Raw genomic sequence first — 144,179 nt, forward strand, 5'->3', positions numbered from 1 at the left:
GTACCGACATCCTAGCCCCTTAGCTCTGGTGGTGGAATCTCAGAGGGACCACCCCCACAGGGCTAAACAGCATTTTTTTAAAAATTTATGGAGAGGTTCACAGCGGATCTGCCATAAATTTAAAACAAAAGGACGAAGTGCAGGCTCCTGTACTTTGTCTTTTTAAAGTCCCAGGGGCATTTACTAAGTGTGGGGGGCCGCCCAGCCCCCTCCCGCTGCCCCGGGGACTGCCACCTCTCCAAATCATTAATCAAAGTTAATGCCAGGGGTCATCTGGCCTCCCGAGCTCCAGGGACCACCACCTCCCTAAGGCATTGATCTTATTGTGTGCTGGGTGGCTGTGCGGACCCTCCCCCCAACAGCCCCAGGGACCACCACCTCCCCGGAGCATTGAACAAATTGTGTACAGGGGAGTGCTTCATGGCCCCCCTGCCGCCCAAGGGCCACCATCTCCCTGGGGCATGGATCTCACTGTATGCGGGTGGCTGTGTGGTCCTACCACAGCCCCAGGGACCACCACCTCCCCAGGGCATTGATCGAATTGGGTGCCAGGGTGTTGTGTCCCTCCTGCAGCTCTGCGGACCACCACCTCCCTGGGGCCATCTTTAAATTAAGTGTGGGGGGCTGGATGGCCCCCTCACAGCCCCGGGGACCACCACCTTCCTGGGGCATCTTCCAAGTTAGAAGAGGGCCACACGTCCCCCTTCGAGGAGCCACTGATGGCCCTGGGGAACCAACTCCCCCCATGGCTGGCTTCTGCTATGTCCCATGGTGCCCACCCCCAGGACATAGCTGTTTACTGTGGCTTGGCTGCAGCTTTGACAGGTGCAACCAAGCCACAGCAAACACCTTGCTTTCTGACAGCAGGACCCATCAAACAGGTCCCGCTGTTAGAAAGCCAACTTTTCATCTGTCTTCCCTGCACGCAGATATGATCATGACCGATATGATCACACCCAGGGAACTACAACCTCCCTGTCCCTTTTACATTTTTAAAGAAGGGACGGGCTGTGTCGCCCCCCTCCCAGGCAATATACAGCATTGGGTCTACCACCTCCCCAGGGACGTCACATGCATAACAAAGGAGGGGGTGCATTGGCACCCTCCTGGAGCTATATGTGGCTCTGGGGAACCCCCTACCCAGGGCTAGCACCTGCTATCTCCTGAGGGGGCCTATCCTCAGGAGATAGCTGTTAGCATTTGCTTGGCATGAGCTGTGACAGCTCCCATAAAGCAAAAGCAAACACTGCACTACCAGCAAGGGTAAGCTGTCAAAATGCTCCCAATTGCTGGATGCGGAGTTTTCATCTCTTTCCCTGCCCGTTGCACCCTGGAAGGTTATCTGAGAAAAACCCTTGAGGAACAATCACATTGGCAAAGTTACAGACTCACAAGGTCACTGGAGACATTTAGCAGCTGTAACTATACATGAGATTAACTATACATTTCTCCAAAGTGATAGCACTTACTAATTGACAAGAAGAAAATACTCCAGCTGAGAAGACATTCTGCACAAAACTGTGGCTTCTTCTTGGATAAATATGCAGGACATGATTAATTCTGGCATGATGCTTATTTTGCAGAAATCAAACCTCAATGGGAAGCACTTACAGATATAAACAAAGCAGGTGCCCTAGTTGAAATTCAATTTCTGTGACGTACTAATCATCCTAATTTCTTGCACATGGTAAAAGGCAAAGCAAGTGTTTTTTCTCTGCATATACATCTTGATAAGTCATTTGTAAACCTTGATGTTTGTATCCCTGCATTTTTTTAGTGCAATATCTCATGTAGTGACTGTGATGACTTGGTTCTGTCTTGTCATCGGCTGCTGAGACTAGAGATTGTGTTCTCTCTTTTAAAAACTACAAGTATGAAAAATGGCCTATAAGTCCCACCCTTTTGGCCCCACTCCTTATACATTAGTGGCGTGCAACATCTTCCGATCATTCTCCCAGGGCAGCTTGGGGCTAGTTTTCCCCCAATTTTGGAGACGTGCTCTTGATGCACAAGGACATGATTACATATCCACCAAAGAAAGAAGGACTTCATGAGTGGCGTGGGGTTGAGTGGGCATCGGGGTTAGGCCCCAGTGCCTGGCGGACAACCACTGCTACACATGGCTAAAGGCCCTGCATGGCGTAGGGTTGGGTGGTTAGAGAGGGTAGGTCTTCGGGCCTGGCCTGTGGCCAGGCCCTGAGGACAATTCATGCCATGCATGGTCAAAGGCCTGTATGGTGCAGAGCTGGGTGGTTATAGGGGGTGTCTGCAGGGTCTGACTGCACAGCCTGTGTCACAGGTCAGGCCTTGTGGCCAGCTGCCACTTGCACGTCCAAAGGCCGGATGCAGCAGTCGTTGGATTACTGCAAAGTAATTAAAATTACTAGAACTAGAAATTCACTGAAAACAACCAAAGGTTATATCAACATTATAGTTTGAGAATAGGATTAAAAAGCAATTTAAATTCACTTAAAGCACCAACGGTTACAGTGATGTTGTAGTTAGGCTCTGAATTTACTTGCACAAAACCATAGAAATTTAGCAGTTATAATTATAGTAATCTCAAGAATCTGTAACTCACTCCCTAAGGTAACTATAATGCATACCCTCTCCATGTACTGCTAATTACCCCAGATATTAGAGCACTCATGCCATCGTTTGTAACTAATCACATTTGAGTTCAAAGCTCATTTGTTTTTGGCTTGTCCAGTTCTCCACGAAGCCAATTTCTTTGATAATGTTGAGTATCTTAATGTATATTGCAAGCTTGCCATGGTTGTTTAGTCCTGAAATCTGCAATTTCCTTATGAAGTGCTGTAATTAAATGAATCCTAAAATTGCTCCATTTGCTATATGTACAGGTAGCATGAATCAGAGACAGGTTAGCAAGGACATAGAGATATAGATCCGGTTTTCTGGACTAATATTAGAGTCATACATGTTACTGTCTCTGTCCCAGTCCTACCAGCCTTTGCAGAGGCACAAGCCTACATGGAACCAGTTTTAGCTTGTTAATGTGCGCAGATATCAAAACACAACACATTTATAATTGCATCTGTTTCCCTAAATCTTTTAATACCAAAGTGAGATGCCGTTAAAATTGCCCCGTTTGTTTTTCTTCAGTGTAAAAATAATCACAGTGCTCAGACATGATTGCTATTCAAATGATTTATTCATACAAAAAAGGAAAATTGGTAGAGTTTATAATATAAGTTGAATTAAGTTAGTGTATGCAAGATCACATACTTTATATGTAAGCACTAAGCTGAACATCCAAGCTGATGTGTTTTTTTTTTGTTCAGCATTTACACTTCTGAAGAGTACCTATGAAGGAATTTTCTTAATGACGAATACATTCTGTAATATATGCATAGCCCTGGAGCAATCTGACAACTATCAAAACAAGTATTACAAAACTGAGCCAAGCATTCTTAATATGTGAGATAATGTTCCGACAAAACCTAGTTTACTAATGTAACAAATTATGAGAACTAATATTGCAAGCATTAATTACAGTCAGATTAAACGAAGATGATAAATTACCTGTTGCAAATAAATGAAACTCATCCCTAAACAAGTCAAAGCTTTTCCAAATTAGCATATATTACTTATGTTTTGAATGAAATACAAGTAGTGTGCACGCATTGTGCATATAGCTTTGGAAACCGCTTTTAAGATAAACAATAAACAGTCTATTGCGGTTTCCCACGACGTAGTTGAGTGAATTAAATGGCATACTCAGAGCATTCGCCTCAGAGTAAAGTATTCCCAAATTAAGTAACGCCCTTTTACCTCAAGAACACTGAACTGCAGTAGATGTCAACACAATATGCTCTCTCAAGAAAGGCCAGACAATTTTTGCTAATACAATGAGCTGCTAATTGTGTTACCATACCAGGTAATCAAGACATTACTGTGAATTAGGCTTTAAGTGGAGACTGGCGGGGTGTTTTTGTGTGTATTCCACATTACCACATGTGAGTGAACAGACGTGTCTTTCCTGTATGGTCTAGAGTGATTACCGCATTTGAAACTTCGTAATACAAGGCTGCATTGAATAGTACTTTGCTTTAAATGTGGGGTAATCTGTTTATTTCGCATTGAACCATTTTTTACACTCTCTGACATTGGAAAGTTGGGGATTGCCATAGGTCAACACATCCTATGTCATACAAGATCTTGGAAACTGGCATAGTCGAAAATAATTGGGAAAAAAACAAAGAATTACATGATCTCAAAGACAGCCTGATTACGAGTGGGGTGGTAAATTCAAACCCTTTAGTAAACTCCTGTTTAAGCATGGGTCAGAATTATGAGTTAAAAGGTATTTAAGAAAGGCAAAAATGATCAGATGCATTAAATACCTCAAACCTCATTACATTTTGGCAGCTTAAACCTGCCAAAATTCAACAGGGGAAAGTGCACATTGTTTACCGTACCTTTTGGATTTCTTTACTTCAAACACCAACATCTGAGTGTCATTCCCCACAAACTCATACTATGTGGTATTTATCGTACACGATAACCAACATACCCTGTAGTATTGATACTTATTAGGTGTGCTATTTGGCATCTACACTTGTAATCAGGGCCAGAGGGTGTCAAGATACACCTTGGCATGCTCAAATATCCATAATCAGGAGGCCTTAAAAAGGAGAATACATCTATTTTTCCTGACCTTTCCCACTGTGCATGTGTACAGCATAAATCTAAAGAGAGGAGGAGTGTCAAATCTTTGTAGATATGATACTTTGCTGCTCTCCCTCTGTCACCCAAATGTACTGTGCTATGTTCCTCCACAGTTTTGTAAATCTGGGACTAATTTGTTAACTGTGCTCTCAGCGTTGTTCAAGGTAGAAGTGAATCTAATTACTTGTTCAGCCCAGTCTAGTTTAGTCCCAGAGCCAAAGAATTGAACACAATCAAGACTTTTCTCAGTCATCTACATTTGTTGGCAAAGGGCTTTCAGTGTCCAAAACCATTGATTTCAAAGTTTTTTCATCAATCACACAGCGTGTGGTTGTGCAATATATTGTAACACCCTCCAACCTATGTTACTGTGATATTTTTTCCAATGACAAAGCATTATTGACCCATTTTCTCTCGGGAGTTCTATAAATTATTTACTCCCAGGAAGTCATACAATGATTTTGGTTAACAAAGGTGAGAATAAATAAGGTTTGCAATAAAAACATAATTAATAAAAACCAAATGGATTGCGGGTGACAGCAACAAATTTATATTTGTTAGTACAGTAGTGCATATCACAATTCCACCATAACTGGAATCCAGTATACAACCCTTACCCTTCTAACCCTGCACTCCTGTGAAAATCCTGAAATATTGGGGTATGAAGATAAAGATTGACACCTATCAAATAGACAGGTGAGATGATCCCTCATATAGTGCACCTGATTAGGAATGAGTCATAAAACATTTTTGACTGACACTATTTCATGTCCTTCGTGGCATATATGACACAATATTGTGAATAAATATTTCTGTACCTAGTAATGTGTGACAACAAGTTTTGTGTGGCAGCTTGTTATGGTGATGATATTATGTGCTGTTCTTCTCCTGTTATACATTTTCTCTCCATTTCTGCAATGTAATGATATTGTATTGCAGTGTGGATGTTGTGTTCAACTTTTGATTGACTTGTTGCATTCTTCCCTATTACTTTCACATTTTGATGTTCAGTTGCCTTATGTATGTTATTGTGTTAGCTTCTATTTTTTACTAAACAAATATCTACAAATGCTGAAACATTTATATAAAAAGGGGCACATTCTTTCAACTATCCAGTGACAAATAACCACCAAGGTGGTAAACTACTACTGCTCCTGCTCTTCAGCCATGAAAGCCAGCAGGCAGCTCAAAACCATGACAGAGCGTTGTCTCAAATTAGCGCTTCCAGTTTTCACTTTTGTGACACAGTCCAATAAATCTATAGGCTTTCTCTGATGATATCCAGGTCACTGATGTTTAGTGTGTCTGCATTTACCAGCTTACATGAAGCTAGATATTTCAACAAGTGGCATACATCTCTTACACAAGTGCAGATACGCATGCCAGACAAAATAAAGGTACAATATAATTTATGGTAAATCTACAACTATTGGTGATATCTTTGATGCCTCCATCACATTAAGAGCGCCAATGCAGAATCACAAATTTCTGTGTACCACCCAACCACAATTGACTTGCAATAATTATTCTTTTCATCTATCACTCAGTTTTTGGTGTTGAGAAAATAAAGTGTCAATGGCAGGTAGTTTACAAACTTGCCGAAAGATATTTAACTGTTATGTTAAGCTGCTGATAGTCTTCACTCACTCTTAGCATAATCCACAATGCTGGTAGTGTTGGCCCCCTGGTGTCTGTTCATTTCGTCTTAGGATATTCAGAAACAGCAGAAGTAATTAGTTTAGAGTGGGTTGAAATTTCTCAGATATAAAGGAATACCTTATGGACAATGCACATAAATTTAAATTTGACACAATTTGTAACAATGTGGTAGTTTCAGAGCAGTCAGATGTGGGACCTAGAACTGAGATGGTGTGAAAAGGTAGACTACAGAGTTATCAAGTCTCTCAAAACAAAGCATCTGGTATCATAAAATACCCAAATGTATGCTTTTGTCATACTTTAAGCCAAATTTAAAGAACATTAATGTTGCCTATTTGTTCTCTGTGAACATAAGAAATTAAAAATATGTTTCAGAGTCCCACAGTCTTCTTTCACATTTATTGAGGGGCCCTCAGCATCCCTCTCAAAGGTCAGTGTAAACTATGTAACTATTTAACAGTAGAGAGAGGTATTTGAATTGTTTTATACATTTATTTTTAATATTGTACAGTATATTTAAATGTTTTTAGTTTGGTTGGTAATTTATATTATAGCAGTGGACAATTAATTTATGTATGTTAATTCATTATGTAATTTATGACTCATAAATTGTTTTATTTTGTAATTGTTTTATTAATGTTTGTTTAATTTTAACAGTGTGCCTAAATGTTTACATGTTTATTACTAATGCATATTTTAGCAGCAGCCTTTTGGATTTGTAGGGGTGAACAGGGTGGAAAGGTTTTGAAATGATATTATTTGTAAATTGATTGGTAATATTAATTAATTGCTAATTGTGTATGTATCCTTTTTAATGTTAAAATATTGCATATGTTATTTTTTAATATTTTTCTTTTAATTGTTTTAATCATTTTTGTAAAATTGTGTTGCTTTAACATTTTACATTTGTTAAAATAATATTTTACTTTTGTTGTATTTATTATGTGATTGATTGATTGAAGTAATATGTTTGCTGTATCCCGTTTTGTTGTGGTATATGAGTACATTTTGTTAAAATGTATTTAGTTTTTTATGCATTTTTAAATGTTTTAGTACTATATGATTTATATTTTTCATTTGTAATACAATTTTAACATTTTATGCTCTTAGGTATTTACATGTTTTCTACCAAATGCTTAGGAGATGGAAAGTTGTTTGTAGCCCATCAAAAGTCCTACATTTCCTCTACTGTGTGTTAGACAGGGGAGTAAATAGTAAATGTAACCCCTACAGAGTCCAACACTTTCCCTACTGTTAGGTTGTGTGAAGTGGAAATAGTACATGTAACCCCTCCAAAGTCCAACACTTTCCTTACTCTTGTTTAGACTAGAAGGCGATAAGTAAATGTAACCCCTCTGGAGTCTAACACTTTCCCTGCCATTACATACATTGGCGTGGTAATATTAAAGCTAGTTCCTCCAGGGTCCAACACTTTACCTACTTTTCTTTACTTTATGGTGGATTATAGTCAAAATGATAAATATAATCCCTCTGGAGTACAAAATTTGACCTACTGTTTTATAGGATGGAGTGGGAATAGTAAAATAAACCTTTGTAATTTAAATATTGCATGTAAAGTTTGTTAAGCTGCATTCATGGTTATTTATGTATTGCTATTTAATACTGTATGTTTATATTATTTAAATCTTTTCCAGGGTTTATATAATTGTAATTTTCTTAGACTTACTTTTGCATATTTGTCACATTTTTTCATTTAATTGCCATATTTTGTTATATACGTTTATAATTTCTTGCTGTTAATTTTATTTTACATTTTGCTATTTAAATATATATATATATACATATATATACACACATGTATATGTATATATATGTATATATATACATATATATATATATATATATATATATATATATATATATATATATATATATATATATATATATATATACATATATATGTATATATATATATATCCAAAATGTTAACTCTTGCGAATATATATATATATGTATATCCCAAATTTTAACTCTTGCGTAAAGACGTGCACTGAGGGATGATCCAACATGATTTTACTAAACTGTTACAACCAGCCCCAGCTAAACTGCCTTTGGCAAATTAGGAGGAATATAAATATATGAAAGTGTGATATATATATATTTATTTATTTAACTTACAAAAAATAATGTAATTTTGTAAGTTTGTGCCACGTTTGCGCCAGAAAATGACGCAAATACGGCGCTATAAAAGTATAAATCAGGCCTCATGGGTCATATTTACAAGCCCCTAACGCCACCTTGCGCCGCCCTAGGTTCATTTTATTTTAGCAAAGATGGTGCTAAAGTGGCCTTTCTCTCATGCCGTATTTACAAAGTGGTGCAATGCTTGCATTGCGCCACTTTGAAAACCCTTGTGCCACATTATGTCTAACACAGGCATGATGTACACAAGTGGGGCGTTACAACGCAGGTAGGTCCAAAAAATTGGTTCAGTAAAATATACAACATTTCACTGCTGCATTATTTTCATAATTCTTAACTCCTCCTCAGAGAAGATGTTAAAATGACGCACCCATTTTGATCAATGAGCCTTCTTGTGCTTTGCTGTACTAGCGTCAATATTTTTTACGCTAGTGCAGCAAAGCGCCACAATAGCATCAAAAATGTTGATGCTATTGTCTTAAAAACTACTATGGTGTGCCATAGTGTAAATACGGTTCAACCATGGTGTTGTTAGGGGGCAGAGACGTTGCAAGAGAAGTGGCGCATCATGACCAATGGTCCACTTCCTTGTAAATATGCCCCTATGGGGCTTATTTACATGCCGCAACAGTGTCATTTTTGCCTTGTCTGACCAGGCGTTAAAATTAATCTTTGGCACAGGTACATAAGGAGAACACACACAAAACACTCTGGCAACCTGGAGGACAACATGGATTTGCTCATACTACAGCTTGGGGTGCCTAGAAGACCATTGCAACCCCCACCATCACATCCACGAACACACCACAATTACCAACACCTGCACCACAGAGGCTGCACAGGAGAAAGGTGTCCACCTATAGCCAGTAGACATTACCGATTGCCCTCAGGAGGGAAGAGGTCATCACCTTCTCCTGGCTGCGCAAGAAGTCCATTATCCAACCGCTCCACCTCATTATGTTCAGACCGCAGGCTACGGTTGAGAGGGTGACCAACATACCACCACTTTCCAAGCTCCTGGCCATGCTACAATTGCTTGCATCTGGCTCCTTCCAGACCACTACAGCACAAGTGCATGGAGTAATACAGTCATCTCTGTCAGCATTCCTCCCCTCTGTCCTGGATGCCATCATCTGCCTTACACCCCGCCACACCCTCTCCCCAAACACCCAGCAACTGCAGCACAAAGAAAACAAGACTTCCAAGCTATTGCTGGATTTCTGCATGTACTGGGTGCCATGGAGTGCACACATGTGCAACTTTTTCCTCCTGCTGCAACTGAACACTTATACAGGAACCAGAAACATACCAACTCAATGAATATACAGGCCATTGTTGACCATTGTGGGATGATCCTGAATGTGAAGGCCAAATACCTGGGCAGTGTACATGATGTCTACATCTTCCTGCAGTCCATGATTAACCAGAGATTCCACGATGGACAATATGGAAATGGCCTACTTGTAGGTAAGCAAGTACCTAACTGACACAATAACAAATACATATGGGAGACAAAATACACAAATAACTGCCTGCACAGATAGGGACTGCAGGCTGAGGCCTCTTGCGAATATTTATGCACCATGCTCCACATATGTAATGGAAAACACACTGAAATACAGGTGAAGACCCAGTTTTGCCCATGTTGCATGATATAAGGGCACACAGCCATGCATGGCAGCTAGAAAATCTGTTCAACGCCTCTGTGTGCAAGGGAGGTGTACCTTGCACACTGGAGGTGCTCTCATGCAACACACATGGGCCATCAGCTGAATCATGACTCACACATCAGGGACTAGGGACCTCATGTACAAGCCCTACCAGCACAATGTGCCACCAGAGTGACATTTTACTCATGCTGCAGTGGCACAGTGTGCCAGTCCATATTTACAAGGTCATGTAAAGCCACCTTGCATGGCTTTTCACAGCCTTGTAAATATGGACACCTTTCATGCATAACACTGTGTAAAAGAGGTGATCCATGGGTGTTGCTTGGGGTGTACCCATGCAACACCCATGGTAGCTAAAGGTATCTGATACAGTCCCATATTTTCAAGGCTGGGAATGCAGCAGAATCTTACACCACCTCAGGGGCGTTGTAAGAGTGACACAACAGGGAGAAATATCTTTATTTCTCCCCGCATCATCCTCTCACTGTGTGTGCTACATTCTGCAGCACACATAGAAAGAGGGAAACACATCTTATGATGGATTTTGGGCAGGAAGGTGTCCCTTCCTGCACAAAAAAAATCCCCACAATGCAGACACCCTTGCACCCTGGAGCAAGGCTGCTTGTGTTGGTGCTAGGTACCAATTTGTGCACCACTTTAGGAGGAGAGGAGAGAAAGGCACCACATCTTGCAGATAAGGTGTATTTATGCCCTTTCCCGATGGTGCATTGCAGAACAGCAAGGCACTTGCTTCACCATCCTGTGCCATGGACCCTGTAAATGAGGCCCTAGGTGCTATATGGCAAGGCACGGCCCATGGGCAGGTGACATGTAACTGTACAAATGTATACTGGTATGTTAAAGAATTCCCATCCCACATGTGTGAAGTGTAATGCAACACACAGACATATCTGCTTCTGAGACAGCAGCCTTGGCTGGAAGGTGCTCACACACATACAAATTCTATCCTGAAAGCAAAGAAGAATACCTACAACCTCTGATACAAGTGTGAATGTGTACTTGCTAACCAACTTGTTTGTAAGTCCAGATGTGTGGACCCCGAATCTGCACGAGGCCCCAAGTATTGTTTATCACTTCCTTTTCTCAGAGATTTAGCACAGTGAAGGAAGTTGTGCAGATGGACTACAGATGACCACCAACAAATTGTCAGGATACATGTGTTGTGTACACAAATTGGGCACAAGGCCGTCATACATGTACACAATGTTCCCTCACTGTGACATGCAACCATGGATTGGGAAATGGCAGGTGTCACATCATGTCACTCAGTTGGGATGTGTGAGTGCATACTGTGTGGATGGCATCATATCAACTACCATGGACAATGTAGGACAATTAAAGGCACAGACAAATGTAATGTATGGCAAAACTAACATCTGGGGATGAGCATGGACCTGTACATGTTTCTGTGTCAGCCATGTCTGGCATGTCACCAACAACCTAGGCTTGACCTGCAAAAAAGATTCTCATCCACAGTCTGTCACACCACATATGTATTGTGAACACAACACATTGAGTGGACTTGAGCGATGGGAATCAGTAACCATCGAAATCTGCTGCAGAAATATGACAGTCAAGAAGATGAATTGTATGATGTATCTGCCCATGCACTACATTTGACATACCATACAGGGAGTGAACATACCCCTGGAAATGGCTGTACACTGGCAATTCAACATATCATGTGGTCATAAATGGGAGAAGTGCACGATAAACTCAATACACATAACACATATGTGTATGGATGTATGCAAATACAATAATCCAAAACAATGACATTGTTTCTTTTCTTTTACATTTCATGTCATCAAGGATATGGCATCCAACAGTAGGTCATGACACTGTTTGGAAACCCACAAACTGAGGTAGAAAATTCCTACAAACAGGCACACAGTTGTACGAGAAACATTGTTGAGCAGACCTTTGGTCTACTCAGGGGCCAGTTTCACTGCCTGAACATTTCGGGTGGGAGATTCTTGTACCCCCCCGCCTTCATCAGCAAGATAACATTGGCCCGTGCAATAGTACACAAAACTTGTGTCAGAACAAATGTCCCCGGGATGAAGACCTGGAGGCACCAAGGGAAGAGGAGGAGGATGAGCCACCACATCAACTTGTCCTCCAGAACACTGCTGCAGGAGTACAGAAATATGCACACATCGTACAGGACTTCTTTAGTTAGGGCATGACTGCCAAACATGCCAATAAATGAGTCAATCTAACACATGTCTTGGAGCGTTTGCCAAAGTCCTACTTAAAAAATAACACACCCACATCCAGGAACCCATAAGTAGGCCACAACAGTTGTCAGCTAAGTGTGAAGACTGACATCACCCTCAAAGTACCAGACACAATGCATTGATCTCTAAAAAGTCGGTGTGTATTGTATGCATCACCTGTCGAACAAACATGTTGAACTGAAAACACTCATATCCGACAATGATTTGTTGGTACAAAAGGAAAATTAAAGGATATGATGAGTCAGAATGTGATGCATTAGAGCTAAACTGTATGCCAAGGTATTTAAACAGTTGTCATAAACTGTAACAGTGGATTAGGGTGAGATATGTGTCAACTCGATGGGTGAAACATTCATGACACTGGCGACAGTTCATAACATCCCCATCTTTTGCACTCATATGTATGACAAATAGTAAGTGTATCACAGTGTACAGTACACCTGTATGTGTAGCACAGTGTCTGACAAATCTGTGATAATTTTGCGTGTATGCCAATCAATGGCATAGCACGTCACATACTGTTACCAATATGTCTGAGTACATCATGAAACAAAATGACTTGTGAATGTATGTGGGACCATTAGCTGTAAAGGCCCTTCCCCAATCCACCCCTCATCACTGTGCACCTGACAAAGGATATAGACTGCAGCTCTAGGTGAGTAATCCTTACAAGCACACCTATACTTAAGACAAGCAGAGTCAGCATCATGTCCTAAATAGGACCTGCTACATTGTGGAGCGGACTTCCAGAGTACACATATATTATTTAGAGAATCAGGATATGTTTGGAGGCCAATAAGCCTACTTGCCACCAAGACCACCTAAACCCATACTAGTGTGCTGCAAATTGTGGAACACATGTGCAGGGCATAATCTTATGTAGGCCCCATGACAATGAGGAGTATGAAGAATGGGATGATGAGTATGGTGAAGATGAGGAGCAAACACCAGATGTGCCATCAATAGCAGCAACATCGCTGATGTACCACATACTAGGTGTGTGTGGTACATGTAAATATGACTCACGCAATGTCAGCAGAGTGTGATTACAAGAAAAAGTGTATCTATGTAAGATAACACATATCATCACAACCATTGTGTTGCCAAATTACCTGCCCAGTTACAGTGTGAGATGTCATCCTGTTTGCATATACAACCAAATTTGACTGACTGAAAATGTTGGTGATTGACTCTGGTTGTACCCTGGGTCTGCTAACCTAGCCTAGGGCCACTACTCTGAATAAAAAGCAAATGCCAAAGTGGTACAGGTACAACTGCCAACAACAGACTACTGTAAGTCCCTAGTAGATAATAGGGCAAGGGGGAATCAAACTACCTATAAGTCCCTAGTAGATTATAGGGCAGGGAAGTTTTGACCGTCCGCTGCATGTAAAATGTGATGCCAGGTGCAGAGTGAATCTCTGGAGGCAAACTGGCAGTATGTTCCCTGATGGCAGTCTCCTGGATGGGGGGACATTAGAAAATTGCACCATTCACATATCCCTTCACATGTGTGCACTAGCTATCACAACATTTGCCTGCACTGGAGACTGTATCAGCCCCATTGCCTGACAGCCTACTGTCTGCACTGTGGAACACAGCACATATTGACAAACATCTGCACTGTCCTAGATATGGGTGTGTGGCCCAAATCAAATCAAATCAAATCAAAAACATTTATAAAGCGCGCTACTCACCCGTGAGGGTCTCAAGGCGCTAGGGGAAGGGAGTTACTGCTGCTCGAAGAGCCAGGTTTTGAGCTGCCTCCGGAATGCAGGGTGGTCCTGGGTGGTCCTGAGGTTGGCGGGAGGGAGTTCCATGTCTTGGCCACCAGGTAGGAGAAGGATTTCCCGCCTGCTGTGGTGCGGCGGATGCAAGGGACGGCGGCGAGTGCGAGGTTGGCGGAGCGAAGTTGACGGGTGGGCGTGTAGAAACTGAGGCGACGGTTGAGGTATTCGGGTCCCTTGATGTGGAGGGCTTTGTGTGCGTGGGTGAGGAGCCGGAAGGTGATTCTTTTGCTGACGGGAAGCCAGTGCAGGTGTCTCAGGTGGGCGGAGATGTGGCTGTTGCGGGGTATGTCGAGGACGAGGCGGGCGGAGGCGTTTTGTATTCGCTGCAGGCGTTTCTGGAGTTTAGCGGTGGTTCCTGCGTATAGGGTGTTTCTGTAGTCCAGGCGGCTTGTGACGAGGGCGTGGGTCACAGTTTTTCTGGTGTCGGCAGGGATCCAGCGGAAGATCTTTTGGAGCATGCGGAGAGTGAGGAAGCAGGAGGATGATACGGCGTTGACTTGTTTGGTCATGGTGAGAAGCGGGGCCAGGATGAATCCGAGGTTGTGTGCGTGGTCTGAGGGGGTTGGTGCGGTGCCTAGGGCCGTGGGCCACCAAGAGTCGTCCCAGGCGGACGGGGTGTTTCCGAGGATGAGGACTTCAGTTTTTTCTGAGTTCAGTTTCAGACAGCTGAGTTTCATCCATTCTGCGAATTCTTTCATTCCATCTTGCAGGTTGGTCTTGGCGCCAGTGGGGTCCTTGGTGAGGGAAAGTATCAGCTGAGTGTCGTTGGCGTATGAGGTGATGTTGATGTGTTTGCGTACGATGTCCGCGAGGGGGCTCATGTAGACATTGAAGAGAGTCGGGGGTGAGCGAGGAGCCTTGTGGGACGCCGCAGATGATCTCGGTGGGGTCTGAGCGGAACGGAGGGAGGTAGACTCTTTGGGAGCGGTTAGAGAGGAAAGAGGTGATCCAGTCCAGGGCCAGTTCTCGGATACCGGTGGAGCACAGGTGGGATGTTAGGGTTCAGTGGCAGACGGTGTCGAAGGCAGCCGAGAGGTCGAGGAGGATGAGGGTGACTGTTTCTCCGTTGTCCATCAGAGTTCTGATGTTGTCTGTGACTGAGATGAGGGCGGTTTCTGTGCTGTGATTGGCTCTGAATCCGGACTGCGAGGGGTCGAGTAGGTTGTTGTCTTCAAGGAAATTGCTCAGTTGCTTGTTGACGGTCTTCTCTATGACTTTGGCAGGGAAGGGGAGGAGCGAGATGGGGCGGAAGTTCTTCAAGTCGCTGGGATCCGCCGTAGGTTTCTTCAGGAGGGAGTTGACTTCCGCGTGTTTCCAGCTCTCGGGGAAGGCGGCAGAGGCAAACGAGCTGTTGATGATGGTCTGGAGATGCGGGGCGATGATGTTGTCGGCTTTGTTGAAGATGAAGTGTGGGCAGGTGTCCGAGGGGGCACCAGAGTGGATGGAGTTCATGGTAGCTTTGGTCTCCTCCATGCTGATGTGGGTCCTGCGTTGAGGGTGATGGCTGGGGTAGTAGGTTCTGTGGTGGTTGGCTGGGTCTGGTGTCCGAAGCTGTCATGTAGGTAGGTGATCTTACGATGGAAGAAGGTAGCGAGGGAGTTACAGAGGTCTTGTGAGGGCGTGATGGAGTTGGAGTTGGCGTTAGGATTGGAGAGCTCTTTGACGATGTTAAAGAGTTCTTTGCTGTTGTGAGTGTTCTTGTCCAGTCTGTCTGTGAAGGAAGTTCTTTTGGTGGCGCGGATCAGCTGATGGTGTTCGCAGGTGGCGTTTTTGAGGGCAGACATGTTTTCTGCGGTGTGGTCTTTGCGCCAGGCTTTCTCGAGGGTACAGCAGTTTTTTTTGGATTCCTTGAGGGTGTCTGTGAACCATTGAGGTTTCCTGGTGCTGGTCTGTCTTGGGAGGCGTCTGAGAGGTGCGAGGTTGTCCGCGCAGTTGGTGATCCAATGAGTGAGGCTGAGGGCTGCGTTGTTGGGGTCGGTGGAGAAGGTGGGTTGGTTGTCGTTGAGAGTGGAGCGAAGCTTTTCCGTGGGGATTTTGTTCCAAAGTCTGCGTGGGATGGGTTGTGTGCGGAGGTGGAGAGTCTTGCGTCTGAAGGTGAAGTGGACGCATCTGTGGTCAGTCCAGTGTATTACAGAGGAGTGGCTGAAGGATACGTGGTTGCTGGCGGAGAAGATGCAGTCGAGCGTGTGTCCGGCGATGTGGGTGGGGGTGTTCACCAGTTGCTTGTAAACGACCCTTGACCCTAGGGTAGGTCGCTCCCCCTGCCGCTGCAGCTCCACCAGCCCAGGCTCCTGACACCTCCCAGCAAGACCTGCTAAAACCGTAAGTACTCCCCCCGCCCAGCCCCTCACCCAGCCCCGCGCTACTCACCTCTCTTTCCCTGAACTTCTGTCCTCTGCCTCCCGCTCTCTCCTCCAACCTTTCTCCGCACCTCTGCTGTCCATTTCCCTTCGCTCTCTGCTCCCTCTTCTGGTAGCCATCTTCCTCCGCTCTCTGCTCCTCTTCTGCGTGTTCTGCTCTTCCTCTGTGCCCCGCTCCTCTTCCTCACTGCGTTCTCTTCCTGCTTTGCTCTTCATCTGTGTTCTTCTTTTCTCCTCTTCCTCACCGCGTTCTCTTCCTGCTTTGCTCTTCATCTGTGTTCTTCTGTGCTCTTCTCCTCCTCTGCACCCCGTCCTGCGTGTTCTTTCTTCTTTTTCTTCATCTGTGTTCTGTGTTCTGTGTTCTTTCTTCTTTTTCTTCATCTGTGCTCTTCTGCTCTTCTCCTCCTCTACACCCCGTCCTGCGTGTTCTTTTCTTCCTTTTTCTTCATCTGTGGCCTTCTCCTCATCTTCGGGACGCTTCCCTCATCTGCTCCTCTGGTCTCTCCTCTTCTTCTTGACTCCTCTCTCCTCTTCTTCTTGACTCTTCTTCTTGACTCCTCTCTCCTCTTCTTCTTGACTCATTTTCTTGACTCTTCCTCGTGACTCTTCTTCTTGACTCTTCCTCTTGACTCTTCTCTCTTGACTCTTCTCCCCTGACTCTTCTCCCCCTCTCTTCTGTTCTTCCTGACTCCTCTCCTCCTCTGTAATCCCCCCTTTCCTATCTTTTTTCCCCTCCCCCTCTCCTCCCCGCACTCCGCTTTCCCGCTGCCACCTCCCGCTCGGCCCCGGCCCCCCTGCTCCCATTCGTCGCCCCGCCTCCCGCCCCCAGCTGACCCCTCCTCCCCCCTCCTCCCTCTTATGGCGGCCGCTGCGCGGCAGAGTCAGCGACCCTTGACCCTAGGGTAGGTCGCTCCCCCTGCCGCTGCAGCTCCACCAGCCCAGGCTCCTGACACCTCCCAGCAAGACCTGCTAAAACCGTAAGTACTCCCCCCGCCCGGCCCCACGCTACTCACCTCTCTTTCCCTGAACTTCTGTCCTCTGCCTCCCGCTCTCTCCTCCAACCTTTCTCCGCACCTCTGCTGTCCATTTCCCTTCGCTCTCTGCTCCCTCTTTTGGTAGCCATCTTCCTCCGCTCTCTGCTCCTCTTCTGCGTGTTCTGCTCTTCCTCTGTGCCCGCTCCTCTTCCTCAGCTCGTTCTCTTCCTGCTTTGCTCTTCATCTGTGTTCTTCTTTTCTCCTCTTCCTCACCGCGTTCTCTTCCTGCTTTGCTCTTCATCTGTGTTCTTCATTTCTCCTCTGCACCCCGTCCTGCGTGTTCTTTCTTCATCTATGTTATTCTTTTCTCCTCTTCCTCACCGCGTTCTCTTCCTGCTTTGCTCTTCATCTGTGTTCTTCTTTTCTCCTCTTCCTCACCGCGTTCTCTTCCTGCTTTGCTCTTCATCTGTGTTCTTCTGTGCTCTTCTCCTCCTCTGCACCCCGTCCTGCGTGTTCTTTCTTCTTTTTCTTCATCTGTGTTCTGTGTTCTGTGTTCCTTCTTCTTTTTCTTCATCTGTGCTCTTCTGCTCTTCTCCTCCTCTACACCCCGTCCTGCGTGTTCTTTTCTTCTTTTTTCTTCATCTGTGGCCTTCTCATCTTCGGGACACTTCCCTCCTCTGCTCCTCTGGTCTCGCCCCTTCTTCTTGACTCCTCTCTCCTCTTCTTCTTGACTCTTCTTCTTGACTCCTCTCTCCTCTTCTTCTTGACTCTTCTTCTTGACTCTTCCTCGTGACTCTTCTTCTTGACTCTTCCTCTTGACTCTTCTCTCCTGACTCTTCTCCCCTGACTCTTCTACCCCTCTCTTCTGTTCTTCCTGACTCCTCTCCTCCACTGTAATCCCCCCTTCCCTACCTTTTCCCCTCCCCCTTTACCTGTCCCCCCGCCCTCCGCTTTCCCGCCGCCACCTCCCTCTCGGCCCCGCCCCCCTGCTCCCATTCGTCGCCCCCCCTCCCGCCTCCCGCCCCCAGCTGACCCCTCCTCCCTCTTATGGCGGCCGCGCGCAGCGGGCATGCCGCTGGTGTGCCAAAGGCAAGCCCGTCTGCACCCGTCCGCGCCCGTCCGCACCTGGACCACGCCCAGCGCCACGACCCCTGGCCTCCAGCACTCCCAAACCCTGCAGCACCGCTACGACCCCACCTCCCTCCACGCTCTCAACCCGGGGCGCTCCAAAACCTGCTTCGAAGCCAACCCTAAACGCACCCATGGACCCTTTGCATGCCTTACCTGCAAGCACACATTCCAATGCAAGCCCATGGCATCCCTGGGGGTAAACTAAGCTATGGATTCGGGTGCCAATAAATAGTTGGCACATGGGTCAACCCTTCAAAGGAGTAGTGTCAACAGACATAGGAAATGCACTGAAGTGTCAAAAAAATATGCATTGGCTCAAAACGTGCACAGGAAGTGATGCAATGGATCAGCCATGTTGCAAACCAGGAACGATAAAGTTACGTTCACTTTGTCTTACTCTCAGAGTGTCTATGCTTGGAAGAGGTTGGTGGTGCTGGAGTTCTATCGAGAAGTGATGTTAGAGGAGTCTTTTGTGCTGTCTGCTTTCTCTATTGTGTCCATGAAGTCTGTTTTGTTGTGTCTATTCGTATATTGTGTTATAATTTACTGTGTATTGTCTGCTGTTTATCCATGGGGTAGATTAGCCTTTCGAGGTAGTTGAGAGTAGTTTTAAGTTTTCTTTTTGTATTTGGTTAATTGTAGGTTTGGGTTGGGACATATCAGGGCAGGGGAGGTCCTGTGGCATGAGTGTAGAAGAGTTAGGGGGGCTTCATCTGTATTGTCACCCACTACCTGCTAAATATGATGGCCATAGGTTGGTGAGTGCTCCTGGGGTACAGGATGGAGGCACACAAGCTGCAGTGTGGGGTGGTCTGCTTCCACATACAGCAGATCTTCCAGATGGAACAGACAACCCACCAACTCAGACATCAATGGGCAGACATCATCTCACAGGAACGTGACCTTCTGGACTACCTTGAGATAGAGGTCAGTGGAACTGTTGGTAAGTATACAATCTTTATGATGTCTGCTGCCCATAGGGCTTCCTTCGCTAAGTTAGGACACAGGGCAGGGCTGCAAGTTGTGTTGTTGTGCCAACCAACATCCCCGACAAGTGCAGCAATGTGCTCTAAATTTGACATATGGCACATTCCTGTGTTTGTCCCCTGTGCTAATCCACAAATTGTTGATGAGCACTAATGCAGGCATGCTTGTGTCATGTTGCAAGTGTACAGGGTTGCCAGGGACGAGTGTACATGTGCAGAAAAGGACACCTTCCTGCCCATACACAATCATCAATGGTGTTGTCCTTTGTCTATGTGTGCTGTAGATAGCAGCAGACATAGGAATCAGGAAAACATGGATAAGTAATGTATTTCATTCCCACATGCCCACTGTGATGCTCCCACTGAGGTGACGTATGGCTCTGATGTATTACCAGCCTTGTGGCCATGGCCAAGCACACTGTGCCACTTAAACTCACCAGACATGTTGCTCTGGTGGTGCAGGATAAAATGTGGGCTTGTAAATGTGGCTCATTGTGTCAGTGGTTGACATATGTCAGGGCTCAAATGACATCAGAACCCAAAAAAGTTATTTCAGAGAAAATACATGACACAAACGTTTCTGAAAACTGGGCTGTCATGCCCCCACATTGAGCAATGTCCCTAGCGTACCTGTCAGACACTTTCATGTAAGCACCAAGGTGCACGTCACCAGATTTGTTCTGATCAGACTGGGGAAGTGTGCACATTTCCCTGGCCTTCTGCTAGGGCATACGTTAACATGTGCCGCCATGGGAGATTTCCCTTAACATTAGAGATCCAAATTTGAAACACGTCACTTGATCATGTTTCATGTAGACAAGGCATGATGTTTGTGACTATGTACATAGACATAACGTGCTGAATGTCATACACCTGTATATGTCACACACATGTTTGTACCTGAAATGAAAATATAGTAGTTTGGGGATGGAGAAAATGTATTTTCACTGCCTTTCACCAAGCAGCAATGACATCTAAAGATGTCTGTTAAATGAGGGGACAAGGATGTCTAACAACTGTTGTATGTTGCATAGTCATGTACATATGATGACAAGAGTTAGTCAGGAGTATTGCTAGTCATGGCTGAATGTGTTCTGTGAAGTGTGTAGGTGCAGAGTGACAATACACTAAGCTAGCCTTTAAAAATCTTGGGGTAGTATGTCATTTGAAAGCCTTACACTACGTACCTGAGACATGTATGTATGGTGCCATCACATATGTGTACATATCAGTCTGGCCTACCAATGTATGACATTGAGAAATGTCCAATGATCTATTTGAGTTGTTACAACCATAAGGCTTTTATGTCCATTTGCAAGTCATGTGTAATGTGCAATATTTGACCACAGTGTTCATTGTGCTATGTCTCATGTTATATCTTGCAGGTGGACCCGAGCCATACACCACTGGAGAGATGGAAAGCATCTGTGACCCGATGCTACCAGTGAGTGTAATCTTTTAAGTGTAATGGCCATTGTAAGGATTGTCTGTGATGTTGTATGTGGTGTGAAATACCATGTACAAAGTGCATGTATAGAAAGTGAAACTCCATAGGCTATACGTGTGGATGGACAGTAAGGTGAATGTTGAGTCCAGGAAGTGCAGTTGCATCAGACTAATGTCAAGGTGGTTCCGATTGCCACTGAGGGCCCATAAATATGCTGGCATGACTAAAGAGCAATAGCCCCAATGCCACGATCTGTGATCAAATGTGGTTGTGGAATCATAGCTGAACATGAGTAAAGCTTTTCATTTGTACACATAGGCTGCTGTTACTCATGGTGCAATCTATGTCTGATGTTTCTGGCTAACCCACACATGGTATATGAGTCAAAACACAGTGATGACAGTAAGAACATGTGCCAGAAGTACAGGGTCTTACACATCTATGTAGGGGGGCAATATGTGGTTCACAGAACATGTTCCTGCTGTTTGTGCCACAGGGACAACATAGTAACTCGTGTACTTCTAGGACTAAGGACCATGTGAATAGGAACCTAAGATTAGCAGGACAGTGGTCAACATACCACACTTGGATTTGCAGTTCAATTACCCAATCATGTGGTGTGATGTCCCATACTCTATGTTGTGTATATCAACATTGCTATCCCCTATCATCTTGAAAGACCTGGAAATGTGTGGTAGGCTAGAGGGATGTCCATATGACAGTGTAATATGACATGCCAATACCAAATTCAGCTTCAGATAGTGCTAGACCTGATAGTCTACAAGATGTAATGCAAACAGGTACATACAAAGAACAGCATTAACCATTGCTGTTACAAGATCCCTTTGCAGATGAAATGTATGGCATGCATGCACCCACCCAAATGGATGTGTTGAATGCTGATGTGCAGCAAGGTGACATGAATTGTGCACTCATATGTACAGACAATGGGCTGCATAGTGGGACATGTACAGTTACTCAGGGAGTGTGCTAGGAGTCATGGTACTGCCCACCATGTGCTTGCAAGCGTGGATATTGGAGTCGTTTCATGCATCTCTGTGTGATGTGAGTGACTTATCCACCCTCCATTCTCACATATGATATCTGGACTATGTATATTTCATGTAGAAATGTGTCCAGATATGTCTCCTTGACATATCAGACATATAGGCCCTCATTATGACCTTGGCAGTAAATACCGAATTCGGCCATGCCTGACTGCCGCAAGCATACCGCCACGGAGGCGGACATGCATCCGCCACATTATGACATGGACATTCAAAACCGACAGAAAAAAGTCACAACCACAAATCCGCCAGACCCAATGAACGTGATAAACGATTGGTACTACCAAACATACTGTTACGCTACCAACCCTATGCCCTCCAAATAATGACCCCCCAATCACCACAACGGACATTCAACAATGGTAAACCATTGGCGGTGAACACCGTCATGGCAGATAAGGCCACCCAAAGACAAACAAGACAACATTGGCCAGAAGAAAAAACCCTCACCTGACACAAATACACACTCCAACCAACAGCACAATACAACTCACACCAACATCACTCACAATCCTTTGCTAACACAACAAGACCGCAATTGCTAGCCATGCAAATCACAGGGACAACTTCACACTCACACCACAACCATCCATTCATCCGTCATGTACTACACACCCCACACCCTACCACATTACTCAACACTCTCTGCACAACACACACACCACACAACGCCCATGTCCCCACAAAGTCACCCCTGTTTCACTGATGTAGAGTTCCGGGTCATGGTTGAGGAAATAGTCAGGGTAGAGCCACAGCTGTTTGGGGCACAGATCCAGCAGATATCCATTGCCAGGATCGTGGACCGGGGGACAGCATCCACGAACAAGGGACGACACCAGGAAGAAGTGAAACGACCTACAGGGAAGGTATGTTCCATAGCAGCAAGGTACCAGCTTGCCATCCAGAGGAGTGGCGGTGGACCCCCACCTCCTCCCCAACAGCTGAGAGCATGGTAGGAGAAAGTCTTGGCAATCCTGCATCCTGAAGGACTCACTGGAATTGCTGGAGGATTGGACACTGGTGATTCAATTTTACTACCTAGCCCTCCATACCTGCATGCCCCCACCGCCCCTCACCCTGAAACCCATCACTCCACTCAATCCCACACAGTGCACCACCATCACAATTAACTAACCTAAATGTCAAGCCCTGCATGTCATACCCACTGCATGCACATTCCTTCAAGCCCGGCATGTACACCCACCAATGCATGCACAACATTAAGAACTAAGAATCCCACAATACATCACCATACACAAACAAAGGTGGCAGGACTACAGCAATAATATAGGGGAAGATAGGGATGCAGAATTTGTCACAGACGTAGCATAATACACCACTTACATCCCCACAGGTGCCCCAGCCACTCTCAGTGGTGGGGAGGTGTCTCAGCTACCCAGTCCCCACCAGAAGATAACCCAGTGATGACAGCAATTCTGGAATTCTGGATCTGGATGAACTCCCTGGCCCATCAGGGACCACTGGTCAGTTGGATACCCAAGCCATACCCAGTCCACCACAAAGCCTCCCCCCTCAGTATCCACCATCACAGCAGCCACCCAACGTCCCCAGACATCTGTCCCCAGGCCATGTCTATCAGCAGTGTTCCCACCTGTACAGGGACCCGATGTCCACACCTCACAGGAAAGACAATGAGGGTCCTGGGGTCAGTGGCAGTGGGCACACTGTTCAGGGGACAGAGGTACAGGAGCCAGAGACACTCGGAGGACAGCTGTGCGCCAGGGGGTGAACAGGCCCAGGTAACCAACTGTCCAGGAGGCATTTACTATTGCCCTGGCAGCTTACTAACAATCCCAGGACAAAATGGGTCAGGTGATAGCCATCTTGCAGGAGAACCAGCAGCTGCAGGAGGAACACCACCAGGAGATCAGGAAAGAATTGCAGGCCCTCACTACCACCATGGTCTCCATAGCAGGGGTGCTGGGTGATATGGCCAACATCATGAGGGAGTACACGTCATACCAGCAGGCCCCTTCCACTAGACAGTCAACTGACCATCCTTCCACATCTGCTGCAGCTAGAGGGCAGGAGACCCTGCCGTAGGACTCACAGGCCACCAGCACACCTCCCCCTGCAGAAGGTGAACCACCCCACAAATGTTCCCTGCGACCCAGGCAGACACCAGAGACACTTGCTTAGACCAAGACCACAGCCAGGAAATTAGACCCTCCTGAATGTCCACCTTGTGTTGCACTGTGTCAGCTTGTTTACTTTGAACTGCCATTGCCCCCCTTCCTATGGCCCCTTGGACACTCGACCTGTGCTACAAACAGACTGGACCACTACCCTGGACCATTTCCAACTATCACCCCACTCTATTGCACTTCCCATTGTAGAACAATTTTCAATAAACACCCTTGGACACAATTTGGGTAACAGTGCTTCATCTACAGGTAATGTGCAATGTAACAAACTGTGATTAACTGCATACTCCTGTGTAAATGTCCAGTAACATGTTGACCCATCCTACAAATGTGTCTCAGCAGTTTGTACACATCACAACAGTACACTGTTGGAACAACACCAACATCTGCAAGAAGGGAAGATATAGGTGACCGTTAGGTAGGATGCAAAGGGAATGACTACTATCATGCTACAGTCACACAGTACAACACTAAAATGCAGTCTTACTTAGTTCAACAGTCTTATCTGAGTGTCATTGGAAGTACTGCTGGATAAAATGTTACCTGTTGTCCACACCCTCCTCCTCTTCTTCTTCCTCACTGTCCTCAGTGTCCACTGCTGCCACAGCTGCATTGTCACCCGCCTCCTCCTGCAGATAGGGTTTATACCATCTGAGGGCCAAATTGTGCACCAGGCAGACAACAACAACGATTCTGCAGACCTTCTCAGTGGAGTGGCATAGGGATCCACCTGTCAGCTGGAGGCACCTGAACCTAGCCTTCAGGAGTCCTTTCTACAATCCTCCTGGTACACCCATGGGCATCATTATACCTATTTGCAGCCCCTGTTCTCAGATTCCTAACAGGGGCATGAGCCAGTACAGGTTTGGATAGCTGGAATCACCTGCAAGAAGTAAGGGACACATTAGCCCAGCACAATGGCATGGTCCATTCCTCCTGAAGGCATTCACTCACAAACATTGGGTGGGGATACAGGCTCACTTATTAGCCACACTCTATGCCTCTGTAGTTGTGCCATCAGCTGTGGGATACTGCTATTCCTCAGGACAGACATCATGCACCGACCCTGGATACTTGGCAGTGATGTGGGAGATGTACTGGTTTGCCAGGCACACCATCTGGACATTGAGTGAGTGGAAACTCTTCTGATTCCTGTACACTTCTTCATTGGCCCTGGGGGGCACTAAGGTAATATGGGTCCCATCAATGGCGTCAATAGGATGAGGTATATGTCACATTGTATAGAATCCAGCCTTTACACTGGGTAAGTAATCTACAGTGTAGGAATGCGATGAAGCTGGACATGTGTTTGAGCAAGGCAGACAAAACCCTTGCAATCACAATGGAGAGCATTGGCAGTGACATCCCTGCAGCCAAGCCCACTGTTACCTGGAAGGAGCCTGTTGCAAGGAAATGAAGCAGTGAGAGTACCTGCATTGAGGGGGGATTGCTATGGTGCTACGGATAGCAGGTAGCAAATCAGGCTCCAATTTTCACACAGCTCTGTGATTGTGGCCCCGTCTAGACAATAGGTTAGTATGATGTGCCAGTCCTCCAGTGTAGTCAAGTCCACAAGGGGTCTGTACACGGGTGCTTGCCTCCTTCTATTCCTCCACATGGTGGTACCTAAGGGAACCAAATGTAGAAAAGGAGTGTCAACAGGAACCATGAACATGCTACTGCATTGTACACAGAGCATGTTTGTATGTTGGACACTGGAACTGTGTAGGTGAGTACATTCAACTACAATGACACACTTATTAAATTGTACATGTGTGCCATCACTAGAAAATGGCACCCGCCTGTCCTGTATTCAGGTACAGGTAGAAGTGACCTCACACCACTAGCGTTGGTGTCATGGCGGAAGGCGGTCCTCACTACCATGCAATTCCTCATTGGTTAACATCACCCTCTATGGAGTATGGGAAGCAATGATGATCTACGCTGGTGGCGACAGTGCTCACCGCCATGGACATGACTGCCATTTCCTTTCTAACACTTCACTTGATCCCTGACTTTCCATAGAACGACAATTTCCACTGAGTGTGCTGCTGTGACCTGTGTCTGGAACCTGCCATGGCTCGTGCTACAGGGGAAAGGACCCCAGCCTTTACGTCAGAGGAGTTGGAGTACCCCATGGACGGGGTCCTACCCCAGTATGGCCAGTTGTATGGGCCTCCAGACCAACAGGTGAGTACACCATGGGTACGTTGCATGCGACATGACTGCATGGAGATGTGTGTGCTGGCAGTGTGTCATGGGGGGGGGAATGGCTGGTGGCAACATCAGTGCAGGAGTACGGGTCATGTGTGTGCCTGATAAGGGGAAATGCTTTTTGCTTGCCATATGTGTGACAGGCTTGATTGTCAAGTTTATGGTGTACTGCCTTCTGTGTTTCCTCTGCAGTTCAGTGCCCATCAGAAGAAGGGATTGTGGTGTGCCATCGCCAACGACGTGCGGACCCTGGGGGTCTATAGCAGGCAGAGCAGCCACTGCAGGAAACAGTGGGAGGACCTGATACGCTGGGCCCGGAAGACCGCGGAGGTCCAGCTGGGGATGGCCTTCCAATGAGGGAAGGGTGCCCGTCGGAACCTGATCCCCTTGATGGCCCACATACTGACGGTGGCCTACCCAGAGCTGGATGGGCGCTTGAGAACACCACAGCAGCCACAAGGGGGTGAATACAGTGTGTATGTCAACCATCTCTGTTGGCTGGCATGGGATTTGGGTGAAGAGTACTAGTCAGTGGATGCCCCAATATGCCAGTTCAGATATTGCTGCGTGGTCCAGCTCAGGATAATAGGGTGTAAAGCATGTATTAGATAGCTAGGTAGGTGGTTTCCCACGTCAGGCAGGGTTTAGCTGGTCCCAGTTGGTATGTGGCTGGCAGGGTTTGGCTCCTACCTGCTGTGGTACTTAGCCAATAGTATGCCAGTGTGGTCCATACTGCCCATTCTCAGTCTCAGTGTGTGACACTGATGTGTCTGCCATCTGTGCTGTTGGTGCTGAGATTGACCCTTTGCTCCCTTTCTCTCTCTCCCCTCTCCTTTTGTCATGCTGTCTATGTGTGCATTAGCATCATCTGGCAAAGGAGGAGGGGCACTGGTGAGTGAGGGAGCTGCTGCCCTTGGGACCCATAAGGCAGAGGTCAGTGACTAAGAGGGGACCAGTGGGATGGAGGGCGAGGGGAGCACCAAGGCGGGGACAGGAGGTGACACCACTGACTCTGATTCATCGTCCGATGGGAGCTCCCTGGTGATGGTGGACCCCTATGGGACCTCTCAAGCTACAGGTTCTACAGCCAACCCCGTATCAGCACCACCCTCCCGGTAGCCCCTCACTGAGTTGCCCGTCCCTGCTCACCCAGGAGGGTGGGCATCTCCTTTGCCCTAGGCACCTAAGGCCCTGCCCAAGATGCAGCAATGTAATGCCTTCCTGTAGAGCATCCACGGTGGGTTGGCAGCCCTACAGAGATTGTATTAGGCTCTGGCCTCTACACTGATGGCAGCCAGTGTCCCTGTTTCATCTGTCCCCCCTCCAACTACCACTACCCAGTCCTAGTCTCCTCACCCCCAACCAAATCCACGCACACATTCAGACAAGCATGCACCCAAAACAATACACAAGACTCACACAGACAAACAGAAGCAGCACACTTCAGTCCATAAGCACTCACACAGCCAACAGACAGATGCACACACAACATCATCCACTGCCTCCACTGTCTCTCCCTCCTCCTCCCTCACAGTCACATCCTCACTCACACCTGCATGCACTGCATCAACGGTCCCAGATCCTGCCACCTGCACAGTCTTGCCCACAGTCACCATAACAGCAGACCTGCAGACATGCACCCCATATACCACCTGCGCAGTCACCACCACCACCACATGCAGCACACCCACCTCACTTGCAGACACCACCACAACATCCATCCACACGTCATGTTTGTCCTCCCCCACCCTGTCTGTCCCCCCTCCAGTAACACACACACGTCCACACTTAACAGCCATCCACCTCACACACGCACACTGTCCATGCACCTGCACCCAAGTCCAGCACACATCCTCCTACAACCACTCCATCTATCTACAGTCCCATCCCTCCTCCCAAATCCCACCCCATTGTCCCTAAGACATTTTCCCTTGCTCACCTTGACCTCTTCCCTTCCGCTCCCCTCCATCCTGCCCATAAAAGGAAGGTCCCACCACCCCAGGCCAGTACCTCTGGCACCCAGTCCGACACAGCTCCATCCCCAAAGTCTCCAACTGGCACTATGGGGCACATGAGTGTAAAGCCAGACTCCTGCAATGTGGACAATCCTCCCCGCAAACAGAGGGCGAAGGTGCCGCCCCCTCCCAAACAGACTGGCAATACCATGGGACCACCTCCAAAACCCAGGGCCAAGGAGGCCCCAATAAAGTCCCTGCCCAATGAGGCACCCTAGAAATCAGAGGCCAAGGAGGCCCCCAAACATCCAAGGCCAAGGAGGCATCCCAGACATCCAAAGCCTAGGAGGAGCCCCAGATATCCCTGGACAAGGAGGAGCTACAGAAATCCCTGGACAAGGAAAAGCCCCAGAAATCCCTGGAGAAAGAGGCCCCCCAGAAATCCCTGGAGAAGGAGGCCCCACAGAAATCCCTAGAAAAGGAGGAGCCCCAGAAATTCCTGGACAAGAAGGCCCCACAGAAATCCCTGGACCAGGAGGCCCACAATATAGTGGCCATGGAGAAGCATCCGGAAGCAGAGGCCAAGCGGCACCATTAATAGCCAGTAGGCAGCCAGCCCCCTCCTCATCCTGTGGGCATCCAACCCCCTCCAGAACCAGTGGGCTAGGAGCCCCCTCATAATGAGTTGCAACCCCCACCCACACCACCTCCCAACCCCTGAGGTGCTCGCCGATTTCCAACATGATGCCCCTGAACAGTGGAGTCCCGATGTTGTCAGGAGTCAAGTTGGGGCTTGGACTTAGCCCTATGGGCATTATTGACTTTGGACTGGCCTTTGGGCCTGCATTTCTTTATTTCTGCAGTTGTGCATGTTTTTGCATTTTACATATTCATACAATAGGAATACATTGGTTGGAACTATGTTTGTGTCCTGCTTTTATTTACTCCGGGGTTCTGTTGCTCTTCATTCCTGTGCATGTGTTTCTGGGTGTGTGGTGTGTGTTTGGGGTGTGTTGTGTGTGTGTGTATCACTCTCTCCCACCCCTCTCCCACCCTCATGTGCTAGGTGGCTATACTCACCGTCATCATCTTCGTCGGCGTTGGTGCTCCAGGACGGCCATGGCTTGAAACAGCATTGGGAAGACTTGCAGTTCAGATTCCGTGGTGATCGTGGACTCCTGTGTGTCCCTGGAGGTGAGTGGCTCCTTTTAAGTAATGTGTTTCCCTCAGGCTTTTGGTGTCATTGCTACCACCCTAGAAATCGTGGTGGTGTGCTATGTCATAATATGTTGGGTGGATCCTTGTCTTCCGCCTGCCTGTAGGTGGCTACTGCCGTGTTCGGTGTTTGTACCGTGCTGGCGGTTGGTGTGGTACATTGGCTATCTATAGAAGGGATCACCGCCATTGTCATAATTTGGCAGTCATAACCGCCAGCCTGTTGGCGATGATACCGCCACGTTACCCTGACGTTCAGAAGATTGCCAGGTTCATAATGACCACCATAATGTTGTGCAACATGACATCTAACTTACGGTCCTTGATCAGATGACTTTGCTAAATGCCAATGGATCCAAGGGCAGTAGAGTATGCAGAAGTGACATTTATGAGCAATGCAACATTATGAGTGTACCACGATCACAAAACAGCATTTATCATAACCATAGTCAATGATGACATGGTCATTCAAAGATATCCTAATATGGGGCATTTCTATTGTGTGCATTCACTTGGCTTTGATAGCTTGACCATACTCTGTATGGAGATGATGGATTTTGGCCAGATGTCTATTCACTTTACCCTCCAAGATGTTATTTTGATTTGTGATGTACATCATTGTAGGAGGCTGGCCTGGCTTGTAGTGGGTACCAGAGGTACCTTGTGCCAGGTCCAGTTATCCCTTATTAGTGTAGAAGAGGTGTTTCTAGCAGCTTAGGCTGATAGAAGGTAGCTATGGCAAAGCAGCTTAGGCTGAACTAGGAGACATGTAAAGCTCCTACTATACCACTTATATAATATGCAGAATATCATAAGAAACAGAGTTACTAAAAAGAAAGGTACTTTATTTTTATGAAAATATGCCAACAGTATCTCAGTGAGTAGCCTCAGTAAGAGGATAAGTTATATACACAAGTTATATGTACACAAACCAAAATTAGGTAAGTAATAGCAAGAAAAGTAATGCAAACAGTGTAGAATTACAATAGATTGTAATAGGAGCACATAGGTATAGGGGAACACAAACCATATACTCCAAAAGTGTAATGCGAACCACGAATGGACCCCAAACCTATGTGAGCTTGTAGAGGGTCGCTGGGACTGTAAGAAAACAGTGAGGGTAAGAAAAATAGCCCACCCCAAGACCCTGAAAAGTAGGAGTAAAGTACACCTACTACCCCCAGAGAGCACAGAAGTCGTGATAGGGGGATTCTGCAGGAAGAACAGACACCAGCAATGCTACAACAGTGGATTTCCAGACCTGAGTACCTGTAAGACAAGTCCAATAGTCACGACAGTGTCGAGAGTGGGCAGGAGCCCAGGAAATGCCAGCTGAAGATGCAAGGAAACTGCCACCGGTTGGAAGAAGCTTGGAGTTCTGCAAGAAAGAAGAGGACTAGGGACTTCTCCTTTGGAAGATGGATGTCCCACGTCGCGATGAAGCTTATAGAGGTGTTCCCACACAGAGGCCCATATTTATACTTTTTGATGCAAAACTGCGCCAACGCAGCTTTGCGCCAAAAAAATTAGCGCCGGCTAACGCCATTCTGAAGCGCCATGCGGGCGCCGTATTTATTGAATGACGTTAGCCGGCGTTAGCCGCCGGCGCTGTCTGGTGTGCGTTAAAAAAAACGACGCACACCAGGCAGCGCCGGCGTAGGGGGAAAATGGCGTATGGGCGTCCAGAAATGGTGCAAGTCAGGCTGAGGCAAAAAAATCACCACAACCCGATTTGCGCCATTTTTTTACGACGCCCATCCCCCATTGAAATGACTCCTGTCTTAGCAAAGACAGGAGTCATGCCCCCTTGCCCAATGGCCATGCCCAGGGGACTTCTGTCCCCTGGGCATGGTCATTGGGCATAGTGGCATGTAGGGGGGCACAAATCAGGCCTGCCTATGCCACAAAAAAATAAAATATATACTTACCTGGACTTACCTTAATGTCCCTGGGGTGGGTCCCTCCATCCTTGGGTGTCCTCCTGGGGTGGGCAAGGGTGGCAGGGGGTGTCCCTGGGGGCAGGGGAGGGCACCTCTGGGCTCATTCTGAGCCCACAGGTCCCTTAACGCCTGCCCTGACCCAGGCGCTAAAATCCGGCGCAAATGCGGTTTTTTTAGTCCCGCCCACTCCCGGGCGTCATTTTTACCCGGGAGTATAAATACGACGCATATGCATCGCAGTCATTTTTTAAGACGGGAACGGCTACCTTGCATATCATTAACGCAAGGAAGGTGTTCACGCAAAAAAATGACGCTAACTCCATGAACTTTGGCGCTAGACGCGTCTAACGCCAAAGTATAAATATGGAGTTAGTTTTGCGTCGAATTTGCGTCGAAAAAAACGACGTAAATTCGGCGCAAACGGAGTATAAATATGCCCCAGAAAGACCACAAACAATCCTTGCTAGCTGCAAGGGTGGTGGGAGAGGTTTTTGGGTGCTGCTGTGGCCCAGGAGGGACCAGGATGTCACCACTGGGAGGAGGAGACAGAGGGGGCGCCCAGCAACTCATGGAGCCCTCACAGAAGCAGGCAGGATCTGCAGAAGTACCCCAACAGGCACTTAGAAGAAAAGTGAACCGGAGTCCACGTGAAGTCACAAAAGGGAGTCCCACGACACCGGAGGACAACTCAGAAGGTTGTGCACTGCAGGACAGAGTGCCGGGGACCCTTGCTTGGCTGTGCACGAAGGAAATCCAGGAAGAGTGCACAGGAGCCGAAGCAGCTACAGATCACACGGTGCACAGCTCTGCAGTCTAGCGTGTGGAGGCAAGGACTTACCTCCACCAAACTTGGACTAAAGAGTCACTGGACTGTGGGAGTCACTTGGACAGTGTTGCTTTGTTCCATGGACCACGCTCATCAGGATGAGAGGGGACCCAGAGGACCAGTGTTGCAGTCTTTTTGGGGAAGATTCCGTCGACCCACTGGAGATTTCTTCAGAGATTGTGGTGCAGGATGAAGGCAGGCTACCCCCAGAGAATGCACCACCAGGAAACAGTAGAGAAAGCCGGCAGGATTAGGTGCGACAATATTGCTGGTAGTCGTCTTTCTACTTTGTTGCGGTTTTGCAGGCATCCTGGAGCAGTCAGCGGTCGATCCTTGGTAGAAGGTGAAGAGGGAGATGCAGAGGAACTCTGGTGAGCTCTTGCATTCGTTATCTGAAGAATTCCCCAAAGCAGAGACCCTAAATAGCCAGAAAAGGAGGTTTGGCTACCACGTTAGGAGGATTGGCTACCAAGAGAGGTAAGAGCCTATCAGAAGGAGCCTCTGACGTCACCTGCTAGCACTGGCCACTCAGAGCAGTCCAGTGTGCCCTCAACACCTCTGTTTCCAAGATGGCAGAGGTCTGGGACACACTGGAGGAGCTCTGGACTCCTCCCCTGGGAGGTACTGGTCAGGGGAGTGGTCACTCCCCTTTCCTTTGTCCAGTTTCGCGCCAGAGCAGGGCTGGGGATCCCTGAACCGGTGTAGACTGCCTTGTGCAGAGATGGGCACCATCTGTGCCCATCAAAGCATTTCCAGAGGTTGGGGGAGGCTACTCCTCCCCATCCCTTCACACCTATTTCCAAAGGGAGAGGGTGTAACACCCTCTCTCAGAGGAAATCCTTTGTTCTGCCTTCCTGGGCCAGGGCTGCCTGGACCCCAGGAGGGCAGAAACCTGTCTGAGGGGTTGGCAGCAGCAGCAGCTGCAGTGGAGACCCCGGAAAGGCAGTTTGGTAGTACCCGGGTTCTGTGCTAGAGACCCGGGGGATCTTGGAATTGTCCCCCCAATACCAGAATGGTATTGCGATGACAATTCCATGATCTTAGACATGTTCCATGGCCATGTTCGGAGTTACCATTGTGACGCTATACATAGGTAGTGACCTATGTATAGTGCATGTGTGTAATGGTGTCCCCGCACTCACAAAGTCCAGGGAATTTGCCCTGAATGATGTGGGGGCACCGTGGCTAGTGCCAGGGTGCCCACACACTAAGTAACTTTGCACCCAACCTTCACCAGGTGAAGGTTAGACATATAGGTGACTTATAAGTTACTTATGTGCAGTGGTAAATGGCTGTGAAATAACGTGGATGTTATTTCACTCAGGCTGCAGTGGCAGGCCTGTGTAAGAATTGTCAGAGCTCGCTATGGGTGGCAAAAGAAATGCTGCAGCCCATAGGGATCTCCTGGAACCCCAATACCCTGAGTACCTCAGTACCATATACAAGGGAATTATATGGGTGTAACAATATGCCAATGTTAATTGGTAAATTTAGTCACTAGCCTGTTAGTGACAAATTTGGAAAGCAGAGACAGCATAAGCACTGAGGTTCTGGTTAGCAGAGCCTCAGTGATACAGTTAGGCACCACACAGGGAACACATATAGGCCACAAACTTATGAGCACTGGGGTCCTGGCTAGGAGGATCCCAGTGACACATAACAAACACACTGACAACATAGGGTTTTCACTATGAGCACTGGGCCCTGGCTAGCAGGATCCCAGTGAGACAGTGAAAGCACCCTGACATATACTCACAAACAGGCCAAAAGTGGGGGTAACAAGGCTAGAAAGAGGCTACCTTCCTACCTACAATCATGTTATGTCTGAAAATAGTATTTACATGGAATGCTTGATGTTCATTTGACAAATGAACCTTTGTATGACATGTATTCCTTGTGTTTGCTCAGGAAACATGCATCCCTCCCAGAAGTGGAATATGGAAAAAAGGGTGGACCGCTATTGCCACATTCCCCATGAGCGAAAGGCCTTCAAGAGGATGAGGAAGACATATGATCAGTAGAGAGCATTGAGGTCTTGGAGTGCCTTTCCCCAAGGGGCACCAGCCAAGGAACATGTCACTTCCACCCACCATGGAAAGGACAAGACTCAGGCCACAGACAGGGGTGGGCCTGCAGGGGCAGATCCATCCACCTCCATCGCCACAACAACTACCCCATCCACACCACAGGCTCCATGTACTTTGGGTAGATTTTGAACAGGACATCCTGCCAGATGATCACTGGATGGGTGATCATTATGCTCCGGGAGATCAAGGCAGCTGTGATCAGACGATGAGGGCAGGATGGGCCAAATAGACACTTACCTCCCTTGCCCTTGTATATGTTTTGTTTTTATTGTTGAGGTTTTTAGATAGTTAGTGTTAGGTACGTTAGTGTAGTCTAGGTTAGTTTTAATGCATAGTAGTTTTTATTAGGGGTGGGAACTTTAGTTGGGGTTTCTTATTATTGGGTGTTATTGGGGGTGTTGTTTTAGGTCTATGTACTTAAAAAAAAAAATCAAAACATAAAAAAAAATACAAAACTGTCATATCTTTGTTTAGGCGCTGATGTTTAGTTAATTTTTGTCTAGCTGTAGTTACTGTTGTCCTTGTTAACAGATGTGTTTTAAGGGGGATAGAGGGTTGATGTTTATCATGCGGTGTTAACTGTATAGGCTAAGTTAATATAAATTAAGTTAGTTGTAGTTATAAATTAGTTTAAGGCAGTGTAGGATAGTTAAGGATAGGTAGGTTAGGTTGTGTAGGTCGTTTTTAGTGAAACATTGATAGTCCTGGATTTTATGAATGACATGAATGACCAGCTGCTGACCATCAATGAAGGGACTCTCCAGGATGTCCTAGGTTCCCTCCAGACACCACCTCCAGTCACAGGGAGGACACACAGCATTGCGGGGTCTCCACATGAACCACCCAGCTACCAACACACAGCACCAACTAGTCCTGACACAGCCCTGGACTCTGAGGACCCAGACATCACCTTTCAGAGGACAGTAGTAGGAGTCCACTGGGAGCTGGCCAAGCAGATGCGGGTGGGGATGGAGACCATGGCAGGCAGCCTAAATGTAGTGCAGAGGTGCCTCAGTCCAAACAAGGACAAACTCAGCTGCCATCAGAGATAACCAATTCCCATATACAAGGGAATTATATGGGTGTACCAATATGCCAATGTTAATTGGTCAATTTAGTCACTAGCCTGTTAGTGACAAATCTGGAAAGCAGAGAAAGCATAAACACTGAGGTTCTGGTTATCAGAGCCTCAGTGATACAGTTAGGCACCACACAGGGAACACATATAGGCCACAAACTTATGAGCACTGGGGTCCTGGCTAGCAGGATCCCAGTGACACATAACAAACACACTGACAACATAGGGTTTTCACTATGAGCACTGGGCCCTGGCTAGCAGGATCCCAGTGAGACAGTGAAAACACCCTGACATATACTCACAAACAGGCCAAAAGTGGGGGTAGCTAGGCTAGAAAGAGGCTACCTTCCTACAATCATGTTATGTCTGAAAATAGTATTTACATGGAATGCTTGATGTTCATTTGACAAATGAACCTTTGCATGTATTCCTTGTGTTTACTCAGGAAACATGCACCCTTCCCAGAAGTGGAATATGGAAAAAGGGTGGACCGCTATCGCCAAATTCCCCATGAGCGAAAGGCCTTCAAGAGGATGAGGAAGACATATGATCGGGAGAGAGCATTGAGGTCTTGGAGTGCCTTTCCCCAAGGGGCACCAGCCATGGAACATGTCACTTCCACCCACCATGGAAAGGACAAGATTCAGGCCACAGACAGGGGTGGGCCTGCAGGGGCAGATCCATCCACCTCCATCGCCACAACAACTGCCCCATCCATACCACAGGCTCCATGTACTTTGGGTAGATTTTGAACAGGACATCCTGCCAGATGATCACTGGATGGGTGATCATTATGCTCCGGGAAATCAAGGCAGCTGTGATCAGACGATGAGGGACAGGATGGGCCAAATAGACACTTACTCCCCTTGCCCTTGTATATGTTTTTTTTTATTGTTGAGGTTTTTATATAGTTAGTGTTAGGTAAGTTAGTGTAGTCTAGGTTAGTTTTAATGCATAGTAGTTTTTATTAGGGGTGGGCACTTTATTTGGGGTTTCCTATTATTGGGTGTTATTGGGGGTGTTGTTTTAGGTCTATGTACTTTTTAAAAAAAAAATGTAAAAACATTTAAAAAAATTCAAAAGTATCATATCTTTGTTTAGGCATGGATGTTTAGTTAATTTTTGTCTAGCTGTAGTTACTGTTGTCCTTGTTAACAGATGTGTTTTAAGGGGGATAGAGGATTGATGTTTATCATGCGGTGTTAACTGTATAGGCTAAGTTAATATAAGTTAAGTTAGTTGTAGTTATAAATTAGTTTAAGGTAGTGTAGGATAGTTAAGGATAGGTAGGTTAGGTTGTGTAGGTCGTTTTTAGTGAAACATTGATAGTCCTGGATTTTATGTATGACATGAATGACCAGATGCTGACAATCAATCAAGGGACTCTCCAGGATGTCCTAGGTTCCCTCCAGACACCACCTCCAGTCACAGGGAGGACACACAGCATTGCGGGGTCTCCACATGAACCACCCAGCTACCAACACACAGCACCAACTAGTCCTGACACAGCCCTGGACTCTGAGGACCCAGACATCACCTATCAGAGGACAGTAGTAGGAGTCCACTGGGAGCTGGCCCAGCAGATGCGGGTGGGGATGGAGACCATGGCAGGCAGCCTAAATGTAGTGCAGAGGTGCCTCAGTCCATACAAGGACAAACTCAGCTGCCGTCAGAGGTACCCAGTGTCCATATACAAGGGAATTATATTGGTGTACCAATATGCCAATGTTAATTGGTAAAGTTAGTCACTAGCCTGTTAGTGACAAATTTGAAAAGCAGAGAGAGCATAAACACTGAGGTTCTGGTTAGCAGATCCTCAGTGATACAGTTAGGCACCACACAGGGAACACATATAGGCCACAAACTTATGAGCACTGGGGTCCTGGCTAGAATGATCCCAGTGACACATAACAAACACACTGACAACATAGGGTTTTCACTATGAGCACTGGGCCCTGGCTAGCAGGATCCCAGTGAGACAGTGAAAACACCCTGACATATACTCACAAACAGGCCAAAAGTGGGGGTAACAAGGCTAGAAAGAGGCTACCTTTCTACAATCAAGTTATGTCTGAAAATAGTATTTACATGGAATGCTTGATGTTCATTTGACAAATGAACCTTTGTATGACAGGTATTCCTTGTGTTTACTCAGGAAACATGCACCCCTCCCAGAAGTGGAATATGGAAAAAAAGGGTGGACCGCTATCGCTACATTCCCCATGAGCAAAAGGCCTTCAAGAGGATGAGGAAGACATATGATCGGGAGAGAGCATTGAGGTCTTGGAGTGCCTTTCTCCAAGGGGCACCAGCCATGGAACATGTCACTTCCACCCACCATGGAAAGGACAAGACTCAGGCCACAGACAGGGGTGGGCCTGCAGGAGCATATCCATCCACCTCCATCCCCACAACAACTGCCCCATCCACACCGCAGGCTCCATGCACTTTGGGTAGATTTTGAACAGGACATCCTGCCAGATGATCACTGGCTGGGTGATCATTATGCTCCAGGAGATCAAGGCAGCTGTGATCAGACGATGAGGGACAGGATGGGCCAAATAGACACTTACCTCCCTTGCCCTTGTATCTGTTTTTTTTATTGTTGAGGTTTTTAGATAGTTAGTGTTAGGTAAGTTAATGTAGTCTAGGTTAGTTTTAATGCATAGTAGTTTTTTTTAGGGGTGGGCACTTTAGTTGGGGTTTCTTATTATTGGGTGTTATTGGGGGTGTTGTTTTAGGTCTATGTACTTAAAAAATAAAATTCAAAACATAAAAAAAAATACAAAAGTATCCTATCTTTGTTTATGCATGGATGTTTAGTTAATTTTTGTCTAGCTGTAGTTACTGTTGTCCTTGTTAACAGATGTGTTTTAAGGGGGATAGAGGGTTGATGTTTATCATGCGGTGTTAACTGTATAGGCTAAGTTAATATAAGTTAAGTTAGTTGTAGTTATAAATTAGCTTAAGGTAATGTATGATAGTTAAGGATAGGTAGGTTAGGTTGTGTAGGTCGTTTTTAGTGAAACATTGATAGTCCTGGATTTTATGAATGACATGAATGACCAGCTGCTGACCATCAATGAAGGGACTCTCCAGGATGTCCTAGGTTCCCTCCAGACACCACCTCCAGTCACAGGGAGGACACACAGCATTGCGGGGTCTCCACATGAACCACCCAGCTACCAACACACAGCACCAACTAGTCCTGACACAGCCCTGGACTCTGAGGACCCAGACATCACCTTTCAGAGGACAGTAGTAGGAGTCCACTGGGAGCTGACCAAGCAGATGCGGGTGGGGATGGAGACCATGGCTGGCAGCCTAAATGGAGTGCAGAGGTGCCTCAGTCCAAACAACGACAAACTCAGCTGCCATCAGAGGTACCCACTCCCTGCTAGGTGGACTCTAGCAGTCTCAGGCTGACATAGCTTCTGTCATGAGGCAAAGAATTCAACAGTTGCCCTCCCAAAGTGGCAGCAGTATGATAGACAACAGGCTGGGTCTATACAGAATACCCTGGAGCCCACACAGTGGGGAGTGGCCGCCCTCAGGGAAAACATGACTGTCTACCACCAAGATGTTGCTGCGGTGTTGAGAAATCAGCAGTTCCTCCTTGCTGCAATGATGCCTTATGTGTTCACATAAGTGGCAGCTGACGTGACCTTTGACTCCACATCTTTATGCCCTGATGTGTGTGTGGCCCCCTCAACAACAGCACCATCCATGGCACAGTAGGAACCTCACACATCTGAGGATAAAGATTTACAACAAACAACATTCACACAGAAAACCACCTGTAGCACCAGACTGTGCCACATGGACAGTATCTCCTTAGTTTTGTGCTTTAAGATCATGCCAGTGTTGTGACAGCTGGCAATGTGCCCTCTTCACTCTACCACTTTTAACTTGTCTGCTATGTAATGTCATTAACTCAATTCATGCCTATCACCAATTTGGACAGCTCCTAACTAATGTACACTTCTCCTAACCATGAGGCATATTTAAGAAAAGTGGCACTGCACTATGTGCAGCGACACTTTTCTTGCACCCTTTACCACCCCCCTACCTCCACCATGATGCTATCGATGTGCTCTGCAGGAGTAGCAGCAAAATATTGACACTACTCCTGCAGAGTACATAGGGGGCCATTATAAATAATGGATGCCTCCTGTTAACTCCTGCTCTGAGCAGGCATTAAAAGTGCATAAAAAATGACCCAAGGAAATCTGTTTGATTTCCTTGTGCCATTTTTTGGCTCCTCTAATGGGGTAACAGCCCCTTTGCATAGATTATGCCTGGTGCAGGCATAATGTAGCACAAAGGGTTACAAAGTGGCGCAATGCATGCATTGCACCACTTTGTTAATGTGGCATGAGGATTTTGACCTCGCTGGGTGACATAAGCATAGAACAAATGACGCTAATGTGGCACAAGTTGGCGCTAGGGGCCCATAAAAATGCCCACATGTCACATGACATGTCCCTCACCCTTGGACTCTGAATGTACAACAAATGACTCATGATCTCTCATGGGGCCTGTGAACTGGACATTGTATTGAGTTGGGAAATACACTTGCACCTGCAAAGAAATCGCCTTGTTCACATGTAACATGTCAACGTTTACTCTGATCCATCAACTCAGCTAAATGTATGCATTGTGTGACGCTATGTCAATGAGAACATAACCTAATTACATGTGTGCATCACTGCGAGACACAAAGCCACACACTAGGAACCTAACATGAAAAAGGTGAATGACGGTGTTGTGGGATACAACCAACTTACAGAGCCTTAAATACATGTATTGAACAGATACCCATGAATTTCATCAGTGATGGGCAGCTGTCAGTGTGTCAGGATACAGACTCTAAAATGGCTGATGTCATATGTGCTACACTTTCCACCAACAATTCTGCCAGACCCCAGCGATGACAGTTCAAGTTCCATACTTACCTGTCAAAGATTCCGTATGCATACACATTGTGAATGGCTGGAACTGTGGATGCAAATGTTTTGAGTAGCTGATGTCATTTAGCAGACAATCTGACAGCTCTTTGGTAAGAGGGGATGCACATGGTCATCGATGGAAATAAAGTCAGAAAGCATATCCTAAGGCATTTGTCCTACTTGGCCAGTGCACACATGAGAACACCCAAACACTCAATCACCATGGAGAGATAATTGTCTAACACTAACAGGATTTATTAAAACATTTGAACATGATATCAAAACCTAGCCACACACTAACCTAACCTAAACTAACTCATCTTAACTTACCTACACCTATCTATCCGTTTAAAAACGTATCTTACTCATTTAACGCCACACTCTAAACATTGTCCCCTCCACCCCCTTAAAGAGACAAAATACGAGTAGGACGACATAAACTAAGGCTACACATGTACTAACTTGACCTATATCCTAAACAAATCTATATTTTATGGAAGTTTTTAATTTTTTTGTTGCTTTATAAACATAGAAACCCCAACATAACTCCCCACCCAAGCCCCCCCAAAATGTACTAAAAGCCACCCCCAACTATTCTTATACTAACCTTCGCCTAACCTACACTATTTGACTAACCTAACACTACCAACCTAAAACCCACTAAAAAAGTTAACATTAGTAAAATGGAGAAGGAAAGGAACTGGGAGGCTGTGGCACATAGTCCACATCTTAATTTTCATTTTGCAGTACTTAAGCAATTTGTAGTTCCTAGCATTGTTTTTTTCGAATTTATCCAATCTTGCCATTATGGCTGCTTTGTCCCGCCTCATGTCGGCCTCAAAGGTTGAGGTTGTGGCTGTTGGTGTACCTGGCTGTGTATACGTGCAGTAGATGTGGAGGGAGTAGGACCAGCAGAGGCCCTCCTGACCCCAGATTTTTCCCCCAATGTGGCTTTCACAGTTGTGGGCTGTAGCGGAGGTCCCCCATGAGAAAAGGCAAGCCAATCCAGAGTGTATGTCTCCCTCCTATATTTCTTTTCCATCCTTTGGTATCCATCCTGTACCTCCATGTTGTGTCTGTATCTGTCAGCCCGCTTCTCAAATGCATGTTTCTCGGTTGGTGTATATTGGCAGGTGAAACATGAGGAGAACATGGCATTAAATACAGCATTGGGTGGAGGTAGAACAGACATGCAATGTACACAGCATCCTCAGATGACACATGCTGTCCACCATACATTCCACAACACTGACAAACTCCAAATCTATGCTAACTTCCTACCAGCCATCTATGGTATCATGTACATGTCACTGGGGCAACAGCTATAAATTGTTGACCATTAGGGCCCAGAGGTAAGAGGACTAATGCATTCTTGTGCAGAATTTGTGTCATCATACTAGTGAGGATCAAGGGGCCCAACAAGTCCGGAATCCCTGTGCCATTGTCAACAAGCAGAGCAATGAATGCAATCCAACACTTTGACACCCCTGGTGCTACATCAAGCCTTGGCCAGGCATAATGGATGCAAGTTGGGGATCATCTGATAGGGGGACAGGAAACTTCCCACCGGCAATTCTAAGGTTTGGCAAATAATCATTCATGTGCCCTTGGGCTAACACCTGCTCAGAGCACACGTTACAAGGGGGCACACCATTGCTCATAATGGGCCCACATGTACAGTTCAGGCTTAGTGCCCACATAGTTTGGCCAAAGCCTGAACAGTACATCTATATTGTCTACAGATTGTGCACCTTTTGCCCCCTACCCTGTGCTATGATGTGTAAATTATTTTTTTGTGACACACACATGGTATCTGTATGGGTTGCCTCAGGGGCACAGTAAGATTGGCACTGCACTGGATGCAGCTACAGTATTCCTATTTATTGACCTACATGTGCCCATGCATGTCAGACATCTCCTACTTGACTTCCAGGTACACACTCAGCATTCACATTCTATGCACACGTGTTGTGACTAGGATCACTCACAAATATCATGAAGGGTAGACCCTTTGGTAATTATGCACACATCTAGACATGCCCCAAAACCATCTGGAGCAGAGTTGTATACTCATTATGCACTCAACTGACTGTGGGCCGGCACAATAAGGCTCCGTACACGACCGCTGCCTCACTTAAAATCTGAAGAGTAGTGAGGCACTAGTGATGCAAGTGTCTTCTACATTAGCCCCCTACAGACCTCAACACGTACATCATCTGTACTGTTTCCTGAGTAACAGAAAGATGTGTGTGACATACAGTGCTGTAAAAAGTTATCTGGCAAATATGTTGGCAACAGGCATGCTAATCAGATAAACAGCTGCTCAGACATATCATGATTGACATCAATGTATATGTTGCATGCTTTTCATTTCCTAACACCCACAACTCCATAGCAGCACACTTTTGCACTTGTGCAACAATCAACTCATTCTCTATCCACAACATAACATCAGGCATGATGTCCAAATCCTAACTCAGATGATGTCATCTCATTGGTCACACAATACATTTCACCATTGCATTGCACACATCAGACCCTCTCACACAAAACCCTGGAATGACACACATGACGTAAATGGTGACACTTACTGGCTGCATCAGAGTCTTCAAATTGGACACTTCTCCACTGGTGTAGGGTGGCGGCCCACCTGCAATATATGACAGGAAAACATAGCTTAGTGATTTTTGCACACCTCTGTGCATGAACCACAGTTTCACATTCAACTTGTTAAGCTGAGCAAGCATGTCAACTTAGTGGTAGCTCAGAACAACTGACAAACATTATTAATCTGTCTGTAAGACAAAGGGCCAGATAATGGAGACCCTGGCACCACCAAAGCATCACTTTCCCTGATGCTCCTGTAGTGCATTTCAGTGCAGCCTATGTACATGGATTTCTGATGCAGCTCTTTTGTTGTGTTACCCCTCCATGTCTATATGGGGCAGCATAACACAGTATACTGCATCAGAGGGGCATGCAATGGTTGTTGCAGTGGCTGCCCCATCGTAACACCCATTGCTTTTGACCCTGCCCCAGATATCGAAGGCTTCTTATTCATTATCAGCGCAAAAAACTAATAACTGACCTGGGGTGGTGTGAGCATGGAAAAGTGTAGTGGAATGCATTGATACATCCTTGTTTCTTGTTTCTAATATGTGTGCACCATTTGAAGGCACATGCACTAGAGCTAAAATGCCATGGCAGTTTCCTTATGTTCTTGCAGTTGTTCCTTGCTGCACATTAACTGAATAACATTACGGATGTCTTACCAATACTGTGTGGGGAGCCGTTGTTGCCATGGTAGACCATTTAAATCCAGGAAGGGATACCAACCTGCACATATACACTCCCCTCAATACAGACGCACTTACACTGTGATTCAAGTTGATGTGTTAGTGCTGGTGCAGATGCAGGCCTGCCCCATACTGTATGTTAAATGGGGCAGGCCTGTGGTAAAAATTCAGCAGTTGTGTGTCGGATCATAGAAACATTATGGGGTGTATGTGATACACAATGTACACAAAGAGGAATGTGCAAGTAGTCTGGACCTGGTGCATAGCTAAGCTCCCTTAAATGCCATTGGCCAAAGACACAAAGGGGCAGATTTAAGGAAAGTGGTGCTGCACCCAGTGCTTCGCAACTGTCCTTGCCCCCTTAGCGTACTCCTTTCCCCCACCATTTGTGCGGCATATAAAATATATGGCGCACCATTGTGCTGGGTAGGGAGCAATTGCGTAATTTTATTTAGAAGCAAATTATGTACTCAGCTGGAGTAGCACCAAAAATATGGTGCAACTCCTGCAGAGTACATAGGGGCCCATCATATATAATGGTATGTCCCCTTTTAATGCCTGCTCTGAGTAGGCGTTCAAAGTGTAGGGAAAATGGTGCAAGGATATATAAAAGAATTCCCTGCCCCATTTATTTTGCGCCTCTTACAGAGGTAGGCCCTCCTCCCATACATTATGCCTGGCACAGACATCATGTTGTGCAATGCTTAACAAAGTGGTGCTATGCATGCATCGTACCACTTTGTTAATATGGCACAGGAAAAATGCCACTTCAGTGCTGCCTTAGCATCAAATATGAATTTCACAATGGCAGTGCTGGGGTGGTGCTAGGAGCTCTTAAATCAGGCCCAAAATAATCTGTCCTGACCCTTGACAAGACATGCTGCACTCAACCTTATGTCCGCCTGTCATGCCCATGCAAACAAGGATGTTGCTATGCAACTGGGGTACTTACAAACTGGTCCACCAATCTGAATCCCCAGGTGATCCAGTAGATCTTGCTCAGGTGCTATGAGGTCAGCCCAACAGTGTTTTAACTGGTGGTCGGTGCGCACAACTTTGAATATTCTGCATAGGTGATGGAGCACCTTTCCCCACTGCAGCACCCGTGCCTCTGTGGGGTAGCCCTGTGTTATGCGGCCACTCAAAACTAGCATCATGGTAAAGTAATGCTGCATCAGCCAGATAAACCCCCCAGTTCATCTGCTATCATCTTTGTTGCTCTCCCCTTCCCAGAAATTATGCAGTATGAGCTAATTGCAAATGTAATAGCCCAAATCAAATATTTAACTACCCCACCTAACCTCACATACCCCAACAAACTATGCTACCCCTAGAGAAACACTCCACAATACAATTACAAATACAGGACAAAACACAACTAAAGACTGAAGAAAAAGAGAAAAAACACACAACAACAACAGGACACAGCACAATACTCTCCAACCACACCAATCCTCCACCAGCACTGGCTCCACACACCCTCAAACAGTCACAGACAAAAAGACTGTGAAGTGAAACTGAAATCACTGTACCATGTATGCAGCTAGGAAGTCTTGGTCACTTCTTGGGCTTGTGCATCACGTTTTGTGATATCCGTCTTTTTTTTTTATGCATGACGGTCATGCATAGATTTTTTTCCATTGAGGATGACAAGACCTCAAGACTTGTGATTGACACGCGGAGACCAGGCATCATTTTTTTGATTAGCTAACTATGAAGTATTGGTGTTTGCATCAAAACATTTCACACATGATGGTCATGCGTGGTATTCCTTAACATGAAGGCTGACAAGGTCTGTGGACTTGCCATTGACGCTCAGGGGCCAGGTGTATTTTTTTGGCATTGCGTAGTATGGAATATTGCTGTTTGCGTCAACATTTGTGATGCATAACGGGAATGCGTGGATTTTGTTGGAAAAAGCAGACAGTGCACCAAGATTCATAAACCATGTCACAGGGGCTATGCACGTATGTAGTCAGTATTGTATGGCTACCTGCATAAGTATGTGCATTCCAATTTTATCTGTAACATCGGTATGTGTTATCATTATGTTTGTATGTGTGTATGAAGCATGCAATGACTGATACTGTTTGCATATTTGCATGTGTTGCTAGACTTTGTCCACATACATGTTACCATGTGTGTACTAGGAGTGTGCATATGTGATCTAACACATATTTGTGGGCCTACCACATTGTAATGTGTGATCTCCAAATGTACGTTTAACAACAACACAGTAGATATTATGGGCTATTTCCAATACATGTAATGCATGTGATACCCTTGACAAATTGTACTCACAGGATGCAGTGGACTATGGCTGGGTTGATTTTACATCACCACTGGCAATGTGAGTGCATGTGTGTCCACACTGTGATGTGTTGTTAGGTTCAGGCTGCATGATGCTCTGCTACACGTGTGACATATTGTTCCCCCTGCATCTATGATGCAGGAGATGGTGTATTCACATGTGTCAATGAACGGTGGCATATGCTGTGTGTGTGGAAAGGCATGCATAGTGTTATATGTGTAAACATTGCCACAGTAGTGTGTTCATGGGATATGAAAGCTCACATATCTACCTTCCTTCATGGACACATGTTGGACTTTGTTAAATGGCTGTGTAGTCATATCAGTGCCACCCATATTTCGGTATGTGGGAACACATCTGATGGTCATTTAAATCTATCATTGATCATGTGATGCAAATGCATTTTCTTTAGTGGAAAGATGACTTTTGTGCAGACTCCAATCCAGAATACCAGGACTGTGCCATTTAAGTGGTACATGTATGCAGAGATGTCAGACATATGTGTGCCTGCCACAAACTAGGTACTTACAGTCGACCACAACATGTTTGTCATGACTGTCACATACAATGGCATACAACTGGGTAGCAGTGTTGCAGTCAGGCAATGATGGCAGCCTAGTCATCATTACTACTGTGGGACTTTTTATTCCCACACAGACCCATGTTTGCATGTTTTGGCACAGGTTGACAGCGCTTCACTTTGCTCAGTCCACTGTGCACGTGCATCAGGCACCTGACTATGTCAAGAATCAATGTAGCCATAGCATTGAGGTTAGGGGGTGTTGGGAGGGGATCTAGCCTCATCATGGTAGCTATTCAGCAGAGCAATGTGCAGTCCCCTGCAGACTGACACGTGCACACATGTGATCAATTGGCATGGGATTTTCATTTTCCTTTGGGGTACTTGATGTCAGGCTTGCCCTATCATGTAGCGAGGAGATGATGTCATCTATCACTGCCCTCTGCTACAATAGTATGCAATGGACAACTACAACATTGTTGTTATAGCAAACATGAGTGGGTTATGTACTGACCTAGGCATCCTCTCTGAACATATGCTGGGTGATCACATAGTGATATTGTTGTGTTGCACAGTCTGTATTGGTCTACATGTGTACCTACTCCATCATTTACAGTATATCTTGTTTGGAATAGATTTGGTCCTACACTGCTGGCATTCTTTAGGCTGCTTACACTTTGCACATATCTTCTACTGCAACATTGTCTGGTCATACATGGACAGAATGCTATGTGTGACTTATGTAATTTGAAGATGTACGCATCTTCTACTACTGGCTACATGATAGTTTCTCTCCCATTTCCTAGCTTTGCAAGATTACATGACTTCCACACACATGACAGTACACCTGCCATAGCACTTGTGTAGTCTCCAAGTAACTTCACCATGTTGTACCTCCAAGTGTCTGTGGGATTCTCCCAGCAGTCCTTTCACATCCTTTGGGTACATGGGTATGCACTCAATTCTGCATTCCATAACCTATGTCACTGTCACCATTAGTGTATCTTATGCGTGTGTGAAATCATCTCAGCACAAGATTTTTTATTTGCCACATGAAACATATCTGTCTCCTTCTTCACCCATACAGTGTGAGTGTCAATGAGAGATGTGTTTGAATATGTGGTGTGTGATGGTATCATACAGACTATACTAGGTTAACTTGCTGACACATGTCAACCATTGAAGGAAACTCCACACCTTTTCCTACCTAGGCCATACACCCCTGCCTCAGTCTTCACATGTATATCCGGGTTAGCTGCAGGCATCTGTCAAGACAGCAGATTTGTGTGACAAGTGTTTTAGTATGTTCATAGGGAGAGAGACAGTTTCTGCCTACATTACACCCAGACATTCATTTGGTGGTGCATTCTCCCATTTTATTGTTCAATCCTGGCTATGGCCCATATGTATGGAGAGTGGGGCAGCACCCATTGCTGCTTCATTTTCTAGCATCCCTTAGCGCTCTCTACACCCAACATGTGTGTGCTATATATGAGGTACAGCACACCATGTGGCAGGGTTGGGCCCAATGGCCGTGCCAAAATGTAACACCATTGATATACGGTGCAGGCTTAGGCTCAAACTTTAGTTCCTAACCCTGAACAGTCAATGAAGGTCCATTGATAACAATGGAGTCCTTCCTTGTCACACGTGTGCAGTTCTGGCATAGCAGCTACCCACCTGAGATGTGACATAGTTTAGTTCCTATTTTTCTAATGCACCATTTGTAAACAGCCCCTATTGCATGTACACCCCTCTTGCATACATCTTGCCAGGCATGGGAATGATGTGGGAAAAAGGGTAGGATTTTGCACAATGCCCACATAACGCCACATATTTTTTGTAGTGCGTGGATCTAGGCCTTCGAGAGCCACATGGCCGTGAGTTATGTGACACTGATGTGTGGCATGGAGGCGCTAGATCCTCTTACATCACAACCAATGTTTCAACCATCTTAGTAACTGTTGTGCTCTCTGAGCAACATTGCGATGGTATATGTAATGAAGAATGACATTCTGGTGCAAAGGGATTTATTGGTGATATTTACAAAGTGATATTATTTGTACAGTGTCGAGGTGTAGAAGTTCTGTACAATTTGTTGTCTCCTGCAAACTCCAGTAGCAGTGTTTTGTAGTTCCCCCTCCAACTGTGCTGCACCATTGTCATCCTCCTTCTCAGTCGGGGCATCTACCAGTTCATCCCAGGGGACATTGGTCCAGATACATATGTTATGCAAGGTAGCACATACAAGTATCATCTTGCATACCAGTGGTGGTGTATACAACAGGCTTCCTCTTGTCAGGGCCAGGTACCTGAACCTTGAATTCAGAAGCCCAAATGTCCTCTCCTCCACATTATGTGTCCTTCTGTGCCATCTATTGAATACCTGCTCTTCTACCGTTGTTGGGTTTCCAAAAGGAGTCATCACCCATGGCTGAATGCCGTAACCTTGGTTGGCTGCAAAGGAATGAGAGTATATGTGTTGGTAATGCATATTTGTGGTTTTGAATGTTCCATGGGAGATGTTAGTTTTAGGTGGAGTGGTGATTCAGACTTGCTTCTGGTATCATGTGTGCTCCTGTTTTGTGGAATGGTTGCATTGGTCTGCGTTGATGGACATTACTGTCATGGGTTGTAGCTCAGGGACCTGGTGATTGTCAAAATAAATCCAAACTGACAGATCATCCATGTCAAATATGTGTTGTGCTGTGTATAGTTGAGACTGTGTCCTATTGTTAGTGGAACCTCCCACCTCCTTGCACTGCAATGGTGTAATTTGTATTCACACAACGGTAGCCCTACAAAGCCAAACTCAAGCCTCCATGTTACCATGTGGCACTACACATGCAGTGTGAAACTTAGTGATGCTTTGTAGTAGATTATGGCTGTGCCAGCCATCATGTGTACAAGGGTGTGATTCACAGAATTGGAGGAGTAGCAAAATAGGTGCAGAGGAATATAAAATTGATAATCAATACAAACACTAAATGAATATAACTGTCTGAGATATATAAGAAAATGTAAACTATATGAAATAAGGGTATATTTAGTTAACAACCTTTGCGGAATTACAGTGAAATGATTGTTCAACTGTACGATAAACATGTTTAAAGATGGCCGCCGTATTAAGGAGAAAGCTTGTGACCATCATTGCTGTTGTTGAAATGGTGTTTGGAATATATGGAAATGAAAGTATGGACTAACACTGCTCGTGAAAGAGGGAGCTTAGACTCCCAAAACGTGTCGGGCGATGTATATTTTTTGCCAAAATACATTATTTTGAAAAGATGACATTGCGTGACTGAGACGTTCTGTTCTCTTATCGGAGGAAACATAAGGACAAGGAATGAAGGGGTTCGCGCGACCCCATCTCAGTCTGCCGTGAGGGCGCAGACTACCACGTGATTGAAAGGAAGAATATATATAAAATGAAATATCCAAGAAAGAAGCAACTCAAACAGGTGGTCTCACCAAAGAACAAATATTTGTTTCCACTACAATGTTTCGGTTTCCGCCTTACTCAGGTGAACCTTCACTCATGATATTTTTGAAAATCCTGCAGTGTCAGCTGTGTAGCAGCTGAGCAAACCATCTTCTACTACCTTAGGAAGGTGGATTATATATATAAAACTAGAACTATGTATTTATGTATTTTATATTGTAATATGTTTAACTCTAATAATATTTTTAAAATATTACTTGACAGTTTAAATATTTAAAAATATGTATTCTTATCTTGTTTGAATGATATTCCATTCCACAATATTTTTGGCTGAATATTTTTATTATTCCCATTTATGTATAGGAAAATGATTTTAATGTAAACAATATTTTGGGCACAATATTTATGTCTTCATATTTTTCAATACAATATTTTGTCATGGAACTGATACTATGGTATAATGACAATCAACTTTCAATGTAGGCCTTAAAATGGATCATGATCTTGAAAATTCTCGCAGTGCTTATTCAAATCTCTACTAGACATAAATCTTTGTTGGTCATCATGCATCAATTGATATGTGATAATCTTTCTGGGAGCACTTTAGTGGAATCTTTCAGTCAGCAAGTAAGAGTAAGGTTGAGCAACAAGATTTAGAAAGTCTAATGGCCTTTTCTTTTTTAGAACAATAGCTACTAATGAGTGAACAACAATTCAGGAAATATGCAGCATTCTGTTGCAAAAGTATATGGAGAAATGTGTATTTTAGTAACCATTTCATAGAATTCTCAACAAACACTATTTTGTTTGCAGTCTTTTAGTTGTATTCCTCTACATTGTTGTTTTGAGGTAAATGTTAGTAATCATATAATATAACTTAGTCATGTTCCAGTGATATTTATAGACTACTGGGCCAATTCACAAAACTATCTATGAGCATGAGAAGAAGTACTGTACTCTTTTGCATACTCTTACATTGCTCTTTAAACTGGCCCAGAACCTTACAAGTACAAGTACCAAGTACCAAGTACCAAGAGATCACAGTCTTTCTGTGTGTGCTAATTATATATAGATATTTCCTGAAGGATGTCATTTTATCCCCATTTTAGATGGTTCGGTGGCAATTCAGAAAGACATGGACGAGCACATAAAGGAGTACTTCAGGAGTGTTACTTTATGTACTCCACAATGGTGCTGTGAAAAGGTCTCTTTGTTTTTAGGAGGATCTCGGATTATTGCACTTGAGGCAGCAATTTATTTTCTAGGCTATGCATGTTATGTATTACTCAATTTTATCGCAGAATTCAAGGGAGTGATTGATATTCACTAGTGAATTTATGAAACTTACCTGAATATGTGCAGAGTAGCTCTCTATAGAGTCTAATAGCTTTTTCCTAATCCTGTTTTAAATGATGCAGCTCTTAAATCTTCGATTTCTAGTGTATCTGCCCTTCCTATGTAACTATACTAGTTCCATATTGTAAAATAGATTTACTGAAAATGGCTTTCTAACAATGATGTCATGGTATATTCTTAGAAACTGAGCGCAGGTCAGCATAGATAACAGTTTGGACATGTAGAGCTTCACTTACAAGAATCGAAAGCATCAGGCTCATGCATCAAAGTTCTTGTGCTGCCCCATGGTTCCCTAATGATGCCATGGATGCACTAAATTTACAATACAGAGCGCCATGATGTATGTTTTCACAGATGCTTCAGAAAAACTCATGTATTGCTGGATCAGCTTTAAAAAATGATGCTACTCCAGCAATGAGAGGAGGCCCACATAGACAAGAGCCTTGAATCAATTTTAAGCCTGTTTAGAGCAGGTGGTAAAATCCAGAGGCAGTGAAGTCACAAAATGAGGCAGTGAAATGTTGTAAATTTCACTGCATCAGTTCTTCGTGGGATTTCCTGTGGGAATACTCATCCTGCATACATTATACCTGGTGCAAGTATAATGTGACACAAAGGTTTACAAGCTGATGCATTGGGCCCAATGTATCAGTTTTTAAATCTGGAGCAGTGTAGAGCACTGCTAGCACCACCAGTTCATAAAAAAAAATGACGCAGTGGGGGTGTAAAGGCCTTGTAAATGAGACCCTTAATATATGTTTCTAAGCATTGCACCATTAACATTTTGCTGTCAAAGGTTCAGCCAGAAACCATGGCCAAAAGATTAAGGGGGTGATTCCAAGCTTGGCGGGCGGCGGGAGCCGCCAGAAGACCGTACCGCGGTCAAAAGACCGCGGCGGTCATTCTGGGTTTCCCACTGGGCTGGCGGGCGACCGCCAAAAGGCCGCCCGCCAGTCCAGCGGGAAACGCCCTTCCACGAGGAAGCCGGCTCCGAATGGAGCCGGCGAAGTGGAAGGGGTGCAACGGGTGCAGTAGCACCCGTCGCGAATTTCAGTGTCTGCTGAGCAGACACTGAAATTCTAAGTGGGGCCCTCTTACGGGGGCCCCTGCAGTGCCCATGCCATTGGCATGGGCACTGCAGGGGACCCCAGGGGCCCCACGACACCCCATACCGCCATCCTGTTCCTGGCGGCCGAAACCGCCAGGAACAGGATGGCGGTATGGGGGTCGGAATCCCCATGGCGGCGCAGCTGATTCCCCTGGGCAGCGGAAAGCCGGCGTACACCGCTGACTTTCCGTTTCTGGCCGCGGCTGTACCGCCGCGGTCAGAAGGCCCAAAGGAGCACCGCCAGCCTGTTGGCGGTGCTCCCGCGGACCACGGCCCTGCGGTTTTTACCGCCAGGGTCGTAATCAGGCCCTAAATCTCATCAGCTGTTTCCTCCTTCCACTTAGGTCATTCTTTCTTAAAATAATTGTCAGAGAGCCTAGAGAATAAGCTGACCTCTTACCAGATATAAGATACTAATCCTCTTCAGTCTGTCTTAGTTTTCTACATGTTTGCAGCTTACTATGAGAGCATTTTATTTCTCTTTTTGCATAAACAAATCAACAATGCCTGAGCCAGTTCTCAATCAATTCTGCCATGTACCCCAAACTGACTACAGAGATTTGATAACTTTAATGACAACACTGCTTCCTACTCAAAGCTACAACATTAAATTTGAAGCAATTGTTTATTCAAGCTGATCCAATCTCCCAATGTTCTATCGGACTGATACTTAGAGTGGCCTATTAGTACAGGAGCAAAAACAAAGGAAATAGTGTCAGTGATAGAACACATGGAGATTATAGAGGCATGTGTTGTCTTAAGATCACGTTCAGAGGCATTAGTAGGAACATAGGATCAAAACCTCAGATATTTACCGCTCTTGCATCAGTTCATTTAATAAATGAAAGTCAGATCAGTTCAAACTAGGTTCTAAGATGCTGCTCTCGGGGATAGTGATCCCAAGAAAGCTGGAGAATCATGAGTGGCACTCTCAAGCCACCAATTGTCATCTCCCATGTCAGCCATCAGTCTGTGTAGATCAGCATTGAAAAGGAAAAGTGGGCCTCACCAACAAGTGTCTCTTTCAAGGCTACTGTCAGTGTGGTGATCACCTCACACTGAAAGCATAGAGCACTACTTTCGGCTGGGAGGGGTGAGGGGACTTTCACAGGGCAGCAAAAGACATATACATTAGGTACTATGGGGCATATTTACAAGAAAGTGGCGCATCATAGATGATGTGCCACTTTTCTTGTGCCCCATTGTGCCCCCCCAACCACATAATGTGTGCGCCGAATTTATAATCCGGCATACCATGGCGCACTTTAGGCCAATGGTGTCTAAAGTTTGATGCTATTGTGGTGCTTTGGTGGATTAGTGCCCAAAATTATGGCACTAATCCACCAAAGACAAGGGAGGCCCATTGAATACAATAGGAGTGTCACATTAACGTCAGGCGTTAAAACTGACGATAAAAATGGCACAGTGAAATCTTGTAGATTTCACTGTGCCGTTTTTCTGGGCCTCCTAATGGAGGAACACCCCCTTGCATACATTATGCCCGGCGTTGGCATAATGTGGTGCAAGGAGTTACAAAGTGGTGCAATGTTTGCATTGCTCTACTTTGTATATATGGAGTGAAAAAAAATTCTCTTTAATGCCACATTAGCATACAAATGATGCTGATGTGGTGCAGGGAAGTGCAAGGGACTTGCAAATATGCCCCTATATTTTGTATTGGGGACTATGGTGAGGAAAGGGTATTGTCAAGCATGAAGGGAGAGAGTGGCAGTAGAGCAAGTACCTTTGGGTTGGGTTAGACTGATGGAAATGCATTGCTAAAGGTGTAGGTGGAGGTTGCCAAAATGGCAGGTATTTTTATATAGAGCTTGGGACAGGGAGAAGAATGTCCACCGAAGGGTGGAGTTGAAGGGTGCATAGCAAAAGTCATTTATATTTGGGCAAGGGAGAGATGAGACAGATTACTAAGGGTGGTGAGAGTGATGGTAGGACACCAGATACTAATAAGGAGGACTGAGAAAGGTAATGATATATTGTGCCTCACTATCCCTGAACTCTTTACACCTGCACTGTACATTAATCTAATAGAAGATGTTTTGGGGCATACACATCCTAAAATTCTAGATGGGAAGTTGCCAATAATGACATTTTCCACCTTGAAGTTTCAAATGACACCATAGACAACTTGAGCTTGACTCATTGTCTGTATTCTGTCACATATAACCTTTTGCTGTAAATCAACTAAATTACTGACAGCTATACTTCTGTCATTTTATAAAGTTTTGATTCCCATCTACAGTTAATTAGCAATATTCAGCCTGATTTAGAGCTTGGTGAACCAGGGCACCGCACAAACATGACAGATAGCCCATCCTCCTCATTACAAGTGCATTAAGGTATAATGCACTTGTAATAATGCAGACAGGGTATCTGTTGAATTTGTGATGGAGTATCTGCCCACCAAACTGTAAATCGGGTTCTAAGTTTTCATTGCACCATATTCTGTGTAAGCAGTTCTCATAGTCTCAAATAATGATCTTTTAGATGGAATGCCTCAGCTGCATCCTGAAACTTTATTTCCCTGTGCATCAATAAGGGTTTGAAGGGTCCTCATAACAAGATAAGAATTCTGGTTATACTGTTTAACGGAGTCAAGAAATGTAAGCCTTTACGTCAAGAGTTAATCACCTGGTAAACTTTATTTCTCTTTTCTTCTTCACCCAAACTTGTTTCCCCTGCTAGAAATCCGGTGCAGTCTCTTCGTAAACGTATGTGAGAGAGGCCAGCTGACAAGTTCCTCTCCTACATATACAATAAATGTCACTTTTTGTGGTCTTCATGAAGGAAGAGGAGGAGCAATACATGTAACTTGCACGAGGCACTGAGTCTTTTTGCCTCTTTTGGTTATTCGTGAAAACATCTTCTTATTTTCTTGAACTGTAGTTTTTCCATGTTTTTTGAGTTGCGCGGGATGCCAATCTTAGAAGGTTCAGGATTCTTAGAATGGTCTTTTTTCAGTATCCTTTTAATTTTTTCTCCCCTTGCCTCGATCAATCTGTTTCGGTTCCTCAATGTTTAGTTAAAATGTGAAATATGGGAAAACCTGGCATTAAACATCGTTCCATCCACAAGTAAAACATATGTGAGTGTGATTGGAAAGCTTTCTCAGTAGATCAAAAATAAGTATATTCTCCATTGCAGCTTCTATATAAATGATGCAAAAAGTTGAGGGAAAAGGATAACGAAAAAGATGATAAATCGTAAAGTGATAAAAATATGATAATTTTCTCAACATCATTTGGCAGTCCCAGAACCAGGGAACACAGAGAACTGCGAACCAATAAAAAATAATAGCTAGATGTTAATGATAATTAAAAAGCCTGACTTTGCGTCTGTGAGTCTTATCTTAGTTAACTGTCTGGACCAATGCTTGCCTGCAAGGTAGTAGACGAGGAAATGAGCCCACTTGATCAACTGAGAGATTTCAGTAAGGGCATAAATAGGGGGGTCTTAAGACAGAAGTGGGAAAAAAGGATGTTAATTCTGGACCACCAGAATGCCAGAATTAACAATATTGGAATTATCACTAACTCTACTAATGTGGAATTAACAGGGATTCTGGGCTGATCCATGAGATTTCACTGAGTTATGAAGCATTACTAGAGAATTCCAGTTCTAAATGAGTCCGCTGGTAGTCACTCTCCCCAGTTTCCCTCAGTGATGTTGGCTGGTTTTAAGCCTGAAAGCAACGGGGGAAACATGAGAGTTCACAGGTGGACCTTAAAACTTCAAAAAAGACCGAATAAATCAGTTTGTGATTGATTCTTAAAAATAACCATTGCTTTCCAGGACTAGGCATTGAGGTACTGTATAGTTGTGGAAAACATGCTTACATCTGAATGCGAAAAGATGTATGAGAAAAACTGGTACGATATGTTTACTTCATTGTGACACTCACACTAAAGGCCTCATTTATGAAAAGTTTGAGCCGCCTTTGCCACAATTTTTTACATAAAAGCAGTGCAAATTTACAAAATATAGTTGCATTTTGTCATTTTGCACCGCTTTTGCGTAAAAAAATGATGCAAAGGAGGCTCAATCTTTTCATAAATCAGGCCCTAAATATTTATATTCTTTCTTTTATATATCGTAAAAATGTTTTAATGGCCCTGGAGTAATTCTCCTTTAATTAAAGGCACATTGGCAATTCTATCAGCTTCTAGGGATCGTTTTAAAGGGGATGGTGACAATGAGACTTGGACCTGCTATTGGTACCTTGGTAAGTGAGCCAAGTATCCATTTCAAAGTGTGTGATAACATTGTTTCTCAGTATTTTCTCTATTCCAGTTTACCTCGGCACAGAACATGCGCATGGTGTTTGCATTTAAATACAAAAAGGCACACACCCACAACAGCAAGAAAACAGCAAGATCAGTGGCAAAAAACTAAGGCCCTCATTTCAAACTTGGCGGTCGGTGATAAAGTGGCAGTAATACCGCCAACAGGCTGGCAGTAGATACTGCCAAATTATGACCATGGCGGAAAGTGCTCAGATAGACAGCCACTTTACCACACGACCGCCAGAGCGAAACAACAGCCACCACGGCAGTAGCCGCCTACAGCCAGGTGGAAGACAATGTTCAACCCACCGTATTATGACAATCCAATCCGCCACCTTTTCCGGGGCGGTACCAACGACATAAAAAACGTGGCAGAAACACTGCACAGAATGGAAACGAGTCACCTTTGGAGACACAGGGAACAACCACGCCACCATGGACCCCGAGCTGAAGATTTTTCCAATGATTTTCCACGTCCTGCTCCACCACGAACACCAATGATGGCGAAGACGACCACGGTGAGTACAGCCGCCTAGCACACAGTGGAGGGGGGGAGAAAAATGAGAGTGACACACATACACAACACACACGCTCACCCCTAACACCATATACACAATCAGATACCGTAAGACAACGCTAGCGTGCCTGATCCTTAGTAAGTACATTTACAAGGGGATGGGTATAGGTCGATAAACCTTTTGATTCGCATGAAGTATCATAGCTATGGTGTAACCAATGTTCACCAATAATCGATACACAACAAATAACCAATAAGCAAAAACATTAGTCAATGTTATGAAAAACCACAACTCAGTATAAGGTTGGCAATTATATTTCCCTATTAGTTAAAATACTAAGTCATGAGGTTCAATCAAACTTTATTTAACCAAATCAAGATTAATTTATTAGTGACCTCCAATAACATAATCTAATCAGAACTTGAGAAAACATGCGTTCTAATGCCTCAACATAAGCCAATAACAATGAATATGTTAACATGAATAGCAGAGTTCAGCAAATCAGTCCGTCAATCATTGTTACCATATATGTCAAGTCTCAGAATAAGAACCCTACCTAACCCAGATGAGCATTAGCATGTGGGACTTGGTGCGAAAACAGTTTAGAACATACATTTGGAAAAACATCTAACTGGGAGAAAAACTATAAAACAGCTCAGTTGGTACCTAGAAAGAAAAGGTACAAAAAGTCAGTCAGTCACATTGTCATAGCTCCCTATCCATGGTATGGATCAGCAACAAAGTCAGTCTTCGTCTTCAGGTCATCAGTTGATCAGCATTGCATCAAGCTCTCAAGAGCATGAGCCCAATGACATTATCTCGAATCTCTTCTCCCCACTATCGAAGGTCTCACTTCACATGCCTGCCCCTAACAACTCTCCATCAGTTCTCTCAAATTTTTCCCTCTTGTCATGACATTATATTAAAGTCGCCCAGCCTATCCCCCAATTCCTAATTGGTCAGTTAGTCACCATATATGATGCTACCCAATACTTTCAGTTCCTCAAATCTAAGAATTCTAGTATTACATAATTCTCAAGGTGTCGATTGGTTCACTGTACGATGGCCTCATCATCCGGCTCGTCAGGTATCAAAAATGTTGCATCTTCTTCTCCAGTCAGTGTCTCCATTGTTCGAGTCCTGGGAAAGTACATCTTGTATGCTTTACACAGTCATTGTTACAATTATGATTCCCCCATCTCCTCTCCGTTGGTTCGCGCATAGGATTTTTTCTGAGCAGATTTTATTAAACAGTAAGCAGTTTAGGGTCAGTTCAGCACATTAGCTTCTCTACATTGTGCTAGAAAGTTACTCTACAATATAAAGCAAGGCATCCGTTATATATCTCAATATGACATACTACTACATAATTTTAATAAATTTTCTGTAATACATTCCTGTTATTCATATTATTAGTACATTTTGTGAATCTTGGTAGCCACTCTCCATGGGCACAATTTTCAAACGTGCACATTAATTTGCTACATTATATATTTCTACAATTTTCTTGTTAATCAAAATGCATAAACACTCATTAATATTCCTAATTAAGATATCTGCATTAGCAACAACATATTTACCCCGTACCCCTCAGGAATAATGCAAGAACAACAAGAATAGATGAAAGTGAGTGTAATAATATAAATACATCAAAAATAGTTACATCCGATCTAAAAGAATAGACTTATGTACAAATGAAGGGACACTGCCCAGTCCTAATGTACGTGGGCCAAAGGGCCAGATGACAAAGTCCAAGGTCCCACTTGTCTCCTGCAACAACACGTAGAGAACACTGCAGGGGCATCAGTTTGAAAATAGGCAGGCACCTCAGGGGGGACGGGGAACAGGGGGCACCTCAGCCGGCAGATGGAACAACACCACTGGTCCTGGAGGGGGCAACATGCTCTGTGCTTGGCCCTGGGGAGTGCAAAGCCACAGTCTCTCAAGTGGGTGACTTGCCCACGTGCTCTGGAGGAGGCAAAATGCCCTGTGCTTGGTCCAGGGGAGTGCAAAGCCACAGTCTCTCAGGTGGGTGACTTCCCCACATGCTCTGGTGGGGGCATCATGCCCTGTGATCTTCATCCTGGGGAGGATGGGGTGAGTGGGTGTCATACCCACTGGTTCTGGAGGGGGAATTGTGCCCTGTGATCTTCATCCTGGGGAGGATGGGGTGAGTGAGTGTCATACCCACAGGTTCTGGAGGAGGAAACATGTCCTGTGCTTCTGATCCTGGGGACTGCAAGGTAACAGTCTCTCAGCTGGGTGTCATACCCACAGGATTTTCAGGGGGCAGGCCACACAATAGCCCATTGAGGCAGGACTACAGAATGTCCTCTGGCAGTGACGGCTGCTCAGTGGTGGCAATGGTACCGCTGCTGGTGCTGGTGGTTGTGGGGGAAGTTCCAGCCCATCCCTGCAGCCTCAGATGGCTGCACAACCATGGTTGGTGGTGGGGGCCCTGACTGAGTCCCGGCACCAGGCACCTTGTCCTTCCTACCTGCTGGGGCAGGACCCTTGCCCTTCCTGGCTGCAGCTGGGGATGGCTCCTTCATCTTCAGGGCAGCAGCTGGTGCAGGCCCCTTGTCCTTCCTGGCAGCAGCTGGGGATGGACTCCTTGCCCTTCCGGGCAGCATTTTGGGCAGGCACCCTTTCTGTGAGGCTTCCTGGTGCCCTGGATCCTTTCCCACCATGAGTTGCTGTGGACACTACTGGGCCCTTGGACTGGGTGGCTTTGGTGCTTGCCTGGGTTTTAGGCCCCCTGGCTAGACGTGAAGGACAGGGAAGAGGGATAGGGAAGAGGTCAATGGTTGAGAGGAATAACTTCTTAGGAACATTGGGGTGCGATAGGGGGGGAAGGTTTAGGAGTGGAGGATGAGGGAGTGGTTGTAGGAGGTGTCTGTGTTCTGTGTTTGGTTGCAGGTGCATGGGCTGGATGTTGTTGTGAGGTGGTTGGCTGTTGGGTGTCTGAGTGCTTGCATTTGTGTAACTTGAGAGGGGGGGCACAGACACAGTGAGAGAGGACACAGGAGTCGTGTGCATGTGGATGTGGGGGTGGTGACTGCCAGTGATGGGTGTGTGCAGATAGGTGTGCTGGTGATGGTGGTAGTGGATGAGGATGTAGTGCATGCAGGTGTGAGTGGAGATGCTACTGGGAGGGAGGTGGAAAAGGAGGAGGAGGGGGGCCACAGTGGAGGCAGTAGATGTTGGTATGTCTGCATCTGGATGGTATTTGTGTGAGTGCCTGTGGGATGAAGTGTGGTGCTTGTGTTTGCCTGAACCACTCTTGTGTGTTGTCTTGTGTGCATGCTGGTCTGCCTGTGTGCTTGGGATAGGTTGGGGTTGAGGGGAATGGGATTGGGTAGAGGAAGTTGGAGGGGGCAGGTGGAAACAGGGACAATGGCTGCCATCAGAGAGAGCTAGAACCTCGATTTTTCTCTGTTGGGCTGACAAGCCAGTGTGAGTGGCCTCCAGAAATGCTTTGGTTTCTTGCATTTGGCCTGCCTCCCCATGGATGGCATTCTCAATGGCTGACTTCCCAACAGAGATGGATCTCAGGAGGTCAATAGCCCCCTCAATCATGGCAGCAGGGCTAACTGGGGCAGGTCCTGAGGTGACTGGGGCGAAGGAGATGCCCACCCTCCTGGGTGAGTGAGCTCAGGCAACTCATTGAGGGGCTGCTGAGGGGACGGTGCTGGTACGGGGGTGGCGGCTCTACCTGTAGCTGGGGTGGGCACAGAGGTGTCCACCACCACCAGGGAGCTTCCATCAGAGCAGGTATCTGTGTCCGAACTGTCCCCTCCAGTCTCTGCCGTGGTGCTCCCCTCGCCCTCCGTCCCACTGGTGCCCTCACCGATGGTGGACTCTGCCTCCTGAGTCCTGTGGGATGCAGCTCCCACCATTGCTTGTGCCTCTGCTCCTCCGCCTGATGATGCTAATGCACATAAGGACAGGATGACAAATCAAAAAGGGGGGGGGAGAGATAAACAAAACACTTGGGGGCATATTTATACTCTGTTTGCGCCAGAATTGCGTCGTTTTTTTTGACGCAATTCCGACGCAAAACTAACTCCATATTTATACTTTGGCGTTAGACCCGTCTAGCGCCAAAGATCTTGGAGTTTGCGTCATTTTTTAGCGTGGACACCTACCTTGCGTTAATAATATGCAAGTTAGGCGTTCCCGTCTAAAAAATGACTCCGAGGCATGTGCGCCGCATTTACACTCCCGGGCAAAAATGACACCCGGGAGTGGGCGGGTCAAAAAAAATGACATCCAGACGTTTTAGCGTCATTTTTTAACGCCTGGTCAGGGCAGGCGTTAAGGGACCTGTGGGCTCGGAAGGAGCCCAGAGGTGCCCTCCCATGCCCCCAGGGACACCCCCTGCCACCCTTGCCCACCCCAGGAGGACACCCAAGGATGGAGGGACCCATCCCAGGGAACTTAAGGTAAGTTCAGGTAAGTATTTTTATTTTATTTTTTTTGTGGCATAGGGGGGCCTGATTTGTGCCCTCCTACATGCCACTATGCCCAATGACCATGCCCAGGGGACAGAAGTCCCCTGGGCATGGCCATTGGGCAAGGGGGCATGACTCCTGTCTTTGCTAAGACAGGAGTCATTTCAATGGGGGTTGGGAGTAAAAAAAAATGGCGCTAATCGGGTTGAGGTGAAAATTTTGCCTCAGCCTGACTTGCCCCATTTTTTGGCGCCCAAGCGCTGCCTGGTGTAAGTCATTTTTTTTTACGCACACCAGGCAGCTCCGCCGGCTAACGTCATTCCCGCATGGTGCTTTGGAATGGCGTTAGCCGGCGTTAAATTTTTTTACGCACAACTGCGTTGGCGCAGTTTTGCGCCAAAAAGTATAAATACGGCCCTTGGTCAATGGCTGCACCAACACCACCGTTGGCGTACACAGCACCCTCATGCACAGTGAACAGCCCTACGCACTATGCAGTGCACCACCAGTAACAATGCTAGACACCAGGGCATGGGGAGGGACATATACTGCCAACTGCAGCATACCTGTGACCCACACAGCCCTGCCAGTAATGGATGCCTACTAGCTAGGTAGGAGGAATATCACATCAGAACCCTGTCCAACATGGGACCTACTCTGCGATGTCAGGCCTGGCCTAGGGGCACCCACAGACACACATCCCCCACCCGGATTCCACCCAACCATGTGTAAGTTGTAATGATGGGAACTGTACTCACCCCCTTGTGGCTGCTATGATGCCCTCAAGCACCCATCCAGCTCTGGATAGGCCACTGCCAGTATGCGGGCAATCACGGGGGTCAGGGTTCGACGGGCACCCCTTCCTTGTTGGGAGGCCATCCTCAGCTGGGCCTCCGCCGTCTTCCGTGCCCGGCGTCTCAGGTCCTCCCACCATTTGAGCCAGTGGTTGCTCCGCCTGCCGTAGACCCCCAGGGTCCGCACCTCCTTGGTGATGGCATGCTATATACCCTTCTTTTGATGGGCGCTGACCTGCAGGGGAAATACACACAGGGAAAGGTATTATTCAGACCGTCCTGCTTGTTACACTCAGGGCCCACCATACCCCTTCCCATTCCCATGTGCACAGACATGGCCCAGCACACAAGCTGCACGTCGCCCAGGGGACATCCACCAACCCCCCTACACGAGGCCTTCACACACACCACTCCATGCATTCATGCCCCATGCATTGTGCTCACAGTGTACTCACCTGTTGGTCTGAAGGCCCATACAGCAGTCCGTCCTGGGGTAGGACCCCATCCACCAGTCGCTCCAACTCCACCGAGGTGAAGGCATGGGCCCTTTCCCTAGTCACACGAGCCATGGTAGGTTCCAGACACAGATCATAGCAGCACATGCAGTGTAGGGCCTCTCCTGTTGAAGGTCAGGTAGCAAGTGAGTGAACAGATAGAAAATGGTGGTGATGTCTGCGGCGGTGCATATTATCACCGCTGGCGTACATCACCATTGGCCACTGTACCCCATAGGGGACAATATTATCCAATGAGGCGTTGCACTGTGGTTCCTGACAGCCTCCCGCAATGGCACACAACATCAGCGGAATTACCTCACTTCCACCTGTTCATCCACACAGGACAGGTGGACGCTATTTTGGGGGGGGGGGGCAGGCCCTGGATTATAACTGCGTCACAGATCACAATTGTACATACAGGACAAATGCCACATATACATGTCAGAATAACATCATGCATTGTCCTGTTGTGGCTACAATGTACAGTTTATGACCAGCTCCTCACTCTTTTGTCCCATAGATTGCAACCGCTGTGGATGAATAGGAGATGGAGACATACCTCCGTGTACAGACCGCTGGTAGACTTGGCAACAATGGAGGACAGGCACAGTATACTCACCTACAGACTTGACAGGACCACAATCACAGAGCTGTATGCCCAACTGGAGCCTGGCCTGGTATCTGCTATCCGTCACCCCACTGGGATCCCCCCTCTTGTGCAAGTGCTATCTGTGCTCCATTTCTTGGCACTGGTTCTTTCCAAGTGACAGTGGGCTTGGCAGCAGGAATGTCACAGCCAATGTTCTCAATAGTGCTGACCAGAGTATTGTCTGCCCTGATTAAACACATGTTCAGCTACATTGTTTTCCCCCAGGTTGAGGATTTGGCCACAGTGAAGGCTTACTTCTATGCAATGGGACATATCCCTAACATAAATGGGGTGACTGATGGCACATATATTGCATTTGTCTCCCCCCGGCAAAATGAACAGGTCTTCAGAAATCGAAAGAGTATTAATTCCATGAATGTCCAGATGGTGTGTCTGGCGGACCAGTACATCTCCCATGTCAATGTGAAGTATCCTGGGTCTGTGCATGATGCCTTTATCCTGAGGAATAGCGGCATCCCAAATGTGATGGCCCAACTCCATAGGCACTAGTGTGGCTAATAGGAGAGCCCTGGTTCCCACCCAGTGGATGTGGGTGTATGGGTATTTTTTTTTGTTTTTGATCCTCATATGTCTTCCCAATTTCCCTCGCATGACCAGTAGTGGTGGGAGGGGCAGCAAAGGTTCTCACCCAACTGCACTCCTCTAACCCCTAACCATGCCTCCCCTGTCCGGGACAACCTTCCATCCAAAACTCTAGTGCGGACGGCAGCGGGAAGGATATAATCATAGGATCACCTCCCATCTATACCTCCCCACTTCCCAACCATTGCTTCAACGGCTTCCAAAATCTGATCCTCTTACAATCTTTATAACAGTTAAACTTATGATAGTAAATTAAAGAGTTTTTCCATTCAATAAAGGTAGGGGGGACAGGACTGATCCATTTTCTACAAATTGTCAACACCAGGGCAGTGGGCGCTCTATTGGCGACTAGAATGCAAAAACCCAGCACTCTCAAAACAATGTAATTTATGCATTGTGCTGATATGTTGTTGTTTAACCTTTTGCATTGCAGAGTTCAATCCTGAAGACTTATTTTTAATGTGCTTACAAATGCTGTTCATTTGCAATGTATTGCTGCAGGCTTTCAGAGTGTGTTAGGGTGTGGTCCCCTTCCAGGGCCTTCTAGAGACTTTCCCTGCAACATGCATGGGTGTGGTTGTGGGCTGGGCCAAGACTCTATAAAAAGGAGCCAGCCCAGCTCCAAGTGCTCACTATTCAGAGGTCCCAGTGCAGAGCAGCAGCTATTTCCTGATCTCCTGTCCCGGTGGCCTATTTGATCTTCCAGACATCGGACTTTCATTCTTCATTCGGAGATCCTTGTTCTGGGCGGTAAGATGGTGGTTGGGCTGGCCTCCCAACGCCGTTATCGAGAACTCTCATGTTCTTGGGCCTAATTCTTTTATGATTTGACAGAGTACTTTGCACGTGTGAAATATGCGTTTGAGTGTTTGTGACATTTGCAGGGTGACTTGCAAATCGGCAAGACGCGTGATTTGTTTCATGATCATTTAATCTTGTTATTCATTGCATGCTACCATTTCTTGAAATTTGCATGGTGGCTTAAGAATCGGCAAGACGCGCGATTCGTTTTATGGTGTTTAAACTTTGTTGTTTATTACGCGCTACCATTTCTTGACATTTACATGGTGGCTTAAGAATCGGCAAAAGACGCGCGATTCGTTTCATTGTACTTTGATCTTGTTATTCATTGTGAGCTGTTATTTCTTGGCATTAACATTGTGGTTTACGAATCGGCAAGACGCGCAATTCGTTTAATGATGATTTCACTTTGATATTCATTGCATACTAACATTTCTTTGCATTTTACATGGTGACACTCGAATCGGCAAGACGCACAATTCTCTCCTCGAGTTTAATTCATGTTGTTTATTGTATGCCACTATTCTAAGATATTTATCATGTAATATTCGAGTTAACAAGTTATGTGATTTGTTTTCCTGAATCCATATTGTGTTATTCATGGTGCACAATCCTTTTGTGGTGTTTACTATGTACATATATATATATAAATCTACAATATGCGCAACTTGTGTTGAAACATTTTAAGAGTACACAGAAGATCAGAGTTTCTAGATGCAATATTGTATGGTCCTAGTATGCATTCTCAAAAAAGGATTTATATGACTGTTTTAAAATTTAGTCAGAATGTTTTTTCTGATTCTCATGTAAAGGAAAGTACTTGAATAAGAAAGTTTTCATTTGATCCATCTTGATTCCCTTACAGGTATCCGGCCTTTTTGAAACGTAGTCATTTTAAACTTAATTCTTAGATTGTTCATGTTTTCAGAATGACTATGCTTAGAATCATAGTCTAGTATTGATTTCAGGAGATATAATTTTCATATTGTGTGTTCTAACCTTTTTCTTACTACAGGTCTCCTTCCCAGCTGTTTCCCTTCCTAATCCCCTCTTCCCCTCTTGAATTCTCTTAGCCTCTGTGATTTAACTATCAGAGTCTTGGAGCTGTTCAGGGGTGGACGTGTTGGGAAAGTGTGCAGACCCCGAGGATCTGGTGACTCAAATCTCCCTTCTTGCCACCAACATCATATAAAACAACAGTTTAGCTACATCTCTGCCCATCTTCTGTGTCTCATCTGAGCAACCAAACATCACAATTGAAGGTCTTACCTTTGGGCTTGAGGAAAGAATGTCATTAACTGCATCCCCACCTCTTGCCAAAACGTACAAAGTAAAGGGCAGTCAAAAAACATATGTAAATCATCAGCTGATGCAGAACCACACTTCTTACACCTCAACATGTTTTCTTGTCTCAGCCTGGACAATTTTTTAGGAGTCCAGAAAGCTCTGTGGTTAGAGAATAGATGATTTCTTCTTAACGTAGCAGGTTTAACAGTGTTATACAAAAGTGTAGTAGATACCTGCCAGAGGTCTTTAAGCTGCAGCTCCGGCAAGCACTCCCTCCAATTTTCTTCTGGAAGGTTAAATTCCCCATCCACGATATCCAACATCAGCCAATACCATTTCGCCACTTCCTTCTTCATCGAGGTATCCATCTGCATCTGGTCCACCAGTCCATAATGAACTTCTCACTTCCTCTGCTACATTCCCAACCCAGGACTTCATCTGAAGATATTTGAATTTAGACAGCACTCCTCCTACCTCAGTGTTAAGATTATCAAAATCTCTAAATTCACCATTATAACAAAGATGTTTCCAATGCAACAAACCTGCCTCTTTCAGGGGAATAACCAGGGCATCTTTAGTTTACTCCGGGGATCCAGGGGAGTCCCAAATCGGCACATATTCATTATAATATGACAACTTCGCAATCTTCCTCACATCATACCACAACACTGTCCAATCATATAAGATCTTAAATCAAATTTATTTGAAGAAATTCGGATCCCCAAATTTATTTAAAAAACTTCTCTGAGCCTTCTGGCCTTCCATCATAACAGATAATGATTGCCCCAGCTCAGAATGATGACATGCAACAATACTCAGTCCTACATTTTTTAACAAATATGTCCATGCATAGTACTGTATATCAGGAGCTGCCAGCCCACCTTTTTCTCTCTTTCTCCTGAGCTTTTTCCATGATATACAAACACCATTTGATGCCCAAATAAAACTACTGATTTTCCCCTGCAACTTCTTTAAGGCTACCTTGTTAAACATTAATGGCAATGCATTAAAAATGAAAGTTAATTTAGGGACTATCACCAATTTTACCTCATTAATCCAACCTATTATAGTTAGTGGGAGATTTAGCCATTTCCTTAGTAAAAGGTTCACCTCCCTCGTAACCCGAGCAAGGTTTATTTACGCCATTTTACATAAATCCTGTGTTACCGTTTTTAACATTTGCCACCTCATCATTTAGTTCCATGTTCCACGCCATAACTTCAGTCTTTTGACTGTTAACCGCATAAACAGAGATCCCACAAAAATCCTCCGTTAACACCTGTAGAACTGGATTAGCCTGGATTAGATTTGCTGTGTAAATCATTAGATCATCCACAGATAAAGAAACCTTCTTAACCAGGTCTCCACACTGGAAAGGCGGTATTCTCTTATCTCTCCTAATTCTACAGGCTAATGTTTCAATATACAGATCAAATAATAGGGGGGATAATGGGCACCCCTGTCTCGTCCCTCTTTCTATCTTTACTAATGGAGTAAGTGTCCTGTTAACCAATATTCTTGCACTTGGGTCCTGATAGATCTTCTTCAGTATTCTAATAAATTGACCTCCAATTTTATGTAATTCACAAATCTTCATCAAATAACTCCAATAAACCCTACCAAATGCTTTTCGTTGCATCCACCATTACCACCACCAAAGGCATATGTGATGACGTAGCTAAATCAATCGACCCTACCAATCCCTGTGTCACATCTTGCTTGTGCCTACCCTTCAGAAACCCTCTCTGGTCTGTGTGTATAAGTTTCCCCATCATCATCGCCAATCTATCAGCCAGGAGCTTAGCAAAGATTTTATAGTCACAATTTAACAGTGAGATTGGGCGATATGAATCACACTTCATGGAGTCCTTACCGGGCTTTAAAATTAGTCTAATAATCACCTCTTTCCAAGATGGAGGAAGATCCTCATCTCCCCCCATAATCTTGTCACATAATTGCTTCAGGATTTTTAAAATGCTGCTACCCAGAGCTCGATAAACCTCCATCGGTAACCCATCTGATCTTGCTGCCTTCCCCAATTTACCAGCTGAGATGACCCTTTCTACCTCACTAAGCCGTACCGGCTCATTAACCAACCTTCTCTCCTCTTCATCCAGAGTCGGTAGCTCTAATTCCCCAAGCCACTCCTTCAATTTCTCCTCCGACGGCATCGGATCTTCCGTATATAGATCTTTAAAGAAGTTTTTAAAAAAAACCTCTTCCACCTGCTCCTCATCTTTACTAATCTCACCCGAGTTCTCATCTTGAATTTCTGTCACCCAATTCCTGACCCTATCTGATTTTATCCCAAATGTGATGGCCCAACTCCAGAGGCACTAATGTGGCTATTAGGTGAGTCCAGGTTCCCACCCAGTGGATGTGGGTGTATGGGTATTGTGTGGGCCACAAGGGATAGTGTGTGGCTAAATGTTGTCCCTCGATATTTGCAGGCGACTCTGGTTACCCCAACCTATCATGGCTACTGACCCCTGTGAGGAACAAGGGCAGAGGAATGTTATAATGAGGCACATGGGCAAACAAGAAGGATCATTGAACATGTCTTTCACCTCCTGAAGGCCAGTTTATGGTGCCTCCACTTAACAGGTGGATCCCTGTGCTACTCACCCAAGAAGGTCTGCCAGATAATCGTGGCATGCTGCATGTTGCACAACCTTGCCTTGAGATGCCATGTGCCTTTTCTGCAGGAGGAGGAGGCTGGAGATGGTCGTGTGGCAGCAGTGGACCCTTTAGACAGTGAGGATGACGAGGCAGAGGATGAGGATGAAGACAACAGGACTGCAGTGATTCCACAATATTTCCAATGACACACAGGTAAGACAGTGGTACTTCACATTTCATTGTCATTTTTTTGCTTAACATTGTCACTGGCAGACTGTTATTTCCCACTTCTATGCCCACTCACTGTACCCTTTGGAAGCTCTTTTTGCAGATGTTGGTGCCCCACTATCGCTCCTGGTGAGTTCACTGCAGCCAACTGCAGGTCTATCCTATGTGCACATTACTGTACAGTTGATTAGCAATGTTTGAACCTTGTTGGATGAATACATACTCAAATAATTTGACATACTCCATACTTCTATTTTTTCAAAGTGTGTTTATTGCAGTGCTAAGAAGAAAAGGGGGTAGTGCAATGGGCTGGGGTGATGATGGAGGACAGTCCAAGGTATTGTTCCAGATTATTTGTAGCACAGGTGCATTGTCCAAGGGGGATAGGAAAGGGAGCAATGGCAGTTCAAGTTGGACAGGGTGACAGAGTGGGACACAGGGGTGACAACCAGGATAGTCCTATTTCCTGGCAGGGGTCTTGGCAATAGTCTCTGGCTTCTGCCTGGATCACAGGGAACGTTTGTGGGGGTGGTTCTCCTTCTTTAATGGGAGGGGTGCTGGTGGCCTGTTGGTCCTGTGGCAGGCCTCCTGTCCACTCGCAGCAGCGGAGGTTGAAGGTTTGTTCAGATGTCTGACTAGTGGCAGGGGCCAGCTGTTGTAAGATTGCCTCCCTCATAATGTTGGCGATGTCTGCCAGCACCCCTGCAATGAAGACCAGGGTGGTGTGAATGGCCTTCAAGTCCTCCCTGATCCCCAGGTACTGTCCCTCCTGCAGCCGCCTGTTCTCCTGCACATTGTCTAGGATCTGGCCCAGCATATCCTGGAAATGTTGGTATGCTCCCAGGATCTCAGTGAGTGCCTCCTGGAGAGTAGGTTCCCTGGCCTGTCCTCCCCTGGAACACAGCAGTCCTCCCAGCTTCCCTGTTGTCCTGTGCGTCTGTCCCCTGAACTGTGTGCCCACTGACCCCAGGTCCCTGATTGTCTTGGGGCGAGGTGTGCCCTGGGGTTCCTGTAGTGGTGGACACACTGCTGATTGACGTGTCCTGGGAACAGAGGTATGGGTACGCTGGGTGGGTGCTATGGTGGTATTTCCAGATGGGGGAGGCTCTGTGGTGGTGTGTGATTGTGCCTAAGTTACCGACTGTCTGGAGGTCCCTGATGGGCCAGGTTGGTCATCCAGATCCAGGCGAACAGAGTCGCTGTCATCACTGTGATCCTCTTCTCTGGGGAGACTGGCTAGTGCTGGCACCTCCTCCGGTGACATTGGCTGGGATACCAGTGGGGATGCCCTGGCTGCTTTAACATGTGTGAGTTGGTATGTGGTGGGATACCTGATTCTCTCCAGTGTGCATGCTTTAGTGATAGGTGTCTATGCAGATCTGTGAGTGGTGTCCATGCATTGGTGGTGCATGCAGGGCTTGGCATTGGGATGAGTGTGTTGTGGTGGTGGGGTGTGTGGGATGGAGTGGAGTGATGAGAGTGAGGAGGGGGTATGTGATAGCATGTTGTTAGTTGTGGGGGAGGAGGTGGGGGTCCACCGCCGATCGTCTGTACAGCGAGTTGGTGTCTTGCTGCTATGGAAAGCATCTTTCCCCGTATTTCATTCCACCTCTTACTGATGTCGTCCCTTGTTCTGTGGTGCTGTCCAACAGTGTTGACCCTGTCCACGATCATCCGCCATAGCTCCATTTCCTAGCAATGGATATCTGCTGCACCTATGCTCCAAATAGCTGTGGCTCTACCTGGATAATTTCCTCCACCATGACCCTTAGCCCCTCCTCAGATAATCTGGGGTGTCATTGTGGTGCCATGGGTGTTGTGTGAGTAGTGTGGGTGAGGGTGTGTAGCGTGATGTGTTGGGATATGTGTTGTGAGGTGCGTGGGTGGTGTATTCATGATGGTGTTATGTGGCTCTGGTCTTGTCTGTGGTCATGCTGTCTGTCTTGTGCCAATAGTTTGCAATGGTAAAGGGTTGTGGTTAATGTGGGTCGGTGTTTTATAGTGGTGTGGGTGTGTGGGTGTGGTGTGTATATGGGTGTCAGGTTGTGTAGTTTGAATTGTCTAATGTGGTGGTGTTTTGTATGTGTGTGTATTTTGAGCGCAGCGGTTATGTACCGCTAATGGTTTACCGTCATTGAATGTCCGCCATGGTGATTCGTAAGTCATAATGGGGTGGGCATAGTTCTTTTGGCGTAACAGTGTGGGTTTTGATACTGCCAGTTTATCACTGACCTTTGGTGTGGCGGAGTTGTGGCTGCATAGTGACGGATTGGTGTGTGTGTGTCATAATATGGTGAACGGATATCCGCTGCAGTGGCGGTATCTTGGCGACAGTCAGCATGGCGGTAAGTGAGATTTACCACCAATGTCATAATGAGGGCCTAAATTCTTTCATGACTAAAATGCAATAGAAAACACAGTCACAGTTTTTTTTGTAACGTTTCTAACTAATCTTAATGGGAGTATATCAGCATGTGGTACCACAATTATAGACTTAACTTCAACTTGAACCCAAAAAATGTGTGACAAATTTCAAATACAGGGACATGTAAGTAGTATCTCATGTCATGAAATATCTAGCCTGAAAATAAAGTGACAGGCACTTTTCTCACTTGAAAGACTGAAACACTATGTGAAAGAGAAAGATATGTAACCATAATACAGGGTTGGGGCTAGTGAAACAAAAAACATTGCCAGTGGAGTGGTAGCAGTGTGTCACAATGAGATATTCAGCTTTCTCACAAGTACATACCAACATGAGGTGCTATTAATTTCAACAAATATATTTCTACGTGTGTGTGTGTGTGTGAGTGTCTCTATGTATGTGTAAGAAATTGGGTTGTTAGTTGAGAGGGGGGAAAACCCCACATAAGTAATGAACACAATCCATACCAGGGCAAACCACAAAAGTCGTTAAATAAACTTGTGTTTAAGCCTCTGGGAGTCTGGCACATAAACAGACAGATGTTATTGAGAGGCAACTTGTAATGTATTTATTCAGCACTCAAACAGCAATACAGTGAAAACACAACACAAGAAAAAACACAAACCAATTTAGAAAAATAAAAAATATTTTAATAAATTACACAAAACACCTATAAGTGGAACCAGAGATGTGCATTTTTAGAATTATGTTCAGTAGAAGTAGAGCTCAAAAGCCACTGGACTGGCTCCAGAGAATATTATGTGATCCAGTTTGAGCTAGCCAGGTGCTCAGAGCAACCTATTTCACTCATTAGGACTTGTTTGGGCTGATTGTTTAAGAAGCCATGCAAACTGTGACTCCTCCATCCTGTCACTGAGGTAGTGGTGGTAGCAGTAGTAAGTAATACCAGTGAGATAGCATTCTCTTCTCTGTGCCTTTCATTATGTAGCTGATGAAGTCCCAATCGCAATCTCCCAGTGATGTGTAGTATGCTTTATTCCTTTGAAAAGGGAGACTCTGTGTATCAAAGGTGTTTGAGAGGCAAAGATCATTCATTGCAATGCATTTGTATTTTCAAATGTAGTATAGATTCAGGACATTTTGAATAGGGTTTAGGATTTTGAAATTAATAGGTCAACTTGATACTAGCTCTAATAGGTAATCTGGTTCAGAAAAATCAAAATGTTACTATGTTTGGCTTTGCCTGTCAAAATAATTTTTGGGAAACTAACAGTACCATTATGGTTTTTTAAAAATCATTTTTTAGTTCTTACCTTGGCACCCAAGGGGAAGAAGAGGGCGAGTTCCCAGGTAGGTCAGAGAGACAAGGGTGCCACCACCAGTGCAGCAGCTGGTGGATCTGCTGGCCCCAGTAAATACTCCTGTTATATTATTATTGTTTCTCTAACTTTCACCTATCCCCATTTACAATATTTTTTATTTTTTCTTCACTGTGGCTGCCTACTTTTTTCCAGCTCATCTTCGTTCTATCTAAACTTTGTTAAATTATTGTTATCTCTGCATTGTCCTGTTTTTTTTCTATAGTTCTATGTTTCATGTTTCTGTAGCTGACTTTCTCCTGTCTGTACTAGTATGTAGCTTTCTTCACGAGAGAGTGTGTATGGTCATGGTGGACCCCACATGTTCTGTGTGCATATTATTTGTTTATACAGTAGTACACAATAGCAGCAGTTTCAATGACAATGTAATGTGGCTGAAAGGTAGATTGAGGATGGTCCCATTGCCTTTGCCAACTAAGACCTCACTAAATTTCCTTAATTGAACAGCTATTGCACCCTTTTATTGTGCGTCATTGACTTAGCTCTACCCCTCGATTACAAAACATTTGCAGTTGACATATCTTGACAACCTGCCTATTTTAACAAAGTTAACCAACAAAATTCCTAAAGTGAATGATAGAAGATAGAACTGTAGTGATCTATTGTCATTTTATTTTGTTAAATTACTTCTTATAAAATAACAAGGCGAGGCACATCTGCCATCTAAAATGTGTAATGTGTTTTCCAGCTACACTGACCACCAGTGCTGGGCCAGTGGCCACACCAGTGCGCCGAATGCAGCAGCAGTCGGAGGGGGAGAACCAGCGACAGCAGGGATGGGCATTGGTAAGTCATATTGTTTGCTTATTGAGAATTACTAGTACGCTCACTGCAAGGACATTGCTTGTGAACCCCCTGCTTTAGCAGCTACAGCGGCGGTTGCATTTGTAATGGCCTGTTCTATCTGCAACTCTGCAGACAGAAGCTTATAATGAATGTTACAAATGCTCGGTTGATGGAAAAGGGAACGAAAGATGGACGGTTAAAAGAAAGGATGGATGAAATAGTATATAAGTGAAAGGATGTATGGGTGAAAGAATGAATAGGTGGGTGACAGGAGATGAATAGGTGGGTGACAAGAGATGCATAGGTAGGCGTGATAATGGATAAAAGGGTATATGGGTGAAAGGAAGATTGGGTGGTTGAAGGATAAAAGTGTCAAAGGGTGCTTAGGTGGGTTAAAGGATTGATGGAAGGTAACGATGCATGGGTGAGAGGATGGGTGAAAGGATGGTTGAAAGGGTAGATAGGTGGGTGGATGGATGGATGGGTGGATATATGGATGGATGGATTTGAATGGTGAAAGGCTGGATGAGAGAGAATGTAAAGCTTAAATGGTGGGTATCAAAGGGTGAACAGAAGGATGAAAAGATGAATGGATAATTGCTTGGATCAAGAAATAAGGGAGCTCTTCTGGAGAGGGGTGTGTTCACAAACTTTGCTTGGTTTTCTTGGTTATCAAAGTTTTGGTTCAAAGTGGGGGTATTTTAATTTTCTCTCTACTCCCTTAACTCACTGTATTTTTTGAGCAAGGCATATATGTATCTTCCCGCCCATCATCATTCATTACCTCCCCAAGCATGGCATTTAGTCACCCATGCTCTGATGTAAGTGCATCCTGGTTCAATTCAGCAGTACAATAGTGCTGTCTGTGCAATTTGCAGCTGCTTCAGTTAATGCATAATTTCCAGAGTTGTAAATGCATGGCAAACTTAAAATAAGGTATGTTTCCCTTCCCTCCCATTGTCCACTCTGTCACCTGCTAGAATTTCAGTCCTTTATGCTTTCCTAAGTTCTGTTCCAGCCAACCAAAAGAATTGAAAAGTCCCTTTTTGGCATGTGGCACATTTGCATGTACCAGTGATTTATATTTCATGGCTTCCACAACAGATTAATGCCAGTTCAATTTTTTCCCTTTCAACATTTGTCACCTACAGTGAGGCTTGTGTGGGTAAAAAAATGGCCATGTGACTCATAATCAGCCATCTCACGTTCCAGTGGCCCTAAGGACCACAAGTGTACTGCTTCTGTGCCAATTTGTCATTTTCTTTTTTCTTTCTCGCTATAGCTAGAGCTGGTGGACATCCTCCTACATTGAAGGAGGTAGCAGTCCGGCTGTGGCTGCACAGGCTGGAAGCCATCCGTATGGAGTACCAGTGACAGGTGGATCTGCGAGAGGAGGAGGAGAACAAGGCAGCTGCCATGCCTGTGGGTCAGAGCTCCTCCAGCCAGCTGCCAGTGCCTCCAGCCTCCCAGCGGCAACAATACGAGCTGGCAGCAGCCTGTCTGTGTCAGACCACTGCTGCCCCCCTTACCCTCTGACCGCATATTCCTGCACTGCATCCTACAACACCTCAAGTGCCTGGTCGTCAGAGTGGCACAAATTGAGGCAACCCTCAACACTCTCCAGATCTGCATGGATAACACCCTCTTTTAACCCTTTTTTAATTTTTGTTTTGGTGGGAAGGATACATATGGGTGGAGAGGGTAGGAATGGGAGTTGGGACCGTTTCTTTACCATGGACATTTTCTTTGCACTTTCTGTAGACTTTGGTTGGGGACAAGGTGATTTGTTTTTAGAGAGGGGTGGGCCTGTTGTAGGTGGAATGTATGAGTGTTATAATTGTAAAGAATAAAACAGAAAATGTTTACTTTACTTTATTTATGCCTCAAAACTTTATTTTGGTGTTTTTTACTTTCCACTGCAGCCTTTTAGCATAGCCTGGTTTTTAAAATCTGTTTTTAAAAGTGTATGACAGTTAGTTATACCCTTGTTTCTACTGTCCGCTGTCACAATATTGACAACTGGGGGTGATTGCAATTGCCTATGTTGCCTACAAAACCTATATACACGCAAACAATATCTTCAGTAGATGCTAATTACTAACTAAATAATTTCACTTTATTCTATAGTTTGCTTACCTGATAGATGAACCGAGGGCTGCTGCCTTACTCCAGGGTTTCCCAAGGAGCCATCTTACGGTGGCAGTAGTAGTTGTAGGCTAGAGTGCTAACAGGAAAGACATTACAAGCGAGGCTCCACTCCCACCTAGGTGAAGTCTAACTGTAGGATTCATGAAAAGGTTATCCATCACAGGTAACTAGATTGAAAGAAAACTCAGAGGGTCTGATTTAGATCTCGGCAGAGGGGTTCCTCCATCACAAGGGTCCATTAAAATCCAAATCCCGAGAAAACCTGAGATCTAAATCAGGCCCAGGGTTAATGGGTTATATGACTTATATCATAACTTTAGAAAAACTGAGACAAGACTACCACAATGATGACACACAGCAAAGAAGACCTGATATGACAAGAAAAACTAGAAATATCATCTTCTCATGAGCAATGTGGAGCTAGTAGTTAATGAAAACTATTCTTTGAAGCAGGAGAAGTTGGCTCAGAGTCAGGAGTGAAATGGACAAGGGTAAGCATTTATGCAACACAACACAAGGTCTGAATGATGATGTTGACAAATGATGAATGGGTGGGTATATGGGGCTGGTGTAGGCTGTTGCTCATGTAATGGAAGGTCATGCAGTAAGTTGGTGTCACTTTCACATTTGCCCCCAGCAAGTGTGTGATCCATTTATGATATAACATTAAGTCACACCTCAGTAAATCACACAGCCGAGGGGAAGAGGGCTAGGTGTTCAATGGACTGATAGGAAAGGGGATTTGGGGAAAGGTGTGACACAGACAAACACTGCAGAAAAAAAAAAACAATAATCAGTGGGGCGCTGAGCAGCACACCATCATCAATCTGTTGTGAAAGGAAATGAAGGAATGAGTATGACACTGTTCAGTTAAATGCATTGGAATCAGTTTTCAGTCCCATAGAGATTCAAGATAGTATATATCTAAGTATTCTGTCATCTAGGTTTGAAAAATACAAATTATGGAGAAGTGAAGTGAACCCACACAATTGCAAAAATTATGATTGTTAAAAAAATGATACTGTATTGCCAAAATGGGTGCTGTATCTGCATTTTTCTAGGAATGTTCATCACACTTTGGTGCCTGGCTGAAACTATCCAGTAGGCAAGCAGGGGTGTTGAGCTTTCAACAAGTTTCATTTGTGCAGGAGAGGGGAAGACTTATGAATCGAAAAACAGAAACTGTATTGCGGAGTCATAGTGAAGGACAGAATGAAGGTAAGCTTCATGTGAAGTCAGCAGTGTACCAAGAAGTCTCAGAGGCAGAGCAAGAACATAAGAGGAGTTTGGTGGTTGAGCCAGCAATGCAGCAAACACACTCTTAAAGGCATTTCCCAAATCAGCACACCTTCCCCCAGTCCACAGACCTGAGTGAGTAATAGGCCTCAGAGTCCTCATCATCATCATGGTTTCCTTTTGAAGTCAATAACTTCTTTCTTCTAGCTGTTGAGATAGTACCACTATGAGTCCTTCCTGACTCTGAGTAACTCTGTCTCACTCCCAGCTCAAGTGAGATAGATATGTAGTGCACTGTTTTTGAAGAACAAATAGAGAAACAGAATTGGAGTATTTTGTTTAGATTTGTGTTTGTTAACTAAAGTGACTGGTTTGGTCTCTGAAGAAATAGAAAAAAACAGTGGGCTTTGCGGGTAAATGTCACTAGGTTTGAAAAGCCAATCACCTTCAGGAAAAATGATCACCCATCAGCCCCCAAACATTGCAAATCATCAAAATCAAGTTTACAAATGGACATCCTCCCTCCCTGCTCACTAATCATCACTCGCTGTCTCTCAAAAATATATCATCACTCATTGGTACAATAGGTAGTAGTTACCTCTTCCAAGCACAGTGGCATACACAAAATTGTACCTCCTCTTTGATATGAGCAACACATTGGAATTTGGCATTGGTAATGGCAGTCTTGTAAATTAATTAACTTGATCTTCCAGGGCAGCCCCTGCCATAATGCAAAAAAAGGATAGGTAATGGCATTGCCGGGGAGGCAGGCATTGTCTCCAATGTCCTGAAGGGAATGTGGAGGCTTCTTCACTGCACACTGGTCCAAATCCCACCTGGCAATGCATGTGACTAAAAATGGCTGGGTAGCGTAAATTAGACAAAACATAGTGTTCCACCAACTATGTATTTTTTGAGTGCAGGGGGTACAAAGAAAGAAGTTTAACGATAAATAACAGAAACGTTCTATGATGTCATCCTCAGTAAGGGAAATAAAGGACGTCCGGAAACTCAGGTGGTTCGCCCAGAAGTTTGTCACCTAACACACTTTATTCTGACCAAACATCCTCCTCCTTCTCCTGTGCTATTTTAGTAATATAATCATGTTCTATGAAATGGTGGTTCATTCTGATTGTGGTCAATCTCCCCACATTTTGAGCAGAGAGACTGGTCCTTCTTACTGTGATGACTGCACCAGTTGCACTAAACTCATGCTCAACAGACACACTGGCTACAGGACAAGCCGGATACTATATTGCCAGCCTGCTGAGCTGTGGTCATTGGCACATTTTCCCATATCAATAAACTAATGGGTTTTGAATCACATAGACCTCTTTTGTGTCATCCAGACAACCAAAGAATATCTTCTGAATGATCATTGGTGCTGCCACTTGCTTGACCTCTTTTGCCTTCACCGCTGCACTGGACGTAAGGCTTGCCACTTGAAACCAAGCCAATGCAGAGGTTGGGTCTGATTCTTCTGTTGTTGCTGATCTTCTTGTTGCTGGTGTTGGCTGTTTTGGCTACTTTGAGATAAGACTGCCCTTTATGAAAGTTGAAGGCTGCACCCTAGAAGTGCAGTATAGGACTTTAATTACAGCTGTTCTTCTTCCACGTCTCCAGCTTGCCTAACAATCCACCTCTTGTATTTTGAAACACCCCCTTCAGAAAGGGAATGACAATGGGAAGAATTGCTTGTACCACAGATTATGTGGTGTGGCATAGATGTGCTCCGTGGACTAAGTGATGTGATTTTGCAGCCTTCAGAGGATTAAGGGCCAGATGTACGAAAGGATTTTATCCATTCTGTGTCTATGGGAAAAAGCTTTCGTACATATGGCCCTAAGTTCTCAACCAAGGCTGCACTCCTGGATTTTCACTCACACCCGCGACTGCGAACCTCTCAGACACCTTCTTTAGCTGGTCCTGTAGCAGATGCAACAAAAGGCTACCTTGGCCCATTGTACTGTCCTCCTCGCTAACTGCTATGGTGGACTTGGACTGTGGGGGCAAGGAGGTGCCTGGTAGAAAATATCTCTCTGCTCCCGTTGCTCTCTCTCCACGATGGGCCACCCCTGGTGGGCCCCATCTGGCTCTGAGCCCCCCCACTTGAGTGGATCCAGGGCACGCAGGACAGCTGAGGGAGAGGCTGATGGATGACTGCTATTAAGGCCATAGGTAGAGGACACAAGGAGGGCACAAGGAAGGGAAAGACTACCACACAGCCCTGTTTCAGCTGAAGCCGCTGCTCGAGGTAAGGGTCTACGAGATTGTGAGTTGAGACCACGGTGGACTTAGATGTCTGCCGCAGAGTGTGTGCCCCTACTCCCTTGCGGAAGCAGCCCAGCTCGGTCTGGGTGCGGCTTTCAGGGGAGTCTGGTGAGTCCCGCTCACCTCTGCCCGCATCCCTGCTCATAGCTTAGCCAAACCAAGCCACACCAAGCAAAAGCTCAGCAATTCAAGCTAATCTAAACGAGTAAGCAAGCAACTATGTTATTTTGACCACACAGGCACATTGTGATTGTCATGTTGTATTCCTTCCTCCCAGAAGCCCCACTAGAATCTCAAATATATTTGGAATAAGGTACCTGCATAGCTTCACCTCTGATTACTGGGGGCCTTCTGGATTTCTGTTCCCCAGCCTCCCCCTGCCCCCGGAGCTAATGAAATATCTTGGATTCCCCCCCCAGAAAAGATTCACCCTGCAACATTGACTGACCTCACTACTAATTAGAATTCAGGCAAAAAAGAGAGCTAACAGCACAGTTCAATCGATAGATGGTCCCTCAAGCTGCTTTTCCATTGAGGACCATCAATGCAAAATTCTGAGAAGGAATCGGAAAATACAAAAGCATCGGATATGGCAACAACCAATAGGTCTCAGCATAAGGGGGAGGTCTCCTCCTGAAGGGAGGACATTCACACTGGTCAACCCCCAGCCTCAATTAAATCCCACAAAATAACAGACTACTTTGGGGCGATGTAGGAGGCTGGCCTGGCTTGTAGTGGGTACCAAGGGGTACTTACACTCTGTACCAGGTCCAGTTATCCCTTATTAGTGTAGAAGAGGTGTTTCTAGCAGCTTAGGCTGATAGAAGGTAGCTATAGCAGAGCAGCTTAGGCTGAACTAGGAGACATGCAAAGCTCCTACTATACCACTGGTGTCATATGCACAATATCATAAGAAAACACAATACGCAGATATACTAAAAATAAAGGTACTTTATTTTTATGACAATGTGCCAAAAGTATCTCAGTGAGTACCCTCAGTATGAGGATGCCAAATATACACAAGATATATGTACACAATACCAAAAATATGCAGTAATAGCAAAAGGAAGTAATGCAATCAGTGTAAAGTTACAGTAGATTGCAATAGGAGCACATAGGTATGGGGGCAACACAAACCATATACTCCAAAAGTGGAATGCGAACCACAAATGGACCCCAAACCTATGTGAGCTTGAAGAGGGTCGCTGGGACTGTAAGAAAACAGTGAGGGTTAGAAAAATAGCCCACCCCAAGACCCTGTAAGGTAGGTGTAATGTGCACCTACAACCCCCAGAGAGCACAGAAGTCGTGATAGAGGGATTCTGCAAGGAAAACCAACACCAGCAAAGCAACAACAGTGGATTTCCGGACCTGAGTACTTGTGAAACAAGGGGACCAAGTCTGAGAGTCGCGACAGTGTCGCGAGTGGGCAGATGCCCAGGAAATGCCAGCTGAGGGTGCAAAGGAGCTGCCACCGGATATAAGAAGCTTGGTGTTTTGCAAGAACAAAGAGGACTAGGAACTTCCCCTTTGGAGGATGGATGTCCCACGGTGTGAAGAAGCTTGCAGATGTGTTCCCATGCAGAAAAACTGCAAACAAGCCTTGCTAACTGCAAGGGTTGCGGTTAAGGTTTTTGGATGCTGCTGTAGCCCAGGAGGGACCAGAATGTTGCCACTTGGATGAGGGGACTGAGGGGGCACCCAGCAAGTCAGGAAGCCCTCACAGAAGCAGGCAGCACTCGAAGAAGTACCAGAACAGGCACTTGGAAGAGAAGTGAACCGGAGTCCACCTGAAGTCACAAAAGGGAGTGCCATGACGCCGGAGGACAACTCAGAAGGTTGTGCACTGCAGGTTAGAGTATCGGGGACCCAGGCTTGGCTGTGCACAAAGGAAATCCTGGAAGAGTGCACAGGAGCCAGAGCAGCTGCAAATCACACAGTACCCAGCAATGCAGTCTAGCGTGGGGAGGCAAGGACTTACCTCCACCAAACTTGGACTGAAGAGTCACTGGACTGTGGGAGTCACTTGGACAGAGTTGCTGAGTTCCAGGGACCACGCTTGTTGTGCTGAGAGGGGACCCAGAGGACTGGTGATGCAGTCTTTTGTTGCCTGCGGTTGCAGGGGGAAGATTCTGTCGACCCACAGGAGATTTCTTCAGAGCTCCTGGTGCAAGAAGGAGGCAGGCTACCCCCAGAGCATGCACCACCAGGAAACAGGCGAGAAAGCCGGCAGGATGAAGCGATACAAGGTTGCATTAGTCGTCTTTGCTACTTCGTTGCGGTTTTGCAGGCGTCCTGAGCAGTCAGCGGTACATCCTTTGGCAGAAGGTGAAGAGGGAGATGCAGAGGAACTCTGGTGAGCTCTTGCATTCGGTATCTGCAGAATTCCCCAAAGCAGAGACCCTAAATAGCCTGAAAAGGAGATTTGGCTACCTAGGAAGGAGGATAGGCTAGTAAGAAAGGTAAGAGCCTATCAAAAGGAGTCTCTGACGTCACCTGCTGGCACTGGCCACTCAGAGCAGTCCAGTGTGCCAGCAACACCTCTGTTTACAAGATGGCAGAGGTCTGGGGCACACTGGAGGAGCTCTGGGCACCTCCCCTGGGAGGTGCAGGTCAGGGGAGTGGCCACTCCCCTTTCCTTTGTCCAGTTTCACGCCAGAGCAGGGCTGGGGGATCCCTAAACCGGTGTACACTGGCTTATGCAGAGATGAGCAGCATCTGTGCCCATCAAAGCATTTCCAGAGGCTGGGGGAGGCCACTCCTCCCCAGCCTTCACACCTATTTCCAAAGGGAGAGGGTGTCACACCCTCTCTCAGAGGAAATCCTTTGTTCTGCCTTCCTGGGCCAGGGCTGCCTGGACCCCAGGGGGGCAGAAACCTGTCTGAGGGTTTGGCAGCAACAGCAGCTGCAGTGCAAACCCTGAAAAGGCAGTTTGGCAGTACCCGGGTTCTGTGCTAGAGACCCGGGGGATCATGGAATTGCCTCCCCAGTGCCAGAATGACATTGGGGTGACAATTCCGTGATCTTAGACATGTTACATGGCCATGTTCAAAGTTACCATTATGATGCTATACATAGGTAGTGACCTATGTATAGTCCACGCGTGTAATGGTGTCCCCGCACTCACAAAGTCCGGGGAATTTGCCCTGAACGATGTGGGGCACCTTGGCTAGTGCCAGGGTGCCCACACACTAAGTAACTTTGCACCCAACCTTCACCAGGTGAAGGTTAGACATATAGGTGACTTATAAATTACTTAAGTGCAGTGGTAAATGGCTGTGAAATAACGTGGACGTTATTTCACTCAGGCTGCACTGGCAGGCCTGTGTAAGAATTGTCAGGTCTCCCTATGGGTGGCAAAAGAAATGCTGCAGCCCATAGGGATCTCCTGGAACCCCAATACCCTGGGTACCTCAGTACCATATACTAGGGAATCATAAGGGTGTTCCAGTATGCCAATGTGAATTGGTAAAATTGGTCACTAGCCTGTTAGTGACAATTTGTAAAGCAGAGAGAGCATAACCACTGAGGTTCTGGTTAGCAGAGCCTCAGTGAGACAGTTAGGCATCACACAGGGAACACATACATATAGGCCACAAATTTATGAGCACTGGGGTCCTGGCTAGCAGGGTCCCAGTGACACATAACAAACATACTGACAACATAGGGTTTTCACTATGAGCACTGGGCCCTGGCTAGCAGGATCCCAGTGAGACACTGAAAACACCCTGACATATACTCACAAACAGGCCAAAAGTGGGGGTAACAAGGCTAGAAAGAGGCTACTTTCTCACAGGCGATGAATAAGATAACTAAGCACCAAACCCCTAACCCCCCACCCATTTCGACCCTGACTTCTGACTTAAGAGGGCGATGTGTGGATGAAAGAGCCTTCTATCTGCCAGTACCACTCTCCCCCATCATTAACATCTTGTGGAGCAGTTATAAATTTGATGGTGAGGGAGTCCAAGGAGTGTGGCAGTAGGAGGGCATCAGGTGGGCAAGCACCCTTCTTAGGTAGTCAGGGATCAGTTTCACTCCAGTAAGACATCTTGAACAGCCTGACCAAACAGCAATCCATGCAACGCCATGCCAGCTTAAATAATCTTTACAGTAAAGAGGACGAGGCTTTGATTTTTGCAGCAAAAGATCTTCAGGCGTCCACAAGAAGCCCCCAATTCAGATTTCACTCCTTCCCTGCCCTCAGCCCAGGAAATGCAGGACGAGAGGGGGCGCCCACAAGCACATCCGAGCAAGGTTGGGGTCTAGTGACTGCCCCTCAGGGTTATGATGGCCACAGGAAATCCCTGGGGTAATCAAAAGTAGTGAGAGTAAAAGGTTTACAGCCACCCCGGTGCCAGCAACAGATATATGGGCCGCAATTTTGAATTCAATGCAGACAACAGTAACAGCCCTACAGTTTCACTCTCATAAAATGGACATTCAGGTGGATCTGCTAAATACATTGGCTATGTTTGTGGCAGGAATTGATGGCAAGCTACGAGAGTTATATTCACTGATAACAAGGGTATAAAAAAATAATTTCAAGGACTTTACTATTTGTTCCTGTAAGGAGGTAGTAGATCATTTGGCCAAACTGACAAAATCCTGACCAATCCTGAAAGAGCTATGCACCCCATGCAACAAAGAGGAGATTGAGGCCCCCCTGTCCCTGGGCTTGCCTGCCACTCCCCAAGTTCAAGTGTTCTTGGAGGTTAATCAACATAGCCTGCCCGGATCCCTAGCAAGAAAAACTTGTAATGAAAAGGGAAGTGCCACTAGATCAACAGACTTAGTTAGCCAAGAAGGCACCCTGGAACACCCTATTCAACTGGCAGATCTTTAACATTTAACAAACAGAGAGCGGAAACGTGCAAGCAAGCATAGGAAAAACACACAGGTGGCCCCCAGAGACACCACAGAAGTATTAACCTGCAAAATATAGGATGATGACATGGGGACAACTCCACCAGGTCCTTCACAAAAGACAATGTCCCCCTGGAGCCCTTTGACCTCCACCCCGGTAATGGAAGGGACACATTTAGGGTGTACTGCTAGGTCTTTTCATGATCTGCAAGCAATTGTTCTAGCACAGGCTTTAGAGGGTGGCCAGGAAGAGATTGGGCACCTCGTGGGCAGGCAAGTAGAGATGGCATCCAGGTCACATTGAACAGGATCTCCCATAGAGCACTCAAGCCTTGTTAATAATGCCAAGCAGTCCATGCTGGCCAAAGGTCTCCATTTGCTATGGGTCCCAGAATATAAGTCTAAAGGTCCCCAAGATATGCCTAACTGTTCCACAGTTCTCAAACTAATAAATGCTTTCTCGGGCCGGGAACTGGTGTCTTCAGGTGAAATTGCCACTGTAAAATTTATACAAGCCCAGGGTAGTCAACAATCGGACCCAACTGTAGCAGTAGTATTTGCATCACTGGATCTCCGAATGAAAATTTTGGAAAGGAATAATACCCTAGAAGACTGGGGAATTGAGGTCATACCATACTCAGGGGAAAGATACCCACATCTGCTACTGCAGGATTGTTCTTTAAAAAAGAAGGAAGTAATACCTTGGTCAGTTTTACAAGGGGCAACTGGGAAGTCCAATATTTGTGAACCTGCTAAAAATGTATCTGGAGAAGGAATGGCAGTTAAATTAGATTTCAAAATAGAAATTCGGGAGGAAGAGGCCCAAAGGAGGATCATAGCCAGACAATCTTTGACAAAAGGCCAGACCCAGAATAAATGGTCCTGGCTTTCAACAGTGTTAGTTTCCAGATTATCTCCAAAAAGCTAAACGATAGTCCAGCGACTGCCTCATTTGCAAGGTTCATTGAGTATTTGCTCTTGGAATACAGGGGTTCTTCAGTCCAAGCTGGAAGACCCAGAGGTTATTCAATTTCTGGGTTCTTTTGACATTATAATGCTGCAGGAAACATGGGCATTTACAAGTCTCCCTCTAATCGGGTATGAAGAATTTAGCAAGCCAGCAGTAAAACTCAACACATTTGGAAGGGCAAAAGGAGGTTTAGCAACCTATATCAGCACTAGAATTATGGCTAAGATGCCAGGCCCGCAGAAAAGAGATCAGCCGTTCCTGCTGGTTCGCCTGGATGACTGGGCAAAAAACACACATGACCCCCTGATTTTGATTAACATTTATGTGAATCCTAAAAAGAAAAAGATGGAAGCTAATAAACTCCTAGATCATCTACTCCACATAAAAAAGCTCATTCAACTATGCCCATTGGCTTGTCTCTGGTGACTTTAATCTTAATCTATTTAATTCACCAAGTGAGGATCACGTGCAAATAGCGGTCCCATTGCCCATTCAATTCTTGCCTTCCCAGAGAAAGAAAGATAAAATCAGTGAAAATGTTATTAAGAGCTGTGAGTTAGCAGGCCTTTTTGCACTGAATGGGCAGCTGCCATGGAATATTCTACCTGCTTGGACAACATCTCAATGGGAGAGGGGACCCAGTGGGTCTGAAGCCCAGGAGTCCATCATGTTTACCCCACTTGAAATAACTAAAATAATAGAAAAATCAAGTACAGATTCTGCACCTGGCCCCAGTGGTTTACCCCAGGCCCTGTTTAAACAGCTGACAACAAGATGGGTGGCTTTTCTTTTACTGTAATGTTTAACTATATCTTGGCAACAGGTTTCATTCCGGACAGTTGAAAGGGCTCAATAATCCATCCTCTTTATAAGGGAGGGAAAGCCTCCCAATCATCTAACTGTCACCTAATTGCCCATTTGGATGTGGACCTCAAATACTTTGCCATAGAACTTTTACAGCATTTAGAACGGAGGGCTGCATACACTGGTATGCTTCCTATTAACCAAACAGGCTTTACTAAGAAGCAGGGCACTTTAACTAATCTCTTGGCACTTAGTTTAGTAATCAACAGAGCAAAGGCTACAGGGACGTCTCTTTATATGTGTTTTGTAGACTTTAAAGCTGCATTTGACTGTGTTCCCCGAAACAAATTGTGGGAAAAATTACAGCAAATGGGGCTCCCAGCAAACTTACTGAATGCCATTATTATGCTCTACTCAAACACCTGGCTAAAAATCAAACTTGGGGATGGTTCCCATCTATCCAGGTCTATTAAGACCACAACTGGATTGAAGCAGGGCTGTGTTTTAGATCCACTTCTTTTCAATCTATATATAGCAGACCTATCCCCTGCCCAAGACAATCAGCCAGCTCAGCCCCCTTCCCTTGGTGACTGCCAAATATCTAACCTACTTTATGCAGATGACATGTTGCTGTTTAGCAACTCTAGAGTAGTTTTATAGAAACTTCTGGACAGTTTAGGAGGATATGTGCTGGCCAATGATATAGAAATAAACCAATATAAAACTAAAATCATCCTCCTTAACCACAATCCCTCTCTACACTGTAAGTGGTATTTGAATGGGTGTCATATAGAGGAAGTGGCATCATACACATACCTGGGGGTCGGGATCTACTCAAAAGGTATGTTTGCAGGCCATAGAGAAGTAATTAGGGAGAAGGCCCACGCCTCAAGTCATGCTTTTGGGAATCTAGCAAAATCAATCCTTGGGTGTCCTCTTAAGCCAATGACCATGGTTATGAGAGCTAAATTACTACCTACAAGCTCTTATGGTACAGAAATAATGAGGGGGCGGAGGTGACACCTTCGGATAAGTTACTAATTAAATCATATGAACAAGTCTTTCAGCAACCTAGATGGGACTCTCCAGCTCAAGTTAGATTAGAATTTTCCTTAGTAAAGCAATCACTGGCCAGGCCGGCAGCATTTATTAAGGCCACTAAGGGAATGCTATCTAATTTAGTCTGGCAGGAAATCAATCTTAAAAGGGATAATAGCAGCTTTAAAGAACATTTGTAAAAAAGCATAGCACAGTTGGAGCTGGGTGACTATGGGGTAAATCAATGCCATCCTCGCCTTTAGGAAAGCAGTAAACAAATCAGCCAAAATTTGAAGCTGGCTATCAATCAATCAATCAATCAAGAAATTTACAGAGCGCGCTGCTCACGCGTGAGGGTCTCAAGGCGCTGGTGGGGGGGAGATCACTGTTCGAACAGCCATGTCTTGAGGTTTTTTCTGAAAAGCAGGAGGTCTTGGGTCTTGCCGAGGTTGGTGGGGAGGGAGTTCCAGGCCTTGGGGGCGAGATAGGAGAATGATCTGCCTCCTGTGGTGGTGCGCTGCATGCGGGGGACTGTGGCAAGTGCGAAATCGGTGGATCGGAGGTGGCGGGTGGGAGTGTGGAAGTTCACTCTTGTTGAGGTAGGTTGGGCCGGTGTTGTGGAGGGATTTGTATGCGTGGATGAGGATTTTGAAGGTGATCCTTTTGTCTATGGGGAGCCAGTGAAGGGATTTGAGGTGTGGTGAGATGTGTTCATTGCGGGGGAGGCCCAGGATGAGGCGCGCGGCTGTGTTCTGGATTCTCTGGAGTTTGCACTTGAGTTTGAGTATGGTGCCGGTGTAGAGGGCATTACCGTAGTCTAACCTGCTGCTGATGAGTGCGTGGGTGACGGTCTTTCTGGTCTCTGTGGGAATCCATTTGAAGGTTTTTTTCAGCATGCGGAGTGTGTTGAAACAGGAGGAGGTGACGGCGTTAATTTGCTGGGTCATGGAGAGGGAGGGGTCCAGGATGAGGCCAAGGTTGCGTGCGTGGTTTGCGGGGGTAGGTGCGGGGCCTAGGGGGGGTGGGCCACCAGGAGGCATCCCATATGGTTTTGTGGGGGCAGAAAATTATGATCTCGGTTTTGTTGGAGTTGAGCTTGAGGTGGTTAGCTGTCATCCAGGCGGCGGTGTCAAGGAGTGCAGCTTGGAGGTTGGTTTTGGCGGTAGTAGGGTTGCGGGTGAGGGAGAAGATGCGTTGGGTGTCTTCTGCGTAGGAGAGGATGGTGATTCCGTGTGGTTGGAGGATGTTGGCTAGTGGGATCATGTAAATGTTGAAGAGTGTGGGGCTGAGGGAGGATCCTTGGGGGACTCCGCAGATGATTTAGGTGGCAGTGGATTGGAAGAGTGGGAGGCGGACCATTTAGGTTCTATCAGTGAGGAAGGAGGTGAGCCAGTCTAGGGCTTTGTGTAGAATCCCAGAGTTGTGGAGGCGTGTGCGGAGTGTGTGGTGGCAGACAGTGTCAAAGGCTGCAGAAGGGTCTAGGAGTATGAGTGCGATGGCTAGGAACTATGGAAGAGCTATTGAAACGGTCGCACTGATGGTTGGTTCTAAACTCATATAACTAGGTATGGAACCCATTATGTCTGCTCCTCTATCCTTGAAACTTAAACAGACTCTTTTACAGCTTAGATTGGGAGTTTTTCCAACCCTTGATTTCCTATTTAAATGGAAAAACGAGGCTGAGATACAATCCCAGGATTGTAGGTTATGCCACCAGACTAGGGAGACATTGATCCATGTGGTCTGTATATGTCTAGTCCTCCAAAGCCAGAGAAAGGAACTACTGAGAAGGGAATTTAATGCCCTAGGATTTCGATCCTATAGGTCAGCGGTCATGTCAGCACTAGAGCCAAGCAATGAAATGTTAAACATTAGATTAGTTCAATTCCTGAGAATATTTGCCTCCCTGGTCTCCCCTTCCCACTCCCCCTAACAAAGGAGTAGGGTCTGTCTTGATAAAAGTTTACATCTGGCGCTTAAGGCAAAGGGAATAGGGTATGGTTTCTTGCCCACCAACCTTTTCTATGTGCAGGTATGCGAGGGATATAGATGTTTTTAAGGTAAATTTAGGTAAAGCAATGAAAATAACCCATTCAATAACTGCCCCCAGCCCTGCAGTTATTTTGAAGCATCTAAGTGAGGGCTAGGGTGTATTCTCATAATACCGCTTTGTGCACTGGGGCTTTTACCATGACTGTGTTCTTTTATAATGATGAATTATTGCTTTATTGTTGGGTGTTGTTATTTGTGTATCGCACTTTATTATTGTCAGCATTACAGCCTTGCTTGCCAAGGAGGGATGATTTAAAGACAGTATGAGTGGGCTATTGGACGAGAATATTTAGGGCACGGACAAATAAGCCTGGACCAAATGAGATATGTAATGATGTGATGGACAGAAGGATCTCTGCCTAAGAATTGTTCCTGGGCTTTAGGTGTTTTTAATATGAGGTATTTTTATTATGATTATGTTATGTCATTTTAGTATGTGTATGTTTATTTGACACTTTTGCACTTGCACTTTGTCTAGCATAAGAGTCTTATGAGGGATATGGGCGAATGGGTAAAAACACACTTGGTATTGTTAATTTGGTCTGTCTCTTCTAAATGTTTTATGGTTTTTATTAATTGATAAAGTATTTTTTTACCACAGCTGGTCCTTTAGCAGATGCAACCGCAGGATAGCTTGGCCCAAAAAGAAGTATCATCTGTGTTAGGCATTGACTAGGATACATCTGTCTGTGTCGATGGTCACATCTCCTGTTTGAATGACATAGTCACTGATCTGTCTATCCTGCCCAAACAGATTTTGCAACATGTAATAGGTCGAGTTCTAGCATGTTGGTACCTCCTGTATCAGGGCTTTAACTGTTACTCTATTAGCGCATTGAATAATCTGTAATTGCTTCAGGGCTTTCAAAGAATGACTGAAATGAGTGCTGATTCTTCTGCCTGTGGTCCGTATGTTGCTGATTATGTCTTCTTTTTTAGAAACTCTTACACAACCAGGTTGATGCAATTTGCTAAACACAGGACCCTGAAATAGTCACTATCTGCCATGGACTTGACTATATTACTGCCATTTGCCTCTTTGGCAACAAATTCTATTTGGAGATCTCTGGGTCACAGCCATTTGCACACCTTGCTGTTAACCCCTTCTTTGCTTGGCCTTTTCCCCCTCAGGTGCCAAGCATTTATTTGGCTATTTGGGGCAGTTTGGGCTTAGGCCCTTATAACTTTTTGTCCACATACGCTACCCACATCTAATTTGCATACTTTGTTTCCAACATCATAGGGATTCTAGAGGTACCCACATTTTTAGGATTCCCCTGAATGAGACAAAGAAATTAGTCAAAATACAGCAAAGAATTTGTATTTAAAAAAAGGAAATGGGAAAAAAGGGCTGCACAAGGTGGCTTGTGTTTTTTTTCCCTGAAAATGGCATCAACAAAGGGTTTGCAGTGTTAAAACAACCATCTTCCCAGCTTTCAGGAACAGGCAGACTTGAATCAGAAAAACCAATTTTTCAACAAATGTTGGCATTTTACTGGGACATACCCCATTTTTACTATTTTTTGTACTTTCAGCCTCCTTCCAGTTAGGGACAGAAATGGGAGTTAAACTAATGCTGGATCCCAGAAAGCTAAACATTTCTATTTATGAAAAGTAGACAGAATTCTGAATTCAGCAAGGGGTAATTTGTGTAGATCCTACAAGGTTTTCCTGCGAAAATAACAGCTGAAATAACAAAAATGAAATTGAGGTGAAAAAAAACAGCAATTTTTCTCCACGTTTTACTCAAATTTTTTCCTGTGGTGTGTAGGAGGCTGGCCTGGCTTATAGTGGGTACCTGATGGTACTTACAGCTTGTGCCAGGTCCAGTTATCCCTTATTAGTAGATTAGTAGTGTTCTAGCAGCTTAGGCTGATAGAGGTAGCTATAGCAGAGCAGCTTAGGCTGAACTAGGAGACATGCAAAGCTCCAACTATACCACTTATATCATTTAGCACTATATCATAAGAAACACAATCCTCAGAGTTACTAAAAATAAAGGTACTTTATTTTAGTGACAATATGCCAAAAGTATCTTAGAGGTTATACTCCCTTAGGAGGTAAGTAAAATACACAAAATATACACACAAACCAAAATCAGGTAAGTAAAACACTTATAAAAGCAGTGCAACCACTGTAGAACACAATAGATTGCAATAGGAGACAATAGGCCTAGGGGCAACACAAACCATATACTCCAAAAGTGGAATGCGAACCAGGAATGGACCCCAGGCCTAGTGTAGTGTGTAGAGGGTCGCTAGGAGTGTAAGAAAACACTAAGGGTATCCAAGATACCCCATCACAAGACCCTGAAAAGTAGGAGTAAATTTACCCTACTACCCCAGAAAGACAGTAAAGTCGAGATAGGGGATTCTGCAAAGACAACAACTGACTGCAAAGCACTTAAGATGGATTCCTGGACCTGAGGACTTTCAAAGAAAGGGAACCAAGTCTAAGAGTCACGCAAGTGTCTAGGGGGGGCAGGAGCCAACTAAACCCCTGATGAAGGTGCAAAAGGGCTGCCTCTGAGTGGAAGAAGCCAAAGATTCTGCAATAACGGAAGGTGCCAGGAATTTCTCCTTTGGTCGGAAGATGTCCCATGGCATGCTGGAGGATGCAGAGTTGTTTAAACGCGAAAGACTGAAAACAAGCCTTGCTAGCTGCAAGAGTCGCGGTTAAAGTTTTTGGGTGCTGCCAGGGCCCAGGAAGGACCAGGAGGTTGCCCTTTGGAGAAGGAGACAGAGGGGGTACTCAGCAACAGAGAGAGCCCATGCACAAGCAGGCAGCTCCCAAGGAAGTACCTGAACAGGCATTCAAGAAATCTGAGCATGGCAGTCATCTCAGCACAACAAAAGAGGGTCCCACGAAGTCAGAGGTCAACTCAGCGAGTTGGACAATGCAGGATGGAATGCTGGGGACCTGGTCTGTGCTGTGCACAAAGGAAGTCTTGCAAAAGTGCACAGAAGCTCTAGCAGCTGCAGATAACGCAGCACACAGGATTACAGTCTGGCATGGGGATGCAAGGACTTACCTCCACCAAATTTGGACAGAAGGACCACTGGACTGTCGGGGTCACTTGGATCCAGCTCCTGTGTTCCAGGGACCATGCTCATCAGGATGAGAGGGGACCCAGAGGACCGGTAATGCAGAAATTTGGTGTCTGCGTTGGCAGGGGGAAGATTCTGTCGACCCACAGGAGATTTGTTCTTGGCTTCCAGTGCAGGATGAAGGCAGACAGCCCTCAGACCATGCACCACCAGGAAGCAGTTGCGAAAGCCAGCAGGATTAGGTGCTACATGTTGCTGGTAGTCTTTTTACTACTTTGTTGCAGTTTTGCAGGCGTCCTGGAGCAGTCCGCGGTCGATCCTTAGCAGAGGTTAAAGAGGGAAGTGCAGAGGAACTCTGGTGAGCTCTTGCATTCGTTATCTGAAGAGAATCCCAGAGGAGAGACCCTAAATAGCCCTCAGAGGAGGATTGGCTACCTAAACAGGTAAGACCCTATCAGGAGGGGTCTCTGATGTCACCTACTGGCACTGGCCACTCAGAGGTCTCTATTGTGCCCTTACACCTCTGCATTCAAGATAGCAGATGTCTGGGACACACTGGAGGAGCTCTGGGCACCACCCCAGGGGTGGTGATGGACTGGTCAGTGGTCACTCCCCTTTCCTTTGTCCAGTTTCGTGCCAGAGCAGGGGCTGGGGGATCCCTGAACCGGTGTAGACTGGTTTATGCAAGGAGGGCAGTATCTGTGCCCTTCAAAGCATTTCCAGAGGCCAGGAGAGGCTACTCCTCTCAGGCCCTTAACACCTATTTCCAAAGGGAGAGGGTGTAGCACCCTCTCTCAGAGGAAATCCTTTGTTGTGCCTTCCTGGAACTGGGCTGCCCAGGCCCAGGGGGGCAGAAACCTTTCTGAGGGTTGGCAGCAGCGGTAGGTGCAGAGAAAACCCCAGAGAGCTAGTTTGGCAGTACCCGGGGTCCATGCTGGAGCCCTCGGGATGCATGAGGTTGGCACCCCAATACCATATTTGGCTTGTGGGGACAATTCAATGATATTAGACATGTTACATGGCCATGTTCCGAGTTACCATTGTGAAGCTACACATAGGTATTGACCTATATGCAGTTCACGCGTGTAATGGTGTCCCCGCACTCACAAAGTCCGGGGAAATTGCCCTGAACAATGTGGGGGCACCTTGGCTAGTGCCAGGGTGCCCTCACACTTAGTAACGTTGCACCTAACCTTCACTAAGTGAGCGTTAGACATATAGGTGACTTCTAAGTTACATAAGTGCAGTGTAAAATGGCTGTGAAATAACGTGGACGTTATTTCACTCAGGCTGCAGTGGCAGTCTTGTGTAAGAATTGTCTGAGCTTCCTATGGGTGGCAATGAAATGCTGCAGCCCATAGGGATCTCCTGGAACCCTAATACCCTGGGTACCTAGGTACCATGTACTAGGGAATTATAAGGGTGTTCCAGTGTGCCAATTAGAATTGGTAAAATTAGTCACTAGCCTGCAGTGACAATTTTAAAAGCAGAGAGAGTATAAACAATGAGGTTCTGGTTAGCAGATTCTCAGTGATACAGTTAGGCACCACACAGGGAACACATACAGGGAACAAGTTATGAGCACTAGGGTCCTGGCTAGCAGGATCCCAGTGACACAGGCAAAAACAAACATACACACAAGTAAACATGGGGGTAACATGCCAGGCAAGATGGTACTTTCCAACACGGTGTCAGATTTTTGAAAGCAATATACCATGACGTCTGCTGGACTCTTCTGGTTGTGGGGATATATAGGGCTTGTAGGTACATCAAGAACCCTAGGTACCCAGAGCCAATAAATGAGCTGCACCGTGCAATGGGTCTTTATTCTGTACCGGGTAAACAGCCATTAATTTGCAGAAATATAAAGAGTGAAACATATGTATCAAGAAAATCTTTGAGATTGATGTTGAGAAGCAGTGGTTATTTGCATATCTCTAAATTCCGGGGTGCCCATACTAGCATGTGAATTATAGGGCATTTCTCAAATAGACATCTTTTTTTACACACCCTCTTACATTTGGAAGGAAGAAATGTAGAGAAAGACAAGGGGCAATAACACTTGTTTTGCTATACTGTTTTTCCGCAAGTCTCCCGATAAAAATGGTGCCTCACTTGCATGGGTAGGCCTAATGCTCGTGAAAGGAAATGCAACTTGGACACATCACATTTTTACATTACAATCTGATGTGTTTTTTGCAAAGTTCCTAGCTGTGGATTTTGGCCTCTAGCTCAGCCGGCACCTAGGAAAACCTACCAAACCTGTGCATTTTTGAAAACTAGACACCTAGGGGAATCCATGATGTGGTGACTTGTGGGGATCTCACTGGGTTCTGTTACCCAGAATCCTGTGCAAACATCAAAAGTTGGCCAAAAGAACACATTTTCCTCACATTTCGGTGACAGAAAGTTCTGGAATCTGAGAGAAGCCACAAATTTCCTTTCACCCAGCTTTTCCCCAAGTCTCCCGATAAATATGGTACCTCACTTGTGTGGGTAGGCCTAGCGCCCGCAACAGGAAATGCCCCAAAGCACAACGTGGACACATCATATTTTCCCAAAGAAAACAGAGCTGGTTTTTGGAAAGTGCCTAGCTGTGGATTTTGGCCTTTAGCTCAGACGGCACCTAGGGAAAACTACCAAAGGTTTGCATTTTTGGAAACTAGACACCTAGGGCAATCCATGATGTGGGTGACTTGTGGGGCTCTCACCGGGTTCTGTTACCCAGAATCCTGTGCAAACCTCAAAATTTGGGCAAAAAATACTTTGCCTCACATTTCGGTGACAGAAAGTTCTGGAATCTGGAAGGAGACACGCATTTCCTTCCACCCAGCTTTCCCTCAGGTCTCCCGATAAATATGTTACCTCACTTGTGTGGGCAGGCCTAGTGCCCGCAGTAGGAAATGCCCCAAAACACAACCTGCACACATCACATTTTCCCAAAGAAAACAGGGCTGTTTTTTGGAAAGTGCCTAGCTGTGGATTTTGGCCTCTAGCTCAGGTGGCACCTAGGGGAAACCTACCAAACCAGTGCATTTTTTTAAACTAGACACATAGGGGAATCCAAGATTGGGTGACTTGTGGGGCTCTCATCAGGTTCTGTTACCCTGAATCCTGTGCAAATCTTAAAAATTGCCCAAAAAATACTTTTTCCTCACATTTCGGTGACAGAAAGTCCTGGAATCTGAGAGGAGCCACAAATTTCCTTCCATCCAGCATTCCTCTAAGTCTCCTGATAAAAATGGTACCTCACTTGTGTGGGTAGGCCTCGTGCCAGAGACAGGAAATGCCCCAAAACACAACGTGGACACATCATATTTTCCCAAAGAGAACAGAGCTGTTTTTTGCAAAGTGCCTAGCTGTGGATTTTGGCCTCTAGCTCAGCTGGCACCTAGGGAAACCTCTGTGTTTTTAAAAAGTAAACACATAGAGGAATCGAAGATGGGGTAACTTATGGGGCTCTCACCAGGATCTGTTACCCAGAATCCTGGGCAAATCTCAGAATTTGGCAACAAAAAAACACTTTTTTCTCACATTTCGGTGACAGAAAGTTCTGGAATCTGAGAGGAGCCACAAATTTCCATCCACTCAGCATTCCTCCAAGTCTCCCAATAAAAATGGTACCTCAATTATGTGGGTAGGCCTAGTGCCCGCGAAAGTAAATGCCTGAAAACACAACGTGGACACATCAGATTTTCCCAAAGAAAACAGAACTGTTTTTTGCAAAGTGCCTAGCTGTAGATTTTGGCGTCTAACTCAGCGGACACTTGGGGAATCCTACCAAAAGTGTTCATTTTTGAAAAGTGGACACCTAGGGAAATCCAAGATGCTGTGACTTATGAGGCTCTCTTCAGGTTCCGTTTCCTAGAATCCTGTGCAAACCTCAAAATTTGGCAAAAACAAAACACATTTTCCTCACATTTCGGTGACAGAAAGTCCTGGAATCTGAGAGGAGCCAAAAATGTCCTTCCACCCAGCATTCCTCCAAGTCTCCTGATAAAAATGGTACCTCACTTGTGTGGGTAGGCCTAGTGCCCGCGACAGGAAATTCCCCAAAACACAACGTGGACACATCACATTTTCCCAAAGAAAACAGAGCTGTTTATTGCAAAGTGCCTAGCTGCGGATTTTGGCATCTAGCTCAACCGGCACCTAAGGAAATCTACCAAACCTGTGCATTTTTGAAAAGTAGTCCCCTAGGAGAATCCAGGATGGGGTGACTTGTGGGGATCTCACCAAGTTCTGTTACCCAGAATCCTGTGCAAACCTCACAATTTGGCAAAACAAAAACACTTTTTCCTCACATTTCAGTGACAAAAAGTTCTGGAATCTGAGAGGAGCCACAAATTTCCTTCAACCCAGCGTTTCCCCAAGTCTCCCGATAAAAATGGTACCTCACTTGTGTGGGTGGCCCTGGTGCCTGCAACAGAAAAATGCCAAAAACCTGTAGAGATTGAGGGGATAGCACAGCGAGTTGATAAGCACATATTTTTATTTTATACATCTTTAGGCTGACTCTGCTTTGGGGACCCACACAATTGAGGTAGCATTTTACTTGGGAGACTGAGGGGAATGCTGGGTGGTAGGAAATTTGTGCTGGAGCAGTAATCCTACAATGAAATACAAAAATGAGGAAAATATGCTTTTTTAAGCAAATTTTGAGGTTTTGAGGTTTGCAAAGGAGAACAGGTAAGAAAATGTTGGGGGGTCCACACAAGCCACATCTCCTTGGACTCCTTTGGGTGTCTAGTTTAAAAAAATGCCTCGGGTATGTAGGTTTCCCTAGATGAAGGCCGCACCCGGGACAAAAAAACATAGGTGCCCCAACCCCAAACACAGGTAGTTTTTTCATAGATCATTTTGATGTGTCCACGTACTTCTGTGATTTTCCAAACACTAAAATTGTGAAAATAAACTCACTTAGGTTATGTTAAAAACACCTCTCATCCACCAACCAAGTTAGTGGCAGACTTCATCATCTTGGTCCCACCCGAGACCCCTAGCGTGTCACAGGCGTGGTATGACGCCTGATTACAGCAGAGCAGCTTTTGCCATTTTTACCACACAAACTGGTTGGATTTGGCACAAAGGTCAGTGACGGTTTAGTAGATCAAATTTTACTAACAAGAGATTTCACAAAAGTGAAATGCACTGTTATTAACTGAAAGGCCAAAAAGCTGAATCAATGATTCACAGTTCGTGAGCTGTAAAGACGCATCAAGGCACCAACCGCTTTACAGTCCATTCACACACCTTTCATACATGACATGCACAAGACCATTCATGCCGCCAGCCACAGGCCCAGCACATTACAACACTCACATCGAAAGACAGTGCCACTCAAGGGCCCATCACTTCCATAAGCCCACATGTCTGATACAGCAATCACACTAGCTGATGGGAGTGTGTGGACTGGCGTTTGACTGGCTCTGTCAGCCAAGCACCACTCCATGCACACCGCCAGCCAAGTGCCACCTCACTCACACCGCCAGCCAAGCGCCACTACACGCACACTGCCAGCCAAGTGTCACCCCACACACACCGCCAGCCAAGCACCAGTCCACGTACACTGCCTGCCAAGTGTCTCCCCATACACACCACCAGCCAAGCGTCACCCCAGACACACTGCCAGCCAAGCACCAGTCCATGTACATCGCCAGCCAAGCGCCAATCAATGGACACCGCCATCACTTTTGTTTTGTTTTTAAACAACAAAGAAACCACAAATTATAAATAAGTACAAATCTACAACGTGAAACTGTGTGTAGTAGCTCCTAAACAGCCACCCACACACAGCCCAGGCTTTGAAGGACAATCAGGACAGTACATCCTAGTCTCCTTCCTGATACCTCTTTGAGCACAGACTCTACATCTCTTAGCAGGAAAGTCTTTTTTGGCCGTGGGAGGAATGTGCTCAGCAAAGTGATGATCTTTCATTCTAGCTACATTCTCCACCACTGCTTCTCTAGGAACTCTTGCCTGTTCCAGCCAACATGGCTCGCTATGATAGACTCCTGAAATTTCCCAAATGTCATCCTTGACTCTGGAGAACTATTCTTGAACACAACAAAAGCATTAAAAGTTGCCAAGTGTAACAGGTGAACCGCTAATTTCTTATACCAAACATAAGCCTTACGAGCAGGTAAGGTTCCAACCTCTGAACTACTCTATCAACACCACCCATGTGCTTATTGTAGTCTAAAATGCACACAGGTTTACGCAGTTCAGCAACTTGACTCCATCAGCCACAGGTGAAGTACTCTCATCATGGATGGTAGTTAGTATGTACACATCCCTCCTGTTTACAAATTTCACAGCTAGCAGCTCATCATTCCACAAGGCACTGCACTGTCCCTTCTCATGTTTTTTACAGACAAGCGCTCTTGGATAGCCTTTCCGATTAGAGCGGATTGTGCCACAAGCAACAGTGTCCACTCTGAACAATTCCTTGAATAACTGAACTCCAGTGTAGAAGTTGCCTACATATAAATGGTGACCTTTGTTAAACAGTCGTCTACCAAGTTCCCACACAATTTTCTCACTAACTCCAAAAGTAGGAGGACAACTATGGGAGTCAATACTGAAATCCATACCAGTGTAGACCATGAAATTATAAACATATCCTATACTACTATCAGACAGCATATACAATTTAATTCAATACCATGCCCTCTTGCTAGGAATGTACTACCTAAAAACCAAACAACCCTTGAACAGGACCAAAGACTCATCTACAGATAATTTTTTGCCTGGAAGATAGATCTCTGAAAATCAATCTACAAAATGATCCAGGACAGGTCTAATCTTAAAAAGACGGTCAGAATCAGGGTGATCTTGTGGCAAGGCTGAAGCATTATCCACAAAATGCAACATCCGAAGAAGAAGTTCATACAGGTTATGACTTATGATTGCAGGAAATATAGCAGTTGCCATCAAGGGACAAGTAGACCAATATGAAGACTGTGATGTCTTCCTTATAAGTCCCATCAAAAAAATTAAACCCAAGAACTTTTTCAACTCTTCCAGATTTGTGGGAATCCACTGGCTAGCTCTAGAGTGTGGCCTAAGTCTGGCAGCATTGGCCTTCAAATACTGCTCTGCATACAAATTAGTCTTCTCAACAATCTCTTCCAAAATACATAGTCCATAAACAACTCAAAGAAGTCGACAGGCACAAATTTTCCATATTTACGCTACACCCTGGAAAACCAGTAAAGGCAGGCAACTTTGGCTGCTGCATGTTTGGTGCAACCCAGGTGTCAAGTCTTCCAATGGGAAGGCTTTCATCCTCTGGCTGCTGCACCATTGGAACATCAGTGTTCTCCATAAAACAGGCACTTCATCAGCACTGAGAATGGCTTCATCATCAGATGATTCCTCTCTGACAGAAAATTCACTTCCAGAAACTTGCACTTCCTCCTCTGCCTCAGATGCAGAATCAGTCTCATAATCATGGTAGAAGACGACTCAAAAATCACACCAACAACCTGCTGAGCGGTCATTCTACGGCTAGCCATGATCCTTCTTAAAAAAAAGTAACTGGACAAATGCACCACCAACAACCAGCACTGTGTAAGATAAGTAATAAAAAAAGTGTGGCTTTATCACTAAAAGTTATAAACTCAAAAACTATACAGCTCACTTGCCTGAAAAAGCTAGACTCACCCGCAACTACTCTGCACAGCCACAGCAATCACCAATGACATCCCACTAAAAAGAAAAAAAAAGCAAATAAGACATAAGACAACACAAATATCATTGTGCATAAATCTAAGGAAAATTTCAAACGCAATCCTGCATTTAGTACAACACCTACAAACATGTAATTCATGCATGGCAATAATACTCCTTTGAAGTAAATTTATTTACTTACCTAAAACATGTAATTACGCAAACCGCAGGACAACCACTGCCAAAACTGCCAGGAGTCACAGCAAGGGAAGCAAATGCTTTGAACTAGAAAAAAAAGAGAAATAAGCTGTTAAAATCACAAATGAAAATACTTCGCCAGTTGACAAACACCCGCCACCTAACATTTACAAATTTTCCCTGGTGTCTAGTGTTCTCTGCCCACTTGGGGGCAGATGGGGCTGAAAAGATAGGCCAATCTGCCCCACAGGGGGGCAGAAATGGCATAGACTATATTGCCCTCTTTGGGGGTGACCCTTGACCAAGGGGCCACACCCCCAACACAAAAAAAAGAGGAAAAAAAAAAATCCCTGGTGCCTTTATGGCTTCTGCCCCCCGGGGGCAGATGGGCCTAACAAATAGGCCAAATGGCATTAAATATATTGCCCCCTTTGGGGTGTGACCCTTGCCCAAGGGGCCACCGCCTCACAAAGCACACACAGACACATGATCTCTGGCGCTAAGTGTATTGGGCCTAAACAAAATAGGCCGATCTGTCCCCAAGGGGAAGAGCTTCCCAATAGTGCTTTTTGTCCCTTGTGGCGACCCTTGCTCAAGGGGCCATCCCCCAACACAGAAAATAAACACTCAAAAACAGTCCCTGGTTTCGAGTGGCTATGGCCGATCTGCCACAAGGGGGACAGAAATGGTGATAAATATATTGCCCCCCAAGGGCATTGACTCTTGCCCAAGGGTTCGCAACCCCACACTATAAACACACACACATACACAAATCCCTGGTGTCTAGTGGGCTTTCCTGCTGAGCGATCACGTCGCGATCGAGCAGCAGGACTGCTGAAAGAGACATCGAGGGAAAGGAAAACCCTTTTCCTTTCCCCCAATGCTTCTTTTTTTAGTAATCCCCCCTGGCCCAGGCGGAAAACTTACCTCCTACTTCTAGACGCGCTGGAAGAAAATGGCTCTCAGCACATCTGGCACCCTCTGATGATGTCAGCACGTGATTGCTCGCTGATGTTATTGGGTGGGTCAGGGGGTTGGAGGGAAGGGGAAGTAATTCCCCTTCCAACCCTGACCTGGGGGGGTAGGAGGGCGCCCCTAGGGTGGAGCGCTAGCGCTTCCACCGAGGGCCTGTCCCAGGACGTAATGGCTACTTCTGTGGAGCCTCAGTGCCGCAACCATGGACGTAACCATTACATCCTTGGCGGGGAAGGGGTTAAATTCATCCATGATGTTGGCAGCTGTATGCGATTTTTCCATGGTGAATATGACTACTGTTGCATGCTGCTAATTGCTCTTAAGACATTCTTCAGGGCTAAGATATGAAGATAGCTGTTGCCATACCCCCACAAAAGAGATCCGGTATGCAGTGATGCACATGTAATCAGTTGCCTGAAAACTGGTCCAAATGTTTGTCGACAGGTAGATAGTGTGAACAGTACTTTTCTGCAAAGCATGTCCAGCCAATTGTAGCACATTGTGATGCAGTACTGGAACAGCAACTCTGGCAAATTAGGTCTGACTTGGATCCTTCCATTTCAGGCAAATGGCCACCACAAATTCTAAGAATGCCACTGATTCTACAAAAGAAAAAAGTAGGAGGTGCAGCGCTAACATTTTTGCCAGCTTCTCATTGTACAAATGTGCAATCAGGTGGTTGCAGTCACAGGACCTGTCCTGCCTAAACATGCCCGTAATAGTAGCCTGGATTTTCTTTTTCTCTGAGGCTACTGACACAGGTGAATTTTGAGAAGTAGATGGTGGTAGACTCAATGTGCATCATGGGGAAGTCACTGTACGCTGTGGTATCTCCATCTGACTCTGAGCCTTCTTATATCATTTTGAGGTTGCTGAGGCAGGTACTTTTTGGGCACTCCTGGGGATAGTGCTGCTTTGTGTGAGGATGTCAACCTCTTTTTCCTCATGTTCCCCCCACTGTAATTTGACTTGTAGCTGATGTTTCTCTGCTCTTCTCATCTTCACCACCATGACCACATTGAGCAATTTGTAAGGTGCTCTCCCACCAGATTGCATGATGCTTTTTCATATGGGTCATTTGGCTTCTGGTACCATAATGTGAACCAGGCTTACCTCAATGAGCACTTGTTTAGCAAATGGAGCATATTGCAAAGTTCTCCTCTTGTTTGCTAAGCACAAAAAAGTCCCAAACTGGAGAGAAGTACTTTCTTTGTGAGACATTGCAAATACCTGATGAAGAACTAGAGGTAGATGAGTGTGTCACCAATTGCCTGCCTTCAGTGCATACTTATACAGAAGTAGGGGTTGGTGCAGGTCTCAGCTGGGGCTTTACAAATATGGGAGCTGGTTGTGCTACATGTGCCACATCCCTCAGAGCAGGTTAAATAGGAAGAGTAAAGTTGGACTCTTTTGTGCAAGCCTTCACATTGACTGGCTCATTTTGTTATCCTCTTCATCATCTCTGCTCATAAGTATAAGGCTTTCAGGAACTTTTCTTTTCCTTTGCCTCTCCTGGCATCTCCCGGACTCTGCCTGGGTCCACTCCATGTTCCAATCATCATCATTAGAAGTGGTACTCTGAGAAAATGGTGGAGTACCCCTCCTTTTCCTTGCTGGGGATCTGAAAGCCAATAAATTGAAAGGAGGAGGTTTTTGCTTGGCAGGAAGCTCAACCTCCTGTTCTGCTCCAACTTCAGGAAGATCTGCCATTGATGGTTGTGGCTGCTGCCAAATTTGCTCTCTTTCCTGAAACAAATAGGTTCTACTTTGTAAAAGAGACAAATCCAATGCAACGTCACTGCTTGTTGGTGTCACTGTGATTGGAGTGGCTGCCTCAATGACAGACATGGTCTTGAGCTTACGTTGATGCAGGAGTGCTGCTCCCAGGTTCCTTCCCACTGGCCGGTGTTGTAGGCAAACATCTCCCGAAAAAGGTTGTGGTTGGCATGTCACTTGTGGAAAGTTCTTCTCACTGACCACTTTCTTTGGAGCAACTGTCTTTGGGGCCATCTTAAAGCTCTCAGTTGGGAGTGGCACTAAGCTACACAAGCTGAAAAGAGATTGGAGGATTAACATCACTGTACAGGACTTCAGTCTGGCTGTACTGCCTGTGATTTTTCTTTTTCCCTTGTGCACCTAAAAGCAAACAAGCAATAAAAACATTTATGCGGTCATTACAAAATTGGAGGTAAAAGTCGCTTACCGCCGTGCAGAAGACCACCAACACACCGCCGCGACCGCGGAAAACCGCCACAGCTATTATGACCCACATTTCGGAATCCTCCAAAATTCAGACACCCACACAAGTCCGCCACACCAAAGGTCAGTGATAAACTGGCAAAAACAAAACCTCCACTGTCACGCCAACAGGAATACGCCCACACTATCACGACACACGAATCCATGCGGCGGTCTTTCAACCGCGGTATTCCATTGGCGGTACAAACCGCCGTGCTCAAAATACACACACATTTACAAAACACTACCACATTGGACAAATCGAAATACACACACCTGATACACATACACACACCACTCCCACACACCCATTACAATATAAAACACAAACCCACATCACCCACAAACCCCCACGACCAAAAATACCGAAAGAAGGCCAGAGAGAGACAGCACCAGCAAGAACAACAGCATCCACAGGCACACAACACCATCACCAACAGAACTTCCACGCACCTCACACAACACACCACTACATATCAGCACACTTATCACCACACACTCCACCCCACACATCACCTACACCACCCCATGGCACGGCAAAGACACCCCAGGTTCTCAGAGGAGGAGCTCAGGGTCATGGCGGAGGAAATCATCTGGGTACAGCCACAGCTATTCGGAGCACATGTGCAGCACACCTTCATTGCTAGGAAGATGGAGCTATGGCGAAGAATAGTGGACAGGGTCAACACAGTGGGACAGCACCCAAGAAATCGGGAGGACATCAGGAAGAGGTGGAACGACCTACGGGGGAAGGTGCGTTCCGTGGTCTCAAGACACCATCAGGCGGTTCAGCGGACTGGCGGCGGACCCCCACCTCCTCCCCCACAACTAACAACATGGGAGGAGCAGGTCTTGGCGATTCTGCATCCTGAGGGCCTCGCAGGAGTAGGTGGAGGAATGGACTCTGGTAAGACAAATCTTAATTATTACATCCCCCACCCTACCTGCATGCTATCACATACCCCCACCCTCAACCCCAGCACCCCAACTCCTCACATATGTCCCAACATCACAAACCACCCATCCCAACACCAAGCCCTGCATGCAACAACAAATAATGGACACCCATCACTAAATCATGCCCACTGCACATACCCATACAACCCCCTAAACCATCATCACACAAGGTCCCACACAGGAATGCAAGCACTGGGGTACACGGTCACCCACCCATTGCACACCATGACACACACAGATGTAATAACCATCCTTTTATACCCCTGCAGGACCCCTACCCAACGTCACCGGACAGGAGGGTCCACACATGTCCACACCATCAACAGAGGAGGCCCACAGTGATGACAGCAGCTCTGTCCAACTGGATCTGGATGACCAGCCCGGCCCATCGGGGATCTCGGGACAGTCAGTTCCCCTCACCCAGTCACAGGCCACCACAGACCTTCCCCCCTCTGGAAATACCAGCACAGCACCCACCCAGCGGGCCCATACCTCTGTCCCCAGGACACGTCAATCAGCAGGGACACTGTGGCACTACAAGGGGCCCCTGACACTAGCATGGACGATGAACTGCCCACCACCTCTGCCGGCGCAAGTGGACAGGACACCCCGCCACAGGACCACCACACCAGCACCCCACCCCCTGCAGACGGAGAACCACCCCGCAAACGGTCCCTGAGATCCAGGACAAAGACAGAGCACGATGCCAAGACCCCGCCAAGAAATGACACCACCCTGATTGTCATCCTGCTGTCCCACTTTGTCACCCTGTCATCCTTAAACTGCCCCAGCTCCACTTCCTATGCCCATTTGGGCAATGCACCTGTGAGACTAATAGACTGGACTCTGCCATGGACATTCCTCCGCCATCACCCCTCACCATTTCACTACCCCCTCCAATATTGAGCACTTAAATAAACACACTTAAAGCACAAAACAATCTGGAGTCTGTCTGTGATTTCGAAAAAGTGTATTAGCAATTACAGTGACAAAATGCTCTTTCAATTGTAATGTCAACATACCTATGTCACACAGCTCTAGTCCATGAGGAATCTAAGCATATGTCACACAGTGGGACCCACATCTGTGAAATCGTAAGGGAAAGTGACAACTCAGTGACCATACACTGGGTGAAAACGACAGACAGTAGAGAGGTAGTAGTGTTTAAGTAAATGTAGTAGGCAGGTCTGTACTCTTACCTATGTCTCACTGGAAATATTGCTGGATCACTGAGTCCCTGTTGTTCATGTCTTCTTCCTCTGCTTCCTCGTCTTCACTGTCCACAGGCTCCACAGATGCAACAACACCGCTATCTGGACCATCCTCCTGCAGAAAAGGCACGTGTCCTCGCAATGCCAAGTTATGAAGCATACAGCAGGCCACGATGATCTGGCACACCTTCTTTGGTGAGTAGAATAGGAATCCACCTGTTATATGGAGGCACCTGAACCTGGCCTTCAGGAGGCCGAAGGTCCGCTTGATCACCCGCCTAGTTCGCCCATGAGCCTCATTGTAGCGTTCCTCTGCCCTTGTCCTGGGATTCCTCACTGGTGTCAGTAGCCATGACAGGTTGGGGTAACCACAGTCACCTGCAAATGGTTAGGGACAACTGTTAGACATGCACTAACCTGTAGGGATATCCCCAGACCCAGACAACCATTCCCACTGACTTGCCTCCAGGTGCTCACCTAATAGCCACACACGGTGCCTCTGGAGTTGACCCATCACATAAGGGATGCTGCTATTCCGCAGGATGTAGGCGTCATGCATTGAGCCAGGGAACTTGGCATTCACATGGGAGATGTACTGGTCTGCCAAACATACCATCTCTACATTAATAGAATGATAACTCTTCCGGTTTCTGTACACCTGTTCACTCCTATGGGGGGGGACCAAAGCCACATGGGTCCCATCAATGGCACCTATGATGTTGGGGATATGTCCCAAGGCATACAAATCCCCTTTCACTGTATGCAAATCCTCCACCTGAGGGAAAACGATGTAGCTCCACATGTGTTTCAGAAGGGCAGACAACACTCTGGACAATACGTTGGAAAACATTGGCTGGGACATCCCTGATGCTATGGCCACTGTTGTTTGAAAAGACCCACTTGCAAGGAAATGGAGCACTGACAGCACCTGCACTTGAGGGGGGATTCCTGTGGGATGGAGGATTGCTGACATCAGGTCTGGCTCCAACTGGGTACACAGTTCCTGGATTGTGGCACGGTCAAGCCTGTATGTGATAATCACATGTCGCTCCTCCATTGTCGACAGGTCCACTAATGGTCGGTACACCGGAGGATGCCGCCATCTCCTCACATGTCCCAGTGGACGGTGCCTATGAAGGACAACAGCGAGCACAGAGTCAAACAACTCAGAGGTACGTACACAGTTTACCCAGAACACCAATCATACACAAAACGTGGCCAGTATGTGTGTTGAGTCTAGGCCTAGGTATGTGTGACACAGTTGGAAATAAAGCCATGTGGGCCCCTGAAATGGTGGCTGCCTGACCTATAAAGTGGGACAATGGGATGTGAGGTAACTGCACTGGCGTTGTACACAGTTGCGGTAGGCGGTCGAAGACCACAGCGCAATGCTGCATTGGTCAACATTGGACCCTATGGGTCCCAGGAGCCAATGACGATGTACACCGGCAGTGACGGTACGCACCGCCGCAGACGTGACCGCCATTTTCTATCTGTTCAATCACTCGATACCTGATCTTCGACAGGAGAAGACCTTTTTCTGCAAGTGCTGCTGTAACCTCGGTCTGGAAGAGACAATGGCTCGAGTGTCTGGGGAAAGGGCCCCTGCCTTCACATTGGAGGAGTTGGAGAAGCTCGTGGATGGGGTCCTCCCCCAGTACACGCTACTCTACGGTCCTCCAGACAAACAGGTAAGTACACAGGGAGCATGTTGTATAGGCTATGCCTGTGTGGAGAGGGCTGGATGTAAGAAGGAAGAGGGGAGAGTGCTGCGTGCATGAAAGACGGTGAATGCATGCGCCACATGGCAAGGGTAGGGATGGGGGCCAATCGCTTTGACGGTGCAGTTGGTAATAACTTCTCTTTTTCCCCTGTACATTTCATGTAGGTCAGTGCCCACCAGAAAACAGACATTTGGCGTGCCATCACCAAGGATATCCGGACCCCGGGGGTCTACCACAGACGGAGCACCCACTGCCATAAAAGATGGCAGGACATTCGCTGCAGGAGTAAGAAGACGGCAGAGGCTCAGCTGGGGATGGCCTCCCAACGTGGGAGGGGTGCCCGTCGCACCATGACCCCCCTGATGTTAAGGATCCTGGCGGTGGCCTACCCGGAGTTGGATGGGTGCTTGAGGGCATCACAGCAGCCACAAGGGGGTGAGTACACTCTCATTCTGCTGACTTTGCGCGCAGTGGAGGGGTCTGGGCGGGGGAGGTGGGCTGTGGGTTTCCCTAGGCCATGGCGAGTTCCGTAGGCAAGGCCCCTCCATAAGGCAGGCCATGTGGCACCCCACCCCACCTCTGTATAGTGTCAAGTACACCTAGTCATGCCCCTGTGTCATCTATGTGTGCAGATGCCGCCCATAGCCTTGTAGGCCATTTCCCAGGAATTGAACAGTGGAGCCCAAGAGCGTGGCATAGTGCAGGGGGCTTCTGTGTCTGTCGTGTCCCCCAACGGTAGCGGTAATCCATGCACTCAACATGTCTTTCTTCTGTCTCCCCCCCCCCCTTTTGTGGTCTCCCTGTTTTTGTGTGCATTAGCATCATCAGGTGGAGGTACAGTGGCACCAGAGCACGAGGGAGCTGCATCCCACATGGCCCTGGAGGGCGACATTATGGAGTCTGAATTCACCAGTGGGATGGAGGGTGAGGGGAGCTCCACGGCGGGGACAGGATCTGACACCAGCGACACGGACTCGTCCTCTGATGGGAGCTCCCTTGTGGTGACGGCAACATCTGTGCCCCCCGCATCTACAGGTACAGCCACCACCCCCCCTACCAGCACCGCCCTCCCAGCAGCCCCTCAGCCTTTGCCACATGCCCTCTCACCCAGGAGGGTGGGCATCACGTTCGCCCCAGGCACCTCAGGCCCTGCCCCAGTCACCCCTGCTGCCCTCAGTGAGGAGGCCACTGACCTCCTCAGGTCCCTCACTGTTGGGCAGTCTACCATTTTCAATGCCATCCAGGGTGTAGAGAGGCAGTTGCAACAAACCAATGCATTCCTGGAGGGCATTCTTTCTAGTCAGGCGGCCCTTCAGCGAGCTTTTCAGGCATTAGCACTGATGGCAGCCATTGTCCCTGTGTCTAGCCTCCCCCTCCAACTTCCTCCACCCCGACCCAATCCCCTGTACTTCAGCCTATCCCAAGCACACCTACAGACCAACATGCACGCACGTCAACACCCAAAGGAAGCTCAGGCAAACATAAGCACCACACATCCCATAGGCATTCCCACAAGCATCACACACATGCAGACACACCAACATCCACTGCCCCCACTGTGTCCCCCTCCTCCTTGTCTCCCTCCTCCCTCCCAGTCTTGTCTACACTCACACCTGCATGCACTACCTCCACTACGTCCCTCTCCAGCACACCCACCACCACACCCCGCTCACGTGCAGTCACCACCACACTACCATTCACACGTCCCCTGTGTCCTCTCCCAGTGTGTCTGTGATGCCCCCTCCCAAGATACACAAACACAGGCACACACCCACCCAACAGCCATCCACCTCACGACAGCCTCCAGCGCATGCACCTTCACCCAAAGTCATCAAACGTACACCTCCTACAACCACCACCTCTTCCTCCACTCCCAAACCCCCTCCAGCTACCCGTCCCAGTGTGTCCCAAAAACTTTTCCTGTCCAACCTTCACCTCTTTCCCACACCTCCCCCACCCCGTCCATCTCATAGGTCCCGAACTAGTACCTCAGCCACAACATTTCGGGGACCAGTGGTGCCTATAGTCACCGGAATCTGGAGTGCACCGGGCACCAGGACAGCCAGTGTGGCACGGAGCCACAGCACAGACAGTCCCCCACCTGTGAAGCATCAGAAGTTGGCCAGTGCCCGGCGGGAGAGGGGGAAGACTCCAGCCACCAAAGCCGCTCCCAGGGGTCCCAGTGGGAGTGTGGAGTCAGCTGTGACACCTTCCAAGGTGGGGTAGGGCCACAAGGAACCCGGCAAGTCTGGGAAGAGCAGCACGGTGGAGAAAAACGCCATCATCCCCGATGCCCAGGAGGCCACCGCCAGCACCATCCCATCTGCCCAGGAGGCCACCGCCAACACCATCCCACCTGCCCAGGAGGCCACTGCCAGCACCAGCCCACCTGCCCCGGAGGCCACCGTCAGCACCAGCCCACCTGGCCAGGAGGCCACCGCCAGCACTAGCCCCGCTGGGCCATGAAGGACCGCCAGCAAAAGCCCCGCTGGGACATGAAGGACCGCCAGCAGCTGAGACCCTGCAATGGAGACCGCCATATCAAGCACCGCTGAACAGGGCACCGCCATCTCAAGCACCGCTGCACAGGGCACCGCCATCTCAAGCTCTGCTGAACAGGGCACCACCATCTCAAGTACCGCTGGCCCATGAGCGGCAAGGGCACTGACGCAACTGAGTCCGCACGGGCTGAATGATGCACTCTGGGCACCAAGCCCCCTCCAGAACCAGTGGAGAAAGGTATCCATTACCTCAGTCCTTGGCAGGATGAAGCACTCTGGGCACAAAGCCCCCTCCAGAACCAGTGGAGACTGTTATCCACTTGAGAGACTGTGGCTTTGCACTTCCCAGGATTGAACAGAGGGCAGCTCACCCACTTGTGAGACTTGAGAGACTGTGGCTTTGCACTCCCCAGGATTGAACAGTGGGCAAACCACCCACTTGTGAAACTTGAGAGACTGTGGCTTTGCACTCCCCAGGATTGAACAGTGGGCAAACCACCCACTTGTGAGACTTGAGAGACTGTGACTTTGCACTCCTCGTGATTGAACAGTGGGCAACCCACCCACTGTAGAGATTGAGCAGTGGGCAAACCACCCACTTGTGAGACTTGAGAGACTGTGGCTTTGCACTCCCCAGGATTGAACAGTGGGCAAACCACCCACTTGTGAGACTTGAGAGACTGTGGCTTTGCACTCCTCAGGATTGAACAGTGGGCAACCCACCCACTGTAGAGACTTGAGAGACTGTGGCTTTGCACTCCCCAGGATTGAACAGTGGGCAAACCACCCACTGTAGAGACTTGAGAGACTGTGGCTTTGCACTCCCCAGGATGGAACAGTGGGTATGTGGCCCCCTCGTGGATTTGGCGTCGTGCATTCAACCGGCTGAGGTGCCCCCCCTTTCCCTCCCCTTGTGGTGCCTGTTTAGTTGCTGCCTGATGCCCCTGCAGTGTTCTCTCCGTCATGGTCGGGGATCTTGTGTGGGCCTCGCCCATACCGTGTCGTCCCAGTGTTCCACTGACTTTCTTAGAGCACTACCTGGACTACTATGCTTGGTATATATTATGTACATGGTGTATATATATATTTCTGCCTACTTGCTTTTAATATATTACAATGGTTACACTCATTTTCTATTGTCTTTGCATTCTTCCAGGGGGCTTGGGGGGTGTAACTGTGATGTATTGATATGCATTAGTGTGTGTGTTGTAGTGGGTGAGGGTGGGGCTGGGGGTGTTGCGTGTGTGTTACTGTTTTTTCCCTCCCCCCTCCCCTGTGTCGTAGGTGCAGTACTCACCGTGGTCTTCGCCGCCAGCGTTCGTGCTCCTGATAGAGGAGCAGGAAGACTATTGCAGGGACAATTTGGAGTTCCGGGTCCATGGCGTCCTCGTTCCTCGTGGAGTGTGTAGAGGTGAGCGTTTTTCCTTCGGGATTCCTGTTTCCACCGTGTTTTTATCTGCGGTGAATCCACCCCTGAAAAGGTGGAGGATTGGCCTGTCATAATAGTTTGGGCTGTACATTGTCTCCCGCCTGTCTGTTGGCGGTGACCGCCAAGCTGTTTTTTTGTACCGCCGTGGCGGTCAGAGTGTTAAGGTGTCTGCCTTTGTTGGCGGTTTCCGCCACGGTCGTAATTGCCAACTTTTTACCGCTGGCCTGTTGGCGGTCTTACCACCGCTTTAACTCTGACTGCCAGGGTTGTAATGACCACCTTAGTTAGTGAAACATGGCATTGTTGCAGTTTGAATTAGTAGAGACAATGGCAATATTAGTGTGGTTAGTATTTAGGTAATAAATAAAAATGTATCCAACCACTTTAAAGTCAATCCACAACACTTTATCCTAAAATTTCATTTCCAATCAGGATAACAAAACAAATATAACTCTTTGCTTCATGTGTCTCTATTCCAAAGGAGACACCTGTGGCAATCCGGGAGGTGCATGGGTAAATGGAATAATCCTTAAAAAAATAAAGGTTAGTGGACACCTATGACAGGAAGGTGGTCCAGGGAGAAATGGAATAATCATTGAAAAAAATAATAATGATGCTGCTAAGTCGGCAGTGCACCTACAGCAGAAAGGATGTCCTGGAAAAAATGTAATTATATCTAAAAATATGAATACTGTTTTTCGGCTGTGCACCTTTGGTGAATGAACGGATTGGGGCAAGATGCAAAAAAAGGAAAATAAAATAAAAAAATTAAATAAAAAAATAAAAAAATCTAAATTAAAAAAATAATACAATAAAAAATAAAATTAAAAATTAAATAATAAACTACAATAAAAAATGATAAATAATTGCTGATGTTTACATGGGAGTATAAGTGAAACCGCACAGGCAAGGAGATACAAATGAAAAATGCAAAAAAATGCATGTAATATAAGCACTGTTCATCATAATCATATTCATAACATACATACAACAATGATCCTAAAACATATCATTAAACTAATATCACATCCATCCACACAAGCTTTTGGCAACAGCACACTGGCTGGATGCACAAAATAGCTGCCAGCCACATGGTCCTACAAACAACAACAGCGAGCAAAGAGGCATGGGGAACAAATTACACATGCAAGCCTAAGGCAAAAGCACATTGGCTGGATGCACAAAATGCTCACCAGCCACAAGGTCAAACCACAACAATGAGCAAGGATGCATGAGGAACAAAGAACACATTCAGGCATATGGACACAGAACACAAAATGGACCCTGGCCACATGGCATTGAGAACAAAGACAAATGGTGGCCCATGAAAAATATATTCACAAGCACACTAGCCCGTAAAAGGAGGCATGGTAACAATGAAGAAAACACTACCATTAATTCAGCAATGCAAAACATGAAAATTAACTGAGCTGTAAACATTTTACAACAACACACATCCTCCTATGGCATGAAACTTGTCTCCATAAATACACTTTTTTTCAGAAAAAAAAACATAAAATGCAAACAATAGACAACATTTTAAATTTAATCCAAAACCATCCCTGCCCTAAATGTTGTTTTAAAACCATATTAGACAGAAACATTTCTTTCATGCCCTGATATCTAATACTGGGCCTACTGCATGAATGGCCCATTGGAAGACTAGGCTACATAGTAAAATAAATAATTCTTGCAAATGTAGCAAATATTGAGAATAGGTACTGTACTTTGCAACATTCTCTCTTTACAAAAGGTGAAAAATGAAAAGCAAAAAAACTGACTAGGCCCCTACTTAAACCCCAGGCCACCTACCACAATTACATTTTAAAATAAAATAAAAGTGAAAAGAAATACTGGTGCATGCCCTATCAAGCCAACAACACCCTTATACAATAGCTTTTGAACTTAATTGTGTGATATCATAAAAACAGTCCTTAAATCCAAAGGTATATGTCCAACAGATCCAAAGAGAGTGATCATTCCACCTTTAAATTCAAGTGAAGAGTGCCCAGCAGATGGACAAAGCACTGGGAGGAGCCTGCTGGACAGGAACAGGAAGTTAGAGTCTCTAGGGCGCTTCCTTCCTGTTGGAATTTTTTTTTTAAAATGCTTCTCACAATAAAAACAACTTGAGCTGTTCTTTAGAAAAGAAAATCCACTCAAAAATGTATTTTTGGGCAGGGCACAAAATCTCGCTCGCTAGCGGTCTCAGAGCATCGAGGAACTTGCAAGCGAGTGACAAAAACATGCGCAAATTGTTTTAGATAAATCAATGCCAACTTTCTAAAAGGGGTATTTTTAGAAGAGTGATTTAAGTGCAACTTTACAAGTAAAGAGGATATAAAATGACAATTCAATTTATTTATGGAATGGTGCAATCCGGTGCAAAGGGTGGGCTAGCATCAAAAAAATTGACGTTTGCATCGTGGGGGTGGCGGTATGGGAGAATGGGGTTTTGCACCAAAAAATTACGTTAGGCTGGTTACAGTAAAAAAAGATGACTCTAACCAGCCTAGCATCATTTCTTGATGCTAAACCTACCATACCACATGAGTCCTGTCTTAGAAAAGACAGGAGTCATGCCCACCACCCCAATGGACAGGACAGGGGACACGAGTCCCCTGGGCATGGCCATTGCACCTAGTGCCATTATTGGGGGCCCCTTTCTGGGCCTCCAATGCACTTTAAAAAAATCCAAAAATACTTACATCTACTTACCTGAGATGGGGTCCCCCATCCTCCTCTGTCCCTTTGGTGTGGGTGGAAGTGCCCTTGGGGCCCGGGGAGGGCACCTGTGCACTTATTCGATGGTGTTCCACAGGAGCTGTCAAAGCAGCTCCATGCTTGATGAAGCAATGGCACTGCGAGGAAAGTCTTAAGGCTTCCCCCGCAGTGCCTGGTAGCCCAAAGGGAATTTTTGTTAAAAAAAAAACAAATGGGTGAAAAAATATATAAATAAATATATAGTGACCATGGGGGAGCCATTGAGGACTCCCTTTCGGTCCCAGATAGCCCGCAAAGAACTAAAAAACATTTTTAAAGCCATAGATCAGTGTGAAGGTTGCAGACTTTCACACTGAGCTTTGGGGGTTTGAGTCTACCAGGGCTTATTTCCCTCTTTTTCTAAAAAATAAATATTTTTTTTCAAAATAACAATACATTTTTTATTTTAAAACGAACACAAATATCTAATTCTAAATATATGAGATATTTAAGTCTAAAAAAAACTCTTTCCCTCTTTCTTTTTCTCTTTCTGCCTCTCTTTCAATTAATTTCTCTCACTCAGACACTTAGACACCCACTCACCAACCCAGAAAGACACTCACGCATCCACTCACAGACACACTCATGCACCCACTCACAGACTCACTGACACCCTCATGCACTCCCTCATAGACCCGCGCACACACTGACGCAGTGCGTGGCCATGGTTGGATTCATGTATAGTAATTAAAATTACTATATGGTAAAAAAATAGAAATTCACAGAAAAAAAGGAAGGCAGTGAAAGTTATAGTTACCTTAGGGCACGAGGTATAGTTACTTGAGGTAACTCTAACTAAAGCTAGTGAATTTCTATGGTTTAGAACATTTAAAATGTGAGCCTAACTATAACGTACCTATATATATATATATATATATATATATATATATATATATATATATATATATATATATATATATATATATATATATATATATATATGTATATATATATATGTAGAGAGAGAGAGAGAGAGAAAGAGAGAGAAACAGAGAGAGAGAGAGATTGAATGTGCACTAGAGATACTGTCAAAGTCAAATATGTTTATTATTAAAAGTAAAGGTTCCACTGCAGTGAAGATTTCATCAAGGCACCACTGATGCACAAACTGTCAAGGGGCAAAACACACAAGTCTACTCTCCGTAAGAATCACAGTGGCTCCTCTTGTATACATAGCAATTCATTATGCAAACTCAATTAGCTTGAACAAATAAATATACACATGCAAAGAACACAGGAGATGCCTGCAGGTGTTAATGAAAGCTTTCAGTAGCAATATTGCATTAATAATACAGTGGGGAGAAAGTGTAAATCTTAACAAAGCTACGTTACTTAAACCATACATCATGTAATAATCCATCTAATTGAAACAATGCATTACTTGGTGCAAACTAAACTGTTTATTAATACCAAACATAATAGTATTACTGTAAACGTTTACAGTTAAATATTTTTTTAGCAAATATGTTTTATAAACAAGTAACTGAAAGCCAATTACCTAAATTGAGTTTTTGAGGGAATGTCCCCTGCATAGAAACTGGCTGTGTACCCAGACCCTGAGTGCCCAACTACAAGTAAAACTGGTATACTGCCATTTATTTTGCCCTTCGTGTCATTCAAATGTAGTATATGTAGAATCCTTGGCCTTTTCCTAACAATGCAAGGCCCAGGACCTTCTTTGTGACCAGAGGGTGGCACACCAAGCATGCCCTTAAGCAGTGGACTACTATGGTTGCCTTTGATGTGTCTAACTAAGAACTGGTGGAATCATAATGTATATTGAATCTACAATTTGACTAGACATTTTTCTTGTGAGAGAGAAGGCTTCTGACCCCGCTTGTGTAAATTTCTCCTATGTTGTGAAAACCAGAACATTGCTCTGGCCTCCTGTGTGTATATCAAGTGCAAGTGTGTGTGTGTATAGTGCATCTGTAGTAAAAGTATGGTAGAGACAGTAGAGAGTTTATGAAAGTTATAGAAGGATCTTGACAATAATGTGAGGGAGATTCATTACGAATAAAGGAGTTGGCACGTGTGGAGTCTTTCTGTTAGAATGCAACTGAGTACAACCAGAGGGGGTCATTCTGACCCTGGCGGTAAATACCGCGAGGGCGGAGGTTGCCGGTGGCACCGCCAACAGGCTGGCGGTGCACCGCCGGGCATTCTGACCGCGGTGGTTCAGCCGCGGCCAGAAGCCGCGGCCAGAAGCGGAAAGCCTGGGGATTCTGACACCGCATACCGCCATCCTGTTCCTGGCGGTTCGCCCGCCAGGAACAGGATGGCGGTATGGGGTGCCGTGGGGGCCCACAAAGAATTTCACGACGGGTGCAACTGCACCCGTCGCACCTTCCCACTCCGCCGGCTACATTCTGAGCCGGCGTCCTCGTGGGAAGGGTGTTTCCCGCTGGGCTGGCGGGCGGACTTTCGGCGGTCGCCCGCCAGCCCAGTGGGAAACCCAGAATGACCGCCGCGGTCTTTTGACCGCGGTACAGTCTTCTGGCGGTTCCCGCTTGGCTATCACCCCAGAATGTCATACTCACCAGATTCTGTAGTACAAAATACAGCTGAGGTATGAAAGTACTTTCATTTTCCATCAGAGTTAAGCACAGGGCACAACATTGAGCTATTGCACCTTTTGGTTGCCTATTGAGCTCTGAGTAGTTGCTCCTCTCTGCCTCCCTGAAGAACCTGTGACTTCTTACCCTTGCTGCCCTGAGCGTCAAGTGCAGAAAGAGTAGCACTTGGCCCAGTTTGCAGAGCCATAACATCCTAGACCCCTATTCACCAGCGGCAAGAGGCTTCAACCACCAATGTTGGGAATCTGTCTTTTGCCCCACCGCGTATCAAGATCTGACAATAAGCAAATGCAATATGTTTTTCAACAAATGTCCCTATGGTTGAATTTTCTAACCACATAAATGTACCATCATAGAGCTCCACACTCAGGCAGAATGCCGGGAATTATGATTTGTAAACAGCAGTTATAAGTAACTTTCCACCTCCATAAATCTGCTTATTTCTTCTGATCTCTGCACCAAAAACCTTGTCATTCATCCTAAATGACCTAGGGATCCTTGCATGACTATTGTAGTGCAACAAAGTAGCATGAAAACATATTAGAATGGGGTAGCTTTATGTTCCTCTTTCGCAAACATTTTCAAACCTGGATCAGGTAGTAAGATTATTGGGCATATTATTTGATGAGAGGGGATCTTTTATTCCCCAAAAAACAGATTTACAGCAGAAAGGAAATGCGCTGTTGCTTGCTTTGCATACTTTGCAAAGATCGCTAGATGGCCCTAGTTACCGACTAGTTGCCAACCTCTGCTACAAGTAATCAACGCTAAATTAACATTAGTTATGGAAGTGAAGTCCTGTGAGGAAGAGATGCTGGTATTCCGAACAGGATGATTGGTAAAGTGTTCATAGCAAGGAAGGGTAATTATATAAAGATTTGGAAAAATTTACAACAAACTAAGGGGAATCAATTGTGTCAGGTACTTTCGAAGTAGATGAGTTTGAATTCCTCTGCTCCATTCTGGCAATATCTGGATCAGGCCTTGGATGATTTAGGAGCGTAATCATTGTGGGATAAAAGTCTCCCTTATAATGCATTTAAAAAAATCATAACCCGCACACTGAAGAGTAAATCTTTAATTAAGGATAAGGGTTTTCTTGCAGACAGATCCCACTCATGGATGATAATACATGAGAATAAAACCCTAAAATGTCACTTATACCTGGGGTTGGGTTAGTCAAAAAAAGATAAAGATTTATTTATTAAATGCCGTATTGACCTTCTCCAAGGTTGTGTTAACACAGTCCCTTAAGAAATGAATGCAGAAGATTTTTGAAGGATGCTTTTAATCAGAGATGTATGCTGACTGCGAGATTAACAACATGTTTATGCCTTACATCAAAAATATTGTACGCACAAAGCAAGGCGAATGTAAACGAGGCAGTAGAATGAGTCCTTTTAAAGTTTGACAAGTTTCTATTTTTTATCTTTTTTCAAGATCTTTTTAGGCAGTAGATATGGCTGTTGACAAGTGATGAGTACATTCATTTTTTAGGGTAAAACCTTACTCTGCACTTTATTGTTATATTGGCGGACTGATAGGGATATGCCCAATATATAATAGGGGTCTTAATCCCTTAAACTGAAATATATATGAGCACTACAGTATAAACACTGGTGTACTTTAACTCCTAGGGTGCCCCGGACGAGCTGGTCTCACCCTCGGCACCAGTTGCCCGGTACCAAGGGTGAGACCAGCTCGTCCTGCTATGGGCCCCCGGGGGGAGCGCTAGCGCTCCACCAGATGGCCGAGCACCCCCTCCCCCCTGAAACCCCCATGGCGTCTGATGACATCAGAGCGCTTTTGCGCACTGACCTCATCAGAGGCCTTCCCCCCGATCGAAGGAGAAATGCAAAAGCAATTCTCCTCTGATCACGTGGAGGGGACAGAGAGGCATGAAAGGAAAGGAAAGGCCTTTCCTCTCATTTCATGTCTCTCTGAACATTTCTGCTGCCCCTGCAATTACCCCCAACCCACACCCTAGTGGGACAGAAAGTCTACTAGATGCCACAGAATAAAAAAAATAAAAGAAAATAGTGGGGTGGTGGTTACCAACCAGTATGGGCCTGGTTATGCCCCCACCTGAACTGAAGGGGCTAACAGTCTTTCAGCTCTTCCCCGCACACTAAAACATCTCATCCCATTGCAAGCAGGAGGACATTTGATTATTTTTGTTTTTTGTTTTACATTTGGGCCATGAGAGCTTGGTAACTCCCAAAATCATCCCACTTGGAATGGTGAGGGCTGCACTTTTTTTACTTTGGGACGTTGCCATGTAGAAAAATCCACAAGACCTAAAATATCTGAAAACTAAACATCTAGTTGATTCCAGGGTGGTGTGTTTCAAATGCACCCTGCACCATTTCCTTACCCACAATGCCCTGCAAACCTGCAACTTTACTGGAAAGCACACATTTTTCCCACATTTTTGTGATGGAACCTTCCGGAATCTGCAGGAATCCACAAAATTCCTACCACCCAGCATTGTTTTATCTATACCGATAAAATTTCTGCTGCACCTGTCAGCCTAAAATTTTTTTTTTTCAAACTGCCCTTTTGGACCCACTTTGGTTCCCCCCTCAATTTGGACGTGCTTTTGGCTCTTCCCTATCACAAACACTTGGCCCACCTACACAAGTGAGGTATCATTTTTACCAGGACCTGAGGAGAACGTTGGGTGGTAGGAAATTTGTCCCAGTGCTGTAACCCCATACAGAAATGTTGGGAAACATGTGATGTTTTGGCTAAATTTGAGGTTTGCTGAGGATTCTGGGTAAGAAAACATTGGGGGATCCATGCAAGTCACACCTCCCTTGACTCCCTCGGGTGTCTAGTTTTCAGAAATGTCTGGGTTTTGTAGGTTTCCCTAGATGGCTGCTGAGCCCAGGACCAAAAACGCCAGTGCACCACCCCCGGAAAAACAGGTAGCTTTCTAATTGATAATTTTGATGTATCCAGATAGTGTTTTGGGGCATTTCCTGTGGCAAGCACAAAGCCTACCTACACAAGTGAGGTACCATTTTTATCGGGGGACATGGGGGAACGCTGGGTGGAAGGAACTTAGTGGCTCCTCTCAGATTCCAGACCTTTCTGTCACCGAAATGTGAGGAAAAAGTGTTTTTTAGCCAAATTTTGAGGTTTGCAAAGGATTCTGGGTAACAGAACCTGATAAGAGCCCCATAAGTCACCCCATCATGGATTCCCCTAGGCCTCTAGTTTTAACAAATGCACAGGTTTGGTAGGTTTTCCTAGGTGCCGGCTGAGCTAGAGGCCAAAATCCACAGGTAAGCACTTTGCAAAAAACACCTCTGTTTTCTTTGAGAAAATGTGATGTGTCCACTTTGTGTTTTGGGGCATTTCCTGTCGAGGGCACTAGGCCTACCCACACAAGTGAGGTACCATTTTTATCGGGCAACTTGGAGGAATGCTGGGTGCAAAGAAATTTGTGGCTCCTCTCAGATTTCAGAACTTTCTGTCACCGAATATGAGGAAAAAGTGTTTTTTAGCAAAATGTTAAGGTTTGCAAAGGATTCTGGGTAACAGAACCTGGTGAGAGCCCCACAAGTCCCCCCGTCTTGGATTCCCCTTAGTCACTAGTTTTCAAAAATGCACAAGTTTGGTAGGTTTCCCTAGGTGCCGGCTGAGCTAGAGGCCAAAATCCACAGGTAGGCACTTTGCAAAAAACACCTATGTTTTCTTTGGGAAGATGTGATGTGTGCACGTTGTGTTTTGGGGAATTCCCTTTTGCGGGCGCTAGGCCTACCCACACAAATGAGGTACCATTTTTATCGGGAGACCTGGGGAACACAGAATAGGAAAACAAGTGTTATTGCCCCTTGTCTTTCTCTACATTTTTTCCTTCCAAATATAAGACAGTGTGTATAAAAGACATCTATTTGAGAAATGCCCTGTAATTCACATGCTAGTATGGGCACTCCAGAATTCAGAGATGTGCAAATAACCATTGCTCCTCAACATCTTATTTTGTGCCCATTTTGGAAATAGAAAGGTTTTCTTGATACCTATTTTTCACTCTTTATATTTCAGCAAATGAATTGCTGTATACCCGGTATAGAATGAAAACCCCCTGCAAGGTGCAGCTCATTTATTGGCTCTGGGTACCTAGGGTTCTTTGTGAACCTACAGACCCTATATAGCTCCACAACCAGAAGAGTCCAGCAGACATAACAGTATATTTCTTTTAAAAATCTGACATTGCAGGAAAAAGTTACAGAGTAAAACGTAGAGAAAAATGGCTGTTTTTTACCTCAATTTCATTTTTTATTTATTTCAGTTCTTATTTTCTGTAGGAAATCCTTGTAGGATCTACACAAATTACCCATTGCTGAATTCAGAATTTTGCCTACTTTTCAGAAATGTTTAGGTTTCTGAGATCTAGCATTGGTTTCATACCCATTTCTGTCACTGACTGGAAGGAGGCTGAAAGTACAAAAAATCGTTAAAAGGGGGTATGTCCCAGTAAAATGCCAAAATTGTTTTGAAAAATTGGATTTTCTGATTCAAGTCTGCCTGTTCCTGAAAGCTGGGAAGCTGGTGATTTTAGCACTGCAAACCCTTTGTTGATGCCAATTTCAAGGAACAAAACACAAGCCTTCTTCTGCAGCCCTATTTCCCATTTTTTAAAAAAAACAAAATTTTCACTGTATTTTGGCTAATTTCTTGGTCTCCTTCAGAGGAACCCACAAAGTCTGGGTACCTCTAGAATCCCTAGGATGTTGGAAAAAAAGGATGCAAATTTGGCACGGGTAGCTTATGTGGACAAAAAGTCACGAGGGCCTAAGCGCGCCCTGCCCCAAATAGCCAAAAAAAGGCCTGCCACCTGAGGGGGAAAAGGCCTGGCAGGGAAGGGATTAAAACCACTTACCTTGCTGTTATAGGCTATATGGTTTTAGGACAGAATTTCTTGTTGTCATATATCTTTTGTTGTATTTATTTTTTATGTAGTGTATTACATTTTTTAATGATTTTTTGGGCCTATAATAAAAAATGTACTTAGGAGTATCACACCGTTTAAATGTATGGTGTATTGGTTTTGATCAACTATGCACTTTAATAAAATTGAATTGAAAGCATAGTTAGTAATATGATCATTAAAAAGCCAAAAAGAAACACTAACAAGTATATACAGTAATAAAAAAAATACACCAATAAATAAATAAATAAATAGATAAACCAAGAGAAGTTTGTGAAATTATTTATTGAAAAAAAGTAATTCATTGGAAGATCTTGTCAAGAGACTTAAGTGAGGAAGCCTTGCTTGCAAAAGCAAAGATACATTAATTCAATGCACGGTCAAAGCATTGTAAAACCTAAAAATTAGTTTCTAACATTAAATTGCAGATTGGCTGATATTAATTCTCCACTGGGTGGGGTTTTATGCAGTATGCAATTTTACATCTTCTGAGTTGGCATTGAATGACTACTGGAACTGAATGTAGCCAGGGTAAAACATTTCCAGTTGGTAAGCAACGATTGGATCCAAAGTTTTTTATTTTGGTATGGTCGATAAGAGGTCTTTTGACCGATAGCTGTAAGTAAGGGCTAAAAAGGAGCAATTTGATGTGTCCTTTACACAAGTCTATGAAATCCCTTTTGTTGTACTCAGATATCAATGAAAAATATTGATTTTTATATGTTCATCTAAACCACTCAATGTCCTGTTGGTACTAAATCCACAAATTTTCGGGTGAGGGTTAAATTGCATAACCTAGAGACATCATTTGCAAACATCCACTGAAAATAAGGGGTTGATTGGGGAAATTCCACATCCAATTTCACTTTGACTTCTACATTTTTTGCTTCAAAAGCATAGCAGAGGTAGTAGCTGGACGTATTACCTGTGAAAAGCCAATGGAATTGATTGTCAACAATCATGGTTACAGCTGGGTGGGCGTTCAAAACATTCCAAATGCATCACAACACTGTTCTTCCTACTGGCACCCCTATGCTGGTGAAAGCAGAACATTTGCAATACTTGTGGGTTTAGTCTAGTCACAATTATGATTGAAGGTTAAACACAACTAAAATTCTGATTCTGTGAGTCATGATTTGAAATTGCTGACATTAAAACCAGAATTCTGCCATTGTGAACCAAATTACCCATGCTTCACTTTGTAAAAGCATATTGTGCTATTCGCCAAATGTTAGACGAAGGTAAAGCTCACTGTATTTTAGTTGATGAATTTCATATTTATGGCCACCATTTTTGCCTCAAATGGAATTGCCTACAGTTTTATGAATTTACCACTTGCTGTAATATTTTGTTTTTACATTTACTGCCACTCAGCATAATTAATTTCCCCTTGAGATGCTTTTCTATGGGAAGCCGTTCATGTCAAAATTACAGCTCCCCATATTGGACACCTCCTGAAATGCATAGCGTGCTGCAAAATTAATATGACACAGACCAGAATGAATGTACTATGTGTCAAAATAATTATGATACCTGGCAGAGTGAATCTGAATTGAACCAAAACAAATATGAAACCTGGCAGAATGAATATGCTACTTAGTGATTAATATGAATAACACACACACCAAATTGAATAAGAAATATACTGAAATATATATAAATCATACTTAAATTAATATGGCCTTCACTGTAAACGTTAAAACAATCACTGAAACAAATACAATATTCACGAAAAAGAATGGGGCATTTCTTGAAATGATTGACTTATGCCAAGAGAAATATGACATACATTGAAATTAATATGGCAGATTGAAATGAATATATTATATTCTGGAAAGAAAACAATGCACATTGAAACTAATACAATGTACATTGAAATGAACATCAAACATGTTCAATGAATTTGAATTGAGTTGAAATGAATATTACAGAGATGGCAATGAATATGAGACACACAGAAATGAATAGGAGATGATTGAAAATGAATCTGGCTTCTGTTGAAATTAATGCAATCCCATTGAATTGAAGTTGACATGCCTTCAAATGAGCATGACCACAGCTGAAATTCACATGAGATATGTTAAAATGAATATGGCATGCCTTGAAATTAAAATGACACACATTCAAATTAATATGATATATATTCAAATTAATATGATATATGTTAAAATTGATAAGTTGCATCTTAAAATGAATATGTCAAGTGTTAATATGAATATGAGATCCATTGAAATAAACTTAACATTGATTAAAAAGAATATAGCACATGGTAAAATGAATATGACATGAGTTGAAATGAACATGACCTTCATTGAAATGAATTTGACATGTTTTAAAATTAATACAAAATAACGTTAAATTGATCATGACATTTATCACAATGAATATGGCTTGCATTGAAAGTGATATGATATACATTAACATGATTATGATATACGTTGCAATGGATATGATTTATGTTAAAATTAAGATGTGTTAATATGAATGAAGCATTCATTGAAAGAAATATGACACATGCTAAGATGAATATGACATGCATTGAAACAAATATGAGCTCCACCAAAATGAATTCATCATGTCTTAAACTGAATATGACCAATGCTGAAATTAAAATGAAACTTGTCAACATGAATATGTTGTGCTTTGAAATTGATATGATACACAGCAAAATAAATACTGCATATATTGAAATTAATATGACCTATGTTGAAATGGATATGATCCGTGTTAAAATTATTATGTCAGGTGTTAAGGTGAATATGACATCCATTGAAATGAATGACATTCATAGAAAGGAATATGACACATGTTAAGATGAATATGAGCCACTTTGAAATGAATATGACACCTGGTGAAATTAATATGGCCCACATCAAAAGTAATATCACATTCTGTAACATGAATATCAAACTTTTTTAAATGAAAATGAAACTGTGAGATAAATGTAACATGCTTTGAAATGAATTAGGCAAATATTGAAGTGAACACAAGCCATGTTTAAATGAATGTGACTGCTGTTTAAATGAATATGGCTTGCTCTGAACTTATGTGGATTTGCTTTAAAAATAATATTACATATAAAATTAATGTTACGTTTTCTCAAAGGGTCGCCTTACGTGTTTGGCGGATTGTGCACCACCATGGCGGCAAAGTGACCGCCATCTGCTTGGCAGTCAGACCACAGAATTACAATGCTGGCAGTCCCATAGGGAAAGACTGCTGCAGTCCCGCCAGCACCACCAGGCAGCGCAGACCACCGCGGTGGTGAGGCAGGCCAAAAAGGCCGACGGAGCCAGTGTTTCGGATGGAAACATTATGATGTTGCCCACCACCAGCGTGACCGTGGCAGTCCAACCACCACATCCCAGCAGGTGGAAACGGAAAGCATAAAGGAAGCAACTCACCTGCAGGCAGTGTTACATGACCTGTGCCGCCCTGGAGCCCATCACACACACGTCCTGCCGCAGGTGCTGCTCATCGATGGACCCACACAGCACCCACATTGCAACACAATGGAAGGTCAATGGATGGATGCATAATAGGTTGTGAAACGAATATCCAAAGCTCACAATGCAAACAATACCTGCATAATAGTGATGGCGACATCAGGACCATTCATGGACACAATTTCACTTTGCACATGCCCCTAAAACAGCATTTGCATAGGAACTGACCCTTCATGTATCTCAGGGGCAAGCAATATTTGAGCCAAGTGATATGCCTAGCTACCAAATGTGTAAGTGAAAGTCAAGAAAGCACATACAACGGCAACAGCATGGTCCAGACATCCAGATGATGTAGCTGTAAGGTACACACATCAAAGTGGACACATGGTTAGTCAAATCCAAAGGAAGCTACCACAATTTAACACTTTCCATGTGTGGACAAACAAAACTCTAGCTCCCGCTCATGAGACGAAAGTACAATCTATACCAGAGGACAAATCTACACCATACATGCTGACATTGGCCAACACAAGATGAAATACTTACCCTAGCAAGCATAACACAATGCAATGACTCCTCAATTGGATAAACACCCACATATCCATACAGTGAACATCTACCCAAATCTTGGGTGACCAACAATTCCCACAAAGTCAGATATTGAAAAACAACACCAAATGTGGTGGATGTGTCTGTGGGTGTTGTGGTGGTGTCTGGCGGTATGGTGACTGAGGTGTGTGGGGCTGTGGGTTGTGAGCTGTTGTAGGAGGCTGGCCTGGCTTACACCCTATCCCAGGTCCAGCTATCCCTTATTAGTGAAATGTAGTAGTGTTCTAGCAGCTTAGGCTGATAGAGGTAGCTGTAGCAGTGCAGCTTAGGCTAAACTAGGAGACATGCAAAGCTCCTGCAATATACTTGTATAAAAGACAATACTCAGTGTGACCAAAAATAAAGGTACTTTACTTTAGTGACACAAGACCAAAATTATCTTAGATACAATACTCCTCCTGGAGGTAAGTATTATACACAATATATACACTAGAGACAAAAATCAGGTAAGTAAATAGTCAATGGATAGTGCAAACAACAGAAAATACAGTGGAATGCAATAGGAAGAAATAGGCCTTGAGGAAACACAAACCATATACTAAGAAAGTGGAATGTGAATCACAAATTCCCCCCTAGGCAAGTGTACTGTGTAGAGGGGCGCTGGGAGTGTAAGAAAACCGGTTGGTAAAATACCCCACCCCAGAGCCCAGGAAAGTAGGACTAAAATACTGCAAGTTTCCTTAGGACACAGTAAAAGTCGTCAATAGAGGTATTGCAAGAACCAAGCAAGACTGCAAGCAACAAATGGTGGATTCCTGGACCTGAAGACCTGTAAAGAGAGGAGACTAAGTCCAGAAGTCGCAGAAGATTCCAGGAAGGACAGGAGCCCCTGCCAACATGGAAGATGGTGCAAAAGAGGATTTACCGGTTGGAAGATGTCTGCAGAAGAGCACCAAAGAAGATGGTTGTGGGTTCCTGCATGGTGCAAAGGATGTCCCACGTGGAGATGTTGGATGCAGGCGGGCTGTAGCACTGGATTAGTCCAACAAGCCTTGGTTCAAGTAATGTTGCGGATTGTGTCAAAACTGCGCTGCCTGGACCCAGGAGGGACCTGGGGGCCTCAGCTCAGACTGAGGAGGTAGAGGGGGCTTCCAACACTGGAGGGAACCCACAGATGACCAGGCAGCACCCCCAGAGATCGCAGGACACGGGGACAAAGAAGGTGCAAATTCCGGTTGCTGCAGCACTACAAAAGAAGATCCCACACCGCCAGATCAGCTCAGCAAGTTGAGCGTCACAGGATAGAGTGCTGGGGACCTGGGCCAAGCTGTACATGAAGGATTCTTGCAAATAATGCACAGAAGTCTCAGGAGGTGAAGATGAAGTGGTGCACAGGGGTACTCTCGCAAACGGGGAAGGCATGCTCTAACCTCCGCCAAATTTGGACAGCTGGACCTTAGGACAGTCTGTGTCGAAGGGGTCTACCACCTGTGTTCCAAGGAGCACGCTCGTCATCAGGAGAGGAGTCCCAGAGAAACGGCCGTCATCTTAGAAGGTGCCTGCTGGAGCAGGAAAGTGACTCTGTCACCCCACAGGAGATTTCTTCGGTCCTTCTGGTGCAGGGTGAAGACAGGGAGTCCTCAGAGTGTGCACACCATGGAAACCATTGCAGTTGCTGGCTGGAGCTGAAGTTGTAGAGTCGCAGTAGCCTTTCTAAATACTTTGTTGCAGTTACAGCGGTTCCTGGAGCAGTATGCTGTTGATCCGAGGTCAGAGGATGAAGCAGGAATTGCATAGGATTCCTGGTGGAAACTTGCAAGCCAAATCTGAAGAGGAACCCACAGGACAGACCCTAAATAGCCATGAGAGGGGGATTGGCTACCTACCCAGGTATGCACCTATCAGGAGGGTTCTCTGACGTCACATGTTGGCACTGGCCACTCAGAGATCTCCAGAGTGTCCCCACACCTTGGAAAACAAGATGGCTAACGCCAGGGACACAATGCAGGAGCTCTGGGCACCGCCCCTGGAGTGGTGATGGATAGGGGAGTGGTCATTCCCCTTCCTATTGTCCAGGTTCGTGCCAGAGTAGGGACAGGGGGTCCCTGAACTGGTGTAGGCTGGCTTATGCAAGGAGGGCTCCATCTGTGCCCTGTAAAGCATTTCCAGAGGCTCTGGAAGGCTACCACTCCCAAGCCTGTAACACCTATTTCCAAAGGGAGAGGGCGTAACACCCTCCTCCCAAAGGAAATGCTTTGTTCTGCCTTCCTGGGACTGGGCTTCTCAGACCCCAGGAGGGCAGAACCCTGTCTGTGAGGTGGCAGCAGGTGTAGCTGCAGTGCAAGCCTCAGAGAGCTGGTTTGGCAGTACTGGGGGTCTATGGTAGAGCCCACAGGATGCATGGGGTTGGCCCCCCAATACCAGATTTGCAATGGGGGACAATTCCATGATACTAGACACCTTACATGCCCATATTCGTAGTTACCATTGTGAAGCTACATATAGGTATTGACCTATATGTAGTGCACGTTTGTAATGGTGTCCTCGCTCTCACGAAGTCTGGGGATTTGGCCCTGGACTGCGTTGGGGCACCTTTGCTAGTGCAATTGTGCCCTCACACTTAGTAACTTTGCACCTAGCCTTCAGTAAATGAAGGTTAGACATATAAGTGACTTATAAGTTACTTAAGTGCAGGGAAAATGGCTGTGAAATAGTGTGTGCACTATCTCACTCAGGCTGCAGTGGCAGTCCTGTGAATGGGTTTGTCTGAGCTTATCGGTGGCAAAAGAAATGCTGCTGCCCATAAGGATCTCCTGGAACTCCAATGCTGTGGGTACCTAGGTACCATATACTAGGGACTTATAAGGGGGGTTGAGTCTGTCAACTGGAATTGGCGTATGAAGTCACTAAAATATAGTGACTAATTTGGAAGCAGAGAGAGCATAAGCACTGAATTCCTGGTTAGCAGAACTTCAGTGACACAGTTAAGCACTACTGACAACACACACAGTAGGCCACAAACTATGAGCTCTGGGGTCCTGGCTAGCAGGATCCCAGTGAGACAGTAAAACACACTGACATACACTCACAAACAAGCCAAAAGTGTGGGTAACCATGCTGCAAAGAGGCTACTTTCTCACAGGTATTGTCTGGGTGTATGATGGGTGTGAATGATCTGTCACTGGGTGTTGTGGAGGTGTCTGTGGGAATGGTGGATGTGGTGTGTGGGTCGCTGGGAGTGTCTGTTGAAATGGTGGCTGATGTGGTGTCTGTGGGTGAGTGTTGAGTGCCTGCATGCCGGTGTGCCTGGTAGAGTTTGTGTCGCTCTGTGCTGCTTGTGTGTGTTTAGGTTGGTGGGTGCAGATGTCTCTGTGTGCTTAGGACAAGTAGGGGAATAGGGAATTTGGATAGGGAAGAGAGAAGTGTTTGGAGGGAGGATTGGGGATGGATTGCTGTCATCATCGAGGAGGCCAGAGCCTGAAAAGATTTCTGTAGGCCAGACACCATCGAAATTATAAACACCATTCTCTCCGGCTCACCATATGACCCCTGCACTTACCACACCCTCAACAAAGCAAGCTCCGTCATCGCACCCCAACTATGGAAGATCATAAACAGCTCCTTCGAGCACGCCGAGATCAACGCCCTCCTCAAAAAATCCAAGGCGGACTGAAAGGATCTCAAGAACTTCCGGCCTATCTCCCCGCTCCCCTTCCCGGCAAAATTCATCAAGAAGGCTGTCAACAGACAACTAACCCGCTTCCTTGAGGAAAACTGCACCCTGGACCTTTCCCGATCTGGATTCCGCAGCAACCACAGTACCGAATTTGCCCTCATCGCCGCTAAAGACGACATCAGAACCATACTGGACAAAGGCAAAACCGTGGCCCCCATCCTTCTGGACCACCGTGTGCCACCACACCCTACGCTCATGCCTCAGCAATGCAGGAATCCATGACAGAGCCCTGGACTGAGTCACCTCCTTTCTCACCGGCAAAACCCAGACAGTCCGCCTCCCCCCATTCCACTCGGAGGCCACCAAAATCATTGTCGCCATACCCGAGGGTTCGTCCCTCAGCCCTACCCTCTTCAACGTCTACATGGCCCTGCTTGCTAACATCACATGATCCCACAACCTCAACATCATCTCATACGCTGACGACACCCAGCTGATCTTATCCCTCACCAAGGACTCAGCCAAAACCAACCTCCACGAAGCAATGAAGGCCATCGCCGAATAGATGAAGAGCAGCTGCCTCAGACTCAAATCCAACAAGACGGAAGTCCTCATCTTCGGCTCCACCCCCTCCGCATCGGATGGCTCCTGGTGGCCTGCAAACTCTCAGAGCCGCTCTGAGTCCGACCGACCACGCACGCAACCTAGGATTCATCTTGGACTCCCCATTATCAAATGACCCAACAAGACAATGCCATCTCCTTCTCCTGCTTCAACACCCTCCACATGCTCCGAAAGATCTACAAATGGATACCCACTGAAACCAGAACAGCCACCCAAGCCATGGTAAGCAGCAAACTGGACTATGGCAATTCCCTCTACGCAGGAACCACGGCCAAACTCCAGAAGAGGCTGCGACGCATCCAGAACGCCTCTGCATGCCTCATCTTGGACATCCCCTGCCACTGCCACATAACAGACCACCTGAGAAACCTGCACTGGCTCCCAGCCAACAAAAGAATCACCTTCAAACTCCTCACCCACGCTCACAAAGCACTGCACAACACCGGACCAGAATACCTCAACCGACGGCTCTCCTTCTGCACCCTGACCCGGCATCTCCGCTCCGCCGCCCTCGCAACCGTCCCACATATCCGCAGAACTACAACCAGAGGTAGATCATTCTCGCACCTCGCCACCAAAACATGGAAAACTCTTCCCACCCACCTGCGCCAGACCTAAGACCTCCTTACCTTCAGGAAACTTCTCAGGACCTGGCTGTTTGAGCAGTAGGAACACTCCCCTTCCCCCCCTCAGCACCTTGAGACCCTCACGGGTGAGTAGTGCGCTTTACAAATTCCTGATTGATTGATTGATTGATTGATATGTCACTATGAATGTCTTCCAGGAAAGCATTTGTCTGAAGTTGGCTTACCAACCCCTGGATGGTATTCACAATGGCAGTCTGCCCCACAGAAGGCTAGTGCCCTCCTGATACTCCTCAGGAGGTCAATAGCTTTCTCACTCGGAGCAGAAGGAGTTAAACGGGCTGGCACTGTGGTACCTAGGGCAAAGAAGACGCCCACCCTCTTGGGTGAGTGGGCATGGCCAACTGGGTGGGGAGCAAAGAGGAAGGCTGGTGCTAGTACTGGGGTGGCGGACAAGAATGGTACAGGAACAGGTTCTGATGGGTCCAACACCACTAGGGAGTGGCCACTGGAGGTAGAATCTAAAGATGATGAGGCTGATCCTGTGTCCTTGGTGGCACTCCCCTCACCTTCCGGGCCACTCTGTCCCTCTGTGTCGGAGGTGTCATGACTGGAGGTACCGTGGCCAGATGCTTCCCTACTTGGTTTCACCCTGTCTCCTTCACTTGCCTGGGATGATGCTCCAAATACAAAGGGGAAAAGGGTCTCCACATGTTCCTGCTCACACCTGAACAAAAGCTGTGATTAACAAACAGTACCATGCTGTCAAGTAGGCCCCAGCAATAAACTACTTCAAGGTGGCTCCTACATGAATCATACATATGCATGTATGTCATATGAACTGTCAACAGTTGCCCACAGAAAAATCAGGTCTCAGATCTCCAATTGCACGAGTGAAGATGTGCAATCATAATAACCATTAAACAAGTAGAAGACCATATCACCTTCAATGCTTTGCCTCATGGAGCATACCTGTTACCTGTTGTCAGACAATAGTAGGCCAATGCCAAGTTCATTCCAACAGATACCACACAAGGTCATGCAGACATCTATTTGTCACATACTCAATAACACAACAATAAGAAATGATGCTCCAAATCCTGCCATGTTGCTGACAGCAGTACAGTATCCTGAAGAAGGTGGCATGGAAATACCCACGTCACACTGGAAACATGTCAACAATGCAAATTTCACCATGTGTAAATTGTCCTAATTGATTCATGGAGGTAGTACTAATGTTGCTCAGATATACTACATATTTGGCATGGAAATGTACACTGTAGTCAAAATGTGCAAATTGACAGGGAGATATGTTGCTAAAATACATAACCCAATGAAACAGATAGCCCCCGGAAAATCACCACTACTATATGGCACCCCTTACAATGACAAACTCTGATTGCATCAGTAGAAGCCATTAGTTCTTTGTATATTGGAGAATCCCAGGGATTCACAAACACTTGTAGAAGGCCCTGGAAATGTTGCCCAATGGGAAGCTACATCACTATCTCCATTTTGGTCCTGCAAACCCAGATGTCCGTGGATGAATGGTTGTACTCAACCACATGTGATTCCAACAAAACTGCAAGTCAATCCATGATGTGTGCCAACAGTCAGGCAAAAAATCTTTCCCATTTAACATGTGCAGTGCACTTTGCCACTTGATGCCACATTGTAGGAAAGTACCATCTTGCCTGGCATGTTACCCCCATTTTTCACTGTATATATGTTGTTTTAGTTGTATGTGTCACTGGGACCCTGCTAGTCAAGGCCCCAGTGCTCATAAGTGTGCCTGAATGTGTTACCTGTGTTATGACTAACTGTCTCACTGAGGCTCTGCTAACCAGAACCTCAGTGGTTATGCTCTCTCATTACTTTCAAATTGTCACTAACAGGCTAGTGACCAATTTTACCAATTTACATTGGCTTACTGGAACACCGTTATAATTCCCTAGTATATGGTACTGAGGTACCCAGGGTATTGGGGTTCCAGGAGATCCCTATGGGCTGCAGCATTTCTTTTGCCACCCATAGGGAGCTCTGACAATTCTTACACAGGCCTGCCACTGCAGCCTGAGTGAAATAACGTCCACGTTATTTCACAGCCATTTTACACTGCACTTAAGTAACTTATAAGTCACCTATATGTCTAACCTTTACCTGGTAAAGGTTGGGTGCTAAGTTACTTAGTGTGAGGGCACCCTGGCACTAGCCAAGGTGCCCCCACATTGTTCAGGGCCAATTCCCCGGACTTTGTGAGTGCGGGGACACCATTACACGCATGCACTACATATAGGTCACTACCTATATGTAGCTTCACAATGGTAACTCTGAATATGGCCATGTAATATGTCTATGATCATGGAATTGCCCCCTCTATACCATCCTGGCATAGTTGGCACAATCCCATGATCCCAGTGGTCTGTAGCACAGACCCTGGTACTGCCAAACTGCCTTTCCCGGGGTTTCACTGCAGCTGCTGCTGCTGCCAACCCCTCAGACAGGCATCTGCCCTCCTGGGTTCCAGCCAGGCCTGGCCCAGGATGGCAGAACAAAGGACTTCCTCTGAGAGAGGGTGTTCCACCCTCTCCCTTTGGAAAATGGTGTGAAGGCAGGGGAGGAGTAGCCTCCCCCAGCCTCTGGAAATGCTTTCATGGGCACATTTGGTGCCCATTTCTGCATAAGCCAGTCTACACCGGTTCAGGGACCCCTTAGCCCTGCCCTGGCGCGAAACTGGACAAAGGAAAGGGGAGTGACCACTCCCCTGACCTGTACCTCCCCTTTGAGGTGCCCAGAGCTCCTCCAGTGTGCTCTAGACCTCTGCCATCTTGGAAACAGAGGTGCTGCTGGCACACTGGACTGCTCTGAGTGGCCAGTGCCATCAGGTGACGTCAGAGACTCCTCCTGATAGGCTCCTTCAGGTGTTGCTAGCCTATCCTCTCTCCTAGGTAGCCAAACCCTATTTTCTGGCTATTTAGGGTCTCTGTCTCTTGGGATTCCTTAGATAACGAATGCAAGAGCTCATCCGAGTTCCTCTGCATTTCTCTCTTCACCTTCTGCCAAGGAATCGACTGCTGACCGCGCTGGAAGCCTGCAAAACTGCAACATAGTAGCAAAGACGACTACTGCAACTCTGTAACGCTGATCCTGCCGCCTTCTCGACTGTTTTCGTGGTGGTGCATGCTGTGGGGGTAGTCTGCCTCCTCTCTGCACTAGAAGCTCCAAAGAAATCTCCCGTGGGTCGACGGAATCGTCCCCCTGCAACCGCAGGCACCAAAGAACTGCATCACCGGTACCTTGGGTCTCCTCTCAGCACGACGAGCGAGGTCCCTTGAATCCAGCAACTCTGTCCAAGTGACTACCACAGTCCAGTGACTCTTCAGTCCAAGTTTGGTGGAGGTAAGTCCTTGCCTCCCCACGCCAGACTGCATTGTTGGAAACCGTGACTTTTGCAGCTACTCCGGCCTCCGTGCACTTCCGTCGGAAATCCTTTGTGCACAGTCCAGCCTGGGTCCACGGCACTCTAACCTGCATTGCACGACCTCCTAAGTTGTTCTCCGGCGACGTGGGACTCCTTTTTGCAACTTCGGGTGAGCACCATTTCACGCATCCTTGTAGTGCCTGTTTCTGGCACTTCTCCGGGTGCTGCCTGCTGCTGAGAGGGCTCCTTGTCTTGCTCGACGTCCCCTCTGTCCCCTGACGCAATTTGCGACATCCTGGTCCCTCCTGGACCACAGCAGCATCCAAAAACAACAACCGCACGATTTGCAGCTAGCAAGGCTTGTTGGTGGTCTTTCGGCAGGAAAATACTTCTGCACGACTCTCCACGGCGTTTGGGATCCGTCCTCCAAAGGGGAAGTCTCTAGCCCTTGTCGTTCTTGCAGAAACCTATGCTTCTACTGTCCAGTAGCAGCATCTTTGCACCCACAGCTGGCATTTCCTGGGCATCTGCCCATCTCCGACTTGCTTGTGACTTTTGGACTTGGTCCCCTTGGTCCCCTTGTTCCACAGGTACCCTCGACTGGAAATCCATTGTTGTTGCATTGTTGGTTTGTGTCTTTCCTGCAGAATTCCCCTATCACGACTTCTTTGTCCTTTGGGGAACTTTAGTGCACTTTGCACTCACTTTTCAGGGTCTTGGGGTGGGCTCTTTTTCTAACCCTTGCTATTTTCTAATAGTCCCAGCGACCCTCTACAAGGTCACATAGGTTTGGGGTCCATTCGTGGTTCGCATTCCACTTTTGGAGTATATGGTTTGTGTTGCCCCTATCCCTATGTGTCTCCTTTGCATCCTATTGTAACTATACATTGTTTGCACTGTTTTCTAATACTATTACTGCATATTTTGGTATTGTGTACATATATCTTGTGTATATTTACTATCCTCATACTGAGGGTACTCACTGAGATACTTTTGGCATATTGTCATTAAAAAATAAAGTACGTTTATTTTTAGTATATCTGTGTATTGTGTTTTCTTATGATATTGTGCACATGACACTAAGTGGTACTGTAGGAGCTTCACTCGTCTCCTAGTTCAGCCTAAGCTGCTCTGCTAAGCTACCATTATCTATCAGCCTATGCTGCTAGACACCCTATACACTAATAAGGGATAACTGGGCCTGGTGCAAGGTGCAAGTACCCCTAGGTACTCACTACAAGCCAGTCCAGCCTCCTACATTGGTTGTGCAGCGGTGGGATAAGTGCTTTGAGACTACTTACCACTCTTGTCATTGTACTTTTCATAAGAGAAAAATATACAAAACAAGTTCAGTGTGTGTACACATAACTAAAAAGTTTTGCATCTCTTCTTTTCACTCTTTTCTAAAGTGCTGAAAAGTACTTCTTAAAAAGTTTTAAAAGTTTTTTTTCTCTGTCTTTCTAAAAGCTCTGACAAACTTTTTTCTCTTTTTCTATCACTTTAACCCTCTCTAAAAATGTCTGGCACAGGCCAAAATGTTGATCTGTCCAAACTTGCATATGATCACCTTAGCTGGAAAGGAGCAAGGAGTCTCTGCATAGAGAGAGGTTTGAGTGTAGGGAAGAATCTTTCCTTGGAATTGTTACTTAACATGCTTAGAGAACAAGATAAGGCTAAAAGTGCCCCATCTGTTGAAAAAGTAGCTAATGGTTCCCAATCTGATCCAGGGACTCCCCCAGGAAAAGATTCAGGAAAGAAACTTCTTAGCCTGCCCATTACTAGACAGTCTAGCATAGTTGGTACTGAGGTGGAGTCACATCATACAGATGGTGTGCTCTCACATTACACTGTCAGCCAAGCTGTTAGGGTGCCCTCTGTAAGGGACAGGTCTCCTTCTGTTCATTCTCATCATACTTCTGTGTCTAGGAATGTCCCTCCCACCCACCCTGATGACAGATTGTTAGAAAGGGAGCTCAATAGATTGAGAGTGGAACAAACCAGACTGAAGCTCAAGAAGCAACAGCTGGATTTGGATAGACAGTCCTTAGAAGTAGAGAAGGAGAGACAGAAACTGGGTTTAGAAACCCATGGTGGCAGCAGCAGTATTCCAATAGTCATCCTGCAAAAGAGCATGATTCTAGGAATCTGCACAAGATAGTTCCCCCTTATAAGGAGGGGGATGACATTAACAAGTGGTTTGCTGCACTTGAGAGGGCCTGTGTTGTACAGGATGTCCCTCAAAAGCAGTGGGCTGCTATCTTATGGCTATCATTTAGTGGAAAGGGTAGGGATAGGCTCCTTACTGTGAAAGAAAGTGATGCCAATAATTTTACAGTTCTTAAGAATGCACTCCTGGATGGTTATGGCTTAACCACTGAACAATACAGGATAAAGTTCAGAGAGACCAAAAAGGAGTCTTCACAAGACTGGGTTGATTTCATTGACCATTCAGTGAAGGCCTTGGAGGGGTGGTTACATGGCAGTAAAGTTACTGATTATTACAGCCTGTATAACTTGATCCTGAGAGAGCATATTCTTAATAATTGTGTGTCTGATTTGTTGCACCAGTACTTGGTGGACTCTGATCTGACCTCTCCCCAAGAATTGGGAAAGAAGGCAGACAAATGGGTCAGAACAAGGGTGAACAGAAAAGTTCATACAGGGGGTGACAAAGATGGCAACAAGAAGAAGGATGGTAAGTCTTCTGATAAGGGTGGGGACAAATCTAAAAATGAGTCTTCATCAGGCCCACAAAAACACTCTGGTGGGGGTGGTGGGCCCAAATCCTCTTCTAATCAAAACAAAGAAAAGAAACCATGGTGCTATTTATGTAAAATAAAAGGCCATTGGACAACAGATCCCAGTTGTCCAAAGAAAAGCACCAAGCCTCCTACCACTACAACCCCTACTGCTACACCTAGTGTCCCTACTAATAGCAGTGGTGGTGGGAGCAAACCTACTAATAGCCAATCCAAGGGAGTAGCTGGGCTCACTTTTGGTAACTTAGTTGGGGTTGGTCTGATTAGGGAGACCACAGAGGCTGTGTTAGTCTCTGAGGGGGCTATTGATTTAGCCACCTTGGTTGCTTGTCCCCTTAACATGGATAAGTACAAGCAACTACCCCTAATAAATGGTGTTGAGGTTCAGGCCTACAGGGACACTGGAGCCAGTGTAACTATGGTGATAGAGAAACTGGTCCACCCTGAACAACACCTACTTGGTCACCAGTACCAAGTAACCAATGCTCACAACAACACACTTAGCCACCCCATGGCTGTTGTAAATCTCAACTGGGGGGGGGGTTACTGATCCAAAGAAAGTTGTGGTAGCTTCAGATTTACCTGTAGACTGTCTATTAGGGAATGATTTGGAGACATCAGCTTGGTCAGATGTGGAGTTGGAGGCCCATGCAGCAATGCTGGGCATCCCAGGGCATATTTTTGCTTTAACCAGGGCTCAGGCCAATAAGCAAAAAGGACAGGGAAGCTTGGATCCTGGAACAATGGACCAAGTGCTCCCTAAAGCTAGGGCTAGTAGAAGTAAAGCACTTCCTACTATCCCTCCCTCTACAGTGGATTCTACTTCTGAGGAAGAAGAATTTCCACCCTGTGCAGAACCTACACCAGAGGAGCTTGAAGCAGACACTGCTGAGCTTTTGGGTGAAGGGGGGCCTGCCAGGGAGGAGCTGAGTGTGGCACAGCATACCTGTCCCACACTAGAGGGTCTAAGACAGCAAGCTGTCAAACAAGCTAATGGGGATGTCAGTGACTCTCACAGAGTTTACTGGGAGGACAACCTCTTGTACACTGAAGCAAGGGATCCTAAACCTGGAACTGCCAGGAGGTTAGTGATTCCTCAGGAGTACAGAAAGTTCCTCCTAACTCTAGCCCACGACATTCCCCTAGCTGGGCATCTAGGACAAATGAAAACTTGGGACAGGCTTGTTCCCTTGTTTCATTGGCCTAGAATGTCTGAGGACATAAAATAATTTTGTAAGTCCTGTGAAACCTGTCAAGCCAGTGGCAAGACAGGTGGCACCCCAAAGGCACCCCTTATTCCACTGCCTGTGGTTGGGGTTCCCTTTGAAAGGGTAGGGGTTGACATAGTTGGCCCCCTTGACCCTCCTACTGCTTCAGGCAATAGGTTTATCTTGGTGGTAGTGGACCATGCCACAAGATATCCTGAAGCAATTCCTTTAAGGACCACTACAGCACCTGCAGTGGCAAAGGCCCTCCTGGGAATATTTTCTAGGGTGGGCTTCCCAAAGGAAGTAGTATCAGACAGGGGAAGCAATTTCATGTCTGCTTACTTAAAGGCCATGTGGAAGGAGTGTGGTGTAACTTACAAGTTCACTACACCCTATCATCCACAAACAAATGGACTGGTGGAGAGATTTAACAAAACTCTCAAAGGCATGATTATGGGACTCCCTGAAAAACTCTGCAGGAGATGGGATATCCTTTTACCATGCCTCCTTTTTGCCTACAGGGAGGTACCCCAGAAAGGAGTGGGCTTCAGCCCCTTTGAACTCCTCTTTGGACACCCTGTTAGGGGTCCACTAACACTTGTCAAGGAGGGTTGGGAACAACCTTTAAAAGCTCCAAAGCAAGATATAGTGGATTATGTACTTGGCCTCAGATCAAGGATGGCTGAGTATATGAAAAAGGCCAGTAAAAACCTTCAGGCCAGCCAAGAGCTCCAGAAGCAATGGCATGATCAGAAGGCTGTTTTGGTTCAGTACCAACCAGGGCAGAAGGTGTGGGTCTTGGAGCCTGTGGCCCCAAGAGCACTCCAAGATAAATGGAGTGGACCCCACATAATTGTTGAAAAGAAGGGTGAAGTCACCTACTTAGTTGACTTAGGCACTGCCAGGAGTCCCCTTAGGGTGCTCCATGTCAATCGCCTGAAACCCTACTATGACAGGGCTGATCTCACCCTGCTCATGGCAACTGATGAGGGACAGGAAGAAGACAGTGATCCTCTACCTGATCTCTTCTCTTCCACAGAACAAGATGCTCTTGTGGAAGGTGTAGTTTTGGCTGATTGTCTTACTGCTGAGCAGAAAGACCATTGCATAAATCTCCTGGGTCAGTTTTCTGAACTCTTCTCTACTGTGCCAGCTACCACTTCTTGGTGTGAGCACACTATAGATACTGGAGACAGCTTGCCTGTCAAAAGTAAGATCTATAGGCAGCCTGACCATGTCAGAGACTGCATAAAGCAAGAGGTGCAGAAAATGTTAGAACTGGGAGTGGTTGAGCACTCTGAAAGTCCATGGGCCTCTCCTGTGGTACTTGTACCAAAACCTCATTCCAAGGATGGAAAGAAGGAAATGCAGTTTTGTGTAGATTATAGAGGTCTCAACCAGGTAACCAAAACTGATGCTCACCCTATACCCAGGGCAGATGAGCTCATAGATACACTGGCATCTGCCAAGTATCTAAGCACTTTTGATTTGACTGCAGGGTATTGGCAGATCAAATTATCAGAAGATGCTAAACCTAAAACTGCATTTTCAACCATTGGAGGCCATTACCAATTCATAGTAATGCCTTTTGGATTGAAAAATGCACCTGCCACATTTCAAAGGTTGGTGAACACAGTCCTGCAAGGGCTGGAAGCTTTTAGTGCAGCATATTTGGACGATATAGCTGTCTTTAGCTCCAGTTGGGATGATCACCTGGTCCACCTATGGAAATTTTTAGTGGCCCTGCAAAAGGCAGGCCTCACTATCAAGGCTTCAAAGTGCCAGATAGGGCAGGGGAAGGTGGTTTATCTGGGACACCTTGTTGGTGGGGAACAGATTGCACCACTACAGGGGAAAATCCAAACTATTATAGATTGGGTTCCCCCTACTACTCAGACTCAAGTGAGAGCCTTCCTAGGCCTCACTGGGTATTACAGGAGGTTCATTAAGAACTATGGCTCCATTGCAGCCCCTCTTAATGACCTCACATCCAAAAAGATGCCTAAAAAGGTATTGTGGACAGCTAGCTGTCAGAAAGCTTTTGAGGAGCTGAAGCAGGCCATGTGCTCTGCACCTGTCCTGAAAAGCCCTTGTTACTCTAAAAAATTCTATGTCCAAACTGATGCATCTGAATTAGGAGTAGGGGCAGTCCTATCACAACTTAATTCTGAGGGCCAGGATCAACCTGTTGCTTTTATTAGTAGGAGGTTGACCCCTAGAGAAAAGCGTTGGTCTGCCATTGAGAGGGAGGCCTATGCTGTGGTCTGGGCACTGAAGAAGTTGAGACCATACTTGTTTTGCACTCACTTCATTGTTCAGACAGACCACAAACCTCTACTTTGGCTAAAACAAATGAAAGGTGAAAATCCTATATTATTGAGGTGGTCCATATCCCTACAGGGAATGGACTATACAGTGGAACATAGACCTGGGAGTAGCCACTCCAACGCAGATGGACTCTCCAGATATTTCCACTTAGACAATGAAGACTCATCAGGTCATGGCTAGTCTTATTGTCCTTCGTTTGGGGGGGGGGGTTGTGTAGGAAAGTACCATCTTGCCTGGCATGTTACCCCCATTTTTCACTGTATATATGTTGTTTTAGTTGTATGTGTCACTGGGACCCTGCTAGTCAAGGCCCCAGTGCTCATAAGTGTGCCTGAATGTGTTACCTGTGTTATGACTAACTGTCTCACTGAGGCTCTGCTAACCAGAACCTCAGTGGTTATGCTCTCTCATTACTTTCAAATTGTCACTAACAGGCTAGTGACCAATTTTACCAATTTACATTGGCTTACTGGAACACCCTTATAATTCCCTAGTATATGGTACTGAGGTACCCAGGGTATTGGGGTTCCAGGAGATCCCTATGGGCTGCAGCATTTCTTTTGCCACCCATAGGGAGCTCTGACAATTCTTACACAGGCCTGCCACTGCAGCCTGAGTGAAATAACGTCCACGTTATTTCACAGCCATTTTACACTGCACTTAAGTAACTTATAAGTCACCTATATGTCTAACCTTTACCTGGTAAAGGTTGGGTGCTACGTTACTTAGTGTGAGGGCACCCTGGCACTAGCCAAGGTGCCCCCACATTGTTCAGGGCCAATTCCCCGGACTTTGTGAGTGCGGGGACACCATTACACGCGTGCACTACATATAGGTCACTAACTATATGTAGCTTCACAATTATAACTCCGAAGATGGCCATGTAATATGTCTATGATCATGGAATTGCCCCCTCTATACCATCCTGGCATAGTTGGCACAATCCCATGATCCCAGTGGTCTGTAGCACAGACCCTGGTACTGCCAAACTGCCTTTCCCGGGGTTTCACTGCAGCTGCTGCCAACCCCTCAGACAGGCATCTGCCCTCCTGGGGTCCAGCCAGGCCTGGCCCAGGATGGCAGAACAAAGGACTTCCTCTGAGAGAGGGTGTTACACCCTCTCCCTTTGGAAAATGGTGTGAAGGCAGGGGAGGAGTAGCCTCCCCCAGCCTCTGGAAATGCTTTCATGGGCACATTTGGTGCCCATTTCTGCATAAGCCAGTCTACACCGGTTCAGGGACCCCTTAGCCCTGCTCTGGCGCGAAACTGGACAAAGGAAAGGGGAGGGACCACTCCCCTGACCTGTACCTCCCCTGGGAGGTGCCCAGAGCTCCTCCAGTGTGCTCCAGACCTCTGCCATCTTGGAAACAGAGGTGCTGCTGGCACACTGGATTGCTCTGAGTGGCCAGTGCCATCAGGTGACGTCAGAGACTCCTCCTGATAGGCTCCTTCAGGTGTTGCTAGCCTATCCTCTCCCCTAGGTAGCCAAACCCTATTTTCTGGCTATTTAGGGTCTCTGTCTCTTGGGATTCCTTAGATAACGAATGCAAGAGCTCATCCGAGTTCCTCTGCATCTCTCTCTTCACCTTCTGCCAAGGAATCGACTGCTGACCGTGCTGGAAGCCTGCAAAACTGCAACATAGTAGCAAAGACGACTACTGCAACTCTGTAACGCTGATCCTGCCACCTTCTCGACTGTTTTCCTGGTGGTGCATGCTGTGGGGGTAGTCTGCCTCCTCTCTGCACTAGAAGCTCCGAAGAAATCTCCCGTGGGTCAACGGAATCGTCCCCCTGCAACCGCAGGCACCAAAGAACTGCATCACCGGTACCTTGGGTCTCCTCTCAGCACAACAAGCGAGGTCCCTTGAATCCAGCAACTCTGTCCAAGTGACTCCCACAGTCCAGTGACTCTTCAGTCCAAGTTTGGTGGAGGTAAGTCCTTGCCTCCCCACGCCAGACTGCATTGTTGGAAACCGCAACTTTTGCAGCTACTCCGGCCTCCGTGCACTTCCGTCGGAAATACTTTGTGCACAGTCCAGCCTGGGTCCACGGCACTCTAACCTGCATTGCACGACCTCCTAAGTTGTTCTCCGGCGACGTGGGACTCCTTTGTGCGACTTTGGGTGAGCACCATTTCACGCATCCTTGTAGTGCCTGTTTCTGGCACTTCTCCGGGTGCTGCCTGCTGCTGAGAGGCTCTTTGTCTTGCTCGATGTCCCCTCTGTCCCCTGACGCAATTTGCGATATCCTGGTCCCTCCTGGACCACAGCAGCATCCAAAAACACCAACCGCACGATTTGCAGCTAGCAAGGCTTGTTGGCTGTCTTTTGGCGGAAAAACACTTCTGCACGACTCTCCACGGCGTGTGGGATCCGTCCTCCAAAGGGGAAGTCTCTAGCCCTTGTCGTTCTTGCAGAAACCTATGCTTCTACTGTCCAGTAGCAGCATCTTTGCACCCACAGCTGGCATTTCCTGGGCATCTGCCCATCTCCGACTTGCTTGTGACTTTTGGACTTGGTCCCCTTGTTCCTCAGGTACCCTCGACTGGAAATCCATTGTTGTTGCATTGTTGGTTTGTGTCTTTCCTGCAGAATTCCTCTATCACGACTTCTATGTCCTTTGGGGAACTTCAGTGCACTTTGCGCTCACTTTTCAGGGTCTTGGGGTGGGCTCTTTTTCTAACCCTTACTATTTTCTAATAGTCCCAGCGACCCTCTACAAGGTCACATAGGTTTGGGGTCCATTCGTGGTTCGCATTCCACTTTTGGAGTATATGGTTTGTGTTGCCCCTATCCCTATGTGTCTCCATTGCATCCTATTGTAACTATACATTGTTTGCACTGTTTTCTAATACTATTACTGCATATTTTGGTATTGTGTACATATATCTTGTGTATATTTACTATCCTCATACTGAGGGTACTCACTGAGATACTTTTGGCATATTGTCATAAAAAATAAAGTACCTTTATTTTTAGTATATCTGTGTATTGTGTTTTCTTATGATATTGTGCATATGACACTAAGTGGTACTGTAGGAGCTTCACTCGTCTCCTAGTTCAGCCGAAGCTGCTCTGCTAAGCTACCATTATCTATCAGCCTATGCTGCTAGACACCCTATACACTAATAAGGGATAACTGGGCCTGGTGCAAGGTGCAAGTACCCCTAGGTACTCACTACAAGCCAGTCCAGCCTCCTACACACATCAATGGCATGTAAATGGACATTGTGTGTAAAAACTCTAGTCCTACATGTCATATCTCTCATTGCTACTGAAGTTGTACATACCAAATGACATGCGATGATGGTTGAGAGTATGTGTAAGCCAACAATCAATGGTCACACACCCCTCTCTATGGCACCACATAAAATGTAGCCCCATGACATATGTCCAATTCCAAAGACAGGTTGGCATGCAACTATATGTGAGGGATTACAGAAATCTTCCTGTGAACACAGGTAGGCGAAGCATGAAAGAGCAGTGTACACATTTTGTTAAAAGAGAATGGGACACATGCTAACATGTCAGCACAAGGAATTTTGGCAACAGTGATGGGTCATAAATCATGTCAATGGACATTCCCCACTTACCAAGGGAATGTTTTGATCTGTAGCTGCATCCAAAGAACAATGTATGCTCTGTCACATGTGTGATGACACCTTCACATGTCAGACAGTAGTGAGGCAGCAGCACTCATCACACACTGAAAACAAGTGGCCTCTTGGGAGCAGATGCCAATTTACTCACTTGACTAGACACATGGCTGAGGACAGTGATCCATCACTTCTTTTTCTTTGGACTGTAATGCGGAGGAGTAGTGGTCGGTTGCGTAGAATTTAGACCCACTACAACAACAAACTTTCCTTGATTGATCACTGTACAAAGCAATGTGTTGTCCTTGGACAGCAATTGTTTTGTGGATTGTACTTAGTTGTGATCTAGGTCCCTAGTCTACTACGCAAGGCACATCAATGTTCACCAAATTACTTATCTACACAAACAGTTAATCA

The sequence above is a fragment of the Pleurodeles waltl genome, chromosome 2_2 (assembly GCF_031143425.1).
Source record: "Pleurodeles waltl isolate 20211129_DDA chromosome 2_2, aPleWal1.hap1.20221129, whole genome shotgun sequence".
Classification (NCBI taxonomy): domain Eukaryota; kingdom Metazoa; phylum Chordata; class Amphibia; order Caudata; family Salamandridae; genus Pleurodeles; species Pleurodeles waltl.